The sequence below is a fragment of the Pagrus major genome, chromosome 11 (genome assembly GCF_040436345.1).
Source record: "Pagrus major chromosome 11, Pma_NU_1.0".
Classification (NCBI taxonomy): domain Eukaryota; kingdom Metazoa; phylum Chordata; class Actinopteri; order Spariformes; family Sparidae; genus Pagrus; species Pagrus major.
The window spans coordinates 31,267,327-31,411,505 of NC_133225.1; the positions used below are offsets into that span (position 1 = coordinate 31,267,327).

The 144,179-nt window shown below is 41.3% G+C and overlaps 4 protein-coding genes across 5 annotated transcripts in view; 3 read left to right on the forward strand and 1 right to left on the reverse strand.

The window, feature by feature from the left end:
* The first annotated feature begins 19,289 nt into the window (after positions 1-19,289).
* Positions 19,290-27,455, forward strand: LOC141004549 (NAD-dependent protein deacylase sirtuin-5, mitochondrial-like). 2 transcript variants are annotated; one of them, XM_073476105.1, is made up of 9 exons: positions 19,290-19,375; positions 21,808-21,920; positions 22,036-22,169; positions 24,148-24,373; positions 24,873-24,960; positions 25,791-25,844; positions 25,961-26,084; positions 26,394-26,509; positions 26,609-27,455. In XM_073476105.1, exons 2-9 carry the CDS (start codon positions 21,818-21,820, stop codon positions 26,685-26,687), a joined length of 924 nt encoding a protein of 307 aa, XP_073332206.1. In that variant the 5' UTR covers positions 19,290-19,375; positions 21,808-21,817; the 3' UTR covers positions 26,688-27,455. The 2 variants fall into 2 exon arrangements, with proteins under 2 accessions (XP_073332206.1, XP_073332208.1); XM_073476107.1 differs by having other exon boundaries at positions 19,304-20,151.
* Positions 27,456-54,680: 27,225 nt separating this feature from the next.
* On the forward strand, positions 54,681-105,341 carry LOC141004311 (adenylate cyclase type 1-like). The gene is made up of 20 exons (XM_073475742.1): positions 54,681-55,295; positions 58,174-58,323; positions 63,371-63,489; positions 67,185-67,296; positions 72,657-72,784; positions 74,966-75,124; positions 77,770-77,911; positions 80,141-80,296; positions 85,438-85,632; positions 87,060-87,157; positions 87,362-87,446; positions 89,466-89,555; positions 90,578-90,834; positions 91,048-91,174; positions 92,856-92,972; positions 99,033-99,179; positions 99,630-99,728; positions 99,899-100,013; positions 102,607-102,731; positions 105,012-105,341. The coding sequence occupies exons 1-20, from the start codon at positions 54,681-54,683 to the stop codon at positions 105,339-105,341; spliced, it is 3,366 nt and encodes a 1,121-aa protein (XP_073331843.1).
* A 19,589-nt stretch (positions 105,342-124,930) lies between these two features.
* LOC141004823 (insulin-like growth factor-binding protein 1) lies at positions 124,931-127,587 on the forward strand. The gene is made up of 4 exons (XM_073476489.1): positions 124,931-125,389; positions 125,535-125,704; positions 125,988-126,116; positions 126,420-127,587. The coding sequence occupies exons 1-4, from the start codon at positions 125,008-125,010 to the stop codon at positions 126,528-126,530; spliced, it is 792 nt and encodes a 263-aa protein (XP_073332590.1). The 5' UTR covers positions 124,931-125,007; the 3' UTR covers positions 126,531-127,587.
* A 4,326-nt stretch (positions 127,588-131,913) lies between these two features.
* The window catches only part of igfbp3 (insulin-like growth factor binding protein 3), an 18,864-nt gene continuing 6,598 nt past the window's right edge, over positions 131,914-144,179 (reverse strand). Inside the window, exons 3-4 of the mRNA XM_073476616.1 lie at positions 143,243-143,362; positions 131,914-132,056 (exon numbers count right to left, since the gene is read on the reverse strand). Of these exons, the coding sequence (XP_073332717.1) occupies positions 131,931-132,056; positions 143,243-143,362 (246 nt within the window). The 3' untranslated portion in view covers positions 131,914-131,930. The remainder of the gene's footprint in view (positions 132,057-143,242; positions 143,363-144,179) is intronic.

A 144,179-nucleotide genomic window follows, 5' to 3' on the forward strand; every position in this document is an offset into this window, starting at 1 on the left:
GTTTTCATTTGAATTAGATTGCATTAGTTTAGGCTGCTCATCAACTGTCCTTTCTAATTTCATTTTCATGTAAAAATCCATGTATTTTTTTAATTCTCTGTACTTCATTTTCCTGATTTTTATGTCCTTTTGAAAACATATGTAATGAATTGTCTCATAACAACGACACCTACTTTTAATACAAGCAAAGCGTAGGCTACAGGGGCATTGCAGGCTGCTACATTCTGAATTCTGTTTATTTTAAATTTGTATTTGTTTATAAACCAGCCAACCCCTTCTATAAATGAATGAATCAAACATTTGAATATTAAAGAAAAACAGAACAAAACAGCATTCCACTATGAATATTTTATTTTTGGGACTTGATTATCATTCATTAATTAGTCTGTATGGTTTCTTTTGTATATTGAATATTTTTGAATATTTCCACAGAAACTTCATTATGCATTGTTGTGTTGTGTGATGGCAGCTAAATACATCTCGAAAAGACACAAATAAGATTTTAAAGATGACATTTTTAGACTTTTTAAAAAAAGTGATAAAACAAACATCTGATAAACCCTATGATAAAAACACATGGGGTTAAAAGCTCAGCATATATGGGTGCAAGCCCATAGCAAGTCTTGAAAGTGATGCTTTGGCAACATTGTTGTAAAACTTTCATGCCAATAAAGCCCCTTTGAATTGAATTGAATTGAATTGAATTGAATTGAATTGAATTGAATTGAAAATTGATCAATAGGATCTTAAAATTAATAGTCTACTGGAAACCAATGGAGAGAAGCCAAGACTGGAGCACTATGTTCCCATTTCCACACTGTCAGCAGTCTGACAGATGTGTTTTGTACTCACTCTATAATCTGTCAATGAAAAAGATGACGTGCACTGTTTGACTACAGAGGGACAAGGCTGAAGAATACTGGATGAAACTGGGTTGTTCCTCTCAACAGACACTAATTAATGCAGTTTTTTTTATGAATTTCTTCATTTTCTTATCTACATTAAGGGACAACAGCGCTGAAATCCCAATGTAATGACACATTTTTACAGCATCTCATGTTCTCTGCTAAATATAAAAAGCTCATTAAATATAAGTAAAGAGAAAAGACACAGATAGCAGCTTCAAGGTCCTTGAGATAAAAGCAGGTCAAATTTGGGAAGTCATGTTTATAAATCTGAACTGAGTCAACATGCAAGTGAGAGACACATATGTTGTGTGGAGGCCAATAAAGGGTCACAGTTTGTAGTTACACATCTCTTCCAGCAGGCGGAGCTCACTTACAAGCAACAAGGGTGAATTCATTAGTCTCCAAACAGTGACAGACTCTGAGCCACAGGGTGCAGGCTGGTTAGGAGGAGTCAGTGTCTGCATGTAATCAGAACCGACTCCCTAATGTTACAACACTGAGCTGCAGAAACATACAGAACTAATGAGACTAGACTCGTGTATGTAGTCAATCATCTGAGGCTATGGTTTTGTCTTTTCACTCGTGTATGTTGTGCGTGTGCTCATGTTTACACTAAGATCAAAAGCTGTGTTTTCCCTGCTGCAGACGATGACTCATGAAGGCTTTCAATTCAAGATTATCACAAGATGAAAGGGGGACAGCTAGGTGAGCAGGCCTCATTAAAGGAACAGTTCACCCAAACATTTAAATCCAGTCATTTTCTCCTCACCTTCATGCTGATGGAAAGTCAGGTGAAGTTTTCATAGTCCACAAAAGATTTCTGGAGCTTCACAGCAAAACAGCGTTGCAGCATTCTCTTAAACAAGTGAAGTAACTGGGGACTTGTTTTAAAATGTAAACCATGTCTTAATGAAGCTTGTTAAGCGTAATACAAGTCTCCAGAAGCCCTGAGCTGCCAGATTGACTTGAAAGATGTTATTTATGCCTTTGGTTGAAGCTGAAATCTTCACTGTAACTGCAAAGCTAAAAGTGTTAGCATGCACCACGTCTACAGTGGGTACAAAAGCTTGACTGCACATTGAGGGTGTAAATTACATATTTCAAATGAATTTGAGACCTCAGGGCTTCAGGAGACTTGGATTATGCTGGACGAGCTATATGGAGCCATTTTATGTTTTGTTTATGTTTTTTTGGGGGGTTATTTTTTATGTTTTAAAACAAGTCCCCATCCACTTCAGTTGTTTAGGAGAATGCTGCAACGCTGTTTTGCTGTGAAGCTCCAGAAATGTTTCGTAGAATACAAAACTTCACCCGACTTTCCATCGGCAAGATAATGACTTAATATTCATTTTGGGGTGAACTGTTCCTTTAACATATAATTGAACTCACAACAATATGTGACATGAAACCCAAATTGATGAAGAAACAAGAACAAAGTAAGAAGCACAATCTTTGTTCTTTATCTGAAGTATCGCTCAGGTTTCCTTCTCTACTCCATCATCCGTGGGTCTTATTCTGATGACTGGCCTGATTGAAACGACTCTTCACAGTTGTTGCTTTCTCTAATGAGAAGGAGATGTGAGATTAAAGCACTGCTGGTGTGAGGTTGATCAATAAATCCATAGTCTCACTCTCTGACTCACAGGCTGCTGAGACCTACAGTTTGTCTCATGTGACTGGAAGCCAAACTGCAGGTATGATTCACATTACTGTAAAGAAGTGACACAGGAGAGCACTGAGTAGCTATCACCATCTCCACAACACTTCTCATATCACACATTACATTATTATGAGCTGCCATTAATGTCTGGAGGACGAGAGGATAGTGGTGTGAAACCAATGGATATTGATATTGACAACAAAACCAGATATATTTGACGACACGTTGGGAAAATGTATAGCCTAAAACCACTTATTTTAAATGAAATGTCAGGACAATTTCCAGCTTGGTTTGTGGCAACAGAACCAAGTATTCCAAGCCAAAACATGAACTTTTCCTAACCCTTACCAAGTGCTTTTTGTGCCTAAACGTAAGAGCACAATCATAGTGTTGTCACAACATCAAGAAATGTGATGTTTCAACATATCCATGGTTTGAGAATTCTAAACTCCAACATTTATTCTGCAGAGTGGGTTGAATGTAAAGGTACTCTATTTACCAGTCAGTCAGACAGTCCACCACATTGGTGCAGATTGAAATATCAAAACAAATATAGGACGAGTTGTCATTAAATTTGGTACAGATGCCCTGAGGATGAATCTTGATGACTTTGGTGATCCTCTCTCTTCTCCTCTCGCACCACCAGCAGGTCAGTATTTGACTTTGGTTTATAACCATATCGAAACTGCTGTCATTCAGTCTGAGAAGCTTTTGGGTTTTATGCTAATTTGTTAAATGTTAAATGTTAGCACGCTAACGAGGAGTCAGATTTCTTGTTTGTGAACACATACTTGTCCAATAAAGCTGATACTGATTCTGATGCTAACATGAAAAAAAAAGACGTTGATCATGGAAAACATTATACCTGATAAACATTAATATGTTAACATAAGCATTGTGCCCTAGGGTGCTGACCTTAGCATTCAGCTCAAAGCACAACTGCCTTACAGAGCTGCTGGCTGCAGACTGTTGTAGACGAGTACATGGCTACTCCAGGGATTTTACTTCCACACAGTTTGAGTTCGAGGGGACACAAAGGAAAAAAAATATGGTTAAATCAAAGCAGCAGGGTCCAGGATATCCATACTTTTGGTTCAGGATCCAATTCAGTTCGGGCAGAAACCTACATTTACAATAGAGCAACATCTTTTTGCATCTTTTCTTGATGACATCCTCATCATAATCAGGATTTGGGGTTCAGTGTCTTCAAAGTCACTTCAACATGTAAACAGGAGGAGCTGGTGATCAAACAGCCAAGCCTCAGGGGCGTCTCAGTAGAGTGAGCACCCAGTAATAATAATAAAAACACCAAGCCTGCGATCAGTGGACACCCTGCTCAACCTCCTGAGACACAAACCCCCTAATTACTACTCAGGACAACAGTCGGTTTATTTTCTATTTTTTACACATAAAAGGCAAGACAGTTTTATTTATATAGCACATTTCAAACACAGATTCAAAGTGCTGTACACAAGCAAAGAAGAGCATGAGAATGACATTCAAAAGCAACAAAAAACAGAAAAAGCTCACAATGTTAGAGCATGCTGTGGTGATTCTAATAACGTCATATGAGCTGCATGTCTTGGAATTATAATGGCTCAGGGTTTGTTTATCGGGAGCACAAAACATGCTGCACTCAGAGCAGCCTTCAGTGAGGTGACGTCTTATTAAACTGTGAGGAAAATCAATATAGCTGTGTTTCAAAACAACAACCGTACCTACTGACAGTGCAGTCTAATTAGATAAAAATATTGTGATTCTACTTTGTCATATTTTCATCTATTCATACCCAGAGAACTGCATCTCATTTAATTCCACACTCTGCCTTGTTGCACTGAATTCCAAACCTGCAAAACTGCATTAAAAGAACAACAAGAAATAGAGCTGCAGTGTGTGGATGGATGTGGTGGGTGGGTGTCATTTTGTTTCAGAAAGGCTCTGTGTACCCTCACAGATGAGGGGCTCAGTGGGGACACCAAGGTTTGGCAGGTTACAGCTCAATATGCTGCTGACAGTAATGGACTTCATGCCTCCATGTGTCTGACAAGTCAGAGCGCCTTTGTATATACGACAAGCTTCCAAACATACCACCAAGTATGACAGACACACACACACACTCTCACACACACACTCTCACACTCTCACACACACACACACACACACACACACACACACACACACACACACACACACACACACACACACACACTCACTCTCAGACCCCAGGTGTGCTGCTTGTCAGATCAGAGATGGCAGCGTGTCCTTTGTGAGACAGCTGTCAGATTATTGTCTATTTGTGAGACACTGAGCTCTTTCCATCTGCCTCACCATAAACCCTCCTGTCCAACATACTCAGTATGTACGTCTCATGAACAGGAATGACCACATCAGCACCAAGCAAAGCGCCTATAGAGTTCCCATCTCTGAGCCTTTGTACTGTGATGGAGATCCACATCTGCATTGACTGAATCAATCTCACCTTCACCTGCCTGAGTGGTGATTCATATTTCCATGGTGCTGAGTCTGCCCGACAACTCTAACGACATTCAAACAGCAGACACACACACTGACTCCGAAGCTTGTTCTGCTAGTATTAGAAGGATGCAGAGGACGTTGCTACCTGTTTTTTTGTCCTCTCACCGCTGTTTTGTTTGTACCTTCTGGAGTCTGAACATTGTCCTGCACAGTGTCAGAGAAGCCAAATATGTCCTTAAAACCCATTTGTGTCTCAGGCTCCATTCAGACTTGGTATCAACATCTGTCCTGAGTGATCCGATCACAAGTGGACAGAAGAAGAAGAAGAAGAAGAAGAAGAAGAAGAAGAAGAAGAAGAAGAAGAAAAAGAAGAATTATCTGCTTATTAATCTGCCAATTTTAGCAGCAGATGTTTATGAACATTGTCTGTTTCAACTGATCCAACCATTCAGCTATAAGCCGCAATATCACCAGAGTCCCTGAACAAATCAGTGTGATGTGATGTGATGTGAGTTGTTGCATAAGGAGAAACTTACAAAACTTTGTGAAACAGCTAAACAAATTCTAAATCACAGGTGCCTTCCAGCAAATTTGACATTAAATGCAATACATTTAGTCGTTTATTTCTTTGCATGCTCTGATACTGTGTCTGAAGTGCGTCTTACCTGCCAACATTTGGCAGCTGTTTCAACACAGTTTAAACTGGTTTCAACAGTTACACTAAATTTATGAAAGAAGAAAAATATTATTGACAGTAATCATGTTTGATAATAACCAATATAGACTCCTTTTCGCCTGTGGAGAAAGTCCTCAAACTCCCTTAAAAAATCTCTATTTTGTGAGTTGCTGAGTTAAGAGAAACTTTATAAGAAGGTAATGGATTACATTTAATGTAATACATTACCTTCATCATTGTGTCTGTTTGTCCCAGTGATGAAAGTGTTTATTTGCATTCAGAGCAGGGCAAGTGAGAGCCAATCATAAGTGGCCACTTGAGATGCATGTTATTGCCAGGTGTGAACTGACGGAGCTGTCAACTTCTGATCGGAAAACTCAGTCTAATACCTTTTATTATGTGGACTGCACACTCAATTCTGCATGTTTTATATATTGACGCTTGTCTCCCTCTTTCACCTTTCCTTCTCTCTCTAAAGAACTTGTTTACTAATGTTTTAAAAGGTGATATATAAATACAGTTTCCCATATAAACTGCTTATTGATCAGGGTCCAGAGGTCATGTGTCTAAGTGTCCACAGCTCCACATTAACTGCCAAAGGAAAATGCCATGATCAATAACAGCAGTACTGCTGTTGCCTGCCTGATGCTGGCCCACTGTTCACAGGTCAGGCTTGCTTTTAAACCATCCCTTTAAGCTAAATGCTGCACTTTAACAAACACACTATTAATGTACTGCTGCTCCACTCCTAGAGGGACTGTTAGAAAGTGTAGAGAAACATTTCCCTGTTGTGTTGCCCTGAGAGAGATCATTTCTAATATTTCCTCACTCGTTTGTCACATTTCCTTACATTTGGAGTGTGTGGATTGCCTTCTTGTTTACGGAAAAACCCAAACTATCTTCATGACTAGAAACCTCCTGTGGTAACAGATACAAAGTATGCTCATTACTGTCTATATGATTAATGTCACATTGGACAACCTTCCCTCTTCTCTACTGACCCTCTTGTCTATTTCTGATGACTATCCATTATCCCACATACTGTATCACCTACTCATCCAGGCCTCTATCTCCATCAGGCAAAAATTATTAATCATCCTCTGGCCTTTGATGGTGGTGCTGCTAATTTAGGCTCCGAACTGAGACTGCGGTCCTGACAGAGATTTAGTGTGCAAAATTAATGTGAGGTGGTGAGGTGGAGACCGGCTGTTTGGAGTCTAAAACAGACTCGCTCTGCTATTTAATCTTCGTCACTCTGTTGCTTTTACCTCCATGTTCCCACCAGTTCATCTGTCCACCCACTGATTAAGACGCCGACTGGCTGCAGAGGTGTCACAAAGCTCTGGGTTCTCCTGAGTGACAGAAGTTAATTGTTTTGATTTGGGAGCATCCTGAGCAGAGTGGATGGAAGAGGCTAAATAATTAGCTGTCAGGTGGGGTAAAGTGGCTTCCAGTGGATAAACTACACTAAATTATTATCATCATCTCTCCAGGACACACATATAACAGGGGCGTCCAAACACTCTGGTATAGTGTTGGTTTGGGTGATATGTCATTATTACTATCAGGGTTTCTGCAGTCATCATCCAAATAAATGTATAACTTTTTATGACTTTTTAAATACCCCATAGGAGGCAATTTAAGTTTAGTTATACCAGTCAAATAATGACAGTATGGACAATAAGACCTACAATTATTATTATTATCATTATTATTATTAAACATATTAGATTTCTAACTATTAATATAGCAACAAGCAACTATTTGCTTTTCTAAAGATATAGTTGAGGAGCAGTGTTCTGAGCAGAGAATGACATCACACTGTCTCTGTGTGTTATCTGAGCTTCTCTGTTCTTTGTTAAGGTTGCTAACGTGCATGTTGGAATCTCTTTGTCTTCTGCGCATCCATTTCAACATGGCTGCCTACAGTGAAATATGTTTCTGAAAACATTTTAAGCAAGAAATAGGCTATGCATTGCCTAATTTTACATTTTGATCTGAGTTTATTTATTTTATTTTATTTTTTTATTTTCTGTTTAGTTTCTGTTCGTGGTTCAGATGCTGCTTCCTTTATTTGTTTTTTCCAAAATCTGACCACTTCTTTTTGGAAAAGTATTAGTATAGTAGTTGTAATGACTGAAAATAAATAAATAAATAAAATCATGAGAATCACAAGATTTAAATAATAAGTCAATTGAAAATCAAATAAGTCACACATCTCCTCTCCAATATATCACGCTGTGTTCCCGAAACAAGTTTAATTCATTTTGCCTTCAAGTAATTGATGAGTTGTATGTGAAGACACTGGAAACAACTTCATATACCCATGCAAGAGAGCCATGAAAAGGGACAGTCCTCTGCAGCTCTCCCTTTTCTTCCCATTTTCTTGTGGGGACTGTTGTCTTATCCAAATCAAGGATCTAAGGGCAGACACTGTCATATGTTTCTACAGATAGTGCAGTTTGCCCCTTTGAGGCAAATTTGTGATTTTCAGAAAAAGTTACATGTGAAAATTTTACATTAGCTTCTGTCTGGTTTGGTCTCTGTTGGTCTTTTCTGTCTTCTTCCATCTGTCTAGACGTGTGTTGGCATCAACACAAGAACAGTGTTAAAACAAAGTGTGATGTGAGGAGGAAGGACAAAAGAAGTCTGCGAGTTCAAAGGCAACACAAAGTTCAGTGTTTTGTCTTCTTCCTACAGTTTCTTCGTCTCCTTCTGTCTCACTGTCATTCACTGTTCAAAAGCCTGCACGCCCCCCCCCTCTCCCTCCCCCTCCCCCTCACCCTCCCCCTCTCCCCTCCTCTCTGTGACTGGACCCGTTATGTGCTGAATTAATACAAAGTGACAGAGCCTGTAGGAGCTTGTACGTGTGTGTGGTTGTGTGTGTGTGTGTGTGCGTACATCCCTGTAAATGTGTGAATGTGAGACTTGGCATATCACAGGGATATGACTCACCCCTCTCCTCTCCCTCTTTCTGTCTCCTGTACGCAGCTCATCTATTTTGATAGGTGGCCTTCACCAATACAGACAGCATACTTAAAAGGAAAAAAAAACGTCTGGATAAAAACTCTAAAAAACATGGACTGGTGATGTGTCTTGGATCTCTGGCTGCATTTTGTGGTTTGGTTCTTGCCTGAGGAGGAGTCCTGCAGCTACGCCCACAGCTGAGGTGCCCAGAGAGGAACCACATGGGGGCCCACTTAAAACAACCACCGGGGGGGTGGAGGGGACAAATATGAAGGAAATGCTCACAGGCAGACAACAAAACAAGGAGGAGTACAACACTATAGGCAAACAGTATCATATTAAGAACTAGAGATGACATTACTCTAAGACAGAAATCTGATTATCTCTGGGGTGTTGACAAAACAAGGCATTTAAGGACATTATGTTGGGCTTTGGGAAACACTAATGGACATTTTCTGACATTTTTTGGACTAAAACTAATGAATGGATCAAGACAATAATGAACAGATTAATCAACAATCTAAAATATTTTTTACTTGCAGACCTACTGCACAACAACACAAACAAAGCCTGGTCTAAATGTGTGATACAACATTTTTAAAAAGAGGTTAAAGGGTAAAGAAACCTGGTTAAAAAAATATTGGCTTTTGTAATTTGGACATAAATATAAAACAGATTTTATTAAAGAGTCTCTCAGATTCTGAGCTGAAGCAAAGACGTACGTCATGGGGGTACGGGATAATTAATAGTGGCAAAGCAAATGTATGTATCAAGATGACAACAGTAGTCATCTGTGAACAGTTTTTAAGTCAATTTTAAAAATACTCTCATTAATTTTGAAAATTAAATTGTCATGAATAAAAACAAAATCTAACAGTATATCAAATTTGACTACAGAGAACAGGGTCAATACATCAAAATACAACCTGTAAACTTTTATTCACTGCAACATCTCTTTGTGTAGCTGTCAACTATGACAAATCCATCCAAATCTCCAGAAGAAATTTGGACAATGCACACTTATGCCAACCCACGCTGTGATGAAACTTATCATATCTTTATTTATGTTTAATTTGAATTTTATCTTGTGAAGACACTGTGCTTATGCTCTGGTTAGGTTCAGGCACAATAAACTCTGGTATGGATTAGGAAAAGATCATGTTTTTGGCTTTAAATACCTGAATTGGTCGCCATAAACACAACTGGAGATGTCCTGAGGTCTCCTTAAAAATGTCACACTTACAAATGTTCAAACCTAGTCTCAACCTGCGGTCACTGGCTTGGCAGCCTTTCTCGCTTGAAACTCCAGCACCATCCCCTCCAGCTTCTGATGCGACAGTCAGGTCATTAACATGTAGTGTTAACGTGATGAGACACGTATTGTAGAAATGTGGTACACAGGTGTGAGACACGTATACATTTGAACGTATCAGTGGTTTGCAGAAACATTAACTGCAAACATGTTATTCTGGCAACTGGGCCAGACATATCTGTGATAAACTAACGATATCAGCTCCAGTGATTTACTATTTTGGCTCCAATGACACCTAAAGTTTTATCCCAGACTGCATCTAAACAACTCCCTGCACAAACAGCTGTCTCACTAAAAAAATATAAGAAGGCCTCAAAACTGACTTGTTTGAGGAAGTGTTTCCTTTACTGACAGCTGTCTGAGCCTATAAACACTCAGCTGTGGTTAATGCCACCTCCGCCACATGTTTACATGTTAATCCTTTGGCCTAATTTAGTTTTTTGGCTTCAGTAACTGAAGATGATGGACAGTAAAGTCACACTAATGAAGTCCTCTCCAGGAGCCTGTGGGTGGCATCAAAGACACGAGAGGGCTCACACTGTGCCTTCACTTTAACCTCTGTGATGTTTACACTGCAGCTACACTAAATAGCAGAAAACAGTAAGATAAAATGAAAAAAACACTAAAGCACAAGCACTCTAACACTCATCCTGGGTGCAATCCATATACAGAAGTGATAGACATTTAGTTCTCCAGTGACAGTTAATCTCAAATGCACAATGCACCCACAAGACAATAAATGTTGCTTCATCTGAACTGAAAATATGTCCTCTCTCTGTGTGCCACTGGTATCACTATCACGTTTGCCCTCCCTGACAGATGGGTGTTGAATGCAATAAGTTCAGACATGCTGTCAAATGCCGTCAAAAGACATTCAGGGAAACAAAAAACAAACTGTGTCCCAGTTCTGTACTGAATACCACTGTACTGTTCTACTGGAAGTGACAAAACAAGGGAAAAAGTAATGGTGGAAATTGGACTTGACAACATTTTCTCACCAACTAATAAGCTTGTGACAACACCTGTGTTACCCGGTACACCAGGCTTTTTAGAAGAAAAGACGTTCACTATCTGTAGAGTGCTGCGTTAATCTACTGCTAATGAAAACCGAACATTTCCTACTGCTGCATCTTCACATTAAAAGCATTCACTTTCATTAAGAAGTAGGCTAGTCACAGGAAATCCAACATGTTTAGTGAGCACCAGTCACTATCATTCATCACATTATGCATCTACAGAGCAAAACAACGGCTATTTTTCAGCATTTATTGACAGCTGATCCATTTTAAATATGTCAGGGAGTAGTTTTATTCAGTCTGTGTGAGTGATGGAACAAGAAGGAGATGTTAGATGAAGAGCTGCAGGTGAGAGGCTACACAGTGAGCTAACCAACTCCTTTTCCCTCATTAACTTCATCAGGTTCCCTATTAGCATTGGGTTTAAATCAGAAATATTGTTAAATAGGCTTTTCGCTTTGACAAAAATCCCCTGCCATCATCCTCTTTTGATGTAAGAGGTGAAATGTGATTCCTGTCACTCTGTGCTAGGACTCTGCTGCTGGCGCTGCTGCTGCACGGAGCAGACCCCTTCAGTTTATAACTGTAGCTTCCATCAAAAAGCAAAATGACGGTCGGGGCGGAGGGCAAGTACCACTGAACTTCACTGATGAAACACTTTTTCTTCTTTGCCATTCTTCTCATTACAGGTCTTATAAGTGATGGAGCTAGCACGATTATCAATATGCAAATGGTGGTTTAAGGTTTTTTTTTAAATCCATATATGTATAATTGTCAGAGTGGAAATAAATCTTGTGTGCCAGAGATTTGTAAAGCAGAATCATACGTAGACACAGCTGATGAAAATAATGCATATGCATATTTCTGTCTTTATGCAACACACAGTTTTAGTCGTAAATCTTCACAGAGTTTTATGCATCCGGCCTTAGAATCTTTAAGTGAACTTACTTTAACTAAACCAGGCAAAAATATGAAAAAAACACAAGCAAAATGATTAAGATAAAAGTGACAATTCATCCTGATACAGATTTGATACCCCCAGTATCACAGTACGCAACTATGTTTTCCTCACTTCTGCTCTTGTCCTCTGAAATTGTTCCAGGCCTTCCCAGTGTCTTGATTGTGACTTAAGTCTGAGTCAGAAGGCTTCGCTGGCTCAGGTCTTCTCTGTCAGCACAATGGTTAGCTTGTCTGAGCTGAATGGATGGACCTACGTGCCAGCGGAGGAAGAGGGGGGGGTGTGGTGGGAGGCAGCGAGGCAGGAAGCTCTCTGCTGCTCTCCGCTGCATTTAAAGCTCTCACACTTCCTCCCTGTGCTTTTGTATTCTGCACAGGTACTTCTGCCACTCTGCTGCTCAAGGCCTGTACACAGATAGCAGAGCTGATGTATGTGCATGGGAGAGACAAAGAGCATTACTCACACAGTGGGAGCTGTGTGCATACCGTTCCCACCATATTCTATGGACGACGGCCAACTCTGTTTCTTTCTCAATGTGCCAGTCTTTATGTCCGTCGTGCCATCCTGTCCTCCTCCTCAGACTCTTCCTGCTCCTCCACCTCCTCTCATTTAAGCCCTCTCTGTCTCAGTCTTTCATTCAGGTCTGTATTAGAGCTCTCTGAATGAGAGCGTGGTAATGCCTGCGTCTTGGTCTTTGTTAGAGTGGCTAAGCTCTAACCGAGCTGACCTGGATTTACTTTGCTGGAGCAGAGCTGTGCTGTGCTGCCTGGGATCTGGACTGGCTCAAGATGATGGAGCGCAGCAGAAATGCCAAAAGACAGACTTTTGAAATGGATCTGACTGAATATACTGTCACAAAAACAAAGAATGAAACAGACACTTTTTCTATTTTAGGTTTTAACTTCCTAAACCATGGGAGACTCACTGGTGGGTCCATACATGTATAGTGCACTTGACAATCTCTGCTCAAACACACAGACAAAAAAAAAAAAAATGAATAACACTGTACAGACCTATGGACAAACTCTGAGCTCTCCAGAGCTTTTCAGCATCCTGTAGCTCATTGTTTTGGTTTTACAGCACATTTACTGCATGGTTCACGTCAGCTCTCTCATCAACCTTCTTTTCTAGCAGCAAACAACAACAACAACAACAACATCAGTGTTTCCTACACACAGAAGTTACTTGGGCAGGGTGCACAGGTATATTTGGTGACCAATTTTAGCATTTTATATTATATATTTTATTATTTCTGTCCTCCTTCAGTCTACTGTCAATCACACATGCTTTGCAGACAGAGAGACGCTGTTTGGTATTACATCCCTCCTGCGAAAGCCTATTTAATGTTGGCCTTCTTATGTCATTGTTTTGTACAAACTTGTAAGTGCACCTGGTTATTGCGATGTCGTTCAGTGCATGTTGGTTTGGATCGGCTACATAATTAACGACAAGCGTCCTCTAAATGCGGCTCACCTGCTGTTATGACAACAGAATTGCAGGTGAACACATCTGAAACACAGGGTGTGTTTTTTGGGCGACTTTATAAAACTTACTGCTGATGAAGAAAGCAGATAACGTTTCTGATAGAGTTAAAAACAGAAAGGAGAGACAGCCAGTGTGTGTGCATCAAGGTGGACAATTAAAACAAAACACTATGTAATGTAGGCCAACTGTTAAAGCGGTTCTAAAGAAAGATAAAGAAAGAGACCATCTATTTCAGCCGGCATTCTTCCCTTCAGCTCTCTGTATGTCAACAACAACCTAGGAGCTAGCAACCGTATGCTGAAAATGGCAAGTTACCCTAACCTGTTACTATTGGTAGGAATCTAAACAAGCTAGTAGTTGTTACCTTTTCTTTTACTTGGATTTAGTCATTTTATTGCCCGGGCTGAAGTTGACAATGACCGTTGCTGCATTCTGGGTTAAACATGCATAAAGTGATTGTGATTGGTTAAAAGAAATTCAAAGAAATCAGAGTGTTTTCCCCCTACACCACCACTGGAGAAAGGTCTGGCTGATAGAGACTTTAGCACAACTTAAATAATTAAAATAAAGCTCCAATGAAGTGTTGGCACCAGCAGATAAAGAATATAGATTTTGACAGGGTGTTAAATGGTCCTAATAAAGGTACATAACGGGAAATCTGAAGACTAAATCAATGCTAAAGAGGCTAAAACTAACAAAAGCAATTTCTAGCAGTTTATCTGCATATTTGATTCAGCAGACTTCAAAATCTCTGTTTACATACATGTTTTATGTTTTAAAACTGCCATTCATTCCCCACAGACTGCCTCCAATCCAAATAAATCACGTCAATGAAGGCATAGTGCACAAAAACAGCAAGAAGCAGAGTGATGATTCAGCAAAAGTGGACAGCAAAGAAACCAACTAGTGAAATCATCTCATCCTGGTTCAACACTGAACACGGCTGAAGAGAGTCGGCTCAAGACAGAAACAACAAGCCGTCTAGCAAAACCTCTGGTGACAAACTCTAATGTACTAAATCCAAAACTCACATACACCTCCTCCCACACACATGTTCACAAGCATGTGTGTTACCACATGCACACTGAAGGTGTATATGTGTCACATATGAATGGTGGCACACATCAAAGAAGAGAGTGGGCTGGATTTATGCAAAACAACAGCAGCTAACATGAAGTAAAAGGGAATCAGGGGAGTGGGCGGGCAGATGGCTTCATGGGTGACAGAGAAAAGATTAGACCAAGGAAATCATGGTGGAGGAAGAGAGAGAAGGAAGAAAAGAAAACAGGAAAGGTGTGAAGACAAATATCCCTCTCCTGACATCAGTGGCCGTGCCCGCTGGATTCTCAATGATGCCACGGCAGCCTTATGCAGCTGCAGCCTGCCCGCTCCGTTCCCAGCTAATAGCCAGGAGCAGCACTGTTAGCAAGGCACAGCAGCAGCATCCTCTCCCTCCCTCCCTCCCTCCCTCCCTCCTTCCTACCCTCCCTCCTTCAGATTCATGCCTGATGGAGAGCCTGACACAAAGCTCCGAGAAAGAATAGTGTTACTCAAATTGGGGAGGCTTGGCCGGTCAGAGAGGAGGTGCTTAATAGAAAACAAAATGGAGAGGAAGATTGTTGAGGGCAAGAGAGAGGGATTATGAGTAGGTGGGTCTGAACACTGTGAGTCATAAAGGTCTAAGTGGGCCAAAAGAGGTGGTTGTGGTGGTGGTGGTGGTGGTGGTGGTGGTGGTGGCAAGCATGTGAGTAATTCCTGATCTCATTAAGATTTACGTAAGGCTGCTTTCCACATTCATTTCTCACCTCTGCTTGAAGGAGAAATACGATCTACACGTGTTATTTTGGTCAAAAAAATCATATTGCTATTATTTTGACAAATTCAAAAATCATGATGAAGTGACTTTTACTGGGGCCTCCACCAATAAACATATTTTCTTATATTTGGAGTAGGTGGAGACTAATTATCAGGGCCCATATTCTGTTAGACTGCCGATAAAATAAACTACTTTAAAAATGTGCCACTTTGGCTCTGATGCAGCATCCTCTCACACAGTGTTCCTCCCACAACACTATCTGATTGGTAACAAGTCACAATTAATTAATTAACATCCTACAAACACTAAATAATCTGAATGTAGTGGAGAGGAAATATAAAGTAGCAGAAAATGGAAACAGACAAGTAAACAGTAGTTATTGGTTTATTCCATCACTGGGTTCATTTTTAATGCAAATGAATGTCTGTTTTCAGTCTCCTTGATCCCTAACAATCGGTATCGGCCCTAAAAAAGCCATATCGGTGGACTCCTCATCTGGAGAGCTAGATTTGTAGTCCAGGACCTCTCTGCAGCACCACAGTACTTCATCATAAAGCTGTTTTGACACACTTTACCTCTATCAAAAAACTGCAGCTTCTTGCGCTACGCTTTATATTTTGATTAAAATATAGCCCTGATTTAATATAAATACAGACTGAGGCGTTGCAGGCTACATGCTGAAGACAGAAGCAGAACAAAAGGGAATTTTCTAGAGTTGGCATCTGTCTGAAATGGAAAATATAGGCTCGAGTCTCGAGCCTACACTACCAGGCTATACACACCATGTGACGGGGATTTGTCACATCGGGGCAGTTCTGGGGGAGGGTCGAGCCCAATTGGGATCAAGCAGCTCATTAAAGAAAATAGAGAAAGCCTCGTCATATATGTGCAGTGAGGTATAGAGACAGTCCGTGTACATCCTCCAGGCTTCTGCTCGGTGGCATTTTCAGCACCGAGGGCCAGTGGACAGCTCCGCACTGATGTGGTATTAAAGCACCTCCCTCGGGGCTGTGAGGGAGGAACATGCTTATTTTCAAATGTAAAGAAATGTCCAGAGCATGAGACAGATCTATCTGCAGATGATCCAGGCTTCGTGACAGCCTACCTTCGTGACCATGGCAACAAAGGAAACAATAACTTATCTCTGCTGTTGAGCCTGAGCCGCCACATTTGCTGGTGAGGCTCTCACATGCCGGAGCATCCATTCCTCCTCCAAATGCAATAATAACAAGTGCATTTTAAATGAGGAGCCAGAGGCGGCCAAGTTCGCACAGCGCTCCACTGCAGCCGACAATCAAGGCGGAGTCTGGTCGGAGAAAAAGCAATCAGTCGTCCTGTAGGGATAATTAGCTTTCCCATACATAACCGAGCCGTGCCGTGCTGGAATAAGAGCCAGCCTGAGAGAGAGATTCCTCCCTGTGCATGAGTCACTGTGCGCTCACCATCCACCCAGGTGCAGCTGAGCACCATGGGTACCGTCAGAGCTGCACAATGAAAGCCCACAGTCATGCTGGTGCGTGGGAACCGTCACGAACCCATGAAAACCTGTCACTACAACATCCCCCTGTGGACCGCAAATACACCCAGACACGCAGCGCGGAGCGGCCGTGTCACAGCGGCTGGCTCGCCTACCTGTCTCCAGGTGCAGAGAGATCCTCGCCTCGTTGATGTAAGGCGTGTCACTCTTGGACCGGACCCTCCGGATCGGTCTGCGGTCTACCTCCTCCTCCGGGGCCGCCGCCATGTTCGGCCAGCCGGGCAGCGTCCACTGGCGACCGGCGGGACTGCGAGAGATTCGGCGCCGCAGCAGCCACTCGTGCACCCGCCCGGGCAGACGGTGTGGGAGGGGGACGGGCTGTTGTAATGGTGATGGAGGGGAGGAGGGGGGAGAGAGGGGGGAGAGACGGTGGGTTTAATGATGAGCTTCTGCTTCTTTCTTTTCCTGTAAGTCAGCTCCGACATGCAGACTGGCCAATGAAAAGACCACATGCAACCACATCATCTCTCCTGCCTGGCTTACATCCACAGAGGACTGGTCAGTGGACTGACTAGTCACCTGACAGAAGATGAATCAATAACTCAAGCCGTTTGTTAATTGAGTACCATGTCATTTATCAACAGAAGATACCAAACACTCTGTGGTTCCAGCTTCTCAAATTGTAGGATTAGTTGCTTGTCTCTTTCTCTCAGTATACATTTATAATATCTGGGCTTCAGAGTATCAGTCCAACATTACAAGCATTATGAAGATCTCACCTTGTGGCCTGGGAACTGGTGAGACCATTTTCACTATTATTTGTCAAATGTAAATTGAATACTTAAAGGATAAGTTCACCCAAAACCTGACATTTAGACATCAGTTGTGAGATTAATATATTTTTGTAAGCTTTCCACATCACTTGTATTGCTTGTAAACCTGAAGATCAGTTAATCAGTTAAAGGAAAAGTTCACCCAAAAATGAAAATTCAGTCATTCCTGAAGCTTCACAGCAAAACAGCATCACAGCATTCTCCTAAACAACTGAGGTAGCTGGAGACTTGTTTTAAGACAGAAAAACAACCAAAAATAAAAACATAAACCAGCTCCATACAGCTCGTCCAGAGTAATCCAGGTCTCTGGGAGCCCTGAGGTCCCAAATTGATTTGAAAAGATGTGACATATTTTAGCCTAGCAGCTTCAGTGTTGTTTGCTTTTTACTGTAAATGTAAAAAATCTCACAGGCATCTTCACACTGAGGGCAATGCACCACATATGATTTACAATAAAAATGTTTCAGGGTGAAACAAAGGCAGTAGAAGTGACAGGGTTGACTGTGCTCAGGCTGCAGAGCCAATCACAAAGAGACACAACAGTTCTACTTACAGTTTATGGAATTCATAATGGAAAAATATAATGCTGTTCAAACGCATTCCATGAAACTGGTCAAGATATTTTGACAACCGCACTGATCAACATTTCCTATATGTAAACCTGTACATATGCCCAAGACAAAGCAGGAGCAGGACTGCAGGGACACGACTCATGTGTGGTTCTGGTATCAGCTTAATCAACTGAAATAATGTCAGTTTAGTGTGAAAAAGAGATGTGGACTCGAGTCAGTGTTGACAGAAAATAAATGACTTGGACTTGGAAGTTAAAGATACGTGACTGGACTTTTCTGTGCTCATTTTATGTTTTCAGTTGAGTTTTTTTTCCTCTGGCTGTCAGTATTTCTCTATTTGTAAGTGATGGGAAGGAAATATTTTATTGATGAGGGAAAAAATTGAGAAATAAATAAGCTTTTATAAAGTTATTTGGTTTTTATGTGACTACATGTATTTCACTGAATGTCAATAATTATAATACAAGTTTAATTAAATGTCATAGTTTTTGAACAGGTGACACAAACTAGCCAATAATAGCATTATTAGACAGGTACTAGTACCTTGTATTTTCTCTTTATAAAGACCTGATGCTGCAGGTATGACTGTTATATTATGGGATGTGACTTGACACAACCTGTATCTTGAATTGACTTCACTTGCACTAGAAAAAACGACTTGGGACTTTGAGTCACAGGTCTTTAAAAATGAAATGGTTATTGTAATACTTTGAAATTCTCATGTTAACTCAAACATAATTCTGACCTTCTTACCTGCCTTGCTTATTTGTGTGACCTGACTACAACTTCTGATTGGAGATACTCGAGTAATCCATCTATCAATCTTTCTCTGATCACTCAGGATTATTATTATATTCTTATGTTAATTTTGTGCTTTATAATCTGTTAATCCAATGATGGCCTCTAGTGGAGAATGAAGAATCAAACATGATTACACATGGGGGTTATTTCAGTAACAAAGCACAAGTCATTTTTATTAATTTTTTTATTGGCAGACAAAAATGCTTCAAAGTACATGATGCTGTTCTGTGCCCACAGTGGTGGGAACTACACCACTGCAGTGCACATGCTCCCTCTGCTGGTCCCGGCTCCTCTGCAGGGCGGTGCTGTTACCGCGCTCACTCTGCTGACAGGCTCACTGTCAGCCCACTGACTCACTGGACAAAACACCGACTAGTTCCTGGTTCCCTCAGCTGACGGTGCTGGCTTCGGTCTGACAGGTAGCTAGTTAGCATTAGCAAACTTTAGCTCAAACACAGGACCCCCCTCATCTCTGGATATATGCAGCCATGATCAGGACACTGTCTTTATGACGTAATGTGCTCGTGAAGCCGCTGTCAGTAGCTGTGATACCAGCGCTAGCTTCCATTTGATATGCTCTTAGCATAGTTAGCTAGCATATCCTACTGCAAGCTAAGACAGGCTCAGTTTACTGCGCAGGAGGGTCCATGCTTGTTGTAGAACAGACAAACTGTCAAAATACCACTTTACTACTGAAGGAGTCCGTCTTAATCCCATTATAGCATCATTTTCGAGTACAATAGGTAACTTAGCATGTTAGCTTTGAGCTTGTTTATGTTGACTCAGACGACCTGTAAGCTTTAGAAAGCCACAATGACCTTCCTGAAAACGAAACTAACCTCACTACAAGCTAACAACAGGCTGTCTCCCACAGCTAGCTAATCATCGCTTTTATCACCTGAAGAGGTTTTTTTGTGTGTGAAAGATGTACGAGCCAAACTGTGAAGAAACCTCTCATATGACAGTTTGAAAACACTTGACATATCTGAGTTATCTCCGACTTGTTCAGTCAAAGTTTGTCTTGTGATTATTTGAAGAAAATAACTTTCTGTGCAAAAAGTGTCAACTCCCACCGAGCAAGACTACATGAAAGACGTCAATTCAGTGTTTTTGCTGAAAAGACTGAAGAGCTAGAATGACAGTTTCTGCAACATAATTTTAGACAGGACACTGGATGGGGCAGATACTCAACCAGGTGAGCTTACTATCAGTTTTATTGAATAATGATTAGTGCATTTTATATATAACACCTTCCAAGAGCAGAAAGTCACAAAGTGCTTCACAACGAAAATGACAGAAAAACAAAAACATAAACAAAGAATCAGCAAAACACATAAAAACTGCTTTTTAAAAGTGTGAACTGTGTCCACGTTAGGAACTGTGTCCACGTTAGTTCAATGGAAGACAGAGTGTAGAAGCTACTACTTCATAAGCACAGTCTCCTGTTGTCTTCAGCCTGGTGGAGGGACGGTCACCAGACCCTGCTCACTGGACCTCACAGTCCTACTCGTGCTATAAGGCATTAGGAGCTCCTGTGTGTAGGCTGGTTCCTCACCATGCAGGACTCTGAATGTGATCAGCAGGATCTTGAAATTAATTCTGAATTGTATGGGCAACCAGTGTAAAGACAAGGATAAGGGTTGGTGTTACAAATACCATGCTTTTGTTATCCAAGTTAATAAAGTTTGTAGTAATTAAAGTAAAATAGCATCTAGTTTTGTGTTAAACCACTCAGTGAGCTACATCGTCTCGTTCAACACACCTCACCAGCACCAACATGGAGCCAACTTGGCACAGAAAAGGTACTGAAAAAGATGAAAATCACAATAAATCTGCTCATAACACAACTGCAGTTATGTGAAAGGAGAGTTGGTCAGTTCTGTGAGCTGCTAATATACAGGAGCAGCTCTACAGTGTTTAAGTTATGGGTTTGGTGAGCGTTCAACTAGACGACATCACTAACGAGACTGTTGGCTGTGTGGTCTTTATAATTACGGATTTTCACAGTCTGATGTTTCATTAGTTTGATGAAAAACTGAGACTTTATTGACCTGGAAAATGATCTTTTAAAATGACAAACATCATGTGAGATTCATGACACAATTCAAACGGGATTGAAAAATTATTTGTCTTTCTTCATTCACTACCATGCAAAGTTTGTCTGAAATAAGGTCCCATGAGGGAAACTGGAAGAGGTGTGACTTCAGCTCTCTATTGTTCCAAGGTTGGATGATCAACACATGGTATTCAGTAAAGCTGACTGGTTGCTCACCTTTATGATTCTTTTGGAGGCTACAGTTTGTGGTGCTTTTGTATTTATTGCATTACACTGACATATATTCTCTGTATGTAAATGATGTGTTTTCTATAACTTTGTGATATTTTAAAATGATTTAGGTAGAGTCTTCAAATAAGACCGCTGGGTTTTCCGCCTGCCCCTGCACTGTGCTGTATATAATTTGTCATCCTTGTTATATGTATTGTTTTCAGTTGTGTAAAAATAAAACTACAAACTACCTGGTTGAGTATCTGCCTCATGTATTGAGGCTCAGTCTGGAGGTTTGATTCCACCCTGTAGCTTTTGCTGGAGTAAAATTTGACCATCATAAAAACTTTAATTTTGAACCACAAGTGGCTATCCATTGCACGTCTTTAATTAAAGTTGAAAAGATGTCAAAAGTGACACGAAAACTGTCATTTTGAACCGTGTAAAGACGTGACTTGAACACCAGTAGTGAACACTGAAAGGAGGTCTCTAAAAGTGTAATTCTGGCTCAGTGGGTTGAGGCACAAACTGAACTGGAAATCAGCTGTGTTTCCAGAGTGAATAGTGTAATATTTTCCTCTCCAGGTTAAACCAGATGATTTTGCGCCAGTTCACCTGTAGAGGTGTGATTAACTCTCAGCTGTTTGCCCTGATGAAAAGACACCGGCATTTCAAAGAGATGGCCCAGCCCAGTTCAGGTAATCTTTATTTCTCACCTTTTCTGCTTCTGTTGCATCTTCTTGCTGAGCAATTATTATCCACAAATCCCTGAACTTCCATCATTGTAATTTTGTGTTATGCATTTGTGCTCAGATCTGGCAGCATTCCGGAAGATCTTCTCCAAAGCCAAGAATATCGCCATCATCACCGGAGCAGGAGTGAGTGCAGAGAGTGGAGTCCCCACCTTCAGAGGGAAAGGAGGCTACTGGAGGAAATGGCAAGCACAGGTATGTCACTATATTATTATATTATAATGTTATATTACTGAATTGTATCACAGTATACTGAGGTGTTTCTGTTATTTAGTCTACCTTAATTGATGTAAATAGGGTGGACAGAATAATAGAAACACCTGTCAGTATAATGCAGTAAAATACACCAGCACCACAAACTGCAAAAATGATCATAAAGTTGATTCGACTCCTCTCTAAACAACAAAAACTGAATATTGTAACATCCATAAAGGTAGATTTACTGCTGTATTAGATTGAATTGGCTTAAACTAGGAGTACCTAATAAACTGGCAAGTGTACAGTCATGGAAAAAATTATTAGACCACCCTTGTTTTCTTCAATTTCTTGTTCATTTTAATGCCTGGTTCAACTAAAGGTACATTTGTTTGGACAAATATAATGATAACAACAAAAATAGCTCGTAAGAGTTTAATTTAAGAGCTGATATCTAGCCATTTTCCATGGTTTTCTTGATAGTAACCAAAATCACTTAAGTTCTTACATCAATAGCTATGGCACTGTACTGCCAAAAACACTGCTTTTAAGCATTCCATGTTTTCTTTTCTGTTTGCTTTAAACACATGATACACACAGGAGTTAGTACTTGATTGCGTAACCATTGTTTTTGATGACTGAAGCCATGCGTCTTGGCATGCTCTCCACCAGCTTCTGACATTGTTCTGCTGTCACAGCAGCCCATTCCTGTTGCACAAATTCAAACAAATTTGCTTTGTTTTTGGGCTTGTGGTTCTCCATTTTGAGTTTGATGATTTTCCATAGGTTTTCAACTGGATTCAGATCTGGTGATTGAGCAGGCCAAGGCATGGTGCGAATGTTGTGGTTCTCCATCCAGGCTTTAACTGACCTTGCTGTGTGGCAAGGGGCATTGTCTTGTTGGAAAATCCAGTCATTCGAGGCAGGAAAGAGTTTTCCAGCTGATGGAAGAAGACTGTTTTCAAGAGTAGCCCTGTACATGACCTGGTTCATTCGCCCTTCACACAATTGCATTTGCCCTGTTCCACTCATACTGAAACAACCCCAGATCATCACTGATCCACCCCCATGTTTTACTGTAGGGGCAAGACAGTCTGGTTTGTAGGCTTCTCCAGGCCTCCTCCTAACCAGTAAGTTAGCTGGAGTGGGCATCAACTCAAAATTGGATTCATCACTGAAGAGAACCTTAGCCCAATCATCAACAGTCCAATCCTTGTGATCCCTAGCAAAGAGTAACCGGGCCTTCCTGTGCCTTTCGTTGATGAAGGGCTTCTTCCGTGCTCTGTGTGACTTCAGACCAGCTTCAACAAGTCGGTTTCGAACTGTCCTTGCCGAACAAGTCACATTTCTCGACAGTGCCCACTCATTTTTAAGGTCCCTGGAGGTCTGACGACGATTCCTGACACAGGAACGGACGAGTGCACGGTCATCTCGTGGGGTAGAGAGACGTTTCCTGCCGCGGCCAGGTAGCAATTTGGTAGTGCCGTGTTCGGCTTGTTTTTTCTTGTTGTAATGAACAGCTGTCTTGGAGATCTTTAGTTTTTTTGCTACCTGTCTCTCACTCATGCCAATTTCCAGCAGTGCCAAGATGGCTGCCTTTGTGGCTTCACATAATTCTTTTGTTTTAGGCATTATGTGAGAGCTGACAACTTCTGAGTTGTGCTATGGCTTGAATGTAAGCAGGAAACCACTCTAAGCCTTTGCATGTGCAGTGCTGCTTATGACATGAAATGGCCTCTTATATACCCTGGGAATACAATTAAGCTTAAGAATGTCAAATAGGACATAAAGTATTATGTGATCAGCTGCATTTTTTGTCGTGTTCATTGTATTATACCTTTAGTGGTACCAGGTATTAAAATGAACAAGAAATTGAAGAAAACAAGGGTGGTCTAATAATTTTTTCCATGACTGTATTATGCAATAGAGCTGCAACCGTAACAATTTAATAACAATTTCAAACATTTTCATGTTTTAGCAACTTGCCACTCCAGAGGCCTTCTCCAGGAATCCCTCCCGTGTTTGGGAGTTTTACCACTACCGCCGTGAGGTGATGCGCACTAAAGATCCCAACCCCGCCCACCTGGCCATCGCCGAGTGTGAGGAACGACTGAGCAAACAGGGACGTACGGTTACAGTCGTCACTCAGAATATCGATGAGCTCCACCGCCGCGCCGGATCCAAAAACATCCTGGAAATCCACGGCAAGTAGAAAACAGTGAAGACACCCAATCCTAGCTTGGATCGCATAATCAGAGTAATCTACTCTAACCTGCTAAAAATTCTTAATACTTATAACTGTTTTGATGTTTTATATATTAAAGTCATTTTTCAAGCAAAAATACAGAATAATCTCTTCCATCCTCTAGACTATGACGATGTGCTGCTTTTCAAAACATGAGATTTAATGGCTTCACCTCAGATGTTAGACAATTAATGATGGCCATTTTTCACTATTTTATAGGAGCTGTTAATTAATTGAGAAAACAATTCTTGAAATTCTAGAAATGACATTAAAAAAATAAATGAAGTTTGTAAGGATAAAACTACACAAATCTTCAAACTGGAGTAATATTTGGCATTTGTATTTGATATATGACACAAAACAGTTGTTAAAATAGTTGTTAATTAATTTTCTGTATTCTGACTAATCGATTGACATGTTTCAGCACTAATCTGTCGTCTCTTGCGTCGATAATCCAGGAAGTCTGTTTCAAACACGCTGTATGAGCTGTGGTCATGAAGCAGCCAATTACAAGAGCCCCATCTGTGCCGCTCTGGAGGGAAAAGGGTAAGAGCCTCATCTGATGTCATTTGATTTGGACTGTTTTCCTCAACAAAATGAACATTTGTAATAAAAGATATTGATCAAATTTACTTAAGCATAAAATGCCAGTGGAAAACAAAGTCTGTTTAATTCAGTCAGACATCACAAACTGAATGTAATCTGTGACTGCAATGAAATGTCACTTTAAAAGCCACTTATCTGCCATTCAAAATGAATGTGTTTAATCATCTAAATGTTCCACCGACTACAGTCAGTCTCTGTTTGAATTAAAAAATAGAAGTACTGCGTTGATTGCATTTTAATATTTAATGTTAAAACTGATCTCTGTTTACAGTAATTCTGATCCTTTTTTATGTGTCTACTGTTCTCAAGTCATACATAAATGTCTGTTTATTAAAATGAAATGGGAACACTTGAAGGAATACAGCAAGATGCAGATGATTAATAAAAAAACATCAAATAAAATAAAATAAGTAAGATAATAAGTAAATGGAAGTATTGCTTTGGATGTTCGTTTGTCCGTCATGTTTGTAGGTTTTTATCATAATTTAATTGTATATTTTTTAACAAAAACACTGATTATTTGAAAAATAGCTGTAATGCTGGGAATTGTCAACCATATTTTACCTAAAATGGTTTAAATTTACTAAGTGTGTTTGACGTGGGCACTGTGTAGCTATTATAGGAAGTAAAATATAAACATCAGATAGGGACAGCATTAAAGACATGAATTGGTGAGAGCTGTGCTTCAGATCTGTTTTATAATTTTAAGTGTTTTGGGGCATATTTGCTCTTTACAGTGACAAACCTCTTTTATCAAACTGCCTCCTCAGAGCTCCAGACCCAAAAACAGATGACGCTGAGATCCCTGTTCAGAATCTGCCCAGGTAACACACACACACTTTCTCTTTGAGTACTCTGCTCTTCTGAAATGAGGTTATTTGTTTTGACAGAGTGTGTGTGTGTGTGTGTGTGTGTGTGTGTGTGTCTGTCTATGTTTCAGGTGTGAGCAGAAAGACTGTCACGGACTCCTGAGACCAGCTGTGGTTTGGTTTGGAGAGACTCTGGACTCAGACATCCTCACCCGAGCAGAGCAAGTGTTGGACAGCTGTGACCTCTGCCTCGTGGTACTAATGCATTTTATTTCCATACTCTTTAATAATTGTATAAATGTTTGATATTTTGTTCTAAATGATTGAAAACCCAGACGCTCAAGGACTGATAGACCACAGTTCAACTGTACAGCTACAGAACTTTAATTTGCCGTGGTATTTGGAGGAATAGCAACATTTTAGATGTTAAATTTGGTGCTGTATAAAAATCAAGTATGTTGTACTAAACAAGGACAAAAGTAAATTGTTATTCATATAGAAATTCTCCTTGAAATCTTTAGTAAAATAAGGTAACTTAAGGTATTTAAACTTCCCTCTCTGCAGGTCGGCACATCATCTATTGTGTATCCAGCAGCCATGTTTGCTCCTCAGGTGGCAGCCAGAGGAGTCCCTGTGGCTGAATTCAACATGGAAAACACGCCAGCCACCCAGCGCTTCAAGTACGTTTTAATTTACTGTCACACAATCAGATACAAGCATCATTTTTTACTAATTCATGTCATGTTTACAGCTTCGACAATATTTCCTCTGTGTTCCAGGTTCCACTTCCACGGCCCCTGTGGGGCCACGCTGCCCCCCGCGCTGGAACGCCATGAGATGGAGCAGAGTGAAAAATGAGTCCTGGACATCAGCTGCACACAGACCAGACTGTCTAACACTGGAGGACTTTATTTACCAAAATAAGTAATAATAAGAGAACTTAACATGTCCAGTGTGGAGAGAAACTGAAAGACTGAAGAAATGTTTGTTGAAGCTGTCACACAGATACAAGTGCAATGAAGAGTAAACACTACATTATTTAAAGTTACACACTCACAAAACTTTGGGCATTTAAGTTCAAGTTGACAAAAGATGATGATGATGAAACAAAGTACATTTTATTTAAGTGTCGTACCAACAGACCACAGAGCAGCTTCTTTCCTCAGGCTGAGAGACCCCTTGGTTCATCAGCGCACCGCCATAAAAACAGTTTTAATTTCATGACATATCCAACCTGACCTGGTGACAGGAATTAAGAACAAAGGTAATAACCATAAAGAAATAGCCAGTCTTCATGCCGATGGTCTCGTTTGCTTATGTAGGTCGTACAGAAGCATCAATATTCAATTTTGTGACATTCTTATGACCATTTTAAAAGTTCCTTGTAGTACATTTAAACCTATCAGGGGTGACATTTTTTAACATTGAATATTGAACATTGTAGCAAATATATCTATGATCCCGAATCACACCAATGCTCTGTGTGGCCTGCTGCCAACACTAAATATTATTAGTTATAACTGTGAAACCAAAATTTCAAAATGATTAGCTGTGCTGGTTGTAAAGGGTAATGTTGAAAAAGAAACAAATGAATAATAATGTGGATTAAATATGATCACGTGTCAACTGATCCCTCCTTCTGCATTGAATGTACAATGAATGTGTGACAGTAGGGGGCAGTGTTTAGCTGCTGAATACTACACCTCCTGTTAGGAGGAAAAACTGATTTCTTCTGAAGGATCTGTGGGCTCTGCCTGGGATATGTGGTGTGTGTGAGTGTGCATGTGTGTGAATTTATGGGCTGTGATGAATACTGTGTACGATGCCTTCCAGTGGCCGTGAGTAAGCTCCAGTTAAACCAGGGACACCAGTGACTGTGCGTTCCCTCAGCCAGTCATGAAAAGATAAAGGATTTGTTACATGTATGTTGATGTTCTGATGATGACATGATATAAACAACATATTAAAAAAAGATGAACGTCTCTGCAGAGCTTCCTCAGATTGACTTTTTAAGCATTTAAAATTCTGCATGAGTTGCAAATGCTGCAACAGACTGAATCAGAAATGATAAGTGTATTAGTGCAGTGTGTGATGGTGATGTATGAATTGTACTGTCCTCTACACTGTATGTTCTCTGTTGTAGGCAATGTCCTGCTTTGGCTAAAGATGGGATTGTGCCTGACACTTCCCTGCATGGAAACCTGACAGCTTCTGTATTTATGCTACTGTCCTGTATAGCGGTGATTCCCAACCAGGGGTACATGTACCAGTTCACCAGGGGAAAGATTATGGAGGTGTTGAAAAAAAGCTAACAAAACTTCAGTTCACCCAGAAATAAAAAAATTCAGTCATCATCTCCTCCCCCCATGCTGCTGTAAAGTCGGGTGAAGTTTTGTAGTCTACAAAACATTTCTGGAGCTTCACAGCAAAACAGTGTTGCAGCATTCTCCTAAACAACTGAAGTAGCTGGAGACTTTTTTTAACAGCCAGAAAACCCCCCAGAAAATGGCTTCATACAGCTCGTCAAGCCCTCAAGTCCCAAACCGATTTGAAAAGATGTTATTTACACGCTCCACACGAGGTCGAGCTCGTGCACCCACATCTGACGGGGTGCAAGCTAACGCTTTTAGCCTAGCAGCTACAGTAAAGATTTCAGCTTTAAAAGGGGTGTAAATAACTTTTTTTCAAATTAATTTGGGATTTCGGGTTCTGTTCTTTTTTTGTTTGTTTATTTTGGTTCATTTTTCCATTTAAGTCCCAGCTATTTCATTTCTTTTGGAGAATCAAAGGAACAGACAAACAATGTGGTCCTGCTGATTGGACTGTCACATCAGCTATAAGTCTTATGATGTAAATCTTGGCATGTGAGTGTTGTTTTGAGACCTTTCCTTTAACAACACTTTCAGGATCACTCTGTATGACAAAATAATTGAAATAAGATCCACTTTTTAAATTAGTAGTGTTAAATATCCAGTGGATAATTCATCAGATAAACTCAGTGGTGCAGATGAACGGGCAATTAAAGCTGCTGTAAGCATTGTCGTCAGCTAAAACTAACTTCTTGTTAGTTTTGCAGGTGGCAATCCCCTCCCTCCTCTCTACGTCACTTCACTAGCACGACTCATTTATTTCTTTGAGGACTGGACTTGGCAGCTTTCCCTGCACATCAAGGGTATAAATAACGTCTTTTCAAATCAATTTGGGATCTCACGCCTTCAACAGACTTGGATTACGCTGGACGAGCTGTATGGAGCCATTTTCTTCTGTTGTTTAACATCTTAAAACAAGTGCCCAGCTACTTCAGTTGTTAAGCTCAAATGTGCATTGAGGGTGTAAATAACATCTTTTCAAATCAGTTTGGGACCTCAGGGCTTCCAGAGACTTTGATGACACTGGACAAGCTGTATGGAGCGGGTTCAGTTGGTCAATAGGTACCACAACAGGAGGATCCTGCTCTCTGCGTGTTGCCCAACCGTCTCCTTATGGACTTCTCTGTCCATATTGGATAAAGTTGGCAGGAATACCAGAACATTAAGAACATTTCTCTTGAACTGCATAAGCACAGGGAAGAGAGACATGGGTTACTGACCAAACACTCTATAACAGTAAGTACTGTTAGAATTAACACTCAGTTTAATAAGAAAATAACACTTAGAGCAGCTTTAATATATACAGGGCTGTGGGTGCATCAGACAGAAAAAGGATTGGGACCACTCTGCTCTATATGTTCTGTGTTATAGACTATGTTCTGCTTTGGCTGGAGATGGTATTGTTCCTGACACTTCCCTCTTTGGCCACATCCACCCCCACCAGACCTCCATCATCTCAGCACAAACACACACTGTGCTGGGGCCGAGTCCAGCTCTGTAAACGCTCATTTGCAGGAGTGCCTGATGTCAAATGAGGTAATTAATATTTGACTAATCTGATGCTGATATTCACATTAGCCACAAGGAATCTCATCATCCCTTCTCGTCTCCTTCTCTTCCTCCCTCTGCTCTCTCTCAGCTACATCTCACACTGCTGTTTTCCCTCTCTGCTCTCATCTGTACATCTGCCATGTGTGGTGTTTGAGACGCCATGCATCCCTCCCTCTGCTCCCTCCCCAGCTACACCTCCATCACCTGCTCATTAGAGAGAGGATGATGGTCCGACGGTCCCCCATGACTCTGCTCCAAAAATAACAGAGCCAATTTCCCGCCTGTTAGGCGGCGATTTCACACCAATCTGAGTTGTACTGCCAGCTAGGCCTGTCAGGGAGAGAGAGAGAGAGAGCGAGAGAGAGACAGAGAGAAATAAGGTGGAAAAGAAAAGCAAAGCGAGGAATGGAAAAATGTAGGTCAGAGTGTAATGTGTCTGAAAGTACAAGTTCTTTATCCGATAAACATCCCACCCTCATCAGTCAGCAGAGGTGGAAAGTGACAAAGTACTCAAGAACTCTGTTCACGTACAAGTTCAGCTATTTTGGGTGACTGTACCTTTTAAAGGGATAGTCCACTGCGTAATACCCTGAAAAAACACACTTTGGTTTTTGCACAAATTTAAACAATGTGTCATGTTTTAATTAGACACCTTTAGAGTTGCTGGAAGTTGGATTATTTTTTTCATCTTTGGACAGAGTCAGGCTAGCTGTTTCCCTCTGCTTCCACTCTTTATGCTAAGCTAAGCTACTCGTAGCCTCATATTTACCATCCAGACTAAAGCCTGGTATCAAAGGCGAATAAGCATACTTCCTAAAGCTGCTGTATTATTCCTTTTCCTTATGAGCCTGTCTTCTCCAGGGTTCCTCTTTAAAAAAAAAAAAAAATCTAGCTTTAAAGGAACAGTTCACCCAAAAATGACAATTCAGTCATTATCTCCTCACCTCCATGCTGATTGAAAGTCAGGTGAGGTTTCATAGTCCACAAAACATTTCTGGAGCTTCACAGCAAAACAGCGTTGCAGAATTCTCCTAAACAACTGAAATAGCTGGAGACAAAAATAAAAACATAAAACAGCTCCATACAGCTCATCCGGAGTAATCCAGGTCTCTGAGATCCCAAATTGATTTAAAAAGATGTGACGTATTTTAGCCTAGCAGCTTGTGTTGTTCATTTGTTTTTGACATTTTAGCTACTTCAGTTGTTGAGGAGAATGTTGACCAGAAATAAATACATAAAATGGCTTCATAGAGCTCATCCAGCATAATCGAGGTCCAGGCCAATGACCCCAATGATGATGGAAAGTCAGATGAAGTTTCATAGTCCACAAAACATTTCTGGAGCTTCACGGCAAAACAATGTTGCAGCATTCTCCTAAACAACTGAAGTAGCTGGAGACTTGTTTTAAAACAGAAAAAAAACCAAACAGAAAACCCCTCATAAAATGGCTCCATACAACTCGTCAGGTCAAAATTTCCACAAGACCTGAGGTCTGATTTGAAAAGACGTTAATTACACCATCCACTCGTGGTCAACCGACACACTAACGCTTCTGGCTCAGCAGCTACAGTGTGAAGCTCCAGAAATGTTTTGTGGACTACGAAGCTTCATGTGACTTTTCAACGGCAGGGAGTGAGGAGATGAACTGAGTTTTCATTTTTGGATGATCTGGTTCTATACATCTCTTCGCAACTCTTTTGTTAATTTAGTTTATATGTTGCAAATGTGTTGAATGTGTAAGTGGCCACAGGTCGAGTCCCACAAGATACAACATTATCTAAAGTTAATGCATCACTAATATACATTTATGTTTATATACACACAGTACATCCCCCAGGACATGGACTGTACCAGCCTGATTCAGATCTAACTGAAGATGCTACAAACTGAATAATCATTTTCTCCAGTTGTGACATCTCACAGAGGTCACAGTGGTTTGTTCACATTAGCATTTTAAATTTCACCACATCAAAAGTTGTCAAAGCAGTGAGGACAAATTGCTAGCTTCACGCTTCAACCACACTAACACACACTTACTACAAAATCCAGATAATGAGATAATACTTGTTCTCCATTAGAGCCAATCAACGATAAATTCTTTGTCATGGTATTATGGGTTGTCCCCCATTAGCAGTCCCTATTCCCCACCACCAGCAGCCCTAATTAGTTGGACTTCTTTAGCTGGAGATAAACTTGCTTTTAAGTAAGTTTTTGCATGCACGGTACGGCTGCTTTACATATCCATCCAGACTTCATCTCCGGCCTTAGTCACACTTAGTTTAGCAAAATACAGTCCTCCAGGACCAGGACTGAAAATTCATCACATAGGAGCTTTAACCCCATCTGTCAGTCAGTCAGATGTAAACCAGTGTGAATTTCTTTATAAAATGATGGCAGCTGAGAAGACATGTTGAAATGAAGAGAAGAATTACAGCATCCTCTCCTCTTCAGCCAAGGCCGGCGCGAGGTTACGGTAAATATCTCCATCAATGTCACTGTGTCACCAGCTACCACGTCAGTACGGTTATATCCCCCCTGCTGGAGCCCCTCACACCACCAGTTTTATGAGCTGTGCGCCCACATGTGACCTGCAATGGACGGGGGCTTGTGTTTGTCTGTGTGTCTGCGAGTGGCTGCGTGACTTGGAGGATGGAAGCGGTGTAGCTGATTTCCCAGAAGTCAGTCTGCTTTATTTTGTACAAACATTTGAAAATATTTCATGAGTATTTGTTCAGAATTATCACCTCGGGCCGCATGTTTGACTTTCTGTATTTCTGTAGCTGTTAGGGTCGTTAAACGGAGAGAAAATAAGATGCAAAGTAACAGTGGATCATGAATAAAGTTGTGGAAATCAGTATATATAGAGTAATATTTAAAAAGCAAATGAGTGCACAGAGCATTTCTGTCCTGTTTTGATCAATGAAGATGTTCATATCCCCACATCACCAGGGACGCTGCTAATGCCAACACCTTGTGCTACCTAATGGACCGCCTTGATTTAATGTACAGTATGTATGTATGTATGTGTGTGTGTGTGTGTGTGTGTGTGTGTGTGTGTGAATAATTTGCCTCCCCTCAAATTCTCATTCAGCCGACAGAAATTCCAATTAGAGAATCTTTCCCTCCTTCTCCTCAAACTGGAGCGTCATATTTTATTCATCTGTTTGGCAAACTGTGAAAGTGAATTAACTCGGAGCCACGAGTCCACAGACGCCCACCCCTCCATCCACCAACTCTCAGAGCTATCGATTTTTAATTCACACTCAAGAAAAGGTATACGTTGTTCATTCTGCAGCATGACGTTGTAGGATATGTGCAGCGTGTGTGTATGTGTGTGTCGTTTCACCCAGTGGTTCCACCGTCATTCATCGCACTGAAAACTTTACAGACTTTTACAGTTACAGTTTAATATAAACCCCCTTAAGACTTAAGAAGTATATATATGCAATGTGTTAAATGTCATTTCCAGGGAAATACCAACATTTTGTCACACGTCTGTATGATATAACAGAAATTGAAGTTGCTGTGTTTTTATCACACATGTCCTGCTCCATATCTCATCTACACAGCAGAACCAGGCCCAAAAATGGCAACCCCCCACCCCAGTTTTTTCTGTCCTGGTCCAACTATGTTTACTGGAAGCTGCCAGTCCATGAAGAGTCAGCGTCGGTGACTCGGTGGCCAGGGGATGGGGCAGGGTTGGCTGCTGCCTGTTTATACAGGAAACACGTAGCTAAGCCAAAGCAACTAGCACCCTATTAGACGTTTCACGGGGACTTTAAGTAACTCCAGTGTAAACCCACCTGTGGCAATTTGAGACGATCACAGCGAAAATAAAGGACCTTCACCCAGGAGAGCAGGGTTCGCTTCCTGTGTCAAAGCAACATTATGTAGAAATTGATATTTCGCGCAATTTGGCATAGTTCCTAAATGCAACGCAGCTTTCATAAATACAAATCCCAGGTTCTGTAACAACTTGTCAGATGTAATGTAATGTTATGTGCTAATTACAAACAAACCTCAGCATGTTGTATCAATGTTGTGTTTTGAAAATGTATGAATTGAGGTAAACATGGATGCTGGGGCATTTATCATAACCTGAAGCAGAGACAATAACACCTGGCTATAACATGCTACTGGCTAATACTGCCGTAATCATATGACTTGGCTTATGAACAAAAGCTGGTGAGTTTATAACTTGCAACAACACCATACCTCTGTCTTAGCAAGCCAGCTAATATTACTTACTATTCAACAGTGAAAAGTCCAGCTCAGCGTCTGTCACTGACAACTGAAAGCCCGATTTATTCTTGTCTCTCGCAGGGTTACTGTCCTGAACTAACTTCCTCCATAAACATCCTCTTTGGTCTCTTCACCTCTGTCATGACATCAGTGGAGGCTGCTGAGCTTAGTTCTGTTGGCAGCTTGTCCGTCTCCCGTTTTGGTGCCCATTCCCTGGACCTGAAAACCTCCTCCTCCACACCGTCCAAAGCCGCTGTGATAGCCGGGAAAACACCAAAACTCCCCAGTGGTGCTAACTTGTAGCTACACTACGCAGCAGTTACATGTTGCTTTCAGAAAACTCTATAAATCACAGCAGAGCAACCAGAGGACATCAGAGGGAAAACCAGATAACATTTTGTCGATAAAATATGATCCAGTTTCATCAAAATCATGGATGGTTGGTAAAGCGCCACACACTGTAGTGCTACCTGCTCAACGAAGTTAGCACAGAAACAAGGGACGGCAGGGCAGAGTGGCTGAGGCAAAGTGACACCAGTCATTATTTTACTGCAACATTTGCCACTGCTATTTTAGGGTAACATAGTTACATAATGATGCGTCAATGATCCTTTTCTAAACTTAACCAGGTCGTTTTTGTTCCTACATTTTCAAAATTGTTCTCAATTTCCTCACTATCCAAAAAGGCTTTGGTCGTCTAAAAAGTCCTCACTCTGTAAAATATCTTCACGTTCCAAAAATGTCCTTAATTTAAAACATGTATTTACTTTCCAAATGTCCTTGCTTTAAGAAAACATTTTAATTTTGCAATAAATCCCTCATGTTCCAGATTTGATCAAATGTTTTCAAAAAGGTTGCTGCAGTCCAAAAATATCTACATTCCAGACCCGTCCTCACTTTTCAAAATGTCCTCACTTTTCAGGTGAACTTCTCAAACTTGTCCTCACAAAGATAGAGGTTCAGAGACAACACACACACACACACACACACACACACACACACACACACACACACACAGATTGTTTACTGGCTCCACCATGGTAGAGTTGAGTGCTAATGTGTTGCTGTGGGAACTAAGATGTGTGCAGCTCCTCAGCAGAAGACGCCTGCAGCACTGTTACTGTACACACACTTCCCAAATCATTTCTCACACACTGCTGAGCAGTAAAGGGGGAGCATGAGCCTCTGCACGTACACTTGTGTCCATGGCCATTTATCTCCAAAATGTCACCTTTTCATTGACTAAAAAAACCTTGTTAAAACTTTGTGAGATACTCCAAAAGGCTTTTCAAGGGTTTGATGAGTAATATGAGGAACAGAGACTTTTAACTGTGGAGAGGAACGTTTAGAAGTTAAAGAGACAGATAATTCTCTCAGGAGTTGGTGGAGATCAAACCAGAGATTAAAGGAGAGTGAACAGACTACTTAATCGTCAGGTGGGCACGAATGACTCCACTGAGATGATAATTGTGCTGTTTCTGCTGGAAATGCGACTTGTTTGCTCACATGTTGATTGTCTTTCAATTCAAATTGAAGCTCTTCTGCCCCCTAGTGGGCAAAAAGCCATCAATCCAGTTGCTTTCTCTACAAGACGTATAACAGGCGATTGTATGGTACGAAGAATCCTGGGATGCTGGACTTCATGTCGCCATATTTCTAGACTTGTGTGATGTACATAGCTGATCTGAGAGCAGTTGTCAGGGAATGATTTCATGGTTCCACCTGACAGAAGGCAAACAGACATACTGGCCTTTTTGTCAGGATGTTGTTGTCTCCCAGCATCACTTTTCTTACTACAGCCATGTTTCTACTGTCAAGCAAGTTTGAAGCAAACTTAAAATGTTGCAAGGGATTAGGCAGGTGTCCATCAGCTGGTGGAGCCAATAAAGTAGGCTACGCAAAGTGTACTTAGTCAGAAGTTAGTGCTATAGGCTGTGTTACGCATGGCTGTATTAAACAGAGTAGAGGAAGTAGATGTCACTACCTTGAAACCAAAACATTTTTTCACGAGGGAATGATTTGATGTCCTCGCTGGTCCCACCTGTTGCTACGACCAGCCATGTTTTCACAAGTTTACAAGGTAACAAGGTCAATTTATTGTCATTTTTTAAAACACAAGGATTTAAAGACAAAATGATGTTCAAGTCCTTTGTTGATGATGAATCCACATTTTATGGGAATACCCACAAAGACGAAAACAGCATACAGTAAACAGCTTCTCCTACTACTTTTAAATGTTTAATACGTCAGAACGTAACCTATTCTTTTTAAATGGTTTCCTATGAGGAGAGTGTGCTCAGAGAAAAAGCTCTGCACCTGGCATCTTTTTTCAAAGCGCTCTGCCTCCGCTTTATCACACAGAAACTACCATAAAAAAGATAAAGGAAATAAAAAAAATACAATTGTAGGAGCAGATCAACCGGACACTGAATGATGCTGTTTAGCGTTGTGCTTTTATCACCCTAAGCTTGCGTTAGCTAATGTCAATCAAAACCAATGTGCAGTGCTTTTTTCTTTTGCTGCACAAGTAATTCAAGCATGTGCTCCCAGGTGCTCCAGCCCTTTCTGCTAGAAATAAACACAGTGTGGATACGGGCCCTAACTCTTTTTCAAAGAAGGCAAAAACCACCTCAAGAAAACAAAACAAAAGAAAAGTTTAAACTTTTTGCAAAATTGAGGAAATGTTATTGAATGTAGCTGTTTCCAACAACCTTTTTTTCATGCTATATTTCAAGATGTGTTTATGGAAACAAGGCTTATGACACACTGGCCGTCACTTTTTCCAAAAGTCAGGATCGAACGAATTTGAAATGACAAGCAATTGTTGTGTTTGAAATCGAACGTTAAAGCTATGGTCTACGATCTGAAAGATGGTTATTATTTAGATGGTGGTTATGGCCCAATAGTACGACCTACACAATGTGAAGAGCAAAAGGAACCAAATAAATCCATTCTCTCTAGCGCCTGCAAAACTGCAAAGAAATTGACCAATAGCAGCCATCTGGTCCGGATGGAAGTTTCCCCTTGCTCAAATTTGCACTCTCTCTCTTGGACCATCCATCCAATCCCCTCGCTCACTCCCCTGCTCCTGGTCACCTTAGACATAATAATTATGTAGCAAGTGGCCGGAAAGGCTGAAAGAAAGCGAAAGTCTGTCACTGAAAAGGCAGATACAACGGTGGTGAAAGCTCCGTGAAGATATGGACCCGATGCTGATACAGCGGAGTTTCTGTTGAGCAGGTAATCTTTCGTCTTTATTGTGGATGTTGTGACACAGATAACTTTTATTCTGATGCTGGCTTATGACTGTGAAAGCTGCCGTTAGTTTGTTTCTGTGTTATTAGACGGTGTCGAGACAATATCTGTCTCTGCAGTATTGTCAACACTTGTTTACTTGTTCGACAGAGACGTTAGCCTCTATGTTAGCATTGTAAGCTAAAATTGCTATCATGTTTAAACCAAATCAGCCTATCGTGGCAGCTAAATGAAGCAGCAAGTGAAAAGTAAATGAAACCCTCCGCTTCACGTTGGGGTTTCATTCATCCTGTCCGGATTTATTTCTCCATAAAAACCTCTCGCCCGGTCACTACTCAACTGTTTTGCTAACCCTCCTCCCGGTCTTGTCCATTTGTTTTCAACGAAGCCTTTGCTAAATAAATATGATGGATTATCACATACGTGTTACGATGTGTGTATTTGTGTGTCTTATCTGAGAGAGATTACGGTTTACGGGGCACGTTTGTGTCGTGGTGCTACTCAGACAACAGCTGGGACACAGCTGGTCCGAGGCTCATGCAGGTTTAGTTTTCAGCCACAATGTGGAAGCGATCGTTGTGATAAAAGCTGACAGCAGCATCTGTTAGTCTCTTGGCCCTCAATAACTTTTAGAAGTGGCTAACTTAGCTGTTGATAAATAGTAACTTATTACGTAGCTGTAACTTGTAACGTAGCTGTAACATGCTAATGACGTTACGCTAGCTTGGCTGTGGAGCTTAGCTGTGGACATTGTAATGACTTACAAGATTTACGTTAGTTTCAACGTGCATTGTAATAACTTTACCTGTGAATCCGACATCTTTACTCCGCATTCAAAGCTGGCTCCGTATTTGGTTTCTGCCAGCCGGCTTGTTGCTCTTGTTGCTTGTTGCGGGAGGGTGTGTGTGTGTGTGGGGGGGATGCTTTTTTCAAATCTTTCTCAGAACGTAGACCATAGCTTTAACATTAGCTGAGTTTACAGATCGGTCAATAAATCAGGCTGATAGTGAAGTTTTAGAACACCAAAACTTTTTTTGAGCAGGTTATTACCGTTTTAGGATTTCAATAAAAAGTGACAGCCATACTGGGTGGGCTTGAGAGCTACGTCTGTTGGGTCGGACCATAATGATATAATTATGATATTATGATATCGTGTAGTCAGCTTGTTTTGATGTTTTGCTGCCCCCTTGTGACCAAAAATCTATTAATGCAGCTTTAAAAAGACTCAGTTTAGTGATTTTCTTTTCCATTTCCCCTGGGACAGTGACGAAATGTGAATGTCAGCCATTTCACTGGTAAGGATGTTTCCATTGTTTTGCTGTGTGACAATAGTTATTCTTAGCACCTCACTCAGAGTGTGTGCATGTGTTTATGAGTGTGTGTCTGAGTGTGTTTGTGTTTGCTGCAGAACAGTGTTGTTTAACAAGCTTAGCAGGATCAGGTGCTGAGTAATCTGCTGGTAATGAGGCTCACAGTGGTGTGTGTGTGTGTGTGTGTGTGTGTGTGTGTGTGTGTGTGTGTGTGTGTGTACATGCATGGTAGCATTTTAGCGTGTGTCCTTCAGTTATGACCAAACAAAACACACAGCTCTACATCTGCACGAGCTCAGTCAGAGTATCACATCCGCCTTCCTTTAAATGTCCTCTTCTCTGCTCTCCGTTATGTCAAACTGACCCCCCCACTCACCCTGCCTCACTTCTGCTGCTACCAGCTGAACATGTGGCCATATTTCTGTATGATTGCGTGCAAACATACATGCATCTATGTTGTCTCTCTGTGTTGGGCAGGGTTTAACTGAATTAAGATGACTGAGGCTGGTGCTCTTCCCAATCGCCCCAGATTGGGCTTTGGAGTGAAAATCCTCCAGGGAAGCACTAATCCCTGACTGTCGGGAGCAATTTTTATTCCGTAAGCAAAGCTTTCTCGCTCTCTCTCTCTTGCTTGCTCCCTCTCTTGCTCTATCTCTCTATTTATAGCCCTCTTAAGCTGCTCTGCGTGCCACTGTTTACATTTAGAGCCCCCACTCTTTAGATTCAGAGCCCCCCCTCCTCACGCTCCCTGTCCTCCCTCGGTTCCCCGGCAGAAGAATTAAAAGCAGGACATCTCTATTGACCAGCGTGCTCGCATCAAGGAGGGGGACGAGATGGACAGATAGAGAGATTATGAGGATGAGGGCGAGACAGATAGAGGAAGAGAGAAGAGGAGGAAAGACGAGGGAGATGTAAAGTGACAAGCAGATCCGAATGTGTATTCCAGGCGGTCAGGCAAGCTGTCTGTGTGTAGAGAAGACAGATTGTGATGGAGAGGAAGAAGAGGGGGAAGAAGCTTTGAAGGGAAATGTTTTGTTGGGAGGAGCAAAGAAATGGAGATGCACATGATGCTGTTTTTTCAAATCACAAACCATTAAGGACAAGTGACTTATTTTAATCTGCAAATGTGTTGTTTTTAAGACAAGGAGTTGATATTTAGGGGAAACCTGAACCTGTGATTTACATGCAAACACATACTGGAGCCTACAGATACTTACATCTTTACTTATATCTTGTTTGTTTGATCTGAACAAGAAAACAAAATGTAAACACGATGATTTGGTTTTGTGTTGGACTATTTCTTTGTTGTGTCCAGTTACTTCACCTCTGCTGGTTGCTTGGCAACCAAGAAAAAGTCCAGCACCATAACCCCCCATAAAACTGAAAACTGTCATTTTTACACTTTGGTTTCTGTGCAGATTAAACAAAGGAAATATTTTAGAGGTGCTGGTAGGAAGATTTTGTTCCTTTTGAACAGAGTCAGGCTAGCTTTTTCCCCCTGTTTCTATTCTTTATGCTTAGCTAAACTAAGCTAACCAGATGCTGGCTGTAGCTTCATATTTAGCGTTTAAATATGAGACTGATCTCTGATCTAACTATGAACAACAGATCAGACATGACCCTGGCATCACCGTCTTCCTTAACTGACGAAGAAGAAGAAGAAGTCACAACAACAGGCAGAATGGATTTCACACAGTCTGATTTCCATGTGCTTCATTGTAATGTAAATGACATGTTTGGGTTTTCTTAACCTGCCAATGTTAGCAGCAGATGTTTGTGAACACACCGTCTGTTTCAACTGATCCAACCATTGTGCTAGTAACCACAATATCACCAGACTCCCTAAACAAATCGCGTAGTTTTAAAAAATTTTGTGTGAGGAGAAACTTAAAGACTTTGTGAAACGCTGTCTCTGACAAACTCTTAATCATTTGGGCCTTCTTGTAAATTCTGCAAATGCTCTACATGAAGTTCTTTCTTTTCTGTGTCCATTGGTTCTAGCAGTGTAAATATATATTTGTTTATAGAGCGGTGAAGTGAGATCCGATCACTGGTGGTCACTCAGGATGGATGTTAATACCAGGTCTGAACACAGCCAAAGTTTATGTCCAGCTGCTCCTTAAAGCAGCTGAGGAAGACTTACGAAAAGAAAAAAAAAACTGTTGGTCCAGTAACTATCTTTTTCCAGAGCTTTCAAACACATCACAGTGTAATACTGAGGAGGAGTTTACATGTTACAAATGCAGAAGTTATAGAGCAGTGACAAATTGGGTTTTGACATCCTGTTCTAATATTTCTGGGCATGTGTGGCTCTCAGCCCATTGGATCCTGCTGAAGACCTTAATCTATAAAACCAGGTCACGGGCATATCATTCACTTTTTTTTTATAAACGTAATGATTTCCTAAAACAGTGGTCGCTGTAGTTTTTAACAAAGTGGAAGATATAGTGTATTTGTTGAGGACTATTTTCAGCAGCATATTAGTGCACATTTGGTTCTCTAGTGCATATTGGCAGCAGGACAGTGTGTGTGGGAGTGTGTCAAAATAAACTACAGTGTGTGTGTTCATGGTAATAAAGGAACATGTCACCTGCCACTTCATTAATGTGTCTTTACTAGTTTTTGGGCAACAATGGAGCTCTATAGAGGAAGAAGTTATATCAGGCTCTGAGTACAAGGATCAGTTCATGAGATTTTTTCACAATAAAAAATATGGAACATCAGCATCCTTTAAAAAGGAGGATCTGTAAATCCAATTTCTTGGTAAAAATGCATCTCGTTGAGCCTTCCTGTTTGTTACTGCAGAGGTCAACTTGCCCCCTACAGCTGAGAACTAGCAGTTTAAGGCAGCAGCTAACATTTAGCTCATTATGTAAATGCCAATCATCAGTTGTAGCACAGACCCTGGGGGTTTGGAGATGCTCAGACACAACTAAGGCTGGCGAACCAGCACGCTGCATTCACAATTCTAGTACATAAACAAAGCGATTTATGGATCGCGAGGCTGCATGGTGCTAATGTGTCAGCTCTGCTCCCTGCACGCAGTAAGGCAGCAGTGATATAAACTAGTTATGTCATTTAATGTGATGGAGCAGCCTCGTCCTCTGTGTATTTTACACTCAGATGAGGCACGCTTCCACTTGTGTTTCCTGCCCAGTGTCAATAACATAATCAGATGTGGGGCTCACAGCTGCTCTACCTGTGAGTGTGTCAGCGTGTGTGTGTGTGAGTGTGTGTGTGAGTGCTCAGGATAAACAGACAGAAGAATACAGTGCAGTGTTTGGGCAGTGACACATTTTTTTGTCGTGTTGGCTCTGTCTTCCACCACGCTGGGTTTAAAAATGAAACAGTGACTGAGAGGTGAAGCTGCTGACTGTCTGCATTCTTTGTGAGTGTTTTGCTCAGATTGTGTGAACAGAGGAGCTGCAGACCCGACATCGTTTTGTCCAAAAGATTTGGTGGGTGGCTGATGTTGTTCCGATATGGAGGCAAACCACACACCCTGAAACACCATGCAAGGGTCATTCTACAGAAACTTCCACTTTTGGATGGTCGAAAGGTCTGAAAATTGACTAACTTTTGTAACATTTAAAATTAGACCACAGTATTCCATAACTCAACAATGACTTTTTATCTTTTGTTACCTGGTGTTACCTATAAGGAAAGTAACACCAGTGACAAAATGGCTGCTATACAGGGCATCAAACCACACTGTCAAACATGTAAAACTCACTAAATCATGTCAGTGACGTCTACTAAAGCTTCATATGAAGTCTTATAACTGGAAGGAGACAGTGGACTGAACCATGTCCTCTCTTCACAGATCTCCAGGAAGTAAAGTGATGTCATAAGTGTGATTTTTATTTCAAAATAAGAGACTTTTGTCACACGGTACCACCAGTGACGCGACTCCATTATATATTTTATAATATTTATTTGGAATTTAAATTTTTTGTCATTTCTATCATATATTTGACTGTTATGTATACATTAATGCATTTTGAATGGTAGAAAAACATGGTTTTGAACTCAAAATACGGTACTTTCCTTCTATACATGACTGTGAGGACGAGTAGTTCTGTGGTGCTCGGAATGTTAAATAATAGATTTAAAAACAAATATTGCCAAATTGATGACCCAAGAGGCAGTAATTGTTCAAATAACCTGTTGTTTTTACTACAAAATATGAAATAAATGTAAGTCTCAAGTGTTTCTTGGGTGTAATTTTAAGGCAAGGGACAGAAAAATGGATGTTTCCATAGAATGGCCCACAAATGGATTTGTTCTACCCAGCCAGTGTCCCTTAGTGTTATTTTCGTATTAGACCCCCAGCGCCAACATCTGGTGCTAATGCAAGAAACAGTGAGATAGATAGTAAAGTTGTGGACATGTAGCTATATAATAAATAGTGGACCGAGCCATTGGTTTGTAGACTGCAATTTTGAAGCTTTAAATTTGCATTATGGTCTTTGACATCGTGGTTTTTTGGAGCCAGAAGTGACGATGTTTGGACAAAATGGCAGAGAACGGGGGAGCGGTGATGGTCATCTCCTTCACATCATGTAACAATCCCCTCACATATGGCCAATTAAAAAAGTGATTGATACAAGTAAATATGTACAAATTGTTACATAGAGCCATTTTAACTACAGTTATTTTCTCATAACCACAATATTTACCTTTACATAACCACGCCATGAAAAGACACATTCTGAGGGAAAATAGAGGAGGCATATTGTAGGGAATGAGTATAATTTGATTAATTCTTGTCTTTAGAAGACCACAAAATCCTCAGTGGACTGATACGCATCAAGTAAACGTGATGCTCTTTGACTTTTAAGATGTGAGCCTTCTTGATGATCATCACAGGGTTAAATGTACAGCAGCAGTGTATCTGGGGCAGTATAGTGCTGCTCAGCTGTCCATTTAGCCCCCACTCATTAGCTCCTCCTCTGCCAGCTGAGAGCTCTGATCTGCAAACATTGATTGGGATCAATAATTCACACTGCTGCTTTAATATTTGATGTGTGGAGCTATAATATGTTGGGGATAAGTGCCAGTGTTAAGTGTGAAACACACACACGCGCAGCTGCTGGTGATTTGTGATCATGTCTCTGGTTTTCCCTCCTCGGTGTCTCCAGTCCGAGCGCTTTCAGAGTGTCACCGAGCCGCTGCTGAATATTTGATGTGTCAGGTAGATTGTGAAGTTGACCCCAGACCGTGGTCAGCGAGGGTTTCTCTGTCTCTCCTGCATTGATCAGACTGGCTACCTGTGGCTCCTGCATCTGAGAATAATGAAACTATTGAACTGCACTCGCAGAACAGGTAGTACAAGAGAAAATACTTTCACTCATGTCGACATCAGGACTGTGAGAGCTGAAAGTCTGATCTTTTTTATTAATCTCTCTGAGACTCTTTTTGGGTTTCAGTCAAAAAGAACAATGTCAATTTACAGAAGGTGTTGTAGATCAAACTGACACATGTATTCTCTCAACAAGACTCTCACTCATCCAGGTCACAGGATATCTTGAAGTTGTCAGTCAAAGACAGAAACATGAAAAACATTTTGAGTGGAGAAATGTTTCTTCGGGAGCAGACTGATTACGATTTTATGAAGCTCTCTGTAACTGCAAAGCTAACATCTCATCTTTTACTTCTATTTCCAGTCTGGTGTTCAGCATTAAGACACATGATCAACTGGATTCAGGTCATGTGACAAACTTGTCCTAGTGCCATGTCTGTTTGTGTTGGATCACTGTCCTGCTGTATGGTCCTAAAATTAGCATATTGTATATAAAAAGGGCTAAAAGTCTGACACTTTTCACCTGAACGAATATCTTGCAAAGCAGCTGGATCCATCTTGCCAGGCTTCTAGCTATGTCTGAACGACAGTGGTCCAGACCAATCAACGTCTGATGAGGAATTAATGGAAGCTCTTTGCGTAATTGAGGTGTGAATACCAGCGAGAGAAGCGACTGAGGTTAGCATAGCTGCTGTAGCATCAGTTATATTGGAACTGTACAGTTTACTTCATTGAAAGAAGAGCAAAGATCAACACTGAGGACTTTTCTAAAGAAATAACATGTTTTTGCTCTTCTCCCAACTGACTTCAGTAAAGTATATTTAACAACTGGCTGTTGATCTGCTTGGTTGAAGTGAGCTCATGACAGATGGCAATAGACTGATGGTTCGTCCAATCACCTGCCAAATACTTTTTGAAACTGCTTGACCTTTTCCACACAGTCTAGCAGCACCTTTCCAGATGGTTCTATGAAACAAACCATCTGCCAAGTCAGGTTACCAAAAACCTTTCTCCTGCTGAAATGAAAAAATAAATCTTTAAGTAGAGCAGATGACCCATATGACTGATCTGGTGCCCCCACTGTTGACGCCTTTTACAAAAGAAAAACAATCATGTTACTGTATTCTCATCTTCTGCTCATGGTCAAGGTTTTTTTCTACATCAAACTTTCCACAAAGACCTCTCACCTAAAGGTTCTCTCATACAGAGAGTGATCACTGCCATTGCCTTCATAGTTTCTAACGTAGATTTATCGGCATCTATGACTCCCTCAGCAGTGGCTTAGAGAGAGGCTGCGCCTGCTGCTCAATATTCCCCGCAGCCATCAGAGGTGATGATGGGTAAACTTTTTCAGGTTTCTGCTGTGACCCACCATCACGTCACCCATTGGTTTTTTGACTACCGTTTTGAAGCCTTGAGATTGGCATGATGGCCGTCACCATCTTGTTTTTTTTCTGGAGCCAGGAGTGACCATATTTGGATGAGAGGGTTGAGCTGGAGAGGATATCCTGATTGGATCTTGGATTACAAGGTATCCCCAGCCTAAAGCATACCCTGCATTATCGTCTATTTGACTCCAAATGGGACCAGAATTTACTAAATGAACAATTGAGACCATAAACTGTTTACTGAGGTAATACATCAAGTGAGAAGTACACTCATTTTCTCATATGCTTACATACAATCAGACTTCTTTCTTTTTGAAACCAGTAGAGTCATACTGGTCGTTAGAAATATTGCAGGTTCAAGACACTTAAACGCTTCACTTTTCAGAACTTGAAGCTCTGTCCATATTTTACATTCCATAATAATGACTGCTACTCATTGTGTTACCATGGCAACCACAGAAACAACTCTAAGAAAAGAACAAGAGCTGATTTCACTGTTGTTGTTGACACACTCAGATACTACACCTCTATCAGTGGAGGACCATTTTAATCTTCCCGTGACTCACCTTTGGGATCCATCCAAAATGATCAACGGCCATGATGCTAATAATGTGCTGGTGCATCAAGAGAGGCTCGAAAGCATCATATTTGATCGATATACATACAAGTAGAGTTAAGATGTTTGTACATTTTAGACTGCAGATCATGCTGAGATCGGCTGCATACACCTCAGTAAACACCCCGCTGTGTGCAAGTGGTTGAGACAATTGTGTCTTTTCCATAAGCTTCACAGAGAATAAGAGTGTGAACAAAAATCCATTTACCTTTTACTTGAGAGAAATCCTGCGTTTATTCCACCAGGATGACCCTAATCCTACTTTGCAGTCCACAGCGACTTTATATACTCCTAAAAGCAGGAACATGGAAGAGAGTCATTAGGAGGACGATTGCTGCTCCACAGGGAATTATTATTGTCATCATCACCATATGTGAAGTATTATTGAGTCACTGTGGAGAAGTAAAAGCCTCCTTTTCCTTGAAACTAAACACCAGAAGCTGTTGGTTTCTTCGTCAGAGTGTAGAGGAGCAGTTAGTCTGTTTAATCTTTCATCAGTATCAGACTGAAGTTGGGTTTTTTTGTGGCTTGGCAGGCAGATTTTGTCATTCATTTAAATTCATCTGGAATTGTATCCATTCAGGATCACATTCATATTTTAATCGTGTTCATGTAAAATTCCCTCACAAGCACTCCAAGGGAAATTCATAAAAAACACAGTCAATCTGGCAGGCTTTTTCTTTTTAACTTTCAAAGACGCAACTGTTGCCATATGAAAGAGTTCTGAAACTGTACGCGTTTGTACCCATGCGTGCGTGTGCATGCAAGCAGACTTCTGTGTGTGTGTGTGTGTGTGTGTGAGTGTGTATTTAAATGATAGTTGCACTGGAAATGTTTTTCAGCTTCCCTCCAACATCTCTTGCTGAGGGAGATGAGAGGAGCTGACACACAGAATTAAAAATATCTCTCAATAGCACTCCCACACACACACTGCAACCCAAGAGGCCACACACACACACACACACACACATACACACAAAAAGACACATTAACACACAGTCTACTGCTGAACACTGTATTTTTGCATCTCTCTCATCTTTTTCATTTACCCCTCTTGTGCATATGGACGCATACGTGCAATCTGCTGGCTGTCAAGCGCTTTAAAGCAACATTATAGAGGCGTACAAAGACAGATTTAATGGATTAACTACATTTTTTTCTCTTGGTTTATCTTTTGACCTCACGTTTTATCATTTTTATACATGTTAGCATCATGTAAAGATGAAAGAATAAACTTGTTTATCGCCGCAGAGTGATACTGCGGAAAACACGGTTCACAAGGTCTTTTATTGGCTGTATAAATATCTTGTTTATGCATGCATGAGAGCTGGTTTCTGCATTCATCTATTCCTGTTCTCCACAGGAAAAGCATGGAGCTAATTGTGTTTGTATGAATGGCAGCAAGTAGGTTTATTCATGAATGCAAACAACACTGCAGCAGCAGCAGCAGCAGCAGCAACAGCTTCCTCCTCAGCTCCGGTGAGAGCTCCTATTTGTGAATGTGCTGAAGATCCCTGTCTGCTAAGTTCTCATTTATCTGTCTCTGTGTATCCCAGCCAATTGGCTCCCATCACACACACACACACACACACACACACACACACACACACACACACACACACACACAAAACAAACCCCACAAGAACAGGAACTCACCTGGCCGATTACAGGAACGCCTGACAAAATCAAAGCTACAATCTCGGGGTCACCTGGTTTGAGGTGGTGTTGGACTTGGTCTGACATTTTCAAAGTCTATTATAAATTTACTCGTGCACACATGCACACACACACACACATTGTGATCACTACAACCACATGTCTACATCCTGGCAGTTGTCTTTGCATGGTTGGTGGGAGGGGAGTGTGTTGCTTCGGTCACCTCTGAAGCTTTCATCTGCACCACCCCGTCCTTCATGTCAGAACCTCAATTTGGAGAAATGTCAGTGAGCACAATGAGCCGGCAGGGCAGGGCGCTGTGTCACCACGCCACAGACAGCTACAAACACATCAGCTGCACTCATCATCTCAAACCACCTGAAAGAAAGTCAGAGAGAGGAGAGAGAGAGAGAGCGAGCCACGGTGTCAGATTGGGAAACACCTCAGCAGCGTATCAGTCACAACTGCTAGCCTTACTGCCTCTGTTACCATGGTAACGGGGGACTGTCAGACATCCTGGAGGGAGGGATGGTCCAAAAATCTGCAGCTGTCACTTACTTCAAGAGAGAGAGTAATGGAGCCTGTGTGTGTGTGTGTGTGTGTATCACTTCACTTCACTGAGAAGATGCTAAACAGGAAAGATGAGACACTTTGAATGAGCCAGTGGGGATATGAGATGGAAATTACAGCTGCATTTTATGTTCCACAACAACTTAAAGCAGTTCAAGTGGACAGGTTTATTTTATATAAATGAGGGGAGATTTCAAAAGAAACAAATAATTAGAGAAAGAACACAACAAAGACAACATAAATGGCAGTGTTGACACAGTAGATGCACCTTTAAAGCAAATAAAGGATAGTTGGTGTGTTTTTAAGAGTTGCTTAAAAGCCTCAATTGACAACTCTGTCCTCAAGTCAGGTGGAGACTATACATTTTGATCCAAACCTGCAGAAAAGCAGCTTCACTGAAAGTCTTTGTGTTTGTTCTTATGCCTTTTAGCACAAAGGTTGAGTCCTCCAAGAGTCCATGATAAAATCATGAATAAACATACATCCGCTTGTGCCCTGACATCCCTGATACTTGTATCAATGTTTAGAAGAAAGGGCCTTTTTGTTTCACTGAGTATAATACTAGAGTACAGTTTTTCAGACTGTATGACATTGTCAGTGTGAAGGTGCCTCACCAAGCAAAAATGTGTGTTTTAGGTTTATATCCAAATTATTTTATTGTAAGTTTAAAAACAGGTAACTTTAATTGACGTTGGCCTCCTGCAGGCCTGGAGGATGGCAGCTTTATACTGAAGAAAACTGGATATAACTTTGATACATGTAAGGGTGAAGCAGAAAGCATAATGTAATGTATTGGAGAGGCTGACTTACATAACTAGGGGAAGGGTTTGAGAATTTTAAAATGGTGTGGAATCCTTTATTGGAGTCCCTTGGTCGTCAAAGTGCAAAGTCATTTTGAGATTGCTGTGTTGCCAAGTATTTTTTCGTTTTTTTTTTCATTTTGTTTTCTGATTTGTTGTTATCATATTTCTTAGTGAAATATGTGAAGTGCGTGAAATATTGGGTGTGTTTTTCTTTAATTTTGGAATCATATCTACATATTGTTTTATTGGCTTATTTATATGGTTAGAAAAGGATTATAGTTTTTTTTGTAAAAAAAAACCCCATCTTATGTACTTTCTGTTTTCAAGTGGTCTCTAATAAACACCATTTCCTATGAGCCCCAGAAGGTGTGAGTTCATGACAAGTGGAGGGCTCACAGTTTGTTCAGACATGTCTGTAATAACAGCAGGGCAGAGACGACATCACAACTCACATTTTGGAAGAATGACTTTAGACGAGCAGTTTGATGCTTATTTTGGGATCTCAAGGCTTCAGGAGACTTGGATTACACAAGATGAGCTGCTTTTTTTTACATTTAAAACAAGTCCCCATTAGTCCCCATTCAGTTGTTTAGGAGGATGCTACAATGCTGTTTTGTTTTGAAGCTCCAGAAATGTTGACTTTCCATCAGCATGGGGGTGAGAAGATAATCACTGCATTTCATTTTTGGGTGAACTTATCCTTTAAACCTTAGCCATTTTCCAAATAATGCTAATAAACGTTCTCTCACACTCACACTATGAAATATATGTATATATACATTTTTTTTACAGGTAAGTGATATTTATAGACAGATTTGGAGCTCTAAGTCTTCAGACTCACTGTCAGACTTAACCACCAGAGTGTGAGAGCTCTTTCATTCTGAACCAGCAGACAAAGTCTTATCACTCTCTCCTCAGATGAGGTCAGATTGTCTTTCTTTCTTTCTTTCACTGTTGTGATGTCGACTCTGCAGCATATTGATTTAAAGAACGCGGGACGATAGTGGATATTGACCGTTTAGTAATTGACTGTGTGCATGTAGAGACTTTTTGTCAGGAGGAATGACTTCTTCATTGATGAGCCGGCCCATTGAGATCTTAGCGATCTGACGCACATGTGCAACAAAAAGCAAGGTCATCGGTCAGGCCACAGAGAGGAAGCCTGCATTTATATTCTGAAGGTACGTTTGTGCATTAAAGAGGAGCTTCTTTACAATTTAAAAGCCTGTTATTTTGAGCCTGTTAAGCTGTGAGGAGAAGCCTCCACCATGCTGACACAAGAATTTATTGTCATGTGAATCCTGGACTATTTTTCAGTTCGAGCTGACAGATCCACATGTCCTTTACTTGAGATATTTCTGGATGGCGAATCAGGCAATGCGATCAACTGCCCTGGAGCCCTCAACCTCCTTCCTGTAGTTTTGTAATTGAGTTAACTGTCTTTTTTCTTGGCAGTATAAAAATATACACAACACAAACACTCTGATGTAATAAGAGCTAAGGTATTTGTCTATATTTATATCTCCCTAGGAGATATAGAAGGATTGGTTTGTGGACTACCATTTTAAAGTCTCAGGTTTTGTGTTACAGATGTGCCATCTTGGTTTATTGGTGCTAAAAGTGACCATATTTGGAAGAGAGGGTGGACCTAGGGAGGATATCTTGATTGGATCTGACTGAGAAACCAAGGAAAATATCAGCCGCAAAGTTGCCATGCGCTAAATCATACCCTACCCCCGCCTACTTTACTCTAAATGGGATAATAACTCACTAACTTGTAACTAGAGCTGTTACCATACCAGATTTTTACTGGACGATTATCATGGCCTAAAGAATTCACGATGATGACATCATCGCGATATCTATAGAGATTTGGAAAAAAAAAAATGCTCTCAGCCAAATTCATCTTAACTTTTTTATTGAGTGTTTTGTCAAATGAATAACATTGGTTATACGAGTGTAGGGAGGTGGACACAGAGTCTATGTAATCATACATGCCTGACGTTTCGACAGCAGAAGTAAATCAATGAGTAGCAGCTGCACAAAACAGTCAACTGTAAGAACAGAAAGAAATGCTGGATTATTTATACAGTATTATCACATGTCTATTATTAAAGGAGCACTTTGTCATTTTGGAGAAGAAAATCAAACTGAGAATGTTCCTACAGTATTTACAATATTCATGATGTACTAATACAAACTCAGAAATATTTGTCTTTCCATAAGTGAATAAACAAGCTGTTCTCAGAGGAAATTAAAGTCCCAGAACACTGTTTGAAGCTAGTAAGGTGGCAGGGTCCACCACATATAAACAAAGTAAATTCAGTCATGAAAACAAAGAGATTGTTTATTAAGTTTGTTTAGGCAGAAAAAGATCTTTCTCTTCTGATTAAAATTCCTTCCCCAAAAACTACAGAGTGCACCTTTAACACGATATCAATTTTTAATTTTTTTAATATCATGGTTATTGTCAAAACCAGTTATATGCAACAACCCTACTTGACACTAGTGATTGAGACTACAAACTCATCAGGAAACTGTTTACTGAGGTGATAAATCATGTGAGAAGTACGGTTATTTTCTCATAAGCTTACATACAGTCAGACTTATTTTTGAAACCAGTGGAGTTGCCCCCTGCTGGCCATTAGAAAGAATGCAAGTTGGAAGAGCATTTTTGTGTGAGCTTCACTTTTCAGACCTGAAAATAAAACATTAATAACATAATGAAAGTGGGATTACCACACAGCAAACCTGGGCCCATATGACATCCCAGCATGGACACAAGCCACACATGTGGTTTATAAAACGTATTCAAGCTGTGGGTGAAACCTGTAAACCTCATTGTGTGCTACTGTATTCAAATGAATGTTGTCATCAATATGTGTTCTTCCTCCATCTGTAGCCTTAATATATCATAAAAGTGATGATGAGAAGAGTAAAAGATGCACATGAACGTGTCACACTATCACTTTTCTGCACGTTAAAGCTTTAAGTGGAATGTTATGATAAAGCAAATGTACATAAAGTATAGAGTGGTGTAGTCTGAGGTCCTAAAACCCGGAAATCAGTTTGCATTTTTGCACATGTAGTTCCCGCGTCTCAAAGTCCACAGGTTTTTGAGTGGGTTTTCAGTTAAATGCCTGAAATAAGGTGTGTGGTTACACAGGCTGAAGATATTCACACGTTTTGTTCTATGACATAAAATACATCAGTAAATAGCCCACATGTGAATTATAAAGCTGTGTTAAAAACGGCGGTTGCTAACAAGTGTGTAAATGAGACTACAGAGGTTGTCGGGGACATTAAACGTCACCACAGTGAACACAGAGACTCATCTACTCACTAGTCCGTCTTCACAGGCCCACTTTAGTTACAAACTGTTCTAACTCTGACTTTACAACTTCTACATTGATCAGTTTATAGGAAACCTGTACAGTAATTGTGTAGAAAGACTCTTAGTGGTGGTGACGTTTATGTCATGTGACCGTGATGTCATCTGTTTATAGCCTGACATTAGCTTTTAACTGCTAGAGGTTTAATTTATGTTTCAATAATCTCAATAGTGTTTTTTATCTGTGAAGATTATCTTGATGAACGAAAAGTGTAAGTATCATAAACTTGTGTTCGACACATCCCATTGGCTTTTGTTGAGGGAACCAAGAAGAGGCTAACTTACGTGTTAGCTTATAATACATCACTGCTACACCACTCTATATGTATGCACATACATGCACATACAAACTTCCCATTGTATTTGACTGGTTCTCATGTCAGCTCCTAAAGCGTAACCTTGCAAGTTTTACACATTGAATTTCCTCCAGTGATGTCACGCAGTGGCTAAGATGCATTGTGGGTAATGTAGGCACCAGGTTTGGAAAAGGAAAAAGAATGAGTGGAATAAAAATGACTACCTCTGTTTCTGCTCATTTGTTTTTACCTGGTGTCTTCAGTTTATCAGATTACATTCAGCTTCTTCTGGAGCCACAGAAGGCCTTAATCTACTGTTTTCACATATTCAGTAGTACTCCTAGACCTGTAAACACACTTTAATGTGTAAAACTGATGGAGTTACCCTTTAATATGACAATATGAAGCATTCTTGGAGAGTATTTCTAAATATTTACACCAAAATCTAATTTCTCCCTCTTGATATGTAAGTCATTGTACGTGTAATTATTTTTATGAGGCATATTAATGATATTTTCTGCATGTTGAAGGGACTTCTGCTGCTGCCATTTATTCTATTTTGCTGATGTTTATTTTTTCATAAGCCCTTTAATATTATATTTTAACTGAGGTAGACCTTTATTCTGTTCATAATGACTGCATACTGATGTTGCCTTTACTGTCTCTGTTATTGCCTTTAACATGTAAAGCCCTAGTAAATAAAACATGTTATCATTATTATTTGTTCTGTGTCTACCAGATTGTTGACTTGAGGTGAAAACATATGACATTCATGTGTAAAATATACATCAACACTTTCCAATTTCCTCCCTCAGTTTGGATCGGAGCTTCACATTTTTGGACACCCTGAAGATCTGCTCGTTAAATTCTTATGTAACATATGTTTCTCTTTTCTAACACTGTATTTTTTGCTGCTGCAGCTGCTGCTATTTTGCAGCACCCCTCCCTTATATTTCCCACATTCTCGCATATTTGAACTCAGTTCTACTAAATGACTCTTCTTGCACATTTGTGTCATTCTTTGGCGTTACTGAATGATATTTCCCACTTATTCTGTCAATGTTTGTTCTGCAGCGACAGAATGTTTCAAATTCAGCCTGAAGTAAAAAAATCTACATCAGTATGCAAAAGAAACGCAGAAAATATGCACGCATGCATGTACAAACTATGCAAACATGCCCTCCACCACAACAATGGTGCATCACATTTTAAGATGCGCGTCATCATTCTTATATTTTCACGTTTAATTCGGGAAGAAGAGCGCTATTTATAGCTTTACCTTCTGTCTACAACGAATGTGTTCCCGTTCATTTCTCTGTGTGAAAAGAGCGCTTGATTCTGCAATTAAACATACGAGGGGAAGAGATGCGGGAAAGACCAAATTGTTGCTATATTGGACCATCCACCGGTGCAGCTGGTCTATTTTTAGCTGGGAACTACATCAGCTCTGACTGCAGACACTGTGAGGGGAAATCACCCGCGCTGTTTTGCTGCTGTCTTCACCCAACCAGCTGACATGTCACTCCGGCAAATTAAGGCAGGAGAAGGACGCACACACTAGAATATTATATTTACTCTGTGTGTGTGTGTGTGTGTGTGTGTGTGCGCGCGCGCGTTTGTTTGTTTGTGTGCGTCTCAGGAGCGCGCAAGAGAAAGTAAATCCAGAGAAATGAATGTCAGAGGATGTTTTTGGTGACTGAGCTGTACCATCATGAGTCCTGTCAGAGCGCACGAACACCGGTAACCCAGTCCGAGGCACCGCAGGAGGTCCACGAGACAGAGACACACACAAACACACACACACACACACACACACACACACACACACACACACACACACACACACACACACAGAGAGAGAGAGAGAGAGAGAGAGAGAGAGAGCTGCACATTGGTCGGGCTACTTTCCTGACGACACACCAACAACCGTCAACCTGTGGAGAGGGCGCGCACGGTGCTGCTGCCTCCTCTGCCACCCTCTCCCCTCTGACACCGAGCCCCGCAGCCTCCAGGACGCATGAACTGGGAGAGGGTGCCGGTTCGATTCCCGACGGAGGAGAGGAAAGCGAAAAGTTGAGGGGCTCGCGCGCTATCCCCGCTTCATGAATGGCCGGAACATGGAGGAGGCGCCATTCGAAAGAGTTAAGACCCGGCGGAGGAAGGGTCACTGCCCGGCCGGTGCACCGCTGGGCGCCATCGCCTGCGAGGACGAGTTCAACAGCCAGGAACTGGAGGCTCTCTTCCAGAACTACAACCTGAAGCTGGAGCAGACCGCCACCCTCAAGGCGCTGGCGGTGCTCATCGTGGCCGCGTCGTCGCTGTCCCTGGTGGAGCTGCTGTCCAGCCCGCGCCTCACCTTGTCCAAGGGCTCCTACCCGGTGCACTGCGTGGTGTTCCTGTCGCTGTTCATCGTCACCAACGTCAAGTACCTGCAGGTGACGCAGCTACAGCAGATCGCGAAGCTGGCGCTGCTCTTCAGCTTCACCTTTGCGCTGCTCTGCTGCCCGTTCCCGCTGGCGCTCGGCACGTCGGAGCTGGTGAGCGCTGGTGCCCCTGAGCAAGGCGTGTGGCAGCTCATGCTGGTCACCCTCGTGGCTTACGTGCTGCTGCCGGTGCGGACGCTGCTGGTCGTGCTGTTCGGGGTGATGCTGGCTGCATCCCACTTCATTGTCATAGCGACGTCGGTCACGGGGAGGAAACAGTGGCTGTGGAGACCGGTGAGTGCTGCACCTGCACCCAGCCTCGTGCTTAGAGAACAGTTTCACTTCTCAGCCATCATCACATCACACAGGGAGCACACCGAGCCTCGCTCTCACTCACACACTACAGCCCGGGTACCTTTGAGCAGCTGCTCCAGTGAGTTAGTTTGCGCTGTGAGGCTCCCAGCTGGGCTGTGAAGTTACTGTATGAATGAGGAGCAGCGTGCTTACTCATCCGGCTTCCCCCGGAGAGGGAAGGGTTAAAAACAACCTCACTGATCGATTTTAGCTCCAGGATACTGGAGTTGTAAAAAGAGTTTCACTTTAGCGCTCAGCAGTAATGAAGCAGGAGGAGCTGTCCAGCTGCTGGTGCTGAAACACACGCACACACACACACACACACACACACACACACACACACACTGGTCTCTTTGACCCAGATTGTAGGCAGAAGTGATGACTTTAATATGTCGGAGGTGTTTCCCCACATCAGCCTCTTGTTACAATATGTTTTCTGAGATATTTCTGGTCTTGCAGAAAACAGTTCCAGCCTCTCTGCCCTCTGAAATGAAGTTGTGTGTACTTGACCCCTCTTCAGGTTACAAATGTCACCAGGTGACCAGTTCAACCAGAGACTGATTTTTCCTCCTCAAAAGGTTTCATTTGAAATTTTAAGGAGCCTTAAGGGAGACAAAATCAAACATCAAGATACTTTTGACCAAATGCCTTCGATATTGCTACAATATTGTAGGGATGACTGTTAGTACATTCACAAAATGCTTGTGATCAGTAATCGTCAGTAATGTGGATATAATGACTCAGTGGGTGAAGACAAGTATTGGAACAAGTTGAACAGTCTTGTAAGTTCAGAACATGACCTCACTTTACTATAATACAGCCTTTAAAACCAGGACAAGACAACACTTATGTCAAATCTTGATATAATGATATCAAAAATCGAAGCGACGACGTATAGTCTCAAATCCTGATAACATTTAAATATTGGTATATTGCACAGCCCTGCTTTGATTCATATGAGTTTTACAAACTCGCTTCATTAGCAGTGAGGCGTTTAATCAGTGGTTTGCACCCTGTTTGGTTTGTGACTTGTTAAAAGGAAGCATCGTCTACTCGGACTACTTCTGGGGGCCTCAGAAGTAGAGCTGCAACAAATAACTGATTAATTGATTAGTTAATCGAAAGAAAATTAATCACCAACTCTTGATAATCATTTTTCAAGTAATAATGTGAAACATTGTCTGGTTCCAGCTTCTCCAATATGAGGATTTGCTGTTTTTCTTTGTCATTCGTAACAGTAAATGAAGAGTCTTTGAGTTTTGGACTCTTCATTAGACATTTTGAAGACGTCACTTTGAGTTCTGGGAAATTGTGATGAGTGTTTTCCACAATATTTTAACATTTTCTGCTGAATGATAAAGCGACTGATCACAGATGTATCAGTATTGGCGTATATGTTGCACTGATATCAAAGCGTTTTTTTTTTAGATACTGATGCAGAAAAAGATGCTTGGGGTTCAGTGAAGTTTACTGTTTCAGTGCATGGATTTAATTTTAGCCAATAAAGTTTATTGTTAAACTGCAAAATATGCTTCCTCTGTTGCATATCTTTGTCTCAAGTGTTTGATAACCAAATTTGCAGGTTTACTCCTCAAAATGTATGTATATCTACCGATATACGTACAGTATATCGTAATTTTTTAAGTAATCAAATATCGGTCAGGCTCTCCTTAACTGTTAATCAGAATAATATCAGCGGATTCATTGATAATGCAAATAAACCGTAGTTGCAGCCCGACTTAGGAGGTAAAATAACCCAACAATCTACAAGCAAAATGGCAGCAATTAGAGAAAAGTCTAAAAAAATAAACATATCATGCAAAGCAGAAATATGCTTTTCTTGTTAATCCTGTCACAATCCCTTAGGTTTATTTCAGACCCTCTCTGGGGGTGCAGACCCCTTCGTTGGGAACCACTGCACTATCGCCTTTAAGTATTTCAACCCAATTACCAGAATAAATGTAGACAATGTTGAATATGTTGAAACTTGACATTTTTGTGTCCAACTTTACGTCTCTTTGGGTTTAATTTCCAATTTTGTGTGCTTATGCTCTGGTTAGGTTTAGACACAAAAATCCCACTTTGTTAGGGTTAGAAAATATTAATTTATAACATATTGGAACCCCATGTCGGCAACCTTTCGGCCATCCCCAAGTCAGCTCATATCCATGTCATGTAAACGTGATATGGCACATATTGTAGAAATGTTGATATAATATTTATAAATCTACAGATTTGAACATATCTGTGGTTTGCAGAATGTAAAATGCCAACATTTCATTTTGTACTGGACGGAGTGTGTCTTTCTTTTTGGTCTTGCTCATTAATTACAGTAAGAACCAGACTGAGGTCGTCTTTATGAGATGGTGGTGTTTTTCTGGTCACCATAAAGAGAAAATGTACCATCTGGCTGTGCTGGATTAGAGTGTTACTTCGACCTCTCACCTCTGACCTTTTAAGAATCGAAGGCACAGAGTGGCTGCAGAGTTCATCATCCAAACTAAGTGTTGGTCCTGATCAATAGTCTCTGATCATTGACTAGTAATACACTTTGTCTGTCAGCCACTCCACTGTCCAGCTTTTGTTCTTTAAGTCACACCTACGACTTGTGCTGTAGTTACTGTGCTGACCTTGATTTCTGCCATTCAATCCATCCTGTGGATTAATCAAGGATTGTGAAGTCTAATCTAACCAGGATGTATGATTGCACACACAAACGCACATATGGACACGTGTGTTCCTTTGGGCTCACACGCACACACACAGTATGTCGACGCTGCCAGCTCTGTTTGACATGTCTGTTCTTGTTTGTGTGCAGCTGGTGGCCAACGCGGTGCTGTTCACCAGCGTCAACTTGTCGGGGGTGTTTGTGAGGATTCTCACCGAGCGCACCCAGAGGAAAGTCTTCCTGCAAGCCCGCAACTGCATCGAGGAGAGGCTGCGACTGGAGGATGAAAACGAGAAACAGGTGAAGCGTGAATCTGCACACACACACACACACACACACACACACACACACACACGGATGGAAAACAGCAGAATGAGAGCAAGATGACGAGGAAATGTATCCACACTTGTCGAGTGCGTATGTTCGTGAAATCTTCACAGCCTCTTGAGAAGTTTTTTTTTAAAGGTTTCAGGTGCCAATGTATTCTAACAACCGGCCCACAGGCACGCAGTAACTATGACAGCAGCTATTTAAGGAGAGAACAATTACTGTGGCACATGCACCAGCGCCACACATTCCACCCCCTCTGTGCACACCTACATGGAGCGATTTAACAAAGGCGCAATCAGGCAACTTCAACACACAGAAACACTTGGTTATAAGCCGCACCCTCCTCATCCGCCATGTGCACGAAACCCACCCACACCAGTTGTTAAATGGACAATTAATTATCTCGTGTATGTACTATGCCTCCGTGCACGTCTCACCTTCGTTATGCACAACATTCGGGATTGCACACGCACACTTAGCACCTGTTCTTTGTAGATTAGATGATGATATGCTGTGTTTTCCCCAGCAGTAACAGGCTCCCTTCTGACAGGTAATTACACAAGCAGATTGCTTTCATGGCCTCCCTACTCCAGTAAAGGTCACAGTTTATCTGGGTGAGTGAAACACACACAGACCCCTGATTGGGATCTATCAACGGCCAGCCAGCAGCCTGCAACCAGGCCACTGCTGGTGCACTCACAAACAAACGTCTCAGGTTTGAATTTCACCCTTCAAACAGGTCTCTGATTATTGCTCGGGTGTTTGCTCTGAGTCAGATCCATAGGTTGTATTGATTCCTGACATGTGTAGGCTGTACATCTGGGTGGTACAATTGACTCCTCAGTTCAATAGCAATCTCACAAGCCAGAAGCAATACGTAGTTTCCTCTTGACTCATGTGAGGTGTTCAGGAACACTAGTCATGGCAGGAAAGGAAAATGTATAAATGATATGGATAAAAGCTCCAAGAAAAGGGTTGTATTCATGGTCATGACCCTGACTGAAGTGATTAATACAAAAGTTATCTGATCTGCTAAATCTATGATGAAGAATCAGTTACATTTATGCAACTAAAACTACTCAGTCAAGGATTACAGGAAGGTCAAAGGTCACCATCCAGCCCATCCTCTTCCCTAAGAGGTTCTGTGGTGCTATATCAATGTCAAACTTCTGTTTTTGGTTTTGAGAGACGACGACCAGAAAGTCAAGAAAAAGTCAACGCAGCTCATTTGCCAAAAAAACCCCTTAACTCATGGTTAAGATCTTGCTTTTCCCGGAGCTTTCAACCACATCTCAGGCTTTGTTTTGCTCAGCTGTCATCATCTTCTTTCCATCCATTTCCTTTAGTCATGAACAACTTCCTGTTATCACACGATTGAAGTTCAAGTCATTTAAATGGCAACTGAGCAAACTCCATCTGCTGCGCAAAACTGAAAGATACAACCAAAAGCCCAAATATAACCGAGGCGAACCTTTGATCAAGATATTTGTTTCAAACTACAGTTTCATGAAAGCTCTTAAAGTTGCAACATGTAAACATTTTACTTTACTTTACAAAATAGAATTGACATTATAAATAGAATGTGAAGAAGGTACTGTTTTGATGTGATGTCAAAGACGTCTATGTAGTTTGTACTGAAGTTAGCATGCTAACCAGCTAGCCCTATTCGTACTTGTGTCATAACAACTCTTTGTGCTGTCTAGTCTGATATTATAGCTCAGTGTTTTTCAGTCCTGTCCTGGGGCCCCTGCCCTGCATGTTTTAGATGTTTCTCCCAAAACATCCTCAAACCTCAACAACTGAATAGGTCGACTGTAAGCGTCTCCCAAAACGACAAGTGACAAGTTAACCAGAACGTCATACGGTTGCAGTTTGGTTACGTTGAGGCAAGAAAACTACCTGGTCAGGTCTTGGAAAACATCATGGTTTGGGTTAACCATGTCAGCTACGTTCTTTATGTAACTCCAGTTACAAACATGCCTGCGTTACCAAAGAAATGTATGCTAAGTCATGTACATTACGTAACATCACTATGTTAGTAAATTAAACAAACTCAGCATTGACTTCTGCTTTCACACAAGAAAAGGAACAGTGGTCTCCTGAATTAAAGTCCTGTGCCCTATCTCATCCTTTACTACTTCTCCTCACTTCCTCCTTTGCAGCTGTAATAAATCAACAGTCACTCGAGCTCAGCCCCTCAAAACAAACGTAAATATGGGTTGTACTAAGCTGCTTGCATTTTTGACCGATATAGTTGTTTTTTTGATGAGGACAGGCTCGTCTCTCCGCTCCAACACACCTGATTGATACGATCAGCTCTTCAAGTAGGGATTATTGCACATTTTCTTCTCTTTTCACATCCCTGTTGTCTTCTTCATGGGGTTTTTCTTCCTTTCTCCCGATTAAACATTTAACCACTTTCCGCAATTTGAATTCCTTCAGTTTCAAATCTCTATCATTTTCACAGATTTCCCCTTCTTGGAAATCTGGAAGACAGGAAATCTTCACGTTAATGTGAGAGCGAGGTGGTTCATGAATAAACCACTACGAGGAGAGCCGTAGTCAAACACAGTGAATTAAACCTGAGAAGAGAAATTAGAATCTTTGATGTGCAATTATAATACATTCAGGGGAGAGAAATGGAAGTGATTAATAAAGCAGGTAAATGAATTATCTTAATAAAACAACATCCTCACACTTAGGTTAGGGTGATTTTTACACCTGACACACACATTTATAAGTGCAAAAGCACAAGCACATATGGACAAACACCCTGACACACACTCACATCAGTACGTATGAGTGTTTCTAAAAGCTGCTCTCCACTGTAGCTTTGTACTCTCAGGTGAGGAGCAGTTGTGTGAATGGATGTAAAGTGAAACAGTGTCGGAGGAAAACACAGGAGAGCCCTGGCTGCTTGTATAACCCTGTCTCTCAACAGCCATTCAGCTGAGCAGCCTGATGATTCATCGTGCATTCACAACTGTTTGACATCCTGCTGGAGTCGGACTTCATGCTGCTGTAACTGAGACGATTCACACAAACAGAAACACTCCGATGTGTGTAAATACTACTTCAGACTGGTGCTGAACACATTTAGCTGATTAATAGATTTCACTGAAAATGAGTCGACAACTATTCTGATCATCTATTAATCCCTTAAATTACACGTTCTTCAGTTCAAGCTTCTCAAATGTGAAGAATCAGCTCAGTATTCACTCTGGATGATTCTGCACCACATGACTTACATGCAGTGCAAACAGCAGCGTATCTTTATAGACAGAAAGACAGAAAACAAGACAGTGAGGTGGATGTGACTGTAGAAGAAGGCCAGAGTGTTTGCGTTCTGTCACAGGCTGGCAATTAATGTTACTAGTTATCCTGTTAAAAATGTGTAAAAGTAATGTTACTATTTTAATTCTTCTACTTTTTGGTTACTTTCTATCAAATGTTTTGCAATTAAGCTGAAAAGACCTAAAAACATATATATAAACCAGGCAGCGTAAACCTCACATCAGTAGCCAGCAGTGATTACTGGAACATCTTTCTGATCTGTAGGAACGTCTTCTCTTGGCACATTTCAGGAGAACACGGGTCTGCAAAGCAGCTGGGACATATTTAAGTTTGACACAAAAAGAAAATATTTAGATGTTTCCTTTTGATTAACACCTCATCTTTCATCTCATCTCATCTCATCTCATCTCATCTCATCTCAGCTCATCTCATCTCAGATTACAATTACATTTATTTTGTAATTTATTAGGCTACATAACGCTATTAAAACGGGCCTGCATAAAACAGCTCCCCTCTATCTTTAATCACAGTTACTGTAGAAAGAATTTTAAAAACAGCAGCACTGGATGTAGAAATACGTCATTAAACAAAATCGAAGATTTGCAGAATATTAACATTTGTGGTGATTTGATTGGACGGTTTGCTGCTTTTCTCTGTGTTAAATCACTGTAAATGTAATTTTAAGACATTAAAATAGAAAAAGACTGTTGGTAAGACATAACAGGACATTTAAAGACTACCTTGGGATCATGTTATTAGTTATCCCCTTGTCTCCCTGCAACCCGATATCACACCAAATCATGTAATAGACCCACAGGTCCACCGTGTTACTGTTGTGTTTGGCCTTTGCCTACCTGTGAAAATGACAGTGTTCAGTGGTATCAATACTTCCTTAAAACAGAGACCATTGACTAATGGCATACCACAGGACTCAAACCCTGGTAACTGTGTGAAAGTCCTGTGAATTAACCACCTGACCAACCCCATCCTCCTCCCTACCTGGCCTTTCTGGCTCTTTGTACTACTTTTGTCTTCTGTACACCTCTTGCTGATTGCTGGGTCTATGAAAAGCTCTGGTGTGAGACTGGGCTGCTCTGTGCAGTCCAACATCTCCTGAATACAATAACTTGCGAATGCTACGATGAATCAATTAATTATTCTCAAAAATGTCAAATAATATGAACGGTTCTGAGAGTTCAGGGTCCTCATAAATGTCCAACAATCAAGTTAAAGATACCATGGATAAATTCAGTTGAGGGTTGCAACTTTGATAATAACTTTGAGTTACAGATAATTTTCACATTATTATTATTGATACATTATTTGGTTTATTAGAATGTCAGAAAGTTGTGAAAAAATACTCATCACCATGTCCTAAAAAGCGTCTTCAAATTGATTCTCTTGCCCGCCAACAATCAAAAACCCAATGATGTTCAGTTTATAACTACATAAGACAAAAAAAGAACAATCGTTTTAGCTGTAAGTCAGTTAACAGTGTGACAGAGGAATGTTGTTTAACAGACATCATCAATGAATTGATTCCAAACACTGGAGAACTAATCAACAAGAGTAAAAAGGAGTATTTTTCATGTCTTCTAAGCTCATGAACAATGTTTAGAGCAGAGCGAAGAACAAAATACAAAGACACAGCGTGAACATTTCTGTCCTCCAGTTTAAACTTGTGACGTTGCCTCCTCTTCTGTTTTAACCCCTCCCTCCTCAGGAACGTCTGCTAATGAGCCTACTGCCCAGGAATGTTGCCATGGAGATGAAGGAGGACTTCCTGAAGCCGCCTGAGCGGATCTTTCACAAGATCTACATCCAACGTCATGACAATGTCAGGTACGGGGGTGTCATGACAACTGCGGGCCGCAGAGGTGTGTGGAGGGGCTGCAGTGTTTTGATCCAGGTGTTACCTGCTGTGACGTCAAGGTCAAGAATAGAAGGAGAGCAATTAAGATCGGCTATTAACACAGACGCAGTCAAACTACGTGAAGGTTGATTTCTGAATCTGCATCAGAAATGGAACTAAGCATTGACTGTACTTTATTAGTTGAACATTAAACCCTTGAAAATTGTTCTGTTAGAAGCGCTGTAGCAGCCAAAAGGAGGCTCTCTTTTTAAAATCTTTACTCAAGATCCATTTACTCACTTTCCACTTCATCTCCTCAGTGAAAGTATCAGTGAGGAGCAGACTGCTATTTCAAGGTTAAGAATGAACTCAATCGCTCAGGTATTTTCTTTTCTCGAGTATCCGTATGTCTAAGAAAGTTTTCCAGTTTTCACCAAAATGCTCTCATGAAACAGGCTGTTGTGGTATTCAGATGTCAGTTTGGGAGGGAGTTTAGAATTTTGAAAGAAAGAAAGACATTTTGAGTAATGTTGAGGAGAGGAGCTTCTCTCTGGTTTAACAGCTCTTAATAACAATGTATGAAACAGGCCTGGGTGATATTGCTGGATAGTCTATGACGATAGTGAAGTTTCATATCGGACGACATCGATAATTATTGATAATTTTTGATGAGCTTCCCTATTAATTATCATTTTTAAACATCAGGCAAAAAAAGGGGGTATAATTTAACCTCTTTATTTTTAATTTAAAGGTGCATTATGTAGTTTTGGAAAATTAAGAAATTTAAATCAGAAGAGAAAGATCTTCATTGACTGATTTTTTACGCCTAAACTAACTAAATAAACAAAATCCCTTAATTTCCATGACTGAATAAACTGAATACACAAACTGTTTTACTTTGGTCATGTTTGGTGGACCCTGCCACTTTTCTAGCTTCAAACAGTGTTCTGGGACCTTATTTTCCTCTGAGAACAGCTTGTTTATTCACTTATAGAAAAAAGAACTTTTGAGTTTGTATTATTACCTCATTAATATCATTATGATTAAAATTCTGAGTTTGAATTTCTTCTCCAAAACTACACAGTGCCCCTCTAACTACTTTATCAAAGCACACAGGTAATACATTTTATTTTAACACAAGGAAAAAAACAGAAAGTAAACACACCAACCACTTTGTGTCGCAGCTGCAGTGTCTCTGAGCTCATAGGTAGAGCAAACAGGCCGGGTGGTGGAGCAGTGGCAGGGCAGACTTGACTTAACATCAATTAATTGACCAGTTGATGATGAAAACAACTGTAGCAATAGCTTAGTAAATTCATAGAAACCAAGTATTTGATTGATGAACGATGATTTATGGTTAATGTAATTTCTTTAAAAAACACCAATTTTACAGTTGTTGCTGATTTATCCCAGTTTAGTTTTTTTAAGTTGAATCTTTTTGTGTTTTTTTACTTTCAGTTTCACAAAACAATACATGTGGTGATGCTCCCTTTGGTTCTGAGCAGCAGTGACAGGCATTTTTTTATTCATCCATCATTTTTTGAAGCCCTGTCCGTGTAAATTTGATCAGCCTTTTCAGCCGCCACCTCTGTTGCACTTGTAATAGAGGAAATATTACAGAGCGTGAGAACCTGGCAGACTTTGAGCTGATTACATTCCAACGAGGCAGTAAAGAGAAGCCGAGAGCTGTATCAGTGCTGTTGAGTGTGGGAGTGGAGGGCTAGGTAGCATGTCAATAGCACCCCTGTCAAGAGACAATCCTCTCCACTCTCTGACTCTCTCTCTCTCTCTCTCTCTCTCTCTCTCTCTCTCTCCGTCTGTTGGTCTATCTGCTCGGCTCCCACACTCAGCCTCGGCTCGGGAACATCACCTCCCGTTCACCGGGCTCGCTGCCGCGCTGGCACTCGGCCAAACATCACGCTGCTGCACCCAGCGAGCCAGCTCCCGCTCGTCTCCAGGGAGCTGCTACAAACACACATTCACAGCCAAACACATGGCAGTGAAAAAAAAACACAAACATCAGCTTTATTTTGCTAAGCAGGGGCTTGACACGATGTGGCCTCGAGAACGTTTGATCGCATATCTGTTTAGCTCTGCTCCCTCTCTCCCCCTCTGCCCTCCTCTCACCTTCTCCTCCACACCCACTACACACCAGCACGAGCTGCAGAACAGCGCCATTCAAAGACAAATCACACAACAGAGCTCTTCTGTCGTGATCCCGGCTTTACATACATCAGGCTCCTCAGCAGCTATACTGCGCTGCCAAAAAGAGCAGCTCAGTCACGATGCAGAGGAAGGGCCCTCTGAGAGCTGTGTTACAAACCTCAGTACTTATTGTGGAACATGTTTCCCTAGCAGCCAAAATCTAAAACTGTCAAGTACTGAAAGCTGACAATGAATCTTTGGTCAGGTACTTATTGTTTACTTGTTCTCTGATCAGATGGTTCCTGTTTAAAGCAAAATTTGACCAGTTTTAAAGTATTTTATTGTGACAGATGATTGTCATGTATGGCTGCTGGTGTTTGGCAGAGATGTCAAAAGTAGAAGTACAGATACTTGTGTAAAAAGAAGACTGGTAAAAGTAGTAGTACTGATTCAACTTCTTTACTCCAGTAAAAGAAATAGACTATTAAAGTTAAAGGTAGAATCAGTAGGATTTTGTCCCAGCTGTTCATAAATGCACCACAAAGATAGTTGATTGTTGAGTCTCATTCCCAGGACGTCACATTTTGGGTTGGTAAAGCGTCCGGAGCAGCAACAAAGAGAGAAAATAAGAAAATCTCTGCAGATACGAGACACTAACACGCCTTTTCTCCCCATTCCAGCCTCCCTCTCTGTCTGTTTACGTCTTCTTACGTCTTTTATATCTTTGTTTCGTTTGCTGTGTCTTCCTGTGCGTGATGTGCACTGATAGGCTGAAATCAGTCTTGTGATGTTGGGAAGGCGGCACACCAACATCTGGAACTTCAATACCAATCACAGCATTGCACTGGAAAAGGGGCGAAAATTAGCATGTCCTCCCAGGCATCATGTGTCCGTCATTGCAAGTGGGAGCTGGAGCTGTTAAACACCTGTGACTTCCATAGAGTCATGAATGCTGATTGTAACGTTTTGAACTGAAACAAATGTGTAAGTGGGTTTTTTGTCCAGTTGGAAAGTTTTTTTTTGGCTAAATCAAATATACAGTCTTCTAGGAAACTCTCTGAGTAGATATCAATAAAAGTATCGTCTCTGTATCAGTACTGAAACTCAGCTTTATGATCAAACATTTGAAATGAAACCCAGCTCTTCACTCTAGCTCTGATGCCTTTACTCCACTGGGAGCAGTATTTTTTTTTGGACTGAGAGTCAATAAGATCCATAACACCTTGTTTTGCTGCCATCTGGCCTGCCTCTGAGCAAATGAATGAGGGGCTAAGTAGCTTTCAACACCTTCTTCATCCCCACTACAACAGCTAGCCAGCAGCAGGCAATTCAGCTCTGTAATTGATTTAGTGGTTGGCCTAAAACACGCCTCCATTTATCAGGGATTGGATTATGGTGCTCACTGCTTCACTTCTGATCGCTGTTAGATTTCTCTGCTGTGATCTGTGGGTATTTTGTGTCAAAAACACAGTTTTTTTAATGTCAAGTTGAGCTCTTTGCATCAGCTTATGATTTGTGATTCTTTCTCTCTCTTCGACAGCATCCTGTTTGCAGACATTGTGGGTTTCACCAGTTTGGCTTCTCAGTGCACTGCTCAGGAACTCGTCAAACTGCTCAACGAACTCTTTGGGAAGTTTGATGAGCTGGCCACAGTAAGTGCTCTCCCTTTGTTTGAAGTGGTTCATTAGGGAAAATTAACTGAATGGATGATCCGCACAGTGTGAACAATGTGTATCAAAATCTCTACTTCATTCATTACACAGGCGTTTCAGTTAAATGTCTTTCCACAGCGTGCAAATACAACTGATGGATCTCCCATAACTGATTGTTATGTCGTATCTAAGGTTTGTCCTATTTACTGGAGTACAACATTACATAAGAACCTTATGGGATTGTAATGCCTATCCAGCTATTAGTGAAACCCTCAGTTGTTGTCAGGAAAACAGAGTTATTACTCATGAAAAACTTAAAATTTTGATTGCAAAATGCATGAAATTGTAAATGAATGGTCTTATGTAACCATGGTATAAGCAGGATAATGATTACAGATAGTACTTCTTACTTATCAGTTGATGTATATGCCAATTCTGATATATAAGCTTAACTTGTGTCATCCATAATGTATTATTTTAAGCCCTCTTAGTTTTGTTTTTAGAGTTTTAGAGAGCACCAGAAGATGCAACTTATCTTTAAAAGTATGTCAAATTGAGTAATTTTTAGATTTTAGCTCCTATTATGAGATCATGTCATTGAGCCATGTTAAACAGCCTGCAGTGGAGGAGGAAGGCTGGCTGTTCAACAGTTGGTGAGCTCCTGTTTCCCGCCTGTTGTTCCTCTGCAACACAAAAAAGCCTCCAAGAAAACCAAATGTATTATTTAGTCCTTGAGCTCATTTATTATGCCAGGCCGTATATTGATCCAATAGTGAAAGTAAAGCTGGAGAGCCTGATGGATGAGGATGAGTAGGAGGAGGAGGAGGAGGAGGATGAGGAGGAGGAGGAGGAGGACATGAAGGTCAAGATGGAGAAAGAACTGGAAGAGTGAAAGAGGGAGAGATGAGTGAACCGATTTTTAGACAGAGGGGAGATAAGGGCTGAAGAGGTGGAGTGTTTCTGTGTGTGTGTGTGTGTGTGTGTGTGTGTGAAGGAGAGAGAGCGAGAAAGAGAGAGAGAGAGAGAGAGAGAGAGCACTGGTGGGACTACTGTACTTGATAAAGTGTGTGTGTGTGTGTGTGTGTGTGTGTGTGTGTGTGTGTGGTAGCATTGACTGTCTGTCAGTAAGCCTGTGTAGCGTTGTTCTCTGGGAAAGAAGATTAGGTGAGCGATAGGTTATCTGCCACCAGACTACTATAATCATATTAATACTGCATGAGTGACACACACACACACACACACAAACACACACACACACACACACACACACACACACACACACACACACAAAGCTTGTACTGTAGAGATATAGTACAATAGGTCTACACAGCTATAAAACCCACCTGGTAGAACAGTAAGAAATAAAAGGTGACTGTGTCTTCAGTACTCAAGGTCCATTTACCATTTCTGGGCTCTCTACCACATCTCACAGTCTTTATCATCAGATGGAGTTGGCTGTTTTTCTGAGAAAACTAAATTTGGGCTCACACTACAGAAGTTTTGGCCAACATTTAGCTAGCATGCTACTGTCCACGGATAATACAATGTTAAAATCTCACTTCCAGTGTGTGTATGTTTGAGATTGGTGAGTTGAACATCTTTAAAGTGTATCTTTATGTGTGTGATGCAAGCTGATTTCCAAATCAGTTAGGATTTTAAAATTCCCGGCTTAACCAAAGACGTAAGATGTGGTTGAAAGTCCCGGGAAACAAACAAAGTTAGCAGATCTCTAGTTGTTGGTTGTTTTGCTCATTGTTTTGATTTTACTGCCAATTAATGATTCAGTCTCAGCGCTCTCATCAACCTTGTAGGCAGCTTTTTTCCAGTAAACAAGCTTTTCATAATAAACCTACTGTACCTGCTCAGCACCAGACAGCAGGCTTACCAAGCATTTGAATAAAGTGGAACATTTAGCGGCTCTGGAGCCACATACTTTTCTCAGAAGTTGGTGTAAAACAGAACACAAACCAAAGGTAAGAGAGGGTGAATACGTTTTATACTGAATTTAATAAATTACGTGGATACAGACACAACTCCAGCAGGATGATAATGTTGGGGTCTGCTGGGTGTGAATGTAGGTTCATTTTGACATTTATCTGCCCCCTTATGGCCAAAAATAATTTATTGCGGCTTTAAAATGACCAAATTTACAGACAGAAACAGTAATAATTTGTGTTCGTGTTAGCCACAACAACTTTATAGCACAATTGTATGTCAGGGCTGGGTGTTCTCCAGCTTGTTGTGGAGTTTTTCTGCTGAGTTTTGATTTTCTAATGATTTTAAATTGTTTGAGATCAAGCAAGGTGACGGCAGCCAGTAGTAGTATTTATGATTATTATATAACCCTCATCAAACTATATACTTGTTACACAATCTTGTGCAGTATAATAATAATTAAATTAAATCTTGAATTCGATGATCACAACATAAATGTAGAACAATTAATTGCTGCTAATTTATGTTGTCATCATTAAACAGATCTCGTCAGCAGCTTTCCAATGATATATAGCTGTCAGGCCCATAATGTCAGCTACACCACACACACACACACACACACACACACACACACACACACACACACACACACACACACACACACACACACACACACACACACACACACACACACACACTCATCCCTGTGTGCCTCTTGCGTGAACTCTTCTTCTGTGAGGCCAAGAGATTCCTTCAGACAGCTTACTCTTGCTCTTGCTTCCCAAATGCACACAAACAATGTTGCATATACACACACATGCGCACACAAAAGTCACATGATCAGCAGGATTATCCCTCTTCAGTTCATTCTGCATCTTAGCAATCAGTCATGGCTTAACGCAGGGAGAGAGACAGAGGGAGAGGAAGAGCAAGATACAAGGTGATATGTGACTTGCTATCAGTGCTCCAGCACTCAGAAAGCCATTATATGTAAATCTTGTGATGAGGATATGTTATGTGCATGTGTGTGAGTGTGTGTGTGTAGCTGCAGCTGCATCCTAATTGAGATTTATAGCCTGTCGTGTTAGCGAAGGAGAAATTCACGTTCAAACCAGCTCTGTCACACCTGCTGAGCCTGTCTGACTGCTGTATGCTACACAACACATTTATTCTCCGCAGGCTCGACCTAAACTTAAGCTCAACAGACAAACGCCACATTTTGTAGCCTTAATGAAGACAGAAATTAATCGAGCCAAATTGGGAGACACTGAGCTTGCATCCACAATTAGCTGCTTTAAAAATCCCCAAATTCTCTCCAACACTCACACAGATACCTCTATCCTCTCTCCTGAGACATGGCGTGCTGTCAGCTGATAATTTCGCTCTCATTTCCACACACACACACACACACACACAAACACACACTCTATCCATTTCTCTTCCTAGCGCAGGGATAATCATCCACGTTCTGAATTCTCATATCCTCCCACGCCAGAATCTTTCTGCTCCCGTGAGCAGAAAACCAGAGCACCCCGTCTCCTCTCTTCTCATCTCCGCCTCTTACCCTGCAGTTGTCATGAATCCTCTATTTGTTGGTGTGTGCACATGTGTGTTTGTCACTCAGAGGCTGCCTGCAGGCTAAGCTTTGTCGGGTCTACCATTACGATTTTCTGATGACTGTGAGTGATGCAGCGCCAAATGGTAACCCTGTACCTGTACAGTAGGTCGGCGTGCAACCATGCTGCTCTTTGTGCTTTCCTGCAGGTTTGTTTATTTGTGTGTTTGTGTGTTGTAAAGGTGTTTGTGTGTGTGTGTGTGTGTGTGTGTGTGTGTGTGTGTGTCATCGTTGCGAAGTTTGTGCACAATATGCACTGTGACAAATAGCTCATCTGTCTCGGAATGTGTGGGCGGGATTCTACTTCAAGAGCATGTCGGAGCAATTAGAGTTGGCCTCAACTACAAACACACACATGGCTGCACAAGTACACACATCTGATTTACATGAGCAGAGATGAGCAGCAGTGCAGTTTTTGTACAGTCAGGTCTCCTGTAACACTCACTGTCTTAACATCAAGTGTGAGTAGCTTTCAGCTGTTAAATGTAGAAACGGTCTGCAGTCCCACTGAGGCTCAAACTTTTTCTTCTTTCCCAAGAGAAACAAACTCATCAAGTTTTTTTTTTTATCAGAAGAGTGGGTCTAAAAATAGCAATAGTCCTGTCATTAGTAGCAACTTGTGGTGAGGCATTGAGATCTCTGATCTAGATACAGAAAACTGGATCGTACTATATATGATGCACTATTGGGTCTACTGTGAAAAACAAAAGTCTACAGCCATGCTAACAGCTCTGTGAGGCTGTTCTCAGGCACAGCAGTCATTTAACTGACTGAGCCGGCATTTGTCAGGTGTAACGTTAGGTTGAGAGAACTAGCAGCATGTGGCTAGTTAGCAGGAGCCCAGGGATAGCTGATTAGCTCAGCTGCACAGGAGGTGCGGTGCTTATGTCTTGTTATAATGTACTAAAACTGAGAGTTGTGCACACAGTGCTATTGTACTTCTCAGACTGAGGTCCACAAGAGAAAAATCTCATCAGTTCAGGTGCAGCTAATACTGCAGCTTAGTGTTAAACGCTGTAAGTAAGATTCAATATTACCAGTCCCATCTGGTCCAGTCCTCCAGGCCTTATATCTAACTGGTTTTACATTTTTTTAAAGCTGCCCAACTCTAACTGTAACGCTGACATGCTCATAATGTCAATGCTCTCAAACTTGCTGTTGTCACCCCAATCCTACTCAAAGTCCACCCCATCTCTATTACCTGTTCAAACCATTTCAATCCAGTTTCTGCTCACAGCACAGCCCAGAAACAGCCCTCCTGTCCTCAGCAATCTCATTCTCAACCTCACTGCAGCTTTCGCCACCATTACCCACACCATTCTTCTCGCCTCCCTTGAACCCTCCCTGAACATCACCAGCATTGCCCTCTCCTGGCTCAGGTCATATTTCACAAACAGACAACAGTTCATCAAGATCAACAACTGCACATCTTCCACCGCTGCTCTGTCTCAAGATGTCCCTCTGGGTCTGGTACTTGGTCCTCTCCTGTTCATTTTCTCCGGGCAACATGGTCTCCACTTCCACTGCTATGCCGATGACATCCAGCTTTACATTTCCACTAAATCGATGACCACTCTAGCCAATACCCTCACTGAAATTAAAGAGTAGATGCAAGCCAAGCTCTAGCAAAACTGTGATAAATCAGACAAGATCATCATCAGCCCCAAATCCTTAACCAAAACCACTCACAACTTCTGCCTCACCACTGATAACTCTACTCTGTCTCCCAGTAAATTTCAACAGCATCCTCTCTTTCCAACAACACACCAATCAGATGTTTCAGATAACATCTGTCCATTTCTCTCTGTAGGAGAATCACTGCAGGCGGATAAAGATCTTGGGGGACTGTTACTACTGTGTGTCGGGACTGACCCAACCCAAGGCAGACCACGCACACTGCTGTGTGGAGATGGGGCTCGACATGATTGACACGATCGCGTGAGTCACACACACTGATGTACAAATACACACCTACGTCTTCTCTATAACATGCATGTCCTCTCCCACACACACATGTACAGGTCAACACACACGGTTTATTTTATCTGTATGAACACAGAGAATTGAAGAGGAACTGCTGATGTTTTAGAAACAGTGACTAACTTCTGTTTTCAATCAATGTTGGTCTGTCAGATAGATTGAGAATATTTCATGAAATCATCAGATTTTAATGAAATTTGGTGGAAAATGTGGTTGTTTTTTAGAGCAGAAAGAACCTCCATGTGACCGTTCATAAAGCACATTTTAGCTCGTAACCCGGAACTAAGAGGTGTAGAAACAGGTGATACCATTTTGAAGTTTTTGCATTACAGTTTTCTTAGTACGACAGTTACAAATTTCAGCTAATCTTCACTTAATGTTTTAACATACCACACACAAACTCAATCTTTGACAATTTTGCAACCACAAACACACTTGGTGGCCCACATGTGCGCATATACAAGCCCAGTTCACACAGAGAGCCCTTACCTCATTTCCTTGTGTGAACACTTGCCTGTCATCTTCCCTTTCCCTGCTGCTCTATCTGAGTGGATGGATGCTGCTGTAGAGCTGTAGATCTCAGAGGACAGGTGCTACCATACACACTCATCCCTCTGTATGTGTGTGTGTGTGTGTGTGACATCCTTCCTTCAGCCTGACAGGCAGACCACATTTTCTTTTCCGCCACCCTGTAAACATACACACAAACATCATCTGAAGTGTCTGACCTTTCGCTGGTGATGATGAGCTTTGTGTAGTGATTTACTGGAGAGGAGAGGTTTTAGAAAAGTCCTGCTTCATCCACAACAAGAGGTGAAGGTGGTGTGCATACATACCTGCACATGCATAAATATACATACAAGTTAACATAGACGCAGGCATGGACACACTCCAGAATATCCTCATTTTAAGGATGGATTTTTTTGTTTTGGTCCAAACGTCGTCTCCTATAAGAGTTTGACGAGTTTTTGAAGAATAAATTGAAATCAGAAACTATTTAGAGAGCGCATCTCTCCACCTTAAGGCACTGCAGCAAATTGTTTAGAACATTTTAAAATGATTTTGGATCCAGTTCAGCATTAAAATATGCACAGTGATAAACAAACTGTTGGATGACAGCTCAGAATTTCTAAACTCAAATAAGTTAGTTAGATCCTAAGAAAAACACCACCATTACTAGAAGTCTACTGCCATGCTAGCAGCTGTTCATAGGCATCTTTGTGCCTTGATATAAATGCTAACATTAGCATGCTAACAAGCTCACAATGGCGATGCTAACACGCGGATGTTATCATGTCCACTGTCTTAGTTTAGTGTGTTAGCCTTAACTATACTTTAAATTCAATGCCTTTCGCTAATGTAAGCATGCTAAGGAGAATTTCATTATTTTAAAGAAAGAAGGTATTGAACAAATTCAAACTTTAACCTGATGATGGTGACAGAGTCATCCTCTGGGGACCATGCCTATCCATCCAACAGTTGTTGAGGTGTCAGGACCAAAGCACTGACAGACCAGGAAACATTGCCATACCTGGAGCCTTGCATATGGTACCGGTCTGTAGCTTCCCTGCAGAATTCTTTATGTATTAAAATCCGAACATTCAAATTTTGGCCAAACTATACAGTATATATTTTAGCAACAAATTGCTATTTTCCCTGTTTTCCATTCTGAAAACTTTTTTGAACATTACACCCCCCAGAACATGGCTCGCTTCACTATCAGGAATTGCTCCATTTGATTTGATAACATTTGGAAAGTCGAGAACAACCACAACATTAAGTAATTTTATTCCCATTGAAGTTAGCGGAGGGCTTAACTTGAAGTTAGTTATCTCAGGTCCCACGATGCAGAAACTATGCTGAACATCCACGTCATTTTATACCTGAGAAGTCAAACTCTTTTGGCTAATGACTAGATCCCATTCTTCTTATACATCCACGAGATGGAGTTGGCCCTTAAACTATGACTTATTCTTTGATCCATTGCCTAAATGTCCACCAACCAGTTTTCTTTGAGATTACGTTAAACAGAGCAAGACACAAACATGAATCGGCCTCTGTGGTGAAGGTTACATTTTAGTGGCTTTGTTTCTACAGTTTTAGAGATTAACCTTCTACCCCTTTTCATCCCCCCTGCAGGTCGGTGGTGGAGGCGACAGAGGTGGACCTGAACATGCGTGTTGGTTTGCACACAGGACGGGTGCTGTGTGGCGTGCTGGGCCTCAGGAAATGGCAGTATGACGTCTGGTCAAACGATGTCACACTGGCCAATGTGATGGAGGCCGGAGGGCTGCCGGGGTCAGTGCTGACTGTAACACCGACTGAAACTGGACTCTGAGCGGTCACAGTACAATCACACACACACACACACACACACACACACACACACACACACACACACACACACACACACACACACACACACACACACACACACAATCAGACACACAGTATCCCAGCAACAGAGATAGAATATAGCCTATTAATGTGTGCATCCAATCACAGTCGTAACTTCTTTTTGCATATTTTGTGTAGACGTCCACCACAAAGAATGACATCTACTAAAATGACATACAACAAGCGTTGTCTTGAAATTGTATTGTGACATAAATCTCTATTACATGAAAGGTCTCATAATTACAAGATCTCAATTGAACAGTTATGAGATCTGTAACTCATAATTACAGATATGGATAATTGTAGACATACACATCCTTTAATTATAACAGCTGAGATGAAGTACATATGTCATAATCATGAGTTTTCCCATCATGACATCTTGTGTACCTCAGATCTTTTGACGTAATCATGAGAGATAGAAGTCAGGATGTAATGTAAGAAAATCACATAGAGGAGCAATAACTTTGCATTTGCATGACATACACGATATTTCTTCTATTATTATAAACATTGCAACTGCAGTTCAGAGCCTGGTGGACACTGTGTGATTTAGACCAATTGAGTTACCAAAATCCAATAACAGTGTATCAGATATTAGATGTCTGGAGCCTCAGAGCAGTTTTAGAATATTTTTTTGTGCAGAATGAGGATTTTGTCTCATCTCTCATATTGGAGGAGCATTAAGAAGGGACATTTTGATGATTACAGCAAGCAAACTGCTTCAACACTTACATCGTGACCTGACAGTTGTTTGAAGACAAACTTGAAGAAAAGAAAACTTTTGCTTAAAAGAATTTCGACCAAAATATTTTACAGTTGAAAACTAGAATGCCAATCAGTAGAGTGCATACCTCGATCAAGGCCCAGCAGCCCCTTTTAATCCAATCAAGATACCGGGCACCTAAATATGCTTGATTTTCTTCATCAAGATCCATGCCTTATTTCCTGAGATATTAATGAAAATGTTGAAAAACATCATATCTTGCAATGTTAAAGAAAGTGAGATTTCTGCAGTGCAGTTTATTGTTACTTACTGGCTGACATACAGTATATGCTGATAATAATACTGGCCGATATGTCAGCCTAGTTTATCCTTCTTAGCCTGGTTGTTCCACTGAATACTCCAGGTCACACATGTCCGTCACATCAGCAAGAACATTTGCCGTTTCTATAACCGTCAATCAAAGAGTCTCACAGCCCAATAGCAGAAGCTGCTCTGTAGTCTGGTGGGATGGCAGTGGGTACTTCTGTATTTCCAAATGGCAGCAGAGCAACTGGCTTATAACATAATATTTTATGTTGGCCTTGCTATCAAGCTATACTGTATGTCCCTGTTGGCTAATAATTGTGAAGACTTAAGATTACGAGGGAATAACTTTAGTTCAACAAAATGTATTTTCCCAGGTAAACAAATATGTTAACTGTAAGATTAGATGTCACCTAGGTGTATGAACGGTAACGTTACGAAAACAAAGTTTACTTTGCCATCGTCATTTTACAGTTATTTATCTCACATAGCTACAAATAGATACATTACCTAACAGCTGTGTTTAAAAAAGAAAAACACTAATACAAATATGTTGCCCATTTCTTTCACTTTTCTCTCACTCAATCAAACTCAACAAATCAAGATCTTCACGACAGGAGGCAGTGTTGTTCAGTTTTTCCACAGGGGCCACCAGAACAAAAAAGATCCATTTAAATTGAACCTTTGTGGTTCGTCACACTAATCTGACTGAGATATTGTTAGTTTCTTAACACATCTCTAGTCAACAAAAGCAAAACACACCATCAGAGCTTTGTCACAACAGAGCAGTATCCCTGAGTATAACCAGTGATGTGGACACAACGTGATACTGTAGTTTCCACCGCAGTTGTTTCAGAATAAACAATACTGACCACCTGCTAATGAAGGAATATGTTATCCAGATGCAGTGAGACAGGATTTATCTGTGTTTCTAATTCAAAGTTTTTGGACAACACTGAAGTGTAAAGGCACAGAGATATGACACCTTGGCTGCACAGGGTGTAGCATCAGTTCATTCAGTTGGTTTTGGTCTTTTCATGCAATTTATTAATACAAGTAAAAACATGAAATATAATGTCATCCATTAAAAAGTCACCTCGTCATATTCTGTATTAAAAAGTTGGTTGGATTAAATGATTTCGCTTTGATCCAGTCTCATTGAATTTCTAAACAAGGACAGTAACAGCAGCGACAGAACACTTGTGTGATTTAATGTCACTTCATTCAGAGAAACTCAAACACAGTCACAAGCTGATTAGAATTTAAAAAGCATTGAAATGAGGTCACCTCCTTGGCTCAATTTGGTCTTGTTTCAAGTGAAGTATTAAGATTGTAGAAGTCGTTACAAGACTAAATGAGACGTTAGGATGAAAATTTCTTTGCTGGGAAGAATTTTAAGCAAGCCGAGGGGGCTATTAGGCCGATAAAAATAATGAGGGGGATAATGATTTGAGACCTTAACGCCAGACTTTTATCTCTAACTGCCTTGCGTCCTCTGCTCTGCTTGTGCTCGCAGCAAGGTGCACATCACAAGGACCACCCTGGAGTGTCTGAATGGAGACTACGAGGTGGAACCGGGCTTCGGCCACGAGAGACATGCCTTCCTCCAGAAACATCACATAGAGACATATTTCATCGTGCCATCACACAGACGCAAGGTGCCTCAGAATCATCTCTCCTCTGCATTTTCTCTCTTCCTCTCGCCAGTGTACCACTCGATAGGTGACACATCTGTCAGTGTTACAGTAGTTAATCCACTGCTGTGGAGAGAGAGGCGGCCATGTGTTAAGCTGGCGTACACATGGCTAGCATCACTATCTCACACCAACTGCACATGTGCACCAGGCTGAGTGTGTGCCGTAGCATTTTAAATCCGCAGCTAAAAGCTCGCGCACAGTATCTGTGTGAACACGCAAACACACACACACACACACACACACACACACACACACACACACACACACACACACACACACACACATGCGCACACACACAAACAAACAAACACTTGACACATCCAGGTTTTCTAATGTTGCACACTCACAGTTTACTGTAAAACACCCACTCAAGCCTATTGTTTTTCCATGAATAGGACAAATGAGACAATTCTCCGGTGTCCTTTAAAGGGATGTGGTGTCATCCTTTTCCTCTCATCCTTGACTGGATAATGCAAATGTTTCTCACGTTTATTGTTAGGATTGTTAGGATTTTAGTTTCCAGAGTAATAACGGATAATATGATTGTAGGTAAAAAGGAAATGACAAAATGAAAATGAGTTTGAGGAAATGATGAGTTTTAAAGTTTAATTTTCGTAGCAGTTTTATAGTTTTAACATGGCATCTATTATACATGTCTGCAAGACTTCAGAAAGTGGCAGTTAATCTCATTCAGCTCCATAAAAATTGTAAATTGTACAATACTTGTACTAACTGATTTGTATTTTGTAGCCTGAATGTTTTCAGTGTATTTCCACTTGTTATATACATTTTATGATCTTATATAACTCATTTATTTAGTTTTAATCTGATTTATGTCTCTTTTGTTTAGATTAATATGTAGAATACCAATGCTAGTATGTTAATATTATTACAACATGCTTAACATTAGCTACATACAAAGCATTAGCTTGTGATATGCTAAATACTAAATGCTATAGACTACATATAATTTTTTTAACTCTTACAGCACATAGCATACATGGCAACATGCTAACTGAAGCCAAGGTACTGTATAATGACAATTTAACATATCCATTTTCTGACTAGCCTAAAGCAACACCTTTAATTTATTCTGTTTTAGTTGACTTTCATCTGATTTGCTGGCTTTATTAGACATAAGTCTATTTTTGTTTGTGTATTGTATAAAACCTTCAATCAATAAGTGAAGTGTTAATGTTAGTATGTTTACATTCACTTGTCAAATGCTAAATGCTACATGGCAAACATCAGGTGTTTAACCTCCTGTAGCTGTTGGCATGCATGCTAACATGCTAACTGTAGCTACTGTTTAATGACATTATTACATTAAATATACATTTTCTTGCTAGCTTGAACAAACCTATTTTTTATATCTTTAAGTTTCATTTAGTCTGCTTTGTTGGTTGTAATACCCTTAGGACAGTTTTTGTATGTGTATGTTATAAAAACTTAAATCAATATATGGAATGCTCATGGTCGTAGGCCATGTTAAAATTGTTACAATATGTTAAACTTCAGGGCCGTACAAAACATTGGCTTGTGATGCTAAATGCTACATACTGTACATCATGTTTTTAACCTCCTAGCTGTAGGTACTGTATGGTGACTAAACTAAGACCTTTGATGTCTTATAGTCTGATTTGTAGCTTGTATTATTGTGTATGTTATAAAACCTTAAATTAACACGTTAATTTACCTATTAATGTTAGTATGTAAACATCGTTACAACACGCTGAAAATACATACAAAACATCAGCTTGTGATATGCTAAATGCTACATGAGCTTTATAACCTTTTGTAGCTGTAGGCATGCATGCTAACATGCTAACCTGTATGAAAACATGCTCACATTTACTTTATTTCCCTGAAGAATGCGAGCTGGAAAAGAGCCTGATACCAGTTTCCACAAAGATAGATCAGATGATTTATTTATTTTTCTAGTTCAAAAAGAAAGAGCACACAGTCTGAATGTGTGGGAGGCTCTGTCACACAAAACACTGCCTGGTTGTCGTTTTTAGCCTTGAATGAAGAACTGCTTATGAGGCTGTGAGGCTGAGAAGATTGATCTGTTACACATAAAGTGTGTAAGGAGATAATTATCGGGGAAAAAAATGTGAAATTTATGTCTTACTAGCCTCTAGTTCTGTCTTTTTGTTTCGTTCATCTCATTTTCTTTGCTCTCATTTCCAGATCTTTCCAGGTCTTATTCTATCAGACATCAAACCAGCCAAGAGGATGAAGTTTAAGACAGTGTGCTACCTGCTGGTGCAGCTGATGCACTGTAGGAAGATGTTCAAGGCCGAGATCCCCTTCTCCAACGTCATGACCTGCGAGGATGACGACAAGGTATGTAGAAGTGTGTCAGACGGATCAGTTTTTACAGTTTTGCGTGCATGTGTGTAGAGCTGCAATGATTTGTTGTCAACTATTAAATTCATCAGGCAGCTATTTTGATCAGCGATTAATCGGTTTCAGTGATATTATTTTTTAAAAAAAGTCCAAATTGTCTGATTCCAGCTTCTTACATATGAATATTTCTGGTTTCATCCCTCCTCTATGAAGGTAAAAGAAATATCCTTAGGTTGTAGACAAAACAAGACATTTAGGGAAACACTGATCCACATTTTTCACCATTTCTTGACATTTCATTGACCAGATTAATTGAGAAAATAATCAATAGATTAATCAACGATGAAGTAATGGCTCAGTGCGGCCCTGCGTACTGTACAGAATAGGTATGAATATTGCTGGTTTACGTAGTGAGAGAAATCCTTTTAATGGGTCTGTATGTCCGTTTGTAATGGAGGGAAATCCTGCTCGGATTCCTAATCTGCCACACACACACACACACACACACACACACACACACACACACACACACACACACACACTGTAACACTGTAATCTGGATTTCTAGATTTCATCATAAGTACTATAGTACACTGCATTCCAACTACTTGTTGAAAAGTAAGCCAGTGGAATGGATATTATGAGCAACTTGTGATCTTGTGTGTGTGAACATGTGCAGATACTGTACGGACTGTGGTGGGCGTGTTTGCAACATTAATTTGAGCTCATTCATGTGTTATTGTTATGTTTGTGGGTGTATTTGCTTTAAAACCACTATGACGCAGCAGCGCAGTCACAGTGCCGCCAGTTTGTCCCGAGGTCGGGCTGCTGGTGTTTGGAGGTTGACGATTGGTGTCGTGGCATCAGAAATAGCCTGCTAGCTGTAATCCGCCCGACTGTGTGAGCCCGGCCAGGCATTAGTACTTCATGATTCTGATGAGGTTGCATTACGACTGCTGGTAATCACCCACAGCCTGGTATCATCTCCTCTAATAGCATTAGCCACATTGTTACATGATTATCCAAGTAGCCAAAATCCCAGCATTGTGACACAGTGGAATTTTATAATGGAATTATGACACTGCAAATTCTAATAGTCAGAGCTGCCAGTCTCTGCTGAGTACAGGTATGATGCAGAGAGTGTCGGTCAAAATAAACAATGGGAGGCAGAACAGTGTGACGCACAATATGTTTGGGGAAATGTAATCAGAAAGCTGCTGGATAAGAGCTTAAATTTCTGCAATCACTTCCAAAATCCTTTGTCCTTAAATAGTCTGTACAAATCCTGGCAGGGTTGTGGATTTATTTGATTTGGAGATTGTAATTCATTTTATTGAGACTCGACAGTCAGAAATCCATGGGCATTTTGACGAGAAACACCTAAATTGCTTTTAAAATGCTCATTAAGAAAGATGTGTATGAGGAGCAAAATAATATTAGTCTTTGTGTCATCTCCAGTTAGACTGAATGATTAAGTGAGAGTGACTGTTTTTTTTCTTTTGTAGAAGCAGGTGTAAATGTGAAGAGTTGAATACAGTCTTGTGGCTGTCAAATACCAAAATGACAGAGAGAACTGACTCAGTCCCTCTAATTAGACAGTTCAGACTTAAACTATGAATCAGCCTATAATAACACGCCATACCATACAAAAGATGATTTATATATTTTTATTGTGAAAGAAGGATGACGTTTTTGGAAAAAATCTAATTTTAGTTTGTTGCAGTGATAATTCTGCTTATTTTAAACTTTGGCCTGATTTTACTAGTTTGTGGCATCATGACAACTGCGCTTGATGAATAGCTTAGCATCTCCCCAGGATGCACCCAAAGGACCTACGCTCCGAACAATGCAAAAAAAAAAAGATGTAATTAGTCTACTGTAAAACACACAACACGCACAGCACAGTGTAATCTGCCTGTGTCTAATTTTCTGATTAACCGCTGTCTGAAACTTTAGGATTTTGTGGCATTCAGTTGAGTCATGTGGAATCTAGCAAGTAGTTTGAAACTTCAAATCATAAGATAGAAATCTCTAAAATTACTGATTTCTTTGAGATTTAGCTGTAGTTTTATCTTAAAGTGGTAATCTCAAAGATTTCCGTTTCATTCTCTTTGGTGACACCGATGGCAATAAGCGGCTGCAGGTGTATTTTTGCTAGCTTGCTAACAGAGAAAATAAATTAGCCCTGAAACGGTCCCATTTGTTGTTTCCAAACCTAATGACTTCCACAAAGTTTCATGAAAATTTGGCCAAATCCATAATCCTGCTGACAAACAACCGGCACTGAAAATATAACCTCCTTGGCGAAGTAACAAACTCAATCTATGTGGTGACTAAGGTTACCCTAAAACAAGGTATATAGCATATACCATGTATGTAACATTCTAGCTTGCCCATGTTGAAGTAATGGGCTAATCCTAGCATGGCAACAAGCTATCAATGTTAAACATTACTTGCTAAAAAATTATTTACTTTAGTTTTTTCTATGAACATTAACTAGTGTACACGCTAATGTTAGCATCACAACATGCTAATGTGCTGGAATGATGTTACATGCTAAAAGTAATCTTAACATCCAAAATATGCTAACTGCGGGCATGCTGACTTGCTAATGTGTTAGCATTCAGCTGGGCTTAAAAACACCTTATTTAAAAACAAAATGTGGTCAGAATAAGCAAAAGTGAAAAATACTCACAAACTGTGGTGAGAAGGACCATAAATATTGTAATAATGCATTAGCTTCATGAAAAGCATCTCTCCAGGATGCACCCAAAGGACCTACACAAACTCCAAACAACCCGAAAAGTAATTACTGTCTTATTTTGTGATTAACTACTGCTTCAGTATGTTTTGGCGGGTCCAGGGCGGCATTCCGAAGGGCCGCCATTCCGAACGTTCACTTTCATGTTTTGGAATGCCGGCCCTTAATTATTTTTGAAAAAAGGTCGCCATTCCGAACCTCAAACCCTAACCTTAACCATAACCCGGTCGGAATGGCGGACCGTCGGAATGGCGGTCCTTCGGAATGGGTGTCGCCCCCGTTTTGGCAGTGTTAAATTAATTAACTGAGCAGCTAGCAAGACGTTAGGAACTTCAAATAATCAGACAGACATTTCTAACTTAGACATCAGTTCACTTCACCAACAACAGTAAAAATGGCCACTTAAATTCATGACATCGCTCTAAGATTACTTATTCCTTTGAGCTTTTGCTGACACTGCTAATGCTAACTCTAAAAATGTTCATATCATATAAATCATATCATCATATAGCATGTCTTATTGTTAAGCTACATTCTTACTGCCCATGTTTAAGTTTCGTGCTATTGTAACAAGCTAACAATGATAAACATTACTAACAAAACACTAGTTAGCCTATTTTTGTACTAACTTTGTACTAACTCACTAATTTGCTAACTTATCTGTTACACTGTGATGACCATGAGTGTACATGCTAATGTTATCATCACAACATGCTAATGTTACATACTAAAAGTCAGCATCTTAGCACCCATATGCCAACTGTAAGCATGCTGACTTGCTAATGTTTAAGCAGTCAGCTCAGGCTAAAACACCTCAGGCTGACAAAGTAAAGCTTATTTTTTTAAAAAAAACAGCATGTGGTCAGAATAAGGAAAGTGAAAAATACTCACAAACTGTGGCGAGAGGGAGCAAAACTAATATCGGCAGGGTTGGAAGATTTTGATGCTAGCATGGTTTGCAAGCTTTAGTTGTCCTTGCGGTCACTGTACCCATCTCAACATGCTGTCTGTTCTTACAAATAAGGTTATGAACAATGATAGATTCTAGTTTAGGTTACTCTGTTCCTTTTTCATGTGCATCCTGGCTAACTGGCTTACTGGGACATTTATATTGTACAGAACCACTGTTACTGTTACTAATTACACCTTTGCACCTTTGCTATGTCAGCATTGGAAAAAAGGTCAATACATAATAATAAAGTCAAGAGTCTGAATCTGAGATGTCTTTAATGGCTGCTAAAACATAATAACTACAGTTAGGACCTGTGTATCCCCTTCCAACCCAGAAAAAGTCGTCCATGCACTAATATGCTAGATTTATTACAGCAATTGACATTTTTATGGGATCTCCCGGACTTGAGACAAAACAGTGCAGATGTAGGAGAAGACAACATACACACATCTTTTCCTCGTTGCACTGGCTGCCCATCTGCTATCAAGTCTAATTAGAAAATCTCATTAGTTCTTGTGGCTTCATAGATCTTCCAACCAAGAGGTTTGTTAGACAGTTTTGTCTGAGTGCCGTCTCAGCTTCTACGAAGGAACAGATGTCCTAAAAAAGGTTTTGTCATTTAGAATTCAGCTTGACTTTACTTATACTCCCTTTACAATTTGGGTTGTTTTTGTCACATTTATTTGGCTTTATCTTTTGAAGAGGTTATGTTTCACTTGCGTCCGTTGGTTGGTTGGTTGGTTGGTTGGTTGGTTGGTCGGTCTGTCAGCAGAACAACTGGATGGATTCCCATGAAACTTGGATGCAGAATAGAGCCCATTAACTTTTGGTGTGGATTTGGATGATGGGACAGATCCAGGAAGTTGATCACTTTCTTTAACATTCTGACACATTTTCATTCATTTCTCAGGGAATAATGCATGGATCCTGATGAAGAACATCAGAGTACAATTTGACGTGGATAACGGGGACCTGTTAGGCCTTGGAGGAGGTATGCACTCTACTGAGTGCTAGAGTATTGTAGGCAGTAATTAGCCATCATTAATACATTTTTTTTTCTTACAATGACATGTGAAAGTGTCTTCAGTGAAGAAACAGGATGCTTTTTGTTTCTGTATATAAGCATCCCACACATTTAAGGGGCATGTATGCGCTGTGCACCAGCTGCTCTGCCTGAAGATTTGTGAATAGGTGATTTTAAAAGTCTATCTGAGCAAAGCAGCAATTTAGCAAACAACCCTCAGCCAAACTTTACATCTTTCTACCTCACCAGTGGTAATGAGGTGTAAAGTTTTCTGTGTCAGAAAACTTTTTGTGTTGTGGTATATAACAAGCGCCGCAGCCTCACAGGGGCAGGCCGGCATGGCTGTAGCCTTTTCATCATCAGGCGGAGGCTGATTGTGTTGTCTGTTTGGTGCCTGACAGCGGAGAGCCCTGCGGACTGCGTCGGAGAAGCTGAGGAGTCGGACGTCCTTCTCAGCCACCGCTGTGCAGCATTCGCCGGGAACACGAGTCAATCGCTACATCGGGCGACTCATCGAAGCGCGGCAGACCGAGTCAGAAACAACAGACCTCAACTTCATCACCCTGTTCTACAGGAGCAGAGACAGAGAGCGCAGAGTGAGGACACACACACACACACACACACACTGAACATCTGCAGAGAAACTTGTTTCTATTTACAAAAGGCTGCAAAAATGTAACAAATATATACTTTCCTCATTACACACAAAGTAACATGCTTCGTGACTGCACTCCCCCTGTCTCTCACACACACCCTACACAGTCTCTAATCTCTCTCCCCTCTCTCCCTCTCTCCTACGCCTGTTGTCTAAGATGTCTGTATGTGTGTGTGTGTGTGTGTGTGTGGATGAAGAATCCACCCACCCTCTCTCAGGAGGGGGTGCAGATAATGATTTGGGAACGTCTGAGCACCACACGTGATATCTGTTTCCTATGTGTGCGTGGGCAGAGCCATAAAGGAACAGGGACTGTGTGTGTGTGTGTATTTGTGTGTGTGTGTGTGTGTGTGTGTCAGTATCAGTGTCTGTGTCTTTGTCTGTGTGCAATCTAGACACCCAAACCCTGTACACAGTGAAAACTAGTTAATTGTTTCTCATTTTAACGTATTTTAGGAGTCAGGAAATCACCCCCAGCAGAAAGCTGATGACACAAATTAGTACAAAGTGTTTATTAACTCCCACACAGCTGCAGTAAAAATATTTCTTTCATAAGATGCTTGTAGAGTTCAACTGTTGTTCCAGAAATGTAGATTGTGACCTCACACACTGCCCCTGGGAGGTCAGCCAGTGGTCGGGTGGTGGGTCTGTTGGCTCGACTTGTTGGTTGTAAGATGTTGTGGCAGCTCGGTCGTTCCGTGCACGCTGGAGAAGCCTCGGGGCTGAGTCAGCAAGTAGGACTGCTAACCTACTTGCACAGCTAACTGAGCTACAGTAACTAGACTGCCGTACAGCAGTTATGTTTAGCAGCAATTAGCGCTTACTTTAGCAACAAAGCTACCTGAATCTGGACACTCCATAAATCACCTTGATAGTGTAACTGGCCTCTGTTGTCATTCTAAGAAGCTGCGTATGGTTCCTGTCAGGTGTTCACTGGGAGCCTGCTGGTTAGCAGTTACTTTAGCAACAACTAAAGCTATCTGTGCATAGCATGGACGTATAATGAGACAGAGGAGACTGGGCTTTCTGGGAGGCGGGGCTTGAAGAGACTAAAACAGAGCATTCAGGAAGAGCGTGAATAGAGGTGCTGCAGCAGTGGACCGTGTTTTTGAAGGACAGGAGCGTGTGAACATCTTCTGGTAAACATACAAAATAAATGCATGAACCTGAGCATAAGAAGCATCGACATTAAGAATTATGGTTTTACACAATGTCCCACCTGTGCTTCTTGTGTAAGGTAAGGATTCCCCCTCAGAAAAGGACATATTACCGTCGCCTTCCTAGATCCAGATAAACATCAGACAGGATGGATGGATGAATTCCTCTTATGTTGACATTCTCCCTCTGTTTTTTTTCCATTTTCCTCAGTATCACCAGGTGTATGACGACCATTTCATCAGTGCGGTGGTTCTCTCTCTGATCCTCGCTGCTCTGTTTGGCCTTATCTATTTGCTCATGATCCCACAGTACGTACACTCACACACTCACCACACACTCACCACACACTCACCACACACTCCTCCACATTTGCAGCTTATCCATTCGTGTAGTGTAATTGGATGGATCTTGCTGTGGTGTAGTGAGACCATTAAAGAGAAGGTGTTTTCACTGCAGTCAGTGGAAAACCAGGGGAAGCCCTTCTCACTCTGGTCTCTGCTCTGCTCTCTCAGGGGGATGCTGGTGCTGCTGCTGCTGGTGCTGTGTGTGTGTTTCCACGTGGCCTGTGTCATGTACCTGCATCTCACCAGTGTTCAGGTAGGACTCACAGACCTCCTCCTGCACTGTTCTGCTCACAAACTTGACTCCTCAGTCCAGAGGGTTTGCACTGATGCCACTTCTTCTCTTGATACGAGCCTCTACAACACAGCTGAGTGGCAAAACAGAGCATCAGGTGGCTGCTCTCTGAACAGTTAGAGCTGTGATACTGGAAAGAAAACCAATTCATATATTGACAACAAAGATGCCATGGGTACACAATAATCTGTGCGTTAGTAGTGGTTGTTGAAATGTTGCCAGTATTTTCACACATAAATGAATAGACACCATTACCCTAGAGCTTTCACTATCAGTAATTGTCATTATTACTTATGGTGTTACAGCTTCAAAATGACAGATCCTCACCTTTGAGTTGCTGGAAACAGGGAAAGTTTGGCATTGTTGCTGGATAAATAAGATGATTTTTTTCTGCTGCTGGGAGTTTCTCAATTAAAGCAAAAACAAAAAGATCAATCTGATATGGCTCAACAGGTGAACCAATTAAACACACCATCACCTTGAGTACAATTAGGATTTTTCTAGCTTTGAATATTGTTGTAAACATTTGGGATAATCTAAGTACACAACTCAACAACATACATAACACATGTCTCGTTGTTGTTATAGATTTTAATGTGGAGAGGTTACATATTACATCTTTACGTGGTTAGTTAATTATCACTTTGGCACCAAACAAAGCCTTGGAAACATCTAGAGGCTTTGTCACATTTTAAAGCACAAATTGTTAGTCTGATCAAAATCCCAAAGACTTCATGTAGCAAAATATTGCATCCAAAATTGCTCATGTTCAAATGCTTTGTAAACAAATCAGTCACATTTAGTTAACATTAGAGTACACAGTTTATTAGGAAGTGTCCCTTCACATTACTTCTGTTCTCTTAACCTTTAGTAGACTGTTAAAACTTCTCCCTGAGACTGTAGCTCAGGTAGCATCACATGGAGAAGGTCAATGGAAACGGTAAAATAAAAAACAACGTCCATAATTTCGCAGAACATTTGTAATGCTCACTCTTGGTGTTTGTTTTCTTCCTGGAAAAAGAGTTAATGCAGTTAATGGCACATGGGAACCTTTTCTGAATCGGTTCTGACAGCAAACATTTAACTCCCAGGACTGATCAGCTGTTTCTGCTCTGACTGAAGCTTCTTTTCTGCTGAAGAGACGGAAAATAGCGGCAGATGTCTCCTCGTTGCTCTACACACATCTGATGAACCTTTCCTCTCATTAATACATGACACAACCCTGTTTTCTATATTGTTTTTAGTGGTTTGAGGTTCATCAGGTGCTTCTTAATTACCTCATCTTTTAACAACCGCTTCCTCTGCAATCCTATAATGTTTTTCCAACTGGAATATCCTGTTTATCTCGATGACCAACTCCTAATAATTGCATAACAGCAGTGGAGGGAAACCACTTTATTTCCCATTTGTTTTGCCAATTTTCTTGAAATTCCTTTAAAATTCGTCTGGAAACAAAGCTTGGTTTAACAGTGCATTGAAACACAGCTATATTATTTTAGCACAGTTTTAAATAACTATTATGAGAAAGTCAGCTGCGTTGGATCGTAAACTCTTACGGGCTGTATTTTCTGCATATGGTCCCAGCGCTGTTTGCTTATGCAAATTGTATCTGATGAAGGTCTGAGGAGTGTAAGTGACCAGCAGTGTGCAGGAGTTTTGACTTCTCTCTCTGTAAATGTGAGACTCCAGATGCTGATTGCCAGAGACTTGTCACAGAGTTTGGTGTGACCGTGACAACTTGTATTGGCTTTGACATCACATTCACACCCTCTATATGACACTGTGGAGTCATGCTACACTGAGCTGTCATCATATCCTTTAAGCGTCTCCTCTAATAGGCCTGCGCATAATGAGCCACGCCACAAAATGCACTCATTTCATTTCCACTCCTGGCTAATGATGTGTCTAAAATGCTATTGAGGTAGATAAACAGGTGCGTAATTTACTGACTGGTTCGCCTCCTGTCTCCCCTGGTTTTAGTGCCAACCAGGCTGCCTCACTATCCAGATCCGAACGGTGCTCTGTATCTTCCTCGTTCTGCTCACCTACTCTGTGACCCAGGCCTGTGTGGTAAGTGTGTCGGTAAGATCCCAACCACTTGTTTTATATATTTTTATAATTATTGTGGTTTAAGATCAAGATATCATACAAAATTGATTTAAAGTGTTTGGCATTAAAAAAAAAAAGAGGCTCAAACAGATAAAAACATCGGAGACAAAGGACAAAAGAAAGAGAGAGAGATGTCCTTCCCCTAACCCCAAGGCCACAGGGCAACACAGCTTGATCTGTAATACTGGATGGATAAAAATAATGATAATACAAATTAATACAAAATGCATTAAAAAAACATTTTGTTGTTCATCCAGCAGACTTGATTGTTCGCACGTCTCTGCAGTACATTAGTTGGCAGAGTAACGACTCACAGCTGAGCAGATGGTGCTGCAGAGTCTCAGAAGAATAAAACATTTATTGTTCAAGTGTAAAATACTCATTAAAACATTTTTAACGCAAATTGGTTAATGTCAGCATCAGCTCCAGAACCCAGTCAGGCTCTGATGTGTGTCTGTGTGTGTGTGTGTGTGTGTGTGTGACTACTGTAAGCATAAAATAACCAACAACAAAGCAAAGCAGGGATTTAGTGAAGGGATGGTACTGCTAGTTACAGTCTACTGTGTGTGTGTGTTATAATTAATCAAGTCTACAAACAAATGTCAAAGAGGAAGCAGAGCCTGAAGAGGTTCCTTTAAAACAACTTGTTTTGTGAAAAACCCATAAAAAATATAGAAACAAGACTGAGAGTCTGCAGCCGTGCCCCCACCTCTGTCAGGCTACTGAGGCTCAGTGCTGCTTTGAGCCAACTGCCAACATCAGCATGCTAATATGCGCACAATGACTGCTAACATTTTGATGTGTAGGCATCATGTTGACAGTGTTTACCATCTTAGTTTAGCTTGTAATTAATTGCGATGAAACCTTTCCAGCAGAACCGCACATCTTTTATGTGTATTACATCATCATAGATGGTGTCCAGCTGATATAGCTCACTCATATTAATGGTGAGTGGTTGCTTTATGTTGACCCACTTCCTCCAGGTGGGATGTGTTCCTTGGGGGCGAGTTGGGACAAACTCCAACGACTCACTGGAGGACATCCCTGCAGACGACAACAGCACAGGAGTGGACAGAGCTTGTCCCAACATGGCGTACGCCCTGCTGTCCTGCGTGGCTGGCACCCTCACTCTTGTGCCCTACCTCCGAGTATCCTCGCTCCCCAAGATCCTCCTGCTCCTCCTCCTCTCTGTCACCTACACCGTTGTCATGGAGACCAGTGGCTATCGCCAAGCTGTGGGGTGAGGCCGGGCTGCATGTGATGTTCTGTTAGATAAGGGAAAACGTGTGTTTGTGGTCCAGTATGGTTTAATTCATGTTTTTCTCTCTATCATATTTGCCTGTGAGGGATTTTGTTTGTATTTGCTGTCATAACAAAGTGTATATATATACTGTATATATATATAAATATAAATATAAGGAACCAATAACCCATTGTTGTTTGTTTCTTTCAGAGGAGGGTTTCTCCACACTCAGGGGTATGATCCTGTGTTAGCGGTCTTATTGTTTTCTGGAGCTCTGGCTCTTCACTCTCGACAGCTGGACCTGAAGCTGAGGCTCGACTACCTGTGGGCAACTCAGGTACATCTGTTTGTAACACCTGTAACTGCTCATACATGCACAAAGCTTTGTATCTGTTAATCCAGTGCTCTTGTGCACTGCAAGAAATCTTATAATGGCGTGTTATTGTTAACTGAGTCAAAAAGTAATATTAAAAGGATGGAAGAAGCTCAGATTGTCGAGCAGGTTGGATATTAATTGTAGTTGGTTGGTGATTACATCCTCAGCTCCTTCTTTTGCACAGCTCAAAGTGTCTGTAATTGTTTTAATCCCAATGCAGTTAGACTGTTTTAACCTGTTTCTAATGCAGATTGACTAATGCAGATTGACTTGTTTCAATATATTCAATAGCTCCTCACATCAAGTATTGGTTATCTTTACTCTGCTGCAGCTAATGTTTCTTTTTTCTTTTAAAATACAGACACACACATCTGAAACATCAATATCAGTGTAGAGCTCCAACAATTATTTGAACAATCCATTACTGAGGATTTGCACCTTTTCTTTGTCATTAACGACAACGGCGGGAAATTATGAAGAGAATTTTTTGACATTTTTAGACTATCAACAGATGAATCAATACTGAAAATAACCATAGTTGCAGCCTTGTATCAGATTCCAGCATCAGTTGAGCTGTTGTGGTGATCTTGAATGTAACAGTTGAAACCTTCACTGTTCCCTGATAAAAACATCTGGTCCACTAGTAAAGTATCACATATGTGTAGATTATTATTTTTATATGTGTACTCACAGATATTTGACAGTGTATTAGGGCCACTGTAGGTAGAAAATAATAGACAACCAGGGCAGTGTGATAATATTTCGAGAAAATACTCAGAGATGAAGGCGTAAATTTATGAGTAAAACTCGTGTATTCTAGAGAGATAAAAGTCGTAAATTTGAGAGAAGAATCTCAGAAATTCTCTCAGATCAAAAGGCACACATTTACTTAAAAGAACAAAAAATGCTGGGTCTTTTCTGTCAAGGAACCACATCCCTAATATAGTATCATACAGATGTAATGTCTAAATAAGAGCCCATATCTCAGTGAAATGATACTCAGGTGATTGGTTGTTATATCAGGTGTAATGAGATATTTTGACCAAAATATGTTTGATAAGATTTTGAGTCTTTGCAGTGTGACTTTGTCAAATTGTGAAGCTTGTTTTTTCTCTCTCTTGTAATGTTATCATTTATTCATTCATTATTGTTTTCAATGTGTATATTTACCTCAATCTAAGTAATCAAGCAAAATACTATTCACAAAAAATCACAGAAATTCTTGAAACAAGTTGATTTCTGATAGAAAACTGGCTGAAATATTCTGACTGGATTTTACAAACTAAAATTTAAAACACTTCCTTTAAGGCAGACATGGTTTGATATATTAGTGTGTTTGCGCTGTGTGTTTGTGTGTTCGCATGCAGTCCTGTTCAGTCTCAGTGGATCATCAGTGTTGCTTTCTATTTTAAGAATGACAGTGAGCTTGTCTTGTTTGCAAATCATTATCTCCCTCTAGTGATAAGGAACAGCAATTACATCCCCCTCTGAGCTTTGTGCTGCACTGAAGCTGTATTGTGTTTGAACAATAGAGCATCAGTTTCACTTTGGATCTACATACCACCCTGTGAGGACTCACCTCTCCGTCTCCACCTGTGTGTGTGTGTGTGTGTGTGTGTGTGTTGTGTGATTGTTCATCCAGGCGGAGGAGGAGAGAGACGACATGGAGAAGGTGAAGCTGGACAACAAGAGGATCCTGTTCAACCTGCTGCCAGCTCATGTGGCTCAGCACTTCCTCATGTCGAATCCCAGGAACATGGTGAGCATCCACAGACGTGTTCAGGCTCGTCCAACACTGATCATCGGTCTAAAGAGAGTTAATGCCTCTGAAACCAGCACAGAGTCTCATAGTGTTTCCTCGTACACCCAGGAGGAGCTGGTTTGGGGATTTGTATTTTAGAAGACATCAATGTTAGTGGCTCCTGAATATAAAAGAGATTTCTTCATTTGAATGACCTCTCCAAGCCTAGCGGGGTAAAAGTAAACACTATAACACAAGAAAAACGCTTGGAAAAATAACACATAGTTTCAAAAAATAAGATAACATATATATGATAAGCATCCTCCTCTGGTACTCACTTCACAACCCCTTAAATTCATCTTATGACCCATTTTGGATTCCGAGCTCCACAATGCATTTAAAAGACTGTATTTCAGTTAAGTGCAAGCCTTTAAAGTAATGATATTAGAGAAAAACATAATAAAATTATTGTTAAAGTGTTATAACAGATTGTATGTGACTATATGATAACTTAAAAAAAAAAAAAGGTCAAAACCAAGTATGTTATAGGGCTGTAATTAGTGAATCTGTAACTAATTTTCTCAGTTAATCGATTTGTTGTTTGGTTGATAAAATGGTGAAAAGCTGCTTAGCTAACAGCACCCTGTCTGAAGTGGGTGCATGAGCTCGACCACGCGCTGAGGATGTAAATAACGTCTTTTCAAATCAGTTTGGATCTTCAGTTTTCTAGGAGAATGCTGCAATGCTGTTTTGCTGTGAAGCTCCAGAAATGTTTTGTGTTAGGAGTTAGTGACTGAATTTTCTACTTGGGTGAACTTATCCTTTAAGCTAGCACATACTGCTGCCAAAGAGGCCTGGATGTGTAAAAATCTGTCACTTTAGATCCATAAATCAAGCTGGTAATCCATCAGCTGCTTTGGCAGAGCTGAAGAGGAGGATAGTGGGCCCTTTGTATGCAAAATAAAATGTCCCATCATTTAAATAAATGCTCTGTCTTCATGTGGGAAACTCTCCCAGCTGTTTAGGACAATGGCACTGCCTCCCTGCCCGAGTGTTGTGGTGTTAAAGTGGAAGTGTGAGCTGACAGCTCTGTGTGTCTGTGTCCTCTAACTGATGAACATCCCCTCCACTGATCTCGGTTCCTTCCTCGGCCCCCTCCTCTTTCAGGAAGTGATGAAAACATACATCCTGTCAGGAAATTCAAAGCCCCTCAGGAGGAAGAGCTCTGTTTGTAAACACTGAAGCTAAAGCGCCCAAATTATCCATGCGACAGACCTGGAAGTGTTTGTAGGTGTGTGGAAGTTACAGCAAAGACAGAAACTGTGCCATACATCCTGTCAGACGATTTTCAAATTAATATCAAGGAAAACAATGTGGAGGTAAATTCATATTCCAATACTGAAAAATAAAACATGTTACTTTTGTAAATACTCTAGATAATAGGAAATGTTTTCATCTTGTGTTATGAAGGATCATGTTTGTTTGGATGGTGATTTTGTTGTTACAACACAACAAATGTTATGTAATTAGAAGAATACAGCTTTGATGTTGCAAGTCAGAATTCTGCCTGTTTAGCATATGAGAGCATATTTTGGGGCGACATTTCAGCATAATGAGCTCAAAAGCTGCAAGAACATTGACCACAGGGGTCTGTGACTGACATGCAAGAAGACAATCTACAGACTTAAGTTTCAAGTTTATTTTATTTACAGTATAAAGTACTTTTTAAACAGGTTGTGCACCAAAATTGTCAAATTAATCTGGAGGAACACTTATGATTGCAGCATACTCAGGATGGATTTAAAGTTATTTAAATTTCACTATCTTCCAGGATTTGGAAGAAAAAGATTAAAATAAGAGCGGTCAAAACTGATGCAGCAGAGGCTGAGATATCAGACTTTAGGTCACTCATGGTTCGAGCTCCAACAATGCAGGGTCCTACATTTACCATGATGCATCTTGAAAGCATTTTTTTAATCACACCTTGTCCGTCAGACAAATGTCCATGTGTTTCCAGTAATGAAATGTAACTAAGTAAAATTACTCAAGGACTGTATGTATAATTTTGAGATGCTTGTACTTCCTGCTACTTTAAACTTCCACTCCACTGGAAGTACATTATACATCGTACATTTAGTTATTAGATGACATGCTGCATTAGAGCCAAGCTGAGCATTTTTAAATGTTTTCATTTTATCAGCAATTAGATAAATAAAATTAACTCAAGTACTATTCATACGGGTGACTTTCAGTTTTACCAAAGTAATATTTTAACACGATATCTTTACTTTTACCAAGTATGACTTTTGTGTACTTCCTTGTACACTGTTCCTTTGCTGCTCCCAGTTTGACTGAAATAATCCTAATGACATCACTATGACATCATGTGGATCCTACCGAGCTGCAGAAAACAGTTTGTGGCGTGGTGGAGGCTAGGGATGAGTGTTGCCGAACAACCCCACCTGGGGAATTTCGCTCCAGGAAGTAGTTGCTGCTTTTCAGAGAGGCTTTAAGATCCCGCAGGCTCATGAATCACCACTGGGCAGGAGACAGTGTTCAAAATATAAAAATCCTTTTATTATACAATTTTGTTTCAAGATTACCAGGCCGTCTCACATTAATAAACACTGGGCCAAAAGGGGGGATGGATGGACAGGGCTGGGCTTGCCACGGCGGCCCGAAACCAAAGAGGAGGGAGAAACAAACAAATAATATCACCCGTGACACTGCACACACACGCCTGAGACGTGAAGAACCCGCCACCAGGGATTGGGTCGCAGCTCTGGGCTCACAGCACCTGTCCACAAGGAGAGAGGGAGAATTAAAATGGCCTCACAGTCTGACTGGTATCTCTCTCATGCGCGCACACGCACACGCACACGCACACGCACACACACATACACATACACATACACATACACACACACACACACACACACACACACACCAAAATCAACAATAAAGTAATATGAAAAAGAAACCAAAATAACCAAAAAAATATATACATATAATTAAATCTTCAAATACAATTAAACAAAAACAATGAAAAGAATACAAAAGAACTCAAATTCACACTTATCAATACACAAATTAATAAATCAAGCTGTTCAATCAATAACAGACCCACGCAGCGGCCCCCAGAGAGCCCAGGAATTTTAGGGCTCTGATAATAGCTCTGTGAGGGGGATGCTGGACCCAAACTTAACCCAGAGAACCCAAAAAAAAAGAAGACAACAAGAATAAATTTTTAAATGGGACTAAAATAGCTGCGTAAAGTCAGCAGCAGCCAAACAATGGAGCCAATCAAAACAGCAGCGTTGTCCAGGGAGCCGTGGCGATGAATTAATACTTATATGGACCTCACTGGCACAGCGTCACAGCAGGCCAGGTAGCAGAGTTACTGCGCGGCTTCTGCCTGATCCAAACCACGAGGAGGCACAATCCACACCCAGGAGGGCTTCCAGCGGGGCAACCCGGCCCCACGGCGACAGCAGTCTGCCACACTGTTGTGCTACAGGAGGAAACGTGCACCAAGATGATCCGCCACGCCAAACAGGGCTCCACCACACTCAGACACGCAACACAGGCACAAACACCTGCACCGGCTCTGCCACGCCAGGCCACAGCCACCACGGAGGACGAGCGGAACCGGAAAGGAAGAGAGGGCTCGCAGGTGTGACCAGACCAGTATAAATAAAGTGCGCAGCGCCGCCCATCAATCAGTGCGTCAGTCCACACCTAATGTGGATGGAGCGAGGAAGAGGGGGACAGGATGGAAACAAAAAGACCGTCCTGCCACGATATCAACAAACCTCTGAAGAGATTAAAACCAACAAGTTTCTCCTGTGTAGCCACATAGCTCCATTAAGTCCATTATTATTCAAAAATGAATAAAAACACAAAAGAGCGATAGGTTAGTGTAGTTTGTTGTAGACTTTGGTCAGGACTTCATTTTCTACGATGAACAGACGTTACTGAGCATGCTGGCTCCATTTTTTCACTGATTTGAGTTTGACGAGCTGAGAGAAACACACTACATTATGAAAGAATATGTGACTTATGTTTAATAGGTTTTTGGATGACAGTGCAGCTCTATGGCACAGAGACGTTCAGCCTCAGGCTTTAGGTTAAGTTCTTTGTTGGTTTTGGTCTTGTTGTGGGATTTGTTAATAATAATAAAAAGATAAATTAAGGGCGGTCTTATCCTTTAACAATCAGTGGGCTGTGCATCAGGCGGTGCAGGGATCGTCTGAGGCTGAGACTAGTAAACACTGGGGGCAGGAAGTCAGAAAGTATGTTTCCGGCACATTGGTGACCCCCTCGGAGCTGCAGTGTATAGAGAGGCTTCCTCTCTTTCCTCTGGGCTAAAGTTCACCTTTACACTGTATTCATAACACAGCGCAGTGGGACTCTGCTGCCTGGAATTCAAAGTTTTACTGCTCCAACAATGATTGAAAAATCATTTTTATTACGATGGGAACTACAGCGGCCACCAGAGAGCAGACTGGTTTGTTTGCCCTTTATACACATAGTTGTTCCTGAGGTTTGTGTGAAAAATGGAACCAAAAAGGTCTAAATTGTTTTATAAAACTATTTTATGTTTTTGAATGACTTGGCACCTCAAATAAAACTGCAATTTTGCTGTTGGAGACAACAACACAGTGAAGCTCATTTGAATCTTGAATCTCCAGCAGCTGCAGTGCAGATGTACTGTGCATCCAATGTAAAATCTATTTCTGCAGCAAAATACACATAAATTTCATGAGAATCATAAAGTACTGTATGTGCAAGCACTTAAAAAAAGATTAAATACAGAAAACATCTCTCACAGTTTCACTTCAATTTTTCAATTTCACTGTTACAGTTTATATATGGCTGAAGGATACTGATAATAATAATTTTGCAAATATGCTGCATTCTAATTAACCTAAAGATAAATTACAATGGGAGTACAGGACATAATGTTTGTCCTTGTTTTCCTTCATGAAGGCAAATTAAATGTCATAAGGAGCTGTTCAGCAGAGGTTAATGCCTCCCATGGTGTTTTTTTCAAGTAAAGGTGCAATACCACACTGTGAACATTCACAGCAAACTGCTGCATACAGAAACTCTTCATCCTTCAACTTATAACAAACATTCAAAACAGCACATTTGGATATACATGGTTTTCACTGGACAATAAGGGGATGAAAAACTGTATTCTGAAAAGTAACTAAAGCTGTCAGATAAATGTAGTGGAGTAAAAAGTGTAATATTAACCTCTGAGATGTCGTGAAGAAGAAGTATAAAGCTGCATAAAATGAAAATACTCAAGTACCTCAAATTTCTACTTCTACTTCTTCAGCTGAATCAACTCTTTAAAAGCCCTGTTGGATCAGCTGGAAAATGCTTCGTCATAAAGCTGGAAACAGGATGATGAAACTTTTTAAAGATCTGTGGTTCTCACAGGAGAGCCACACTACAAACATGTGATGATCGTATATGCAGAATATGATGCCTTGCTATAGATAAAACTACCAAACAGTATTTAAAGTAGTTCAAATGAGCTCAATCTTAAGCATCTACAGCATGAAGCAGTAGTAATATTGATAATTAATGAATCAAAAAACATCAGATATAACAGTAGACATTTTACTGCACTGTGACTACTTATACTCTTCATACTTCAAGTCAACCTGCAGATAATTCTTGCTGTTTTTAACTTGGTTTTGAATGCAGGACTACTTGAGGTGCAGTATTTTCACACTGTCGTTTGCTACTTTTTCTAAAGTATCCGAATACTTCTTCCACCACTGCGAGTTCCAGACTATCTGTAGCACTGTAACATGTGACAACCCTCAGTCAGTTTCATTTACGAAGGAACACTGTGAGATGACGGTGAAAGCGCTGATAAACCAGCAAGCGAGTCAGCAAACTGTATTTAAAAAAGTAGTTACAGGTTGCTTCACATGTGCGCTTAAACTACAATTATGTATATGGATGGATGGTGAACTGACCCTTTAACTTCTTCCCACAGTGCCATTATTTGCCTTTTTTCCCCATTCAGTTCAGTTCTGACTTTACTCCTCTCCCCTCCAGGACCTGTACTACCAGTCCTACGCTCAGGTCGGCGTGTTGTTCGCCTCCATCGCCAACTTCAACGACTTCTACATCGAGCTGGACGGAAACAACATGGGCGTTGAGTGTCTCCGGCTGCTCAATGAGATCATCGCTGACTTTGATGAGGTGAGTAAATGTTTAGTTCCGTAGTAAATCTGCAGCTTTTATATATTTTCGCTGCAGGTCTCACGTCTGCCTGCTGTTCCTCTGGAGAATTTAGAGGGAAATATGACCTCTGTAATGTCAATTTCAAATATGACGTTGCGGCTGTGGTTGAGGCTTTAAAAAATACCATGTTTATCGATGCAATATAATAAGCAATGGTTGCGGCTGGGAAAGTCCTTCAAAATGAGGAATTACTTACAGATGACTTTTGGCCTGCTTCAATCTATAATCAGGAACATGAAGCATTAATTTACTCAAACATGCAAAAATAGTCAATTTTAAATTGCATTACACACAACCTATAATACGTATGAACTTAAACCGACAATTTACTCCAATTCAACTTGAAATATGTAATAGTAATAATTTCAACCTGTTTTTATCCCTTTTTTCTTCTATTTTTCCCTCCAGCTGATGGACAAAGAGTGCTACAGGGATATTGAGAAAATCAAGACCATTGGCAGTACATACATGGCTGCAGTAGGGCTGGTTCCTACAACTGCCTCCAAGGTACACACATGCAGTAGCTATATTTAGATCCCCTAGGAGTTTAGCATTTTTGAGAGTATTTTCAGGTGGTACACCCATAGAACACATATAATTATGTCAGGGAATAAAAACCTCCAAACTTGCTTGTTTGTGCATACATTTTGATATTTGTGTGTTTTTCTGAGTCGCAGGCGAAGAAGTCCATCACCTCACATTTATGCACAGTGTCAGATTTTGCCATCGAGATGTTTGACGTCCTGGATGCCATCAACTACCAGTCCTACAACGACTTTGTCCTGAGAGTGGGTGAGTGAAAAGACACACACATGCACACACACACTGGTCTATACAAACATTGGTGTCAGACCTTCTGACCTATTGCACTGGACACCATCTACGCTCAGTGCCGGTAAGTTTGGAAGGAAATGCATCACAGAAAGAGCATTCCTTCCAGGAAGCTCGTCACAGCGAGACCTGAAGTTCTGGGTTCCATTGTGTTGGGTATCCTGTGGGGAGCCTGCAGCAGGAGCCCTTGTTTAATCCCGGTGTAGCCTGGTGTATACAGTGCCATCCTGTCTGCAGACTGTGGGGCTCCATATGTTTGTGTGCTTGGCTGAACCCTCTTTGCAGAAACGTAACTTTTGGTAATCTGCGTAATGCTGGATTTCCAGAAAGTGGAGAAAAAACAAAGTCTGGCCTGGTTTTATTTGGTCTACACGCTGTCCAACCTTGAGAACCTGCAGGACTGTGGAGATGACGCAGAAACATGTCATCACAGTGGTTCAGTTAAAATCACTGTTTTATTTTCAAGTGATCCAACCACTGAACCAGTAACCACAATATCACCAGACTCCCTTAACAAATTATGCAATTTTGTGAGTTGTTGCATGAAAAACTTGAAAGACTTTGTGAAACGTTTACAACAAATTCTACATCATTTGTGAATTATTGTAAATTCTGCATTAAATGCAATGCATTAAGTTTTTAAAGCGTCAGTTTTTGGCAGCATGGCTGTACCAGCCTGTCTGCTTCCGTGTCTAAAGTGTGTCTTACCTGCCAACATTTAGCAGCTGTTTGAACACACTGTTTCATCTTATATCACCATTTACTAGGTCAATCGATTAAAATATTTAATTGCGATTAATCGCCTGGTTGTCCAGAGTTAACTTGTGATTAATCGTCAATTAATCGCACATTTTTTTCTGTTCTTAATGTACCTTAAATGGATATTTTTCAAGTTTTTAATACTCTTATCAACATGGGAGTGGATAAATATGCTTGCTTTATGCAAATGTCTGCAACTCCCTGCAACTCCAATCCACTTAGTTAGAACTGAAGCCTCTTGGATGAGAGGTGAAACATCTTCAAGAAACTGAAACATGTCCAGTTGTCCACGATACAGCATTTAGAATTCCTTAGTAATACTAACACAATGTAGTGTCCAGCTTTACACTAACTAAACAATGTTAATCAGCCTGCAAGCTGTAGCCACCCATTTAGCTACCGCTGTAAGTTTGTCTCATGTAGAGTTGTCATCTCTGTCGCAAACTATGCTGCGTGGTTGGCGAGGGGGGAGGAGGGCTCTCTGCATCAGTACTCCGGTGGTAACTCAGTTCACATCGACAGCAAATGCAAATAACTTTGTTCTTGTGGAAAGAACCATCTGGCAGAGCTTTGAAGCTGAACCTGCCATTCAGAAGACCCTTTTCTTTATCCATCTCTGCTCAAAGAGGTTTGTTTCTGCTACCATCCACAACATTACTGCTGCAAGGCTTCCTAATTTCCCAAACTACAGGGCGGGCTGAGGGTCATAACATGCATGCCTTAAAAACCTTAACGGCGTTAAGAGGAATTTACATTAACGCGTTATTATCGCGTTAACTTTGACAGCCCTACCATTTACACTCAATTAGTGACAACATTTTATTTTACAAATACAGTAACCAATATAGACTACTTCTTTGTTCCTCGTGGAGAAAATCCCTAGACTCCTTTAAAAAAAAAAATCAATTGATTTTATGAGTTGTTGAGATTGGAGAAACTTTATAAACCTTGTGAAATGCTGTCTATGACAAATTCTTAACTATTAAGGCCTTGTTATAAATTCAGCAAATGCTCTACATGAAATTCTGTCTCTTTGTGTAAAAAACATTGTGTCGATTTATCCCAGTGAGGTGAGTGTACAGTGAATCCCGTTCTGATCACAAGTGGTCACTTGAGACGTATGTTAGTACGTTAGTAAGTACAGAAGCAGGTTTTGGTTGAGGAGTTTTATAGATCACATGTTGCGGCCACTGAAAATTGCATTTGCTAAACTCTTTATGACTTTGACGGAACACCGATCTTTGAAAATATCAATACTTTCTGTTTTGATGTATGTGTTTATTTTGCTTATGAAAAAAGGTGAAAATGAGAGAAGTTAATTCTGATCTGACAGAGCAGCTGAGACTGAAGTCACAAAAATTATTCTGATTCTGTAAAGACTGTGAAAGCAAAAACATTCAAAGTGTCAAGGTGTGACCTGGTAAAACCCAACACAAAGACAGATAAATAAGAGAGTGATGAAGGCTGAGCAACACACCTTGAATATTTCATCATTAGACCTACTGTATGTGTTGGAAAGAGTTAGTGTCAGATATTTAAAAACACCACAGACAGTGTTGACAGGAAAGTGTTTATATTCCTGACTTGAGACCTGACTTGACACTGGCTTGAGATTTGACTTGGACTCGAACCACAAGACAGAACCTGCTGTGGAGATGATAGATGAATTCATGCACTAGGGAATACAAAAGGCTTTGGTGGCATTAGAACGTTATAGGAAGTTCAGTAAAAATCATCTTAAACTTTGATTAAAAAACAATCCGCTTTGTTTCAGCTCTGGTTGTTTTAATTTCAGGTATCAATGTTGGACCGGTGGTTGCAGGAGTGATTGGAGCGAGACGACCTCAGTACGACATCTGGGGAAACACGGTGAACGTGGCGAGCAGGATGGACAGCACCGGAGTACAAGGAAAGATACAGGTACGTTACGAGATAAACTCTTCAAGTTGTAACATTACTTACATTGATTTAACTTGAAATGTTTCATGTTTTAACAACATAAGTATCATATTTATATTTTATATATATTCTTTATACATTCTTGTTATATGGCGTTAGGTTTTTATTTCATAATAACGTGAAAATATCTTGTTATGACATTAAAGGTTTTAATGTTAGAACATGATACTGATTGGTTTTATTTCTATGTCATGGCAGCAATATGCTTCCGCTGTCACACATAAGAGAGCAAAGAAAAAAATACAGTTAAGTTGCAAAAACTGGTCTTTGAATTAAAAAACAAAACATCCCAACATGAATGTAAAACCAACTAGTTGTGGTTGAAGGGAGACTTTAGTTTTTAGTTTTGCTGGAACAGTTTCTTGGCATACAGCAGCTGTGCATAGTGAATGTCAGGCCTGTTATTACAGTGAAGTTGCCAGGTTGGTTTCCGTCGTGACTTCACAGAGATCTAAAACTTGTCTCACACCATATCAAGCAACTCACGCTGCAGTCTGAGACACCGTGCCGGAGCGCTGCGTTGATGAACAAACTGTTTTTTGTCAAGAAATAGTCCCAACACCACAGATTCTTTTGTATGTGTCACGCTGAGAGCAGAAGGTGGACCCAAATGCAGAAGACAGCAGGCAGGCGGATCAATGGGAGAAGTTTTATTTAAAATGAACAACAGGAACAGGTTAACAGAGCAGATGACGCTACAGAGACTAATGACTGGATTGAAATACAGACTACACTAACAAGGGGATGAGGTGCAGGTGAAAAAACACAGGTGAGGGGGATGATGTGAAGAAAGAAAAGAGCGGGAAAGGAGCTGATAGGCTGTGGAGAAAACTGGGAACAGGGCAGGGCTGATGAGGCTGATCCATGAAAGGTGTGGAGGACAAAACAAAACCCAGAAAACACATTAAACACAAATAAAAGTAGCCTGGAATGATATATATACATATCAATATCTCCACTTCCTCCACTGTACAAATATGAAGCTAAAATATCCCGGATACGGGCGCTGGTGACGTCATTTGGAGCCAGAGTCTGTGCAATACAGATCAGGCAGTAGAGCGGCATAATCAAGGACTGCCCATATACCCGTCTGACCAATCACAAGCAGGGCTCAGCCGTCAATCATGATGCCACATCCCCTTATTATTTTAACAAAACTTATCAGAGAAATGAACACTTGCATATACATTCATATGAGAGGAAAGGCTTAAAATGACTGAAACCATCTTTGGAAAAATGTATTTGACTTTGATTTTTTAGTTTGGCCTGTGACCCATCTGCTAACGTGGACATGGAGGGGGTGGAGTTTATGACCTATACTGCAACCAGCCACCAGGGGGCGGTCAACATGTTAGAAGGCAGAGAGTCAGGCTAGCTCTTTGCCCTTGTTTCCAGTCCTTATGCTAAGCTGTCCCAATACGAAGTATGTGAAATGCAGTATGACAAAAATACCAGAATGTCCTACTACATCCGGTCACATGTTGCAGTATGCAAGCCAGCATGCTTTCCTGGCTGTTCTGACCCACAATCCTCTGCACAGCGGAAAATAGGTCACATATGTCACAGTGTGTCACGTAAATATTAACAAAGCAGAGAGCACAAACATATGACAGCTCATTTGACAGAATGACTGACACCGCAGTGACAGATGAAAGCACATTTAAGTGTAAGTACTACGTTCTTAGTTCTCCAAAATTTTGTGCTAAGGCTGCAATGGATACAGGAGCAAGAGGGTCCAAGTTCAAGGCGCACTGTCGTATGTCCCAATTGTATGCATACTGCATGCAACAGTATGTATTTTGTAAGGCTAGCTGCAGTACGTACTAAAAGTAAAAAGAAAAAGTATGCAATTAGGAACGCACCCCAAGATCACCATGAGCTCGCCCAAGTCATACAATATCTATAATACCTGACACCAAGAACAATATTTTTCAATTGTAGTATTATGACTATTGTCTCCCCCTTCTGGCAGAAAGAGTAAGTACACAAACACTGTCAGCATGCTCATGGCGCCAGAGGTTCCTCCATACTTTTATTTATTTATACACTACAGTTGCACCTCCTTGAGCTCTGGCCAGCCGGTCATTGCTGCTTGACGTCAAATGATCGCCAAAAGTCGCCACAAACTCCAGATTTAAAAAATCATGTAAGCTGCGAATTACAGAGTGATTTATCTGGCGGTGGTAGAAGAGATTCTTTATTTCAGAATATGAGGAACTGACATCTATGTTTCTTCTCCAGGTGACCGAGGACGTTCATCGCCTCATCGCAGACTACTATAACTTTGTCTGCCGTGGCCAGGTCAGTGTGAAGGGCAAAGGTCAGATGCTCACATACTTCCTGGAGGGGCGCAGACAGGGCAGCAGGGCGTCTCAGAGCCAGCAGCAGCCCGGTAACCCCGAGCGCCGGTCGAGCGCGTTCACCCACGGCAGCGTGTGCACCAGGCTGAGCCCTGCCCCCACGGTGACCACCTATGCCACCATCAGGACCCCGAGCGTGAGCATGGCCAAACCGACCACCTCCACCAGCACCACCAGGTACCTGCCCTCTGTCCCCACGGTAATGGTGTGACAGATGCTGTCTCCATGGTGACCGTGAAAAGCTGTAAAATGAGAGTGGATGTGGGGAAAATAACAACAAAATGGCAGCAGCAGAGAGAGTTTGTGAAAAGAGGAAACAATAGAGGCCTTCTCCACTCTTCTACTGTCTGTGGGAGACCGATCGTCTAATGAGAGGCCTGCATGGACTCGGGCCTGGAGTCAGAGGCGGCCTCGGACCCGCGGACTCTCCCTCCACATTCGAGGTTTGTTTGTTGTCTCACACGGCGGGGTGTCGTGAACAGGATACAGGATGCTTTAGCCACGTTGCTCCGTGTCGACACCCAAAACTGTGTCCACAACGACAATAAACTAAATGAAAACATAAAAACACATCGCAATCCACGATTGATAGTGTAGCACGCAAGCCTCGCTCAACAACCACATCCGGAAATTCCTTTCACAACTTAGATGACCCCTTTTCTCTCAGTGTGAAGCCAAATCAGTGCTGTTGCCTTCGCGACCACTCCTCACAATGAGTTTCTTGCCATTTCTTTTGTTGCCTTTTTTTAGATCCTTTATTGGATGGATGAATTAATCGCAGGAGAGATTTTTAAAGCCAAATGTACAATTGTAAAAGGCAGTTACTGGTAACAGCTTGCCAAAACGCGACAGGGCATTGCCTTCAATCATTTCCAGGTCGGTGACCGTTTCTGCCCCCTTCACTTTTACCTTTTCAACGGCACATGAGCTAGACTCTTGATTCCCTGAGCCGAGCTGCTCTTTAAGTGCATGATGCCACTGCTGCATTCCAGTCATGTTTGCTGTCTGTTTCCCTGTGATGCTTGACTTCCAGATTCTTCCTCGTCAAAGTGTAGCAATAAAGCGGTTCGTCTCAGCCTATCCACCATTTGCATGCTGTAGCCAGCTGGATCCTATTTTGACCTGATAGTGTATGTAGCCAATAGAGTGTGCGTAGCTAGCCACACCAGTCTGTATCTCTGTGGAGTTGAAGCATGACTTAGAAAACTTATTTTCTGTATTGTGCGAGTGTGACTTCCTTCCTCATGGAATTATATTTAAAAAAGATTTTTCTGCGTGCTTGTTTATTATTAAGAAATATTTTCTATGGTTAACAATATTCTGTTTTACTATTTTTATGAACTTAAAGCTGCTTTGGTAAGGGACAAGAAAAACTGCTATTCATGAGGAGACACCCAAACCTCTGAGTCTGGCTTCCTCGTACAAACCCAGATGATTTATTTTATGGTATAGCATGCTACTCTCAGTACGGCTTACCACAGCCATTAACTCTCCTCTAATCTGTTCTAGCATGCACTGCCTGCAAGCCTGTGGCTCTTACATGCATGCTTTGATGAAACATTAATACAGGCCGAGCAGCAGACACACAGTGACTCTGTTTTAATGTAGTCCTCATGCATGCGCTCAACGGTAGCGGTCCTCTTGAATGTAAGGTGCTTTTTTGACCCGTGTCTTCTTCTTCTTCATGAGTTTTGGTGTGCAAAACCTTTTTCGAGGACATTTTTTCAGGACGGTTCGACATCAGGCTGGGGGTTCCTCCTCCTCCCCGCTCCTGCTGTAGTCAACAGGTAGCCGGTTTTCAAATGTGCCAACCTATTTTCATAAACATATCAGACTTTTCTTGTCGAGCTGTAGCACAACTTGAATGTGTGACTACGGCTATTTGTGGATTTTCCTTTTGTTGAATGCCTGTATTTTTACTGTTTGAGCTGTTCCCTTAACAGTTTTGTAACTCAAAATGATGGCAAGTGTTGATTTTGGAGAGATTTATTTGGACACCATATCCTGACTGAAATGACGTTGTTGTACTTCTTATCATATTTAAGATAGATTTTAAGGTCTATATAGTAGCTTGAACGCTAACTTTGAGTTTCTAAGAGATTAAAAATGAGGATTTTTATACACTTGCTTTAAACAGTTGACAGAAAGTTGATGGAAAAGAGTTATGTACAATGTTTTTCCTGTAAATTGGATATTTTCATACTGTATGATACGGGTTTCAATTGTTATATGTAGGTATTACTAGCTATTATTGTACATTGTAGAGTCTTTTTCAGAGATATATTATGAATGATCCGATATTTGTCAAGTTCTTTTGTTGAAGATGTATTTATTGAGATGTTTTATGTGAATGTAAATTTTGTTAAAGATGATATTTTATACTAAGTGTTTGCACTGCGATGATATTGACGTATTAAGGTTCTAAAAATAAAGCCAGCGGGGGACGAGTCTCCTGAGTAAGAGAGCTGCTCCTGTACTTATTTTCACCAACACACACACACACACACACACACACACACACCACAGTGCATATGGAGAGGCCATCAGACCCAGTTATAAAGTTACGTAACGGAAGAAAAACAGAGCAGCTGATGTAAGAAGCGACGTCGGGGTCAATGTCAGCTGGACTCCGGCAGTGTTGTTCAGAAGGAGCCTCATGTTGATGTTATGAACACATCTGCTACCAAAAAAACCTGATGGCAGTGACTGTTTGTGTGGAGAGCAGATACCGTACGACTTGTGTAGATAACACAGATCATGAGTGTGGCAATCATTCTGGTATTCAGAGCTCATAAAGCTTGTTAAGGTAACAATGAAAAGACAAACTTGTACAGTTCAAAGTCAGGCAGCAAAAACACAATGTACTTCAGTTAACAACATGTGATCAGGGCCGTCACAAAGGTTGTGTTTTTGTTTTCAATCAATTCTCAATTTTGAATTAGTCATTTAAAGGGGTACTTTGTAGTCTTTGAGAGGAATTCAAACTCAGAATTTGAATATTTACAGTATTAATGAGGTAATGATACAAACTCAGAAATATTAATTATTTCCATAAGTGAATAAACAAGCTGTTCTCAGAGGAAAATAAGATCCCAGAATGCTGTTTGAAGTTAGAAAGGTGTCAGTTTGTTTATTCAGTCATGAAAACAATGAGAGTTTGTTTATTAAGTTTACTTAGGCAGAAAACTAAAAACTAAAAAATCTCTTCCCCAAAACTACAGAGTGCACCTTTAAAATCATGTAGTAATAATATGTATGTAGCACAAAACATTTTAAAGTGTTTCACAAGAAAACAAAAACATTAATATGGCAAAAATGACTGATACAACTTTAAAGTGACATGGCACATAAAGACTGTGGCAGGTAAATGCCTACAAACCACATCAAAATATAAACAAAAACTGATACACTGTATCTATGGGGAATGCCAACTAATACTACTCACTAATAAATGGATAATAATCATGAAAATGCCTCTTCAGAGAGACTGAAACTGAAGTATACCTCTTTCCCCAGTGAAATGAACTAGGACAAACCTAAGCTGTATAGACGGGCTCAGGTATGAAACCTGCAGGCACCCGGCTGTTGAAAGGCAAGCAAAACTCTGGCACAAAGTACGGCCTGATGCAGGTTTTAATCTTCACACAAGTGATCTGAATCTACTGCAATCACTCCAGAGGGTTTTTAAAAAAGAGTACCAAATAATGGGACTGCTGCAAGAACAATTAATGTTGAAATAGAAGTTTATGAGCTTTTAGTAGAAATTCGAGAGAAGACACTGCCCAAAAGAAGAAAAAAAAACGTACCTGAGGTTCAGGGTGACATCCACAAATGTTTCTAGCCAACCGTCCAATATATATATATACTAAGATGTGATGATATAAAACAGAGAAAAACAGCAACTGTGCACATGTGAGAAACTGGAACAAGAAACACTTTTTGTATCTGCTGGCTTGACAAAAGACTTTACACACAGTTATCACTCATTCTGCCTGTAAAATAATGTTTAGTGTCATTCTACATGTTGATGGCTCTGCTAGACTTGAAATCCCAGTTTTAAAAATTGACCAATTGGCGAGTTTGTAAGGAAGAGCTATGAAGAAGAAGAAGAAGAAGAAGAAGAAGAAGAAGAAGAAGAAGAGCAAGAAGAAGAAGAAGAAGAGAACAGTTTCATAGTTTAAGACTCTTTGTTTCAGAACTGAAGATTTGTATGAATGTGAATCAACAGCTGTTCTTCACAGCAGCCAGTTTGACATTTAATAACAGGTGTAATCAATAACATTCATCATGGCTGCAGTCATAATAGCTTTGTTAAGTCCAGATGTGTGATATTGTGCGTGTTGTCTCGCTGGTTGCTGTCATCAATGTAATTAATAACACCTGTGGATTTTACACTCTGAGAAGCCAAAGATCTGAATCCAACGTACTGCACCTCCTAAAACCCAGTCAACAGACATTTCTGTGGACAGTATTTTCAACAAGACAAATAACTTCACGTTTTAATACAAACAACATGTTTCTTTTTGCCAGCTCGTTCCAAATCTTCTTCATTTGTCCTTTTTGTTTATGTTAGTGAGTTCCACTATAATTGCTGTTTTAGGTCCCTATACATTCTGGGTTGGAGACCAAAAAAATGCAAACATTTAGAAAAAAAAAAGTCAACCAGAAAGTCCTCAAACGCTTACAGAAGTAGAACAGCCCTCCAATCTCAAGGAACACATCAAGTCAAAAGGGCAAACAGGCCAGAATCTGCCCTGACAAACAACTCTAGTTCATTTGAATTTAAAGGCGACATCTCTTTCTTACTTGCTCACTGACTGTAGTGCTGCTCAACATCGATATGGGCTGGAATATACAGTATATTGCACTCATACTACCAATGTAGACTGACTTTCATTTTCCTCTTACATTTTCAACATTTTCTCCTCCAGCTCCCCCAAACTTCATGAATGACTGAAATGAGTGGGTATCATCTGAGGCCGTGCCTAAACTTCAGCTAACAAGGGACCTGATTTCAACCTGAATTTGTCAGACTTGATTTGCTGTATTATTGTTCACAGAGAAGGAGAACATCTAGATAAACAAAGCAGTCTTGTCTCAAGATAACCTGACTGTAAACCTAACTGTGATGGAAACTGGGAGAGGGCTGGTGGGGGAAAAGGGAAGAACAGCTCAAAGAAGAGTAGCATGAAATGGTAGATCCCCAAATATTCAAATAATTGGCTTAAAGTAGCAAATCAGTCCTGATTCAGGTACATTCCCAGCACCCTCAGAGACCCCAACAAGACCATGAAATGTCCTGGACCAGAACAAAACCACTCTGAAACAGTAAACCAAGACTAATGTTTTTTATTTGGACCAATAGCCTGAACCAGTTCACGATGCCTGTCCCTTGCTTTTTACACACCCGACCAAAAAAGAATATAGACACAAAACAGTACAAAACACAAACAGTGATGACTGTTGGTAGAAAGTGGGAAACAAACTGCTCTTGCTGGACTAAAACCACCAAATTGTGCCTGGCGAGGACTGTCTCTGTGAAAGAGTCAGGAGTGTGAGGAAGGTGTCAGGGCCTCTGTGGGTTATACATGTTTCTGTCTCTCTCCTCACCCCCTCACCCACCTCCTCACCCCCCAACAGAGGAATCTAACAAACGAACGGAGGGGGTTTAAAAGGAAAAAGAAAACAAAACAAACGTGGGGCCTTATCATTGTGTATGTTTGTGTGTGGAGCTAAGTGCGGAGGGATGTTTCAAGTCCTGTTGCAGGAAGAACCGACTTCCAAACATTCATCAGTGATGTGAGAGTGTGTGTGTGTGTGTACGTGTGTGTGTGTGTGTGTGTGTGTGTACGTGTGTACGGTAAAGCAGCTGGAAGTGCTGTGGCATGCAGAGCATCCTGAGTGACAGGTTGTCATGGCAACACAACAAGATCGTGCCCTGACATGAAACCATCAAGGTTGTGTTTTTCAACGAGTAAATGATAAACCAGTCGACCTCCCTCCTTCCTCATCTATTAGCTTTGTGATTCATCCTGATTGTGTGCAATCACTGCGGAGGATGTCAATACTCCACTTTCTGTTGATAACCGAGAAATTTACAACAGTATGTGTGTGTGTGTGTGTGTGTGTGTGTGTGTGTGTGTGTGCGTGTGTGTGTTTGCCACCTGCTGGACTCTCCGATATGATCAAACACACCCGGCTCAGGAGTGCCAACGCAAACACTCACACAATCTGAGATAAGCCAGCGGAAATGGGCCTTGTCAGGCCTCGTTTACAGCTGTGCTGCAGCGGAACAGACGTCTATCAGCAGCCTGAGTCAAACGCCGCCGAGGGGAGATTTGAGCCGTGACGCAGCCGAGCGGGCCGCTCTGCAGGGTTAACGATAGTTTTACTGCTCCCGCTCCCTCCCTCGCTCTGCTTACCCATTGACCCCGTGTGTCATAACATCCCTTACTGTAAACCCTGCTGGAATTTGGACACTGGAGCGTAGGAGGAAGAACACAACCCCGCTGCTTAAGTGCATGTGTGCAACTTTCTAGACGTGTGTAAGTCTTTATATTTATTTGCATGCATGTTTGTATATCTCTTTCTGTATCCAGTGTTTAAGTGAGTGCATTTTTGTGTGTGGGTGAAGCCAAACAAGTGGTGAACTTGCAGCTCAACATCAAACATACGTCTGCAGCATGTACCTGAGAAGAAGAACGGTTACACCCCGCCTTTCCGAAACCCCGCTGTTCCGAAAATAGACTTCCATTCTTCGTAATGGCGGGGTTTCCCATTTTTTCTAAAGACCCCGCTATTCCGAAAAGGCTATTGGGGAACCCGACCCTAACCCTAACCCTAACCCTATTGGGAAGTAATTGGAACTTGAAAGTCGGATTCGGAACAGCGGTGTTTCGGAGTGGAGGGGTTTCGCAATGGAGGTGTTTCGGAATGGAAGGCCGTCCCCCCTGAGAACAAACTGAGACTTTCTCACCATGAAAATGAAGGCGTTCTGGTCTCCTGGATCAGTGGTTCCCAAACTGAAGGTCTAGACCCATACATGGGCCTGTAACCGGCTAGTTTTAGACTAAAACTTACTAAATGAGGGTACAACATTGAAACATAAAGGGGTTCTGTGTAAACCCTTGTTTTTAATGACACCAGTGGCTATTAAACGGTAGACATCATCTTGTTGCTAATGCTCGCACTTCGTGGGCACAAATGAGCAGCTGGGCATTGGACACTGTAATGAACAAGTGCTGGAAAATAAATCACAATCATATTTAGAATAAAGTTACTGTCTAGCTAGTAGCTAGTTAGCCACCTCTGCCTTGCATTGCTCTCAGCTTATGAAAAGCAATAATTAGTTATACACCTTTGCCTTGTGCCATTACTTCCTTTATTGTTGGCTAAAAACAATACCTTTTTGTCATGATATGTAGCTTAGCATCATCAATCGTGTTAGCTGATGAAGTAAATTGGCAAGCTAGCAAACTAACACATCCACTCAGACAGTACCTTGCTAACAATTACATTAGTGAGCAAGCTAGCTAAGGTTAGCAGGAACATAGCTACAAATGACCGGCACGCAACACAACATAAAGGCCAAAGTCAAAGCTGACATTACTGCAAAGCATATGAATTATATATTGTGACTGTGGTTTTAGCTGGCTAATGTTGGCAAACGTTACTTGCATGCTAATGCTGATGAATTGCTAGCTTGCTGGCATATCAAAATACAGTTTTAACTTGATAATGTCGCCAAAGACTCCATCCATCCAGACTCCTGAGGCTGATCTGGCTGGTAAATCAATTAGTTTACATCATGAACATTTGAGCATTTTGTTCAGGTCAGACATCTTGACCATATTGCCTCTTCCTTTGAACAAGTGGTAGCCTATAGCAGCAAGCTAACATAGCTTTGTCAGTGAGTTCAGTTAGCTAAAAGGTGCCCCTGGCATTTGGGTGCAAATGTATAGTAACAACTTATCTCTATGTAAGAACCAGTTTATGTGGTGTAACCTGTTTGAATTTAGTGACTTAGTGACATCAGAAAGTTAGAAACTCTTGAAAAACTGTTTAATAAACCAGCTGATAAACTCTGTATAACGTTCCTTTGTATCTTGTGTTTTGATGTTTTTCAAATGGTTGTTTTTTTGTGAAATCTTACAAGCTGTTCTAGATTTGTGTTCTGGATCCAGAGCAAATTCACAGTACAGACTGTTTGCTCCACTTTCAGTCTCCCAGGACCATCTCACTGTCATCAACAAAGCCGAAGAACATAATTCATCTTGAAGGATGACATTTTATTAAGTCCATATGGACGCATCGAGCTCTCAGATGCTTACAGTACTGAAATGTTCTTCCAAGACGTTTGGTAACAAAACAGAGCTTTTACAAGGTTGTGAAACACAAAACAATTCTTAGAGGTCTTCAGCAAGAGCCAAAAACACTGAAACTCTGATTAGTTGAGAAAAAACATCCTCCCACAAGATTGTTTCTCAACACGGATTTCCCCACTGCAGGAGTGTTATAATGTGTCTGTATGTTGTGTTTTCCCTGCAAGTACATCAGCACAGATGTACACAGGGTCAATGAACTGAATGTTGTGTAAGAAAAGCAGTGACCCCTACTAACCTCCTCCTGCCGCTCCTGCGTGTTTGGTCTCATCTGAATGTCCACGCAGATGGAATGTGACGAGCTGAGAGAAAACACCTTCAAACCGGCACAAAATGTCATAATAACCTCCAAAACAGAGCGGATCATGGTGACTCGAGGTGGGCTGATACATTCTGTGAAAAACAGACCTGGATGACGAGACTTTGACCTACAGACTGATGTCTCTGCACACACACTGGACGTCCCATCAACAAAATCACATAAGAGCATTTCTTTCATCCTAAAACTGCTGACATCATGTTTAGTTGTGTATATTTGTCTTTAAGCTTTCTGGCTCCATCTTCATACAATACAAAAATTGAAAATTACTTTTGAAAAACATCTGCATGTCTTTGCTTAAACAGCATCTTGGTCTCTCAGGATGATCAACAGACCTGAAAAATCAGTCTACAACTGTTAGTCAGGAGATCTGTAGATTACCAGAAACTGGGGCATTTTTGTTGTAATTAGAAAGACAGTTTGCCATTTAATCTTGAAATGTTTTCAATGCTCTGAGAAGCACAAACAAAATAAACTACCCTCCATCTTCTCTCTCAGTTGCTCTTCATAAACAGAGAAAATTCAGCAGGAAGCCTACAAACACTGTGGATATTCTCAGTGCTCAGGGGAAGACAATCAGGTGTTTTCACCAGTTATAAACTTGATAACTGACCTGATGAATGATTTTTCTTTTAAGGAAAATATTGAAAAGCTTGTGCATACAGTGAGACTTAAGTGAAGATTTGTGGTGTTTGATTTTGTTTTGTTTCATGTGATTTTCTCAACAACTTTTTATGATGGTCTTGCTTACAAAAGAGATTTCAGACTTGGGTTTGAGATAAAAAGTAAAATAATTGAGAAATCAAGCCATCAAAGGTCTCAAATTTAAGCACATTACAACCCAGAGAACCACCCTTTGTATGTTTGAGCAAACCACTGATATGTTGAAACTTTATGTTTTTTCCTTTATTTTCAGTTTTGTGTTGTGTTCTCCTCATTCTTGTGTGGGGTTTCTCTGAGTGCTCTGTCTCCCCCCACATACATCAAAAACATGATATTGGGGTAGTTCTCTGGTCAGTGCCCTTGATGAAGGCACTGACTTAGAGCTGGAGCTGGTCCCCGGGTGTATGATGGCTTCACACCGCTCCTGGGGGATGGGTGAAATGCAGAGATCAAGTTTCAATATGTTGCACTCCGTATGTGAAGGATAAAGTTTCACCTTCTTCTTAAGAAAGTCGGCTCTGAATGTAAAAATGATACAAACTAGATGTCACAATGAGAGCAGACAAATGCAGGAGACTGCAGGCAGGCAGATCAATTGAAGAACTTTATTCCAGGATCATGGATACACAAGGAACAGCAAACACAACGGAATATCAGGAAGCACAACGACAGGATCAGGGAAACTCAACAGGATCAGGGAAACTCAACAGAATCAGGGAAATTCAGCAGGATCAGGCAAACTCAACAGGATCAGGGAAATTCAACAGGTTCAGGGAAATTCAGCAGGATCAGGGAAATTCAACAGGTTCAGGGAATTCAACAGGTTCAGTGAAACTCAACAGGTTCAGGGAATTCAACAGGTTCAGGGAAACTCAACAGGTTCAGGGAAACTCAACAGGATCGGGGAAACTCAACAGGATCAGGGAAACTCAACAGGATCGGGGAAACTCAACAGGATCAGGGAAACTCAACAGGATCGGGGAAACTCAACAGGATCAGGGAAACTCAGCAGGATCAGGGAAACTCAACAGGATCAGGGAAACTCAACAGGATCAGGGAAACTCAACAGGATCGGGGAAACTCAGCAGGATCAGGGAAACTCAACAGGTTCAGGGAATTCAACAGGTTCAGTGAAACTCAACAGGTTCAGGGAAATTCAACAGGTTCAGGGAAACTCAACAGGATCAGGGAAACTCAACAGGATCGGGGAAACTCAACAGGATCGGGGAAACTCAGCAGGATCAGGGAAATTCAACAGGTTCAGGGAAATTCAACAGGTTCAGGGAATTCAACAGGTTCAGTGAAACTCAACAGGTTCAGGGAATTCAACAGGTTCAGTGAAATTCAACAGGTTCAGGGAAATTCAACAGGTTCAGGGAAACTCAACAGGATCGGGGAAACTCAGCAGGATCAGGGAAACTCAACAGGATCAGGGAAACTCAACAGGATCAGGGAAACTCACTAGGAACACTAGGAACAGGGAAGGAGCTGAAAGGCTAGAAAGAACACTGGGAACAGGGCTGGGTTAACGAAGGAGACGCAGTGCAGGTGTGGAGGGAAACAGAACAAAAGATACCACAGAGACCCAGAAAACTCATAAAACGCAAATAAAATGAAACTGAAATTGTATCGTAAAAATGTAAAAATTGTAGAAATGTATGATGTTAACATTTTATTCTGGTGACTGGGCTGCACAAAACACTTAAACTATTGTATCTTCACAGCCAGACACTATGAGAGGTGATGGAAAATATGTCTTTTATGGTGGCTCTAAACATTTATTGTCCTCTCTTGGGGACAATGAAGCTGAAAGTGAAATGAGGTTGAGCCAAAAAGAGTCAATACAGTCAACATCACAAAGTGTTAAGAGACTGTAGCTCTTCCTCACTGTATATGATCGTCAGTCTTTATTTACTGCACTGAGCTGCTTGATGTGGATGTTCTGCACACACTGTTCTGTTGTAACTGAAGAAAGGAGCATCACACACAGGTTTGATGGAAGGAAACGGGAAGAGGGTGAGTAGAGTTTGGATGGAAAACTAATTTTTCTTGCTTGGGGACATAATAATGGTAAATCCTACCAACACAGCTCCCCTGACCCATTCATGAGATTCTTTCCAGTTAACTTTGCCAAGTGCAATCCTCTGGCTCGGACGTCCTCCTACTTCTCATTAGAGCCACGAGAGAGGGAAGCACTGCAACCAAACACACACACACATGCACACACACACGCACACACTCAGAGAGAGAGAGGAGGAAACTAAACACAATGGATGCTGGCGCATGGGAGCCTGGATTTCCTGGGTTTCCCACACACAAGTGTACAATCACAAGCTCACAAACATATACACTTGTTTGCAAACACACTGTCACACACACACACTTGAACCATCATACAACATGCCAAGATGCTGCGGTCTAATGAATAAATCCACGTGCTCATTCACTGCATTAAAGCAGTGAGAGTGTCCCGAGACTCCTCCGTCATGAATGACCCCGGCTCCGTTTCAATGTTTTTCTCCCAGACCTCGATCTATGATCTGCGTTGCCTGTTTAATAAGACATGGATTATCCGATTAAGGAAATCTTGTGAGAGGGAGCGGAGAAGAAAAAGAACAACTTTGCTGGGGATTAGCGTCATTGTGCCCACTCACATCACATTCCTGGCTGCTGATTCTCAGCCCTGGGAGAGGACACTGGTTGACCAGACCACGCCACTGACGTGTCCTGAGACCGGAAACAGCACTGGTTCACTCACAGGGACCACAGCTCCTATTTGCACCAGGACATCGACTTGAAATGATCCATATTACTTATATGGAAGTGTCTTAATGTAAATCCTAAGACGTTACACGATGTGGGCCAAGTTGTTCGATTCCTGTTTCCAATCCTAACCCATAAGCCGGTCCAACTGAAAACTTTTACTCAGTAATGAACCTTGTGTTGCCTCAGTACCGCTGTCTGAGTACTGAGAATATATGAAAGATTAAAAATGGCTACATATGCTTCATGAACAGTCTATATATACTGTCTTATGCTTCCTTTTTTTTTTTTTTTTTTATGTTTTGTCTTTATGTAAAGCACATTGAGTTGCCTTGGTATGAAATGCGCTATATAAATAAAGATGCCTTGCCTTGCCTTGCCTTGCCTATATATAACTAGCAAGCCATTAAGAAGGATGTTTTTGTCAAAAGGCTCTTTAATTCATCATGAACACCCCTTTAAAACACTTTCTGGAGAAAGACTGTTGTGTCACATCCCACGGTCGTTAGATACTGAAGCTTTAAGATGCCGTTGGACCCGATGCAAAAGCAACATTTTTAAGTATAAGCATAAGTTAAAGTACCCATTATGCAGAATGGTCCATTTCAGAGCAATATTTTACATATTATTGAGTTGTAGTTATGTCTGAGACATCGTGTGTCTCTAGCCACAAAGTCACAGAATTAAAGGCGGACTACTGACGAGGCAGTTCAGGAGCAGTGTTTTCTGTTGGAGAGTGGAGTTTCTGTTGGTGCCTTTGGCCTTTTTAACTTTCAAGACAGTTTACATGCACAAGAACATCAAGTATATAAAACACTGAAGGAAAGAAATTAAAAAGCACAATAGGCCCCCTTCAGAAGGTGGATGAATTTCAATGACTATACTTTATTAGGTGGGCAGTCTGAAATTATTTTGCTGCTTTTATTTTATTTTTATGTTGATTATATTAGACATTATTCATCTAAGTCTGCAAAATATAATTTAAGTAATCAAACAAATGTATAATGTATAAAAGTGTATATAAATATAGGTATGAAAGGTGTAATATTTCCCTCTGAATTGTGCTGGAATAGAAGTATAAAGTAGCAGAAAATGGTATCTCAAAATTGTACTTTGTACTTTTCACCACCACTAATAACTGCTGACCTGATGACTCATTATAAAATGAGTCACGAGTTTCTTACTGTTGCATTACCCAACATGATGTAAGTGTTAGTAAGTCATTAATTAAAGGTTTCTTTTACCAATAATCCATCAGGTTTGCAGTTATAAGTGTTAAATAGTTATGAACAGATTGTTGTGAGGATGCTTTGCTCTTCTTTTTTACAAGGTGTCATCAAAGAAGCCTTTCTGATTAATCTGCATGAATAACTCAACAATAAACTCTTCTAATTTATATCACAGGCAAAAGGTTTGTAAAATGCTCTGAAAAATAAAAATATGAACATGTAAAGTTTCATGACAGTCTGAGTAAACTTGATCTGCGGAGGAAAAAGATGATGTGATGTGATCTAATGATGAGAATATTTTGAACATTTAACTCACAATATACTACACCTTTTTGCCTTCATTTATCATTCTGAAGCTAACACTGATTGCACAGTGTATTGGCTACAGAAAAATGAAGGTTACATTACGTCACAAAGGAAGTGTGTCTGCCATGGTGCATCCAAGACAGAAAGACATTGTTTTCCCCGGCCACTCTCCCCAGGTAACAGTGGAGCAACTGGAATAACTGTGGAAACTACACTGCAAAAGAAGAGGAGGCAAAGAAGGAGAAGAGGGAGAGTGATAGAAACTGAGGTAAAACAAGAGTGACGGATGAGCATCCACTTGATGAAGAGCACTCCGGTGTTGTGTCAAAGTCTGTTCCTCCGCTGATATGTGTTTTCCTCTTACCCCCCCAACTTGAGACGGTCAAAACCAACATTCTTTTGGTATTTTGGTCATATTCATGTTATAAGTAACTGAGTTGATGCTGCTGATGATGGGTCTGAAGGGTGCTCCTTCCTTGTGTATCTTGGAGAGTCCATAGATACATGAGGTGGCTTCCCTGGGGTACAGTCACTAAGCAGATCATTGACAACAGTAAAACAGCAGGGACACGCTAGGAGGCAAGAATTTGAAACCGTTGTCTGTTTCTGCTGTAAGTTAGTCTACTTTTCACCACTGCTAATAACTGCTGACCTGATGACTAATTATAATGTGTGTCATGAGGTTCTTACTGTTGCATTAGTCACAGGTTGTTGAGTTGTACATTTTAGTGAGATGTTAATAAAAGGGTTCTTTCACCAGTAATCCATCAAGTCTGCAGCTGTAAATGTTAAGACGTTATTTTGTTTGTTCATATGACCCATGAACAAATATTTAGCTTGAAAGTTGGAAACAGGAGCTGACTAAAAACCTCCAGTTAGTAGCTGTTCTGGTGCGTCTGATCACATGATCCTCCTCAGCAAATGGTAATGGTTTGTTTAGTTTCCATTGTCAAGAATAGACTTTTTAAACTTTTAACATGGACCAAAAGTTCATAAACTACTCAGAAAAACTGATAATTGAACATGTAAATTTCACGTCAACCTGGTTGATCTCCATCTGCTGCAGGAGATGTGATGATGTGATAGGACTGTAAGCTCAGCGGACCTTTTGGTAAGACTATTTTTCAATATTATGATAAATAAAACAAGAACAACATGTAAACATCTTTAAAGGAAGTCATATTAAAAAGTTGTAGTAGTAAAACAAGCCACACAATCCTTATATCTAATAACCTCTGCAGTGTTACACCTGACTCAGTTGAACCTCTCTGAGTCACGGAAGTGGTTCACATATACATATGTTAACCTCAAAGAGCCTTTGGGCTGTGTGGTGTTCATGCAGGTGTGCATTCTTTCTGTGGGCGTGATTTTAAACAACCCTGTTTTTCTGAGCTCATCTGTCGTAGATACCCCCCTTCTGACGCCCACCAAAGGGCAAGGTTTAAATCACCATAAATGGAGGGCGAGGGTGTGTATTTGTGTGTGTCTGTATATGTGGGTGTGAGCAGCTCCCGAGACAACAAGCATGTTTTTCCTGGTGCTCTTGTCAAAGGTAAACATTCCAGTCTTGGGACGTTCAATGCCAAGCACCGTTTGATCTGCATCATGTGACATGTGAAAGAGATGGAAAAACCCTGCTTATCATCGCGCTCCCAAACACAAACCCTGCAGCAGCCATACAAGGGCTTTGTGGTTCTTCAGCCGGGGTCTCGGGGCTCTGATGGAGCCCGCTGTGCACATGTGTTTTTGAAAAAAGTAGGTCTGTCCCTGACCTGAGATAACTCTGTTCTGTTTGCCCACTCTGCCTCTCTGATCCGACAGCACACACTCAAAAAAAATAATCTGTCAGCTACCACATGTGGCTCTTCCATGAGAATTCTTAATGTTTTAATCCCTCATGTCTCTCCGTCTCTACATCAACTGGCTAATTACATAGATGAGCCCATGTTATGCTTTACCTCAGTAGTCAGTCAGCCATATGAGGCCATATCATAAGACGCTGCAGACAGACGGGCTTTGCACAGGCGTGTAGGCCTGTAAAAACTATTTTTAAAAGTGTTTTGGAGTTAAGGTTAAATCTATAAAAACTCCGGCTGAACATTTGGGTAAAATGAAAATAAATGTCGTGCCATGCGGCGTCCAATCCATGCTCTGGCTTCCAGTGGCCCAAGAGTCCATATTCCCTCACAGGAACATGGAGTGCCGTTCAACTGAGGACACACTGAGCCAAATGTACCGCGTGTACATCAGGAAACATGTGACTGCAGCTGTAGCATGGACACTTTTAACACTTAAATGGCTGTGCATTACTTTAGCAGATACATGGGTGGTGGTCAAACAAGTATTTAGATTCTTTTCTTAAAGGAAAAGTTCACCAAAAACATTTCAGTCGTTTTCTGCTCACCCCCATGCTGATGCAAAGTCAGGTGAAGTGTCGTAGTCCTCAAAACATTTCTAGAGCGTCACAGCAAAACAGCGTTGCAGCATTCTTCTAAACAACTGAAGTAGATGGGGACTTGTTTTGAAATGTGAAAAAACAATAGAAAAAACTAAATGGCTCCATACAGCTCGTCTAGCGTAATCCAAAGCCCCATTCACACTGCCTTTTCGAGGTTGTTACAGAGCCACAACAGGTGAATCAAATTCAGGGCGGGATGGCGGTGTGACGTTTTGATGCCATTAACAGTCTGAGAGCTAAATAGATCCTTCACTGGATATTGCTCATTTTGTGCTTATTCTTTAGTTGTTTTCTAACGTTTTAAAACAAGTCCAAAGCTACTTCAGTTGTTTAGGAGAATGCTGCAACGTTGTTCTCGTAGATAATGACTGAATTTTCATTGTTGGACAAACTTGGACGTACTGAAGTGGAGTACTTGAGTAAACAACTTTCCGTCATTGTAAGAAGTGGAACAGTGTTTTCATGATGAGAGTGGGCTTGTTTCTTTATGAATTAAAGGACTTCCTGTTCAGTGAGAGTGAGAAAAAACAAACAGTAGGACATCCTGTAGGACATACTGTATGGGCTACACAAGTGCACACATGACATGTTTTATTAATAGGATGGATTAAATTCAGCCTCTTTCCTCTTAAACCCTTGAACCTCATTGTGCTGTTGGTGGGTCAGTAATCACAAACACATGCTGTGCAGCCAAAATGTGTTCAAACATACTGACCTTCTTTCTACACTTCAGTGGAGATTATAAAGATTATAAATCAGGCTGATTTTTGGGGAACTGTGTGTAAAACTGCACAAAATATTTCCTATTGATGAAATGGTTCAAAGCATGCAGTCTGCCTGAATGTTTCCTTCAGTGTAAAACTTTGCATAGGTTGAATGAAGAGCTGGAACAACATAGTGCAGGATACACAGTGTGTGATTCTGTCAGGCAGTCGAGGATGAGATGTTTTTTAACCTGTAAAGCTACTTAAGGGGAAATAATAGAGGGAAACTTATATTAAGTAGGGTGCAGAATATCCAATTTGCAGATACTTTCCAACTCATTCTGGCCGATTGCAGATGCTGATACCAGTATATGCACATATGTTTTACAATATAATAGCAGAGCACATCAAGTCTGTCCAGACGGCCAACTGGTTGATGCAGACATACAATGCTTTTAAAAACAAAGATTCACTGGACAAGATTAGAAAACTACAGATCGTGTTGTGATTTAAAGATAATTAAAGCATCACCTTAATGTCCCATCATATCAGCAGATTTTGAGCCGATATTTCATTTTAAAGCCTTTATCCGCCAACACTGATGACATGTCAACGCCATCATGCATCTTTAGTACTACAGGGTAAAGACACAATCTGTAGTCTAAGTGGCAAAAATGTTAAAGAAAGACAGTTTTGGAAGCTGATACCACCCTCACATTAAATGACAAGTCCTTTAAAATACATATGAACACCAGACAACAACCTCAACTAGTCAAAAGTTTAGGGTAGGTTTATGGCACTTTTACCTAACTTGAGCAATTCAATTTACCACTTATTAAAGATGGTTATTAAAAAATATGATGCACTGATTCAGAAAAAAAATGCCCGTTAATGTATATTAAGTATTTGTATCCAGCAAAATGTACTGAAACTATGAAAATATAAAAGTACTCATTTTGCAGAAGGACTTCAAAGTATTATATTAGTAAATATACTTATTATTATATATATTATAAGGCTACTATTATTGATGCATTAATGTGTAGATAACTTTAAAATGTTGATGTTTGATTCAGTTGGAGCTCATTTTAACTACTTTATATTTGAAGGGTTAAATCTATAATGATCAAATATTTCCAATGAAAATGATACTGTAGAAAGTAAGAAGTAACTAACTGTCAGACAAATATGATGTGCAATATAAACTGAAGAGAAACAAAAGTGTAAAGTAGGGATACCCAAGATAAGTACTTACATTCAGTAAATGTACTTAAATAAATCTTTAAAAAATGAATGTAAATCTTTTAAATCACTTCTTAAAACCCATTTTATAGACTTGCCTTTATGAGATGTCGTCCTTTTGCTTTTGCTCCTGCTCCTACCGTTTGACTTTATTATATGAATTTATTTGTTTTGTTTATTTTACCTATTTGATTTATTTCCATTTCTTTATTTTGCTTATTTTATTCATTTTTTTCATGACTGCTGTTCTTCAGTTATTTGTTTCAAATTGTTTAACTATAAATGCCATTTATTTCGTTTGTCCTCTGCAATTTTGCTTTGTTTTGTCAAAGCACTTTGTAAACTGTGTTTTTAAAAAGTGCTATATAAATAAAGTTTATTATTATTATTATTAATTACTCTCCACCAGCGTTAATAACCTGCACTCTGGCTGTGTAATTGGCCTGAATTCACCTTCTGACACTGGGATAAAGCCATCAGCATGCCATGGAGGGCAGTAGGTCTAGAAAACGTTCGGTGCCTCCTCAGATTACACTGAAAGCTTTCTTTAGCCTGGAGCTTTCAGGAATACAAATCTGGCCATCACGTGAGAGCGACTGTTAACACCAGTTGACAGATGACGCAATCCGATCAAGCAATTGCACGGAGCCATGACACAGTGGAGCTCCTTGCATCAGAAAGTGATATAAGGAGATAATTGATTAATTCATGTGGAAATAGATCAATAAAATAAAGGGGCAGTGCGTCTTTTTTTAAAGTCCCTTTTCAGATTCGTTCTCACATGGCCGTGACAGGACGCCAAATGTCCCGCAGAGACCCGTGAAGACGTGCATGTTGTCCACTGGGACCATTAAAGCCCCCAGAGAGGAGCAAGGCGAGGGACGTGTCTGCGGCCATGTCAGCGCAGCCCCCATTCAAAGCTTTGGTCTATTATTGTCGCAGGAAACGGGTAATTACAACTGGACATCTCCTGGACCGAGCCCAAAGCCCGCTTCGTGCGCGCCAGAGGGACACAGAGCTCACATACCCGGGAGTCCCGAGTTCCTGACTCACTGGCGTAAAACGGTGATCCTCATTTGCGCAGCTATTTTTGAAAGTTGGATTAATTGTCCCTCTGCGGCGCACGGATGCTTTCTCATGTCACATTAGAGCCGCCGGTTCGCCCTCAGCGGGACCACGCTCCCCGCGCAGCGTGGGCGTGCGTAATTTGCGCTCATTATTAGTTTTCCCCAAAGTTGTGTAAGAAGTTTGTAGCAGACAATTAAAGGAAAAACTCTCATGAATAGAGCGTTGTTTCTGAGGAGAGGAAGACTAAGAGCTTCACCTCTGAAACCGGCTCATCCACGAAGGTTTGAAAACAAACAATCAAACTCTCAGCCTGTGTGTTGTTACTGTAGTGTGGCACAGTGGTGGGGTAAAGTAGTTCAGTAGCACCGGGGTGAGAAAGGGGGGTCCTTGATTGAAACATCAAACACTGGTGTCGTCACTCGGCGGCGATACGTGCAGGCACTGCCTGTTCCAAAATAAATATTGACGTGATGTTGTATTCAAATGAGCTGCCTGACCGGACACAGGCGGGCCAATCACAGCCCATCGTATCATCACACCTTCTTTTCAGAAATCATTCATAACGCCGATGCGTCAAACACTCACAGAGGACCCGGCTATAAATACGGCTGCGCGCAACGCACAGTTAGACATTTTCCCAAAATCAAACGAAAGACACAACTGAGCAAGAACCGGCGTTCACCTCTCATCATCCTCTCTACCTTGCTCTACATTTTATATTCTATATTTAGTATCCAGCTCACTATGTTGGCCACGGGTGGATTATATTTGCGGCACGTCGTGGTGGCAGCGGTGTGCTCCGTGCTGGCCACAGGGACGCTGGGGTCCCCGGTGGTGGGGCCAGAGCCGATCCGATGCGCCCCGTGTACTCCGGAGAAGCTGAGCCAGTGTCCAGCGGTAGCGCCCGGTTGCGCCGAGGTGCTGCGGGAGCCCGGCTGTGGATGCTGCTTCGCCTGCGCCCTGGCGGCTGGGGAGCTGTGCGGGATCTACACGGCGCCGTGCGGTTCCGGACTGAGGTGCACCCCGAGACCCGGCGACCCCCGGCCGCTGCACTCCCTCACCCGGGGACAAGCCGTGTGCACGGAGAGCACTGAGCCCGAGCCGACCCCCGAGCCCCAGACACAAGGTAGGCCTATAACCTCGACATTTACATCCACATCCAGCAAATCCTCTTTAACACAACACCGGAACACTTGATTGATGCATTCTGGAGCCGCTCACAGTCACATCCAGTCAGCCCCGATTCACATTCATTCAATTTCCTCCTCCAGATCAGGGAGAGCCAGAGGCTGAGATGGAGAACGCAGCCATCGTCTCGGACCCCGGCTCCAGCCACTACCTCCCCGGCCACAGTAAGCCCTACGACCCGCGGGCTGCTGCCGACGCTCAGGAGAGCATGAAAGCCAAACTCGTCACCATCCGCAAGAAGCTGCTGGAAACGGTACGAGCCAAACACTGTACTATCATTGAGAGGTGAAATCCTCTGTGTGCAGTTACTAAAAGTTTTTGGGGAGGTTTTTGGGGGAGGACTGGTGCACCACAAGGGGGAGCTCATGCGCCGTTTGAGGAGATGATGGAGGGGAAGAGAGGATGCGGATGCTTGTTATTACAAGTTTTACATGCAGTTTGATGTCAGCCCACGTGTGTACTGATAATAAAGCAGTGTGGATTATTATTTCTGTGCAGAGCTCTGTTAACCCTTTACTCACCTGTCTCCTCTACAGGGGCCCTGTCATGTGGAGCTGCAGAGAGCCTTGGACAAGATTGCCAAATCCCAGCAGAAATTAGGAGACAAATTAACCAGATTCTACCTCCCCAACTGTGACAAACGTGGGCTTTACAAACCAAAACAGGTTAGTGTCTTCAAGCTTTGTGTGTGTGTGTGTGTGTGTGTGTGTGTGTGTGTGTGTGTGCGTGCATGAAATAATCTCACCAAATTGTGTGTGAGAGCCAAGATTATGTCAACCACAGCTTCAGAATGATTGTGTGTGAGTGTGAGGGTTGCAGGCAGGGATTTGTTCAGCACCTCAGAGTGTGTGTCTGTTTTTGTTTTGAGCGTGATGTCACCCAGTCAGTGCTGCATGACCATACATGTGTGCATCACACCAGGAATGAAAATGAAAGCAGTTAAGTAAAAGGGTTTTGTGTCTCTGCAGTGTGAGTCCTCTCTGGACGGACAGAGGGGTCGATGCTGGTGTGTGAGCTCCTGGAACGGCAAGAAGATTTTAGGATCGACCGACCTGCCTGCAGACGCCGAGTGCCCTTAAAGAGATCAACCACTGATGCAGATCTCACACAAGAACAGAAAAAGAAGAAGCAAGCCACTGATTTTTTCCTTTTTGATAGCTGTTTATTTATTGATCTTGTCCATGGTGGTGTTTAATTCAGGTACACTGTCATTGTGGGGCTGCTGGTCCCAACCACCCTGAACCCTCCCTCCCTCCCTCCACCCGTCCCAAAGAGAAAAAATCTATTTTTGTTTTCTGAAAAGAAGATTTTAATATTGATGCATTTACTTCTACTCTTCAGCCTTATTTATTTCCATTTTATTTCTTTTTATTTGTTATTTGTAATTATTTTATGAGTATTTATATCATTTCTTTGCCTTATTATTGTTATTATATTATTATTTTTATGGGTGTATAAAGTGTATATATGTATCTTGGCCCTGAGTAACTCCACTGCTGAGTTGAGCTCGCTCTACCCTTAAAGGAGTTGTCTGGAGGTTTGGTTTGTGACAAACCAAGCAAGAACAAAAGCACTGAGTGACCAAATGTCATTTAGAAGTATTTTCTAAATGTTGTTTTTATGATTCATTTTCATTGTTGCCATTGTTATGTCTTCTTTTTTTGTGATTGTCTTTTTTTTCCTGATGTGACACATGATCAGCTCTTGTCAGTGAATGCAAAACTCTCAGTCTGGAATCCTTAAACAGTCTCAGAAACCATTTCCCATGATTCCATGGGGTTACAGATAATATGACAGGCGGCAACTCCCTGCGTCGCCTCTCAGACGGGTATTTCTACATTAACCTACCTCCAATATTTATGTGTCTGTTGTCCGTTGTGTTAATGTATCTGTCAAAAGAAAATGCTATTTTACTTTACACGTTGCTGTTCTCTCTGACCAAGAACACATGACCACAAGGAGCGAGTCCCGCAGTGAACCCGCTCTACCTACATGCTGCTGTTGGAGAGAGAATTATTGTTTATGTGAGTCTATTCCAAAGTGACTAACTGCTCACTCGTGTGTATGTACACTTTTGTAATTGAGATGTAATGTATGAAAAAAAGGTGATATATTTAATAAAAACATTAACCTCAACTATGTGCTTCCTGGCCTGTCACCTCAGGCTGGTTTATTTTGTGGAATCATAACATCAGAATCATAACAGCTTCATCAGGATTATGAAAGTGTGTGTGCAGATGCACTCCCGGACCACATTTTTCTATATTGGGTGTGTGTTTGTGTGCAGTGTTATCACGGCGATCTAAAGTGGAGGTCCTTGTCTAACTTTAGACGGATCGCGGGGACTTGCAGCTCTGCGCTGCCTTTTGACCCGCTCTCTGTTTGCCTTGGTCGGGCACAGGAATTCGCCTCAACCTCTCGTGCCCACTGCCAGCCTGCCTGGCACCACCAGATTTATTTTTATTCTTTACAAATTGAGCCTTTGCTTTATCCTTATTGACACATTCCAAGACTGAGGGGAGCCTGATTGCATTCAAGGACTTCAACAGGAGCAAATTTTGTGTCCTGATTGCAGAAGTGAAGCTGAGGTGATCGCTCCATTAGCTGTTGCTGACAACACAAGACAAAACACACACCTCAGAGACGGCATCTTAAAATGTGTTCACTTTTTATTTTAAAAAAGACATTAAATACAAATTATACTTTGAATCAAAATCATTTCCTTTTCTCAGAAAATAATAGCTGTGTGATTTCTAGTTTAGTATCATGAAAAGCTTGAATCAGAGGATAAACTTGAAATGAAAAACAAAAGTACATTTACCCGTGAACAGAGAGAGTCTTTAACGTGACCAGCAGGGAGAAAAAAATAATAAAAAATAAAAAGTGACGTTACAGAAGTGTGACCCTGGCTCTGCACTAACAGACTTGAGGCGGGATGGCTGGGTGTGCATGGAGAGAAGTGACTTACTGAGAGGTGAGAGGTTCACCGGCCTGAAGGAGCAGTGAACTAAGATGACCAGAGACCTGAGTGACTGACTGACACAGATTTCGGCCCCGAGGCTGAAGCTCGCCTGCTGGGCACGGAGCTTACAAATGATACTGCTGAGCAACAGAAGGAAAAGGTTCATTAAAAAATAAAACATTCATTAGTGATTATATTCCCCAAAATACACTGAATCATATAGACTTTGCTGTGCAATCGGTGAGTCACTGAATTGTTCATAAGAAAACCTAGTTTGGATCAGCTTATAGTTCTTTCTTAGATAAATAATTTTCATTTTTAAGTACTGTACATGATGTCTAGTCAGACACATAGCTGGCCAGGAAATAATAATAATAATAATAATATATATAAAAAGACACACTTACAAATATTAGGGAGGGAATAGCTTAAACATATTTTTATGTATGTTCCTCCCCGTACATCAAGTCTTTGAATAGATGGGATATAGCACCAACAGGCTGGTTGTAAGTTGCTGCTGTCTATTAAAGGAAGTGTACAGCCGATTTTCATGCTACCGAGCTACTGGGCAAGCATTCTTTGTCGGCACTCTCTCCACTTTTCAAGTCTTTACACAGGATGTGGGAGAGCATCGGGCAGGAAGCTCGTCGGGGAGGACCCTGCCTCCTCCCTCAGACCCCCTACCACTCGTGTGAATGCATATTTGGTGCTGTGTCCACCTTGTGGAGATTTGTTGGCATACGATCATACAAGCATTTTTCAAAGAAACAAAAACAACAACAACAAAAAAGAAAAATAGTTGCATTGAACGGAAAATGTCTGAGGGGTGTTCGCTAGGTTGGCTGTCAGAAGTCCTGGTGTAGCTTCGTTTTTTTTCTCTCTTTCTTTTTTTCCCTCCCTGGGTTATTATTGTTTTCTTACAGTATCACACTGTTTCATCTGACATTACCTCGAAGCAAAGGTATGCAGATGCAGAAAGGACCAATTGTCTTTAACTGCATGCATTGACGAGTAGCGGCGCAGCTAAAGTGCTTTAAGTGCTTGTGCTTGTGCTTGAAGCGTGCGGGCGGCCGTTCACACCGGGCTCGCCCCGTTCAAACAAGCCTACACCAGGTTGCACCACTGACAGGAAGAGGACCGGAGTTGAGCTGGTCTGGAGTGGGGCATAACAGCTCAGGTTAGTGGGGCGGACAAGAGGACGGGATCAGGCACACAGACAAGGACATTTTAGACAAGAGGTAAAGACATGTAGGACCTCAGCACTGGAGCTGCATGAGGACACAGGAGAGCAAGTTAGATCTACAGTGGGACAGGGACGTGGGACAGAGGGTGGTGGGAAAGAGACAGAAGACAGACTTATCTAACCAAACTAATCCCTAAGACTGCAGGGCAGTGTGTGAGCACCTCAAGATAAAACTCCACCAAAAATCTATCTGTTGAGTATGAAATTCTCGCCTCCTGTGAGCTTGAAAAGTGGCTCAGAAAAGTTTATAACTCACTCTTTCTTTTCTAAGAATGGCAGCTTGAATTTACGGCTGTTACCCTCGATTCAACTGGCCAGAGCACGTGAGCAGAGATTATATCAATGGAACGTAGAATGGGTTTTTACATTTTTTTTAAAAAAGCGTCCCCATACTTCCTGCTCCATCCCACTCAGCACCGCTCACACCATGAGTTCGAAGTATGCCCGACCCAGAATGCATTTCTGTACTGGGCATACACTGCATACAATGAAATGATGTGTTTAAAGATACTAAGGCTATTTTTCTTTTGTGGAGCGAGCGCTGATTGATTTGAGTGCAACAGCTTGGAGCCTGGTAGACCACTCTTGTCTGCTTACATGCTCTGCCAATCGAACGCCAGAGTCACAAAAACGTTTCCAAACATTTGATTTGTATGGTGTTTCTACGTTCATATTGTTGCCAAAACACAACTAAATACACAACTTCTTAGTTAGCAGAGTTAGCTTTTAGCTGTCTGTCACTCACAACTACACTTGCTTTATGGTAACAAATAGCAAACATAAAAAGCTAACCATGCTAGCAACAACAAAAGCTGTGCTTTTAGCGTTATTTTGCTAGCCTGATAGCCAGACTGCCATTTCATGTTCGCTTCTTTATTCAATCTGGTGTTTGCTGTTATTTTGGATTATTTTGCACTGGATTTCTGCAAATACGCAATTTTCAAAAAAAACAAATTGCAGCGAACATAAAGTCTCTCCTGTGATGAAATTAACATATTATTTCTTAGCAAGAGGCTCTTGCCACGTTTGTAATTAAATGGCCACGGCCCTTGCATTGCCCACATGAACACTAGATCTACTTGAACCAGTGAGGATATCAGAGATTATTTCGAGAGGTTCAGAACTATGCTTATAATTCGGCACATTTTGAATCTGCATCCACTCTGCAGTTGATTCATTCTTTCTATATGTTCCAAATACTCAGTACCTCATAGCTGAGAATGCACCTAAAAATATTTTGTGAAATGATCAGCATATGGATCACCAGTGAAGATGATGCCTTCAGACATTTCTATGGATGCTTTCATGCTGTTTACTGTAGCTGCTGCCCTCCACCAAAGTGTAAGATACAATTTTCCAGAGCCACGTTTCAAGGCTGGGGGCGATGAGTATTTGATACCCAAAAGGCAGATTTTCAGTGACGTGTTCCTTTAATCGAGAACTACGGAGGGTGAAGGGGAGGGGAGGCATGAAAAGGTCTGTTTTTAAGGCACTGTAACTGCCTCCATTCCCTTCCCAACAGCAGGACGAGGGACGAGCCAGAGGCAGCGAGGAGGGCCCTAAAAAGTCAAAGCCCTGCTATCCCATAATCCTTCACTTCAAAATGGACCCTGAGCCAGAGCGTTTATGTCTGCATTGTTTAATGGAGCGGGGGCTGAGGATCTCTAAGCTCAGTTTAGTGACACACAGTATTTACATAAACACTTTTGGGAGAGTGCACACTCGCACGCCATCTTTTACAGACATGCAGCTGTGCACACGTACGCTATGCAGGTGCTCACACATGAAGACACACACACACGGACTCGCGGTTACACACTCACAGACAGACACACACGACAGAAACGGTGGTGGTGCGGTGTTTCGGGTCACAGCCACAAACAAGTCCTCTTTAAAGTGAGTGGAAAAGTCCCTCCTTCCTCTCCCTCTAAAAGAATAGTGCAGATGGTAGGATTATCTCTTTCTTCTCTCTCAGCTGTTAGCTTAAATGTCTTCTTTTTTAAAGAAAGGATAGAAGTTCCCTAAGCACAGGACAGATAGCTGTGATGGACAGGAGGCTTGGCTGGTCGCAGAGGCTGAGCTCCACCCCTCCCCCTTGTCCTCTCCCTAACTCTCCAACAGAAATGAGACCTGAAATCAAAACGTCCAGAGCCCCTTCAAATTTTTACATAAAACTACATGCAAGAGCAAAGTGGGCTCTCTTTCTTTCTCTCTCTCTGTCTTTCTCCCTCCCCCTTCCTACTCTCCTCGTCCACTCGTCATCCCTCCGTCCTCTCATTTGCTCTCCAGGTTGTAGCACTGCGTCTCCCCTCGCTCCCTGCCATCGAAGCCAGGCAGAGGCTGCCCGTATTTGTCCACGCACCAGCAGAAGCCCCGCCTCCTTCCTTTGGATGGACGGCACTGCAAAGAAAAGAAAAAGTGGAGGAGAAGAAGAATTAGTATGCTGCTTGTTGCGAAGATTAATGTGCGCAGGCTTCAACAAGAGGGATTGAACAGGTGGCACAGACAGGGCGTCGACAAACATCAGTCAGATAGCTCTGACTTCCATCAGAGCAGAAGAGGACTTATCACTCTGAGACACATTGTGAAAACAGATTAACGTTTCCAAGGTGAGGAATTACCCTGACACAGCTTTATCAACACCCCCTTCAGCGTACATGTGTGTATTATAATAAGACTCTATCTCTCTCCGTTGGCTTTTAGATTTTGGATGCTTGTCAGGAGGCCAAGCATGCCTCAGCAGAACTCTAATAAGACAAACATCTCATTGATCACGGAGAGGAATGCCCGGCTGTCTGGAACTGTCTCGAAGTTTTTATGTGCAGAAACTATCAGAGATAAACACTGCAGATGATGCAGCTGCTCGCCTTGTGAAAGACGATAATAAATGTGTCGAGATCGGAGCGGGACGGCCTCGCTCAGGCGTCCTCGTGCAACCAGCATGCTGTTGAGTTTGTCTCGTCTATGAGTTTATTTATCAGGCTCATGTGCTCCAGACCAGTGGGGGTAAAAAAGTAGATTATTTTCAATAGAGAGAGGCAGGAATGAGGAACGCACTGAGTGAGAGTGAAGGAGTGTGAAGGTAAACATGGAGTTGCTAAAATATTTGCCAAGGCCAGTTGGAGGGCTGCAAGGAAACCAGCGCTGCTATTCTGGGAAGCTGGCAGACGCTCAAAATCATCTGGAGCTGATTATGGCCTGCGCGTGCACGAGCGCACGTGCATGTGCACACATAAACACACATCAGCAAACATGAAGGCGCACACAAACATGAGTTGTATGTACTGTATGTATACATACCCCCCACCTGCTTACACACACACACAGACACTCACACATGTATGCAGTAATATCAGATGTCCCACAGGGGGCCGGGCTTTGTAGAGTGGCAACTTTATGAGCTCCATTTGGGGTTCACATGAGAAACAGACCGAGCGGCGAGGTGACCAGCCAGGGCCGAGACACACCTGTCTGCCTGTCTCACTGGCAGTGCAGTGAGACAGTTTACTGTAAGCAGTCAATAAGTACAGTACAAGCACACTGGATTTTAAGTGAGACAAAAGTTCTGAGGTTAAACTGGTTACCTACCAGTGGTTCTGCATTTTTTTCATTATTAATCAATCTGTCCATTAATTTCACAATTAATAATTTAATTGCTCTATTTAACACAATGTAGGCAAAAATTGTGTCAGGTGCTCTCGTAATATTGATTATAAACGAAATCCAGGCACCCAAAAACACAAAAATTGTGTCCTCATGTTCTGAGTCAGATCTAGTCTGGATATCTTCCTCAACTGTGATGTTCAGCTGTGATGAAAACATGGCACCTGGGTGACCGTGTTAAACTAGCTAACAAACATACTGATCACCAACAGCTTCTCTGTGAACACCTTCGGAACGGGGCCATATACGGCCTCCGAGAGTGTCGACGGAGGCCAGTTGGAGTACTGAGGTGATTTATGGAGTTTCCTGGTAGACAGATACCGGTAGCTTTGTTGCTAGGTAGTCGGTCCTTGCTGACTCAGCTCCAGGTTGCCAGGTTCCAAACCTGACAAATAAACCACCTCGGTACTGCGTTGGCTTGTGTTCACTGGGAGCTGCCAGTACGGGGAGAGTCAGCATCGGCGACTTGGTGGTTAGGGGGTGGGCTGCGCTATTGGCTGCTTCCTGATTTTACAAGAAAAAAAAAACAATGCTGACGCAACTACCATTCCCTTAGCCGTTTTGAGTTAAATATGCTAAAGGGTAAATCAAGCAGTGCTTGGACGTTGTTCAATTGATTGAGTTTGAAAGAAAGAATAAAGTAAAATATATTAAAAAAGTAACCAGTGTAACATTTTGAATGGCCTCCATGCTGCTTTCTACCGTTTTCCAGTGTGCTTGTGACGTTGAGCGAGACACAACCAGAAACAAAAACAGAAAACTCATTTTCTTGCAATTAGAAAGAAGGAGTCAATTGTTTTTAGCAGGTTTAGCTGTGTTTAGAAAATGGACATGTATGTGCTCATTTTGGTATAAAAATATCTCCCTTGGGAGATACTACCAGAATGTAGTAATGCTACTGTGACCACAACTTCATCTCCAACTCCATCCAAGGTGGCATATCCCAAATGTAGTCATATGCCTGAGGCATGTATGGCACTATCAAACCACACATGTTGCTGTTGCACTCTTTACCCTCAGAAGGCAGAATACAAACAGCTATCATTTCTGCACAACTTTGTACTTGTCATTGTTTGATTTAAACTCAGACACTCAGGAGTGCAGAACCAAAACCATACTCTCCTAATACTTACGGACTGTACTGTAGGCAGACAGACAGCGAGGCAGACAGAGAGACAGGCTTTAGTTTAGAGTGTGACCAGGTGTCTGTTTCCGGCGTAGTCAACATCCACGTGCAGCCTGAGTGCATGATCAAAGGCAGCTTTATAGAGACAGAGGCCCATTAAAATACCAACAACTACTGCAGCAGTCTGGGGGCGAGTACACAGCCCGACACGCCCCATTCTCACACGCTAACATCATCGAGGGATTCTTTTTGGTGAACTCAGCTTCGCTCCTTCCTACCTTCCTCTCTCAGTCCTCCTTCTCGTCTGTCTCACTCTGTTTTGTCCCTCTCTCCTCTCCTCCCTCCTTTTCTCCTCATCGTCTGAGTCTGCGGCCAGCTTCTATTTTAGCCCTGACCCAGTGGACGAGACTGCGGAGAGGAGCTTAACATTGTGTTCCTCTGGTTAATGATGATGGAGTCCTGGATGTGCCTGCTCAGTGTGTGTGCGTGTGTGTGTATGTGTGTGTGCATGCGTGTGTGTATGGGAGGGTTGAAAAGCCAAAGGAGAGGCGGAAGGGAGAGGAAGAGCAAAATGTGCATGTGTGCATTCCCCTGTTGCTTGGCTACCTTTGAATTTCCGCTCAGTCTCTCTTTCATCTGTGAACTATTAGCAGTCATCTCAAGCAATCCTTTCTTTACTGCTTCAATCTACACACACACACACACACACACACACACACACACACACACACACACACACACACACACACACACACACACACACGTTGCGTTGAAGACAGCCAAACACCCAGGCTGAAGACTGAATGTCACCTTACAGCAACCTAAGAAAGATTTCAGGGTTTCATTTAAGTTTTGTTGTGAACATTAATTTCGTCATTAGTTTCTTTCTTCCATTAGTTTCCTAATCCTGGAAGTTAAAGGGAATACTCCACTAAAAAACTTGTTGAGAAACAGTCACCACCTGTTGGCTTGAATCAAGGCTTTGACAGCGTTATAGATTGCTATAATTCATGACAGCTACAATAGATTCTAACTTAATAGAAGAAAAAAAAATGTATCCACTATGTCCCAAACATTAATAGTTTTGCTAAAAAACTGCTAAATATCCAGTGTCCGTTTGTGGCTAGAAGGTAGCAGTACTCTCTATAATACACTAAACAGCTAACCATAGTAGTTAGCAGGCGGAAGGTGTGTGTTTAGCCATACCTCAGCATATTTTGGTGAATGTGACAAAATGTGGCTAAATACACAACTGTTGTTTGTTGCTAGTGATGCTGTTTGTGGTTGTTATTCATGCTCCAGACTGACTTTTTTCCAGGAAAAACACTTCAACCGACGTGTCAAGTTATTGTAATCCATCCATTTTGTTTCTTCACTTTTTATTAGCATTCAAAGTACTTTTACCTCAAAACTGTACTCAGCTAAAGTACTTCAGGCAATTTATTTACTGTAAACTTTTTGTGTTACATTAAACTGGCATTCACTGTTTAATGCTTCATGTTCCTATGAACAGAAACTTCTGCTGTGTGTTTAGCGCCATTAGCTACAGGACACTGCTGCCCACCAGCCACCAACAGCTAACTAGCTCTCCTCAACTTCAACATGGATTTGTTGTTCACAAAGAAGCACTATCAGGGAGAAAATAGGGTGTGTCATATCGATGCATCATATTTTTGGTAGGGCGAGCACTGATAGGAACTATGGTAACAGCATGAGTCGATTGTAGTCAGTGCTTGGTTCAGTTTGTCATTTGCTAAGCAATAGGCTAGTTATACATACTGTACATACATTAAAAAAATCCTTTTGTTTCGGAGCATTCAGAGAAAGATCTCCTTTCATCCTAAACACACTAACTATCGCCCCGGGATGATGAGATGCTGTTAGTCTCAAGTCTTGTTCATGACCCGTGTAAGGAGACATAACCATGAATGACAGGTGTAAGCAGCTAACTATGATAGACACTACACATTTTGGTGAGAATTTAAGTGTTTGGAAGCAGAGCCCTGCCCATTTTAAGTTAATAAACGATATTATAACCATAACACAACAATGCCTATAAAACATACATTTTAATAAAGATCTGTTAAATCAGTTATTTTCTTATAATTGTGACCAACATATGCAGTGAGGGTGATATAGAAATAACATTAAATATGTTAAGTCTCTCTGGTGACTCTGTTTCTTATTGACTACAGGCGTATCTTTTGAATTTCTGTGCAATAATTTCATCAGTCTGCTATATCTTGAATCCAAGTGGGCTTTAGTTGGTGTCATCCATGAAAAGGCAAGCTACAAACGCTCAGAGCATCTTTGGAGCACAGTGAGGTGAGTAGCTGCTACTCAGAATACAGTTTTTTGGCGGTGTATTCCTTTAAGGCCCCCGGAACAACTTGGTCTGAACCTAAGCTCAGAGGTCAGCTCGGACCTTGTGCCCCATGTTCTCAGCCTTGACACTGGTCCTGCGTGGTCCACATGGCCTTCACTAAAAAAGCACATTTCATCCACCTCGCACATTCATAATGCTACCTTTATGGGGTGTGTATGCGCGTGTGTTGTGCGTATGAATGCGTGCTCTTGTGATGCCGCTCTTTATGGCTAATAGCAGCGCCGCTGGGCTTCACGGACATTAAAAAGAGCCCAGTCTGACCACAGGATAAACACAAGCTCATAAAATGCAATGTGTGTGTGTGTTTGGGAGCACACATATATGTATTTGTGTAAAAGAGGGTGCATCTGTGTGTGTGTTTGCAAGTGCATTGGGAGTAGCTACAGGATATTACTTTTTCTAAAAAAAATAGTTAATGAGAGTCCAGTGAATTCAGCTGCAGAATCATTTGTTTGTTTTAGAAGAATGGAGCAACACAAACTTTAAATAGGATCCTAAATAATCAATAGAAGTCATGAATGGATGTGGTGAAAGACAAGAGGGGAAGAAGAGGACAATTTAAACAGGACATATTTAGTTGATTAGTTGATCAACAGACAAATAATCAATGATTACCACCTAATGTAGTTTACATACCGACTTCTACATATGTCTATGTTATGCTGTGCTTAAACTGAATATCTTTGGGTTTTTCAACTGATGGTTTAGTGTGATGCAATGCAGATACAGTTCTGAACATTTGTTTAATGGAGTCAACCAGTGTTGTAAAAAGTACCCAAAACTCATACTCAAATAAAAGTACAGATATTGTGTTAAAATATTACCTTGGTAAAAGTGAATGCCATTCATACGAATAGTACTTGATAGATATTACATGTACTTAAAAATTAAAAGTAATTTTCTTGCAATAAATGTACTCAAGTATAAAAATTGTTTGCTTTAACTCAACCAATTATATTGTTCAGCTTTTTTCTGACTATCGAAATCAGAGGTTTTTCTTTTTTTATCTGATTGCTGATAAAATAAAGTAATTTAAAAATGTGTTACTTTGGCTCTGATGGAGCATACAGTCTGCAAAGTAACTGGTAACTTAGTGTAAGTTGTCAAATAAATGTAGTGGAGTAAAAGTACAATGTTTTCCTCCAAAATGTGGTGGAGTAGAGGAAAATGGAAATACTCAAGTAAATTACCTCAAAATTGTACTTAGGTACAGTACTTGAGTAAATGTACTTAGTTACATTCCATCACTGCAGTCAACCAAATAATCCACATTAAGCCATTGATTGGTTTACAGTACATTAGATCAATCAAGGGCCCTTGTACTTGTATCTTTAATGGTAAATCAGATTTCTGATTCATATCGGTGAATCTTTACACTCTTAACTGAAGAGTGATCAATAATGAAAACTACAGTTGCACTCAATAGAGCATATATCTCTGCCAAGGCCCAACAGTCCCCTTTATCTGCATCAGGCTAGATAGATACCATCCCCCTAAATACACCTGATTATTTCATCAAGAGCAAACACATCGTTCGCCATTTTGTGTAATCCTGCTGACAAACCAACCAAACAACCAACAAACGGACACATAACCACTTTGTGCAGGTAATGATTATTCGTTGAAGCCTTACACATATCATGACTGGGTATAAAACCTTAATACTTTTTGCATACACACTGAAATATGTCCGTTAAATATTGAACAGTATCAAACGATAACACTAAATGCTTGGGTGGCTTCCTGGTAACTTATTCTTTGATATTTCCTGATCTCAATCATAACTTTTACGTGTTACGTCCTTGCACAGCTGCTTGTGTTAAGACATTAAACACTGTTGCTTAATAATAAAAGGGTTTTGTAGATAATAATCTTAAGTAGTAGTTTTGTCATCAGTACCGACTCACAGGTCATCATATTGGCACAGAAATGACATATGTGACTCCCCTCTACAGGTCATGCAACAGTCATGGCGAAGAAATGTCTATATCCCCCAGTGAGAGGGAGGCGAGGTGGATTAGAAATCCAGGGAGGGAAGAGAACGAGGGAGAGAGACAGAGTGAAAATAGCTGTCTGGGTCCCCGAAGGTTGGCCAGTTATTATAAAGCCATTGTGGTCGGTGTGTACGTTTCCACAGATCCTTCTGAGTCACGCTCAATAAGTCAGCCCTTATGGGCCCTGGCACTGTCGGGACCCAGCCAGGGAGGAGGGATAAGGGTATGCAGGCACCTGGCTCACATCCTTAACCCACTGCCTCTTCCTCCTCCTCCTCTTCCTCTCGACACACACTCTAAACTCTGAAAGAGTACACAGAGAGACGCAGACACTGTCGTCCCATTCACAACCGTCTGCGGGGTGATTCCTGGCCAAACAAGGAAGGAAAAGCCAGGTGGGCGGAAGGGCAGGATGGACAGAATGATGGAGCGGGCAGCAGAACAAAAGACGGGTAGAGGACTGTAGGCAGGGCACAATGCGGGTAATGATGGCTGGCTGAAATGAGCTAGCCTGAGAGAGAGGAGAAGTCAGAGGTAGAGAGAGTGTGAGACTTTGTGGGGTGTAATGAGTGGGTCAGTGTTGGGCATGCATGGCCTGAACTGGGATACTGGGCCAATTCATATAACTGCTGCTAAAAATAGGTTTCTCTGTAGCCGAGGTAGCCCTAACACTGCTCAGACTTCTCCTGCAGCACTGAGGCCATCTCAGATTACCATCAGCATATACACTGAAAACAACACATATACACATGTTTGAGACTTGAGGTAGTTGACCCTTAAAACAGTATTCGACCCAAATCAAACTTTCTGGTATCAAAGCTTACCCACTGTAGTTTTAAAAAGGTAAAGTAAAAAGTAATGTTGGTACTTCTGTCCATCGGGTTGAATTCATGGAGATTACTACAGAAGAGCTGCAACGATTAGTTGATTAATGGATCGATGAAAATCTATTGCCAGCAATTCTGATGACCAATGATTCATTCAAGTCATTCTCTGAGCAAAACATTTGTTGATTCCAGCTGATTAAATTCTTAAATGTGAGGATTTGCTGCTTTATCTTTGTCAATTATGACAGAAAAGAGTCTTTGGGTTTTGAACTGTTTGTTGAACAAAAGAAGTGATTTGAAGAAATCCCTCTGGGCTCTGGGTGTCACGGTCCTGTCCTTTCACTTTCATTTTGTGTGTTCTGGGTCTTTGTTGTTGGTCTCTTTTGCTCTGTTTGCCTCGTGTGTTTTCGTGCTCCCCAGTCTGGTTTCCCTCCACACCTGCCCTGCATCACCTTAATTAGCACATAGTGTTTTTCCACTCATTACCCTCACCTGTGTCTCTCCACTGCACTCTACCTGCACCTCAGCCCCTCATTAGTTTAGTCCAGTCTTTGTTTAGTCTTCTGATCCTGCTGTCTTGCGTTGCCTTCTTTTTTTTTTTGTTGACATTTATAGACAAAGCGATTAATCAATTAAACGTAAAAATAATCTGCACATTAAACGTAATAAAACCAATATTTGGTGTAGCCCTTATTCTAATGGTGACAAAAATTCAGAGTGGAAAAACGTCACATATTTAGTGTAACAACAAAACCAACACTCAGTACTTCTTCACAAAGCATTTGATCAGGTGTGTGGAGGGGAGAAGGTATTGAGTCTCGTCCTTCTCCATGACGGCAGGGAAGCCTTCATCCACTTCTCCACAATCTGTTATCTCAGTCTGCCAAGCCAACAGTCACAAGTGACAAATGAGTGAAGCCCTACAATAACAGCAGTGTTTGTGTTATATTTCATATTTGTCATATTTTGGCTGAAGAATTACAGATTGCAACATACCGAGCATTGTACAGTATGTGGGATGGACAGCGCGGGAGCAAATATGCTGCAGGATGGGTTTCAGATGTTTGTATGGTCAGTTTGATCCTGATCATCAGCTGTGAAAATCTATCACCATAGGAATCCATGAAAACCAAAATGAATCTCATCTCACCACAGCTGACTTTAACTGGAACTCACAATCCTTTCTAGGAACTCAACTCAACCAGATGAGCCTGTGTCCACCCTCCCCAAATGTCCTTGTGTCAGAGCTGGAGCTTTGTGGGGGCCCTGCAGCTATTGGTGGAGAGAGTCTCCAGTACACACGGGTCTATTTAACTACTGTATTCATTATGGATGGGAATTGATAAGATTTTATTATAACAGCATTTGATACCAATGCCATTATCGATTCTATTTGTCAATCCAATACTTTATCAAGTCCCTCGTTGATTCCAGTCTGTCTTCTGTCTGTCTTTCTCTCTGCAATGATTCCTTCTTCTCGCAAATCCAGCAGTGTAGAAGAGTTTGAAATCATGTTTTGCTACTGCAGCAGTGAGGAAAACACACAGGCATCGATAAAAGGAATTGATAACCTCAAGGCATGAGGCAAACGATTCCGATGGACTGGAACCAGTTTGGAGCAGTTCTGGTTCTCAATTACCATCCCTAGAATTATTTCAAAGTACAAGCAAGAACTGGCTGTACCACCATTTTGAATAATGTAGCTGAATTCCTGATTATAGCCTGAAAACGAGGACAGAACATAAACACAAAGCGCTCAGTAGATCAACAGTACTCCGATGATCAGCGTCTTGCCTTTCGAGCATTTCTAACCAGCCTTTCCCCTGTGAACATCACACTGTCTTCTAACAGAGAGGAGAAAACACAGAACAACTCATCGCATGAACATTTTCATCTCAAACAAACCCAAACCTGTTTAACCTGGTTGCCTAATCTTTTTCACTTCCTCAGAAACTACTAAAGGAGCTCTCCTTTTCCACTCCTGCGTGTCTCATTCAATGACTCTATATTGTTTGTGTGTGAAAACTGTTACCTTTATTAACGGTTATCTGATCCGTCATCAGTCTAATTAGCCTGATCAACCCTCAGTTCATTAGATTCAAACACGAATGCTCAAAAAGGACTCGTGTTTAATTAGTTATAATATTTTTAGTTCCTGTTGATCCTTCATTCCTGGAACTATGTGGCTGAAAAGCCGTGTTAATTCCTGGTACTATTTGATGGAAAAGGTCCACATGAAAGATGAAACTACCAGCGTTTCCCAGCCACCTTTCAACAATTCCCGACCATCTGATATTAAAAGATTTGTCACTTTTAGATCCTGAGACAGCTCAAGGATCATGTGTATGGTTCTGCTCTTTCCCCTCTGTGCAGCCCCCCCCCCTTCACAGTATTGTCACCCTAGACGGTTCACACGGTCTCCTCTTCGCTGTGTTTCCGGTCATAAATCTCTGCAACACACTGTGAAGGCACATCCCCTAGGATGGATTTAACACAACACCCTGCACCCCACCGGCCCTCTGTGAGAAGGGCGACAAGGACTGGCACACTGCTGCACACACACACATTTATACACACACACACACACACACACACACACACTTAGACCAGAACTAACACTTTCCTGGTTGATATTTCTTAAAGAAATCCAGGAAAAGACAGAGGAGGAGTCTGATTTTAATAAAAGCAACAATGAAACCACACTTTGGGGACTTTGGGGAAAGAGTGAGGTAAGTATAGTAGAGGTTGATTTTATTCTATGTGTGTGTGTTTGTGTGTGTGGCTTGAGTTGGTCTCTGACTCACGGTGCTAGTGGGGTTTTTTTAGGTGACTCATCCGTTTCTCAGAATGGGCTCGGGCTCCGTGGAATCCCTCCGATAAGACTCCCAACCTCAGGAAATTGGACGGTGGTGTTTATTCGACAAGCCGTGTGTCTCAGCAGTGCCTCACCACCCCTCCTATCCATCCGCCACCTTTCCGGTCTCGCCTCTCCTCTCTTCAAGGCAGCACATCACTGACCGAACCTCTCCAACGAATTTCCGCTTTCCCGTCTTTCAAATGAGCAGGCCATGGGTGGCCCGAGTCTGCTGTACCACGGACAAGAAAAACTAAACCAGTGACAGGCTGTTTGTTTTTTTTACCTCACCAACAGCACCCCACACCTACACACCCTCACCAAAACTACCGCCATCAAACAAGCGCCATACATACACTCCCCTGCCGCCGCATCTACCGTGCCACACACACTCCCAGACCACATTCTTACATCCCTACCCCCCACACTCTCCCACACCACACACCCACAAACACACCTGACCGACTTCATTTCCTGTGAGGCATGAGTCAGACGGCTGCAGTGCATTTACTGGAGTAATACATGGTTATTAGCCATTCTGATAATATAGTGTTGATGTGGCTGTCAAGGCAACCCGCGCTGCACAAAAAAAGGGGGATTGTGCATGTGTGGGTGGGTGGGATGAGTCTGTGAGGATTCTTTGGAAGTGTTCAGGCATGCGGTGGGTCTATTTGCATGTCTGCAGGTGTGTGTGTTAAAGAAAAAGAGAGGTGAAACAGCAGGGAGATCCATTCACCTGTTTTTTCTTGTAGAAGCCCTTTCTGTCACAGTTAGGTATGCGGAAGCCTCTTGGGTTGAGCACGTTGCTGATTTTAAGACCGCTCAGGATGCTCTCCATCTCCCGCCGACACGGCCCCTAGCAACACGGCAAACACACCCCAACAACACCGATATTACACACTCATCCTGACACAATCACAGACACAAAGAACATGAGGAGTGTTCATGCAATTACATGCATTTATGGTGAAGATTAAAGTCTATAAAAGTTAACCTCCTGAACCTGGAATGTCTCATTAATGTCTCATTAACCTTCCCGCTTGGCAGTTTTAAAGTGAGAAAAACAATTTTCCCACACTGTGTGGTGATATATTTTTGATATCTGCTTGTTTAAACACTTTAGAAGGAAAAGTTAAGCCAAAAATTAAAACTCAGTCTTTATCTTGTCGACACTATGCCAATAAAAAGTCAGGTGAAGTTTTGTATCCACAAAACATTTCTGGAGCTTCACAGCAAAACAGTGTTGCACTGTCTCCTAAATGACTAAAGTAACTGGGGACTTACAATAAAACGTTCACAAAAACAACTGGAAGAAAAACATCAAATGGCTCCATGATTCTTGTTGGATGTAACCATGTCTCTGGAAGCCCCGAGATCCTGAATTGATTTCAAAATATGTTATTTACACCCTCAACACACAGTCGAGCTTGTGCACCCACTTCAGACGGGGATGCATGCTAACACTTAAGAGCTTAGCAGCTACAGTGAAGAGTTCAGCTTAAAAAAGGGTGTTAATAACGTCTTTATTATGTTATGTGAAACCAGCAGTATGGAGCCATTTTATGTTTTTTTTCTGTTGTTTTTTACATTTTAAAACAAGTCCCCAGCTACTTCAGTTGTTTAGGAGAATGCTGCAAAACTGTTCTACTGTGAAGCTCCAGAAATGTTTTGTA

Coding starts and splice junctions, on each gene's coding strand:
- LOC141004549 (XM_073476105.1), top strand. CDS start 21,818: ATGATTTTGCGCCAGTTCACCTGTAGAGGTGTGATTAACTCTCAGCTG. Junction 22,170..24,147: donor GGAGGAAATGGCAAGCACAG/GTATGTCACTAT, acceptor TTCATGTTTTAG/CAACTTGCCACTCCAGAGGC. Junction 25,845..25,960: donor CCTGTTCAGAATCTGCCCAG/GTAACACACACA, acceptor TCTATGTTTCAG/GTGTGAGCAGAAAGACTGTC.
- LOC141004311 (XM_073475742.1), top strand. CDS start 54,681: ATGAATGGCCGGAACATGGAGGAGGCGCCATTCGAAAGAGTTAAGACC. Junction 100,014..102,606: donor CGACTTTGTCCTGAGAGTGG/GTGAGTGAAAAG, acceptor TTTTAATTTCAG/GTATCAATGTTGGACCGGTG. Junction 102,732..105,011: donor GAGTACAAGGAAAGATACAG/GTACGTTACGAG, acceptor TTTCTTCTCCAG/GTGACCGAGGACGTTCATCG.
- LOC141004823 (XM_073476489.1), top strand. CDS start 125,008: ATGTTGGCCACGGGTGGATTATATTTGCGGCACGTCGTGGTGGCAGCG. Junction 125,390..125,534: donor CCCCGAGCCCCAGACACAAG/GTAGGCCTATAA, acceptor TTCCTCCTCCAG/ATCAGGGAGAGCCAGAGGCT. Junction 126,117..126,419: donor GGCTTTACAAACCAAAACAG/GTTAGTGTCTTC, acceptor GTGTCTCTGCAG/TGTGAGTCCTCTCTGGACGG.